The sequence below is a fragment of the Phaethon aethereus genome (assembly GCF_964289735.1).
Source record: "Phaethon aethereus genome assembly, chromosome: 4".
In the NCBI taxonomy this organism is placed as follows: domain Eukaryota; kingdom Metazoa; phylum Chordata; class Aves; order Phaethontiformes; family Phaethontidae; genus Phaethon; species Phaethon aethereus.
The window spans coordinates 64,866,760-64,992,903 of NC_138578.1; the positions used below are offsets into that span (position 1 = coordinate 64,866,760).

The window sequence follows — 126,144 nt, forward strand, 5'->3', positions numbered from 1 at the left end:
TTCGAGACCTGACCCACCTGTAAGTTATTTAACACTTGGTAGAGTAATTTGTACTTGAACAAAACTCTTCTGGGGGACTGCTGGTTTTCGTGCCACATGGCAAACCTCCCTTCCCCTCTGTGCGTCAGCTTCCTCCCGCTGTCAACAGCGTGCCTTCCACAAATGAAAAAAATGGTCTTTAAAAAATTCCTGTGCCGGCAGCGCGCTGTGGCATGCTCGGCTGCCCACGCACACTCGCAGCTCACGCTGGAGCACAACTGTGACTGGTGGATGCTGCCACAGGTACCACCGTCATACTACCTGCTCGTGATTAACATTGCTGTTAAATAAAAAAGCTTTCTGTATTTTACATCAGCTTCATCAAGCAATCGCCACTCTTGAATGAGAATAATTAATATGTGCCTGTTCCTTGGGTTTATTAACAAAGCCAGTGGCTGGACAGTGTCTGATAATTAACATTCACTAAGTGAGCTCAGACTTAGTAAGAGTCAGCCAGACAACAGGCACTGATGATACTAAGCTCTAACTTTCTTTTCTAGTTCTTTGGCCAATAACCATCTCAAAGCTCTGCCAAGGGATGTCTTCAGTGATTTAGATTCTTTAATTGAACTGTAAGTAATGAGAATCTTTCTGTTGATTGCCTGCTTCTGTCACTCTGAGCCTTACCTTCTGGGTTTGTGTGGTGCTGTGTCTGATATCAGCACAGAAAAGAAATGTGTGTTTTGTTATTCTAGCTTTTCTCATTTTAAAACAGTTTGGTAGACTCCTCTAAAATAACTGCTATTTCTCAAATCACTGTTGCTTCTTGTGATGCTGTACAGAGCTTGCATTATTGTACTTCTTTCTGATGATTCATATAAATTTTTTTTAGGGAAAGGGAGACAATGAATTTTAAAACTACAATTTCTCTTAACATTTTTGCCTGCTACTGTTGCATGTATTCCCCAACATTATTTTAGTAAAAGGCATTAATTAAAAAAAAAAAGGCGCTTTTTTCTTGTTTTTGTGCAGTTGTAGCACATTGCTGACTTACTGTCAGTGTGTTCTTGTATAACTGAGCTGCTAGTCAGCTTCCCCTATTTTTGTCCTGGCTCTCTCAAACAGCAAAGAATAATTGCAAGCCAAAAAAAATTGCCAAGGGATCAAAGAACAGGTACAGTGTTGAAATTGCACATACATTAGTAGAGGGGGGTTAAATTGACTCCACATCAGCAGCAACTCTAAACATACATGCCTTACATCTGTGTTTTAATGTAATGGAGAAATGGTACCAGCAAGGCCACTCCGTCAACCAGCGGGACTGGAATAGTTTAGTGAAGGAATGGGGTTTATCCACATCAGTGGTAGGTGGTGGGAAGGAGGCTTGCAGCAGACAGCCGGGCTGTCAGGATTTATTATGTCACAGTCCTAATCCTAGGAAAGCTTATAAACATCAGTGACTTTACACGTGAATCACAGTGCTCTGCTAGTACGACTATAAGTGAGCATATTTCCTAGATCGAAACAGTTTTTCCAAGGACAGCACTCAGTGAAGCCCAGTCCATAGTAAGAGAGTCCAAATAAGACTTAAGTAACTTCCCTGTTCTCAGTTCAAAAACAGTTCAAGGCTACTCAGATATTTTTAAATTCAGCATGTCAAGGTGATAACAGTTCTGTAGTATTCATATTGCTATCAACTTTTTCAAATATGTTTATTTCTGTGTGTTTTTTAGAGATTTAAGGGGAAATAAATTTGAGTGTGACTGCAAAGCCAAGTGGTTGTTTTTGTGGTTAAAGATGACAAATTCCACTGTTTCTGATGTCCTGTGTATTGGTCCAGCAGAATATCAGGATAAGAAGTTAAATGATGTGACAAGTTTTGATTATGAATGCACCACTACAGGTATTCAGAATGTATATTTCTAAGCACACTACAAATGGTTAAATATCAGAAGTTTAGACTATACCCTTTTGCTTCTGTGAGCATGACCTGGGGGGGGAAAGGGTTAGGGTTACAGACAAAGCGCTTCTGAATACTAGAACAAGCATAAAATGGGAAAATTACATTTTGAAGCCAAAGTAAGTACTGAGTTTTTTATTTGGATTAAATGATAATGGGAGAAGAGCTGTGACTATTCATATTCCAAAAGACTTGATTATGACTCTCTTTGTGACTTAATTTTCATCCCAGAATGCTTTCTATTATCTGGAATAAGGCCATAGAGTTATGGCAGATGAGCTTCCCAAAATCTCTGTATTTATTTCACAGAAAGCAATGAAAAGAAGTTCAAATAATGTGGCTATATCTGTTATCTTTATTCAATAGGCCACAATTTAATAGCATCAAATGTGGTGGTAATACTGCCAGCAGTTCTTTACGGAACTCCATTAAGTTGGAGAGAAATGTCCAATAATATTCTGACTGCTGTCTTGTTTAGGATCTTGGCTTTTATTTTAGGTAATGGAAAGCACGCTGAAGGAAGTGAAGAGAAACTTGCATGTGGTTATGCTTATATTTTATGACTGAACAGCTGCAGTTACCTATCTTTAAATGTAGTCACATCATATAACTGAGAATATCAGCTGCGAGTATTGTTTTTCATCTTTCATATACATGATGTCAGCACTCCGCTTTTTTTCTATACAGTAGTATCAGAGGCATTTGATTTCTCATCTGTCATCAAGTCAGCCATCATCATTAAGAGACAATAGAAAAGTTGATTACTAGTAATGTAAAATAAAGTTTCAGGACAAGGTATGAAAGGTAATCCAAGGGCAATAAGTAAAGATAAAGAGAATGAACTCAGAATTCAAAAACATCTCAGAAGAGTGGCAGAGGTAAAGCACGATAATCTGCTACATAAAAGGATGTCAAAAGCAGGAGAGCAGTGTAGCTTAGAACAATACCAAAGTTATGTTCCTGTGTCTGCAAATCCACTGGGATGCAAAAGTACAAAGTACAGGTGGGCTTTGTTTAAGCAATTGCACAGGGTGCGAGAACCAGCCCTATCTGCCTGGTCCTCAGACCTATACTGACCTCCCTGCCCACTGTCATCTCTTTGTACCTAGAAACCTAACTCTAAACTTGCCACGGGCAAAATTCACCCTTAATGTTAGTCCCTTTGTTTGCCGTAAGTGAAATTACACCAAGCATAAATCTAATTTCACGTGCTGTGGAGTTTGCTGGGGAGCTAAGGCGGTATGTGGAGCAAGGATTGCCTAGCTTAGTACTTTTGCAAATGCCAGCAGAGAAGTGCTCTCGCAGCACAGCCTATAGCTGTAATATACCCTTCAGAGAGTAAAGGACATCTTCAAACCAGTCATTCGCTGGCTGCTGTGGGGGAAGGCAGAGTGCCTGACCCCTCTGGCCTGGGGGTAGGCAGCAGCAGGCTTCCCGGAGCTCCAGCGCGCAGTGAAGGTGAAGGGCGCAGAAGACCTGGAGCTCTGGCATCCTTACGAAGTGTCTGAGAGAGACAGACGGTATGCAGAAATGACCCATAAGAGACAAAACAGAGATAAGTAGAGTAGAAATGCAAATCTTCAGGAATGTGTCACCCCTGAGACCGCATCGTGTCCCCTGCACTGAACTGGAAGTTACCTTGCTCAAGCTGCAGCCCTCCGGTGGCCTTGGCAGTCTGTGGTGTCAGGCCGCAGCGGCTTTTTCCTTCTCTGCCATTGCCTCCCCCAGCTCCAAAGGGAGTGTAAATATGCCTGTGTTCATTCCCTAGGGATTTATTGGCCACAGGCTCAGGCTTGTACCTTATTTTGAAGTAAAGCAATGTACCCTGTAGCTGTATTCTCCTTTCCCACTCAGTGACAGGCAGTGCTCTGCAAACCTCTTTCTTTCACGTTAGTCTTTAGTATTTCCCTCCTTAGCCAGGCGTGATCAGACTCTCCATCGTTTCTGGTCTCTGGTGCTCTGTGTCGAGCGTGACTGGATGTCGTATGTGGCAACAAAGCAGTTTGCTTGGTAAAACGTACTTCTCGGTGCCTGAATCAGTTCGTGCGTCCTCTGAACTGATACAATGGTAACGGGAGGAAAGATGTAGAGAGGTGCTGCCATATTAAAAAAAAATAACAAAAGCCAAAGAACAAAACGCTGCTATCGCTTATTGACAGAGAAAGTGCTTCACAGTGTCAGCGATCCGCACTTTTAACTCTCTCTGTGATAGCATCTCTTTTTTCGTCTCACGGCATGCGTCATGGAAGCAGGTTAGGCCGCTGCAGCGGGCTCCTCGTCCCGCTCCCGCAGCGGTGCGCGAGCGGGCGGCGCTGGGGCCGTGAGCGGGGCAGGCGCACGTCTGCTCACTTTCAGGAGACTGGCAGACAGGCCTTGCGCTCCCGCAGTCGCTGGAAACGGGCCGCGTGTGTGCCTGGGGCCTGCTTCGCCCAGGCCTGCCGGCAGGGATCATCTTGCCGAGCTCTGGAAGCTTACTTTCCTCTTTAGCTGGCTGGGACTTCTTCTGGAGGTGGCCCTCTCTTCCCCTGCTGGCTGGGAGGAAGGTAGTCTGCAAATTAGAGAGTTGTCTGCTCTGTACTCGCTCCTGTGCTGGAGATCAGCTGTGCTGCCGTGGTGGGAGGCAGGAAGGGATGGCCAGTGCCCTCCGACAGCACCTCTAGGTGCCGGGTAGCCTCACCCGGAGGAGAAGTCTCCACCACGGGGAAGAAGGGCCATGAGGAGAGGGGGACCTGGAGTAGAATTCTCCATCACGGGGAAGAAGGGCCATGAGGAGAGGGGGACCTGGAGTAGAATTCTCCATCACGGGGAAGAAGGGCCATGAGGAGAGGGGGACCGACTGGTGGCCAAGTCACAGGATGCAGTTTTAGGAGCTGCTGCCCAAAGGGATCATCGCTCCCCTCTCTCATGTCCTCCAGCGTTCCCCACGTGCTCCCCCTCTGCATCTGTACTCCTGTGCGCCGGGACCAGCCGGCGCAGGGGCTGCGGGGGGAGATCAGCCCAACAACGAAAGCATCAAGTCCCTCATCCGTGACAGCTTGTGCCGGTTCAACAGCCAAAGGAGCAGAGGCGGAGCGGGCGGCTGGGGGACGGGGGGACCACCCCAGCCCTCAGCTGGCAGAAGGCAGTGTTAAAACCAGATGTCTTGAGGCCCCGTGCATCAGGGCGAGAGGCGGAGAGCGGCAGCCCGTGCAGCACGGGGGGAAGCGAGGGCCGCATCCTCTTCCCTCTCCCATGCAAGCTGATCCAGCCTAAAAGAGAAAAATATGTGTCCCCCATCCCTGTATTTACTGTGTGAGCTCTTTCTAGTGTTAAAGCAAGGCATGTGGACCTGCCTCTAAAACTAAATCAAGCCCCCAAGACCTAAACTTCTGGCAAGCCTGATGTGGCAGCACCTCTTTACTGTGTAACCCTGTCCCACATTAGAGTCCGGTATTTCCAACTGGTGCTAAAAACAATATATATTGCTTTTTAGTGATTGCGACTGGTTTTGTTACCCTTTTTTACTCATCCAGTGACACAGAGAACCGAACGGCAGGTACAAGTAAAAATAGCTGTGTTGACACTGAATCATTTCTAAATGAGCTGAAACGTGTGTTTTAACACACAGACTGGTTTGTTTTAGTTCACAAATTCCCTCAAAGTGTTTCACAACTGTTCAGATTTCAAGACATGTCTTTTTCAGCACTAGCCTTTTTTTTGTTGTTTTTTTTTTTCTCAAGATTTAAAAAATATTTTGGTTTTCTGTGCCCGTATCCATTGTTGCTCCATCCTTAGCTACCTTTCATCATTTATCACTTACTTTTACTTTCTGCATACTTCGGTGTCGGTTTTCTCCAGTTCCTTTATTTTCCCAGTGAGAATGTAGATAACTTTCTTGTTTTCCTACCAGCATTTATGAATGAAGCCCAAACTCTATTTGCAATAGTCCCGCGAAGAATGGAGACTGTCATTTCCTTTGCAGCTGTAGAATTGGCTCTGTTTGTTTAATGGTAGTCATCTATCTTTATTCTCCAGAAGTGCAACTCCTCAAGGGCAAGGCTTTCAAGCATGCAGAGACAAAAAGTTCTTCATTTGAAAACAATTATTTCATAATGCACCAAAATGAGGGACTCGAGTGAGGATTTAATTACCATTTCACCAAAATCCCTGGATGCTCAGGCCTTCTGAGTACAGGAGCGCATGGTGAAGGCATGTAGCAAATGGAGCTTGAAACAGAGCAGTGTGTGGTTCTGCAGAGAAACTCCATAGTAGTGGAAGGTGCATTTCCTTTTCTGTATATCTGTATCCATACATAACTTCAGTGCAGGCCTTCTGCCACATTCTAGACCCAAGGGCTGGCTTGTCTTCGTCAACTCTGCTACACTGGTTTCTTTTTCTCATAATAATGACCTTGCCTAGCTGCCAGGCCAAACATCAAATTCAGACCCAAGTCTCCTCGCTTTGCCCCAGATTGACTCTATGCTTACTGCTGTCTTAGCCCAGGGTGGATTTTAGAATTAAATCTACAGAGACACTTGGATTTTCAGAAGAAATCTTGAATTTTGGAATTATACTCTTAGTCTTCACAGGTTGCTCCAACTCCTCAGTCTTAGTTTCTAGAATAAATTTTCCACTGGATAGTAATTTGCAGGTTGGTTGTATTTTATGCCTAAACTACTTTACAATGCCCCATAAAACATTATGTTAACTGAGTTTTTGATTACACCATTTTCTCTATGGTCTAGCCGAAATGGGGTTATCCCCAGGCAAACTTCAGATTATCATTTCACTTTCTGCCTGGTTTAGCATAACACAAATTGCTAGTGATTAAATTTGCATGACTTAAGAAGTTATTGGACTTCAGCTGGAAGTTGCTGTCTCTCAGCTTGAAAGTGATTCTAGCAAGGCTGTTTCACTTCATGGGGAAGAAACTTCCAGCTGTGGGGAAAGAAACTTCTCTCTCGATATCCTGATTTCATTGATACCAGGCAGCCTAGCTAGAAACTCTGATTTCTGCCACTATTTACCTATTTGATCTCCTTGGCAACTATATTTCCAGAGGACAGTTTATGAAGCCTAAAGCAGGAGAAGCTTTCCCCTATCGCTGCATGCCTAACGTGAGCACTGACACTTCCACGCTAGTATTATACAAAATCCAGAGTATTTCACTCATTTTTCAGTGTAAATCGTTATAATCAGCAACCAGTTTGTGTTTCCAGCAAGGATGGATCCTAACTGTTGTAAATATATGTTTCTAGATTTTGTTGTTCACCAGATTTTGCCCTACCAGTCAGTTTCAGTGGATACGTTCAACTCAAAGAATGATGTGTTTGTAGCCATTGCACAGCCCAGCATGGAGAACTGCATGGTGCTGGAGTGGGATCACATTGAAATGAATTTCAGGAGTTATGACAATATCACAGGTATATGAACACTGGGATTCCAGTCGTTGATGAACTGTTGGTGTTTCACAAGCACAAGATTCATAGATGGCACCAGTTGATGGTTTTGTGTCCTGAATCTGTGCTGAATTTGGCAGATCAAAGTGTGTAATGTTTGGACGTGAGTGGCTTCATGGTGTAGTGCATCTTGTTAATACATGCACTTTTAACCTCACTGTAGGACACAAGCTAGGCTTTCTCTGCCTGATCTCATAAATTGTTCTAATACTAACAACTATTCTGTCCCTAACCAACACTCGTGGTGCCATACAGAGCTCAGTCACACTATGACAGCAAGGACAGAGTCTTTAGATCTGTTATACGCTGCCCAATTTCCCAGTTACTTCAGGCTACTGGTTCTGAGGTCTCAGGAGCTAAACTTATCTGTGGAGCATCCTTCCCTCCTGTTCCTTGTTAGGTGTGATAGATTATTTTCTTACCTTGTATTTTAGGAAAAAAAAGAGTATGCTGCATCTTGTTCTGGTGTTGTGGGAAGTCTGCAAAGGCAGCAAGCACCTACCTCCTCAGATCAGCTCTGTGTCTCACTACTGAAAGTTTACAAGATACTACCCCTCTGTCAAGGAAATTTTAGAAACGGAAAATTTTGCTTTTTTAGGTTTCATTGTGTTTTGGTAGATTAGGAGAAATATGTACCAGTGGATGTAAATTGAGAAATAGATGGCCCGAAGAGAGCTAGCAGAGCTCTAGAAAAGCTCTGGAAATGAAGTTGAGAGTTTAGGCAATTTCCAAAGACAGCTGTCTTCCAGATGTATTTCATTTTACTGTGAATGATGTGATGAGGAGACCCTTCTGCTGGGGGCTTGTGTCCTAGCTCCACACCCAACGTATGTGCCCAGACTCATTTCTTAAATGACCACCATGTGTTCCTGGAAGGCCCGAGCTTAAGCTCTGGGCTCTGAAATGTGAGCAAGAGACTTTTGCCAGGGGATGCAGACATGTAAAGAGTTTTGCGGAGCCTAAAAAGTGTTTTGTAGAGCTCAGGAGCCAGCTTTGCGCTCCATGGGGACTTTCATTACTAACTGTACGCTGGGCATGCGGATGTCTGAATTTAGCCCTTTACAACATGGGCTTCTGGACCTGAACTAGTTGTCAAGATTGCTTTTAGAGTCAACATGCAAAGAATAGGCGTTGCTGTCCTCTGCAAAAGAAGATATCTATGGACCAGGTGAAATCTTTTCTAGGGTGCTTTTTGACTAAGTTAGACCAGAAATGGATGATCAGCTCAAGCATTCATGTCTATGCTGCAATCTGCATACCTTACAGTACTTGACGTGAATCCCACCCCTCCTACACTGGAAGGGTGGTAGATCATCCGAGGCTGGGTGTGAAACAACAATGGGTAGAGGGCCAGGAGAGGTGCCAGGGCGAGTCTCCTGTAGTGACTGTGACCAAGCACACATAGGGGAATCTGTGCAGTTACAGTTCTACTTAAACTGTGCACTTCAGAGAGGAATTCCTCTCTCCTTCCAACAAAACCTTTCGTAAATAGTCTGATTGTTACTTTTTTGATGTGGTTTTTGTATAATGACTTGACATTCTCAAAATGGACCATAACCCAATCTGATCTAATCTGGGAACTGCGATATTCCTAAATATTTCTAGTTTAACATAATCTCACGAATACTTAACAGAAACAACAGAGTTAGATTTATCTTTTTCATCCTGCTGTCAGGTGATATATCCACAAGGTGCATCAGTATTTCTATTTACAGTAGCAAAAAGTTCACCGTGGCCCTCTTGGAACACAAAAAATAGACTATATTTCATTCTTCTAGATAAGCTGGAAAGATAAATATTCCAAGAATAAGAGAATTTCAGATTCCTGCTGAGTCATGAGATAACAACTCTTGTTATTTTGGAATAATAAAATTTGTCTTAAATAATTGTTTTGGTTATTAGGGGGCATGTGTTTGAACAAACAGAAAAAAAGTATTCTGGATAAAAAGGAATGAGCATTTTAGGGTGCATCATACTTGCACACCTTGGGGGGTGTGACATTTACAACATTTGAAGTCATCTTTCAAGTTACTGGGGAGAAGAAAGCATGAAAAGAAGCTCTGAAGATGTGTGGCAGAAGACAAAATTATGAGATGGTGCAGATTTAAAAAAGAGGAGGGGTGATTTGGTAATCTGTCTGTGGTTTAAAGGGTGCTTGCTACTGTGCTAATACTTGTGCTTTTTTTTTTCTTTGGGCAATAGGTCAGTCCATAGTGGGATGTAAAGCCATTCTTGTTGGTGACCAAGTCTTTGTGGTGGTGGCACAGCTCTTTGGTGGCTCACACATTTACAAGTATGATGAAAGCTGGACAAAGTTTGTCAAATTCCAGGATATTGAAGTGTCTCGCATTTCCAAGCCGAATGATATAGAGCTTTTTGAGATAGACAGTGAAATGTTTTTTGTCATAGCAGATAGCTCTAAAGCAGGTTTGTCCACAGTATACAAGTGGAATAACAAAGGATTTTACTCATACCAGTCCCTTCATGAGTGGTTCAGGGACACCGATGCTGAGTTTCTTGATATAGATGGGAAATCACATTTAATCCTCTCTAGCCGTTCCCAGGTTCCCATTATACTGCAGTGGAACAAAGTTTCCAAAAAGTTCGTCCCACACAGTGAAATCCCCAACATGGAAGATGTCTTGGCTGTGAAGAGTTTCAGGATGCAAGATAACCTGTACATCACGCTCACGAGATTCATTGGTGACTCCAGAGTTATGAAATGGAATAGCAAACAGTTTGTGGAGATACAGGCTCTTCCATCCCGAGGAGCCATGGCGCTGCAGCCTTTCTCCTTCAAGAATAATCACTACCTAGCCTTGGGAAGTGACTATACCTTCTCCCAGATTTACCAGTGGGATGGTGAAAAGAAGATCTTCAGATTATTTAAAGAAATCTATGTGCAAGCACCACGGTCTTTCACAGCTGTGTCAACAGATCGGAGAGATTTCTTCTTTGCCTCTAGTTTTAAAGGAAACACTCAAATATTTGAACATATCATCATTGACTTGAGTTTATGAAAAGCTGCTGGAGTGAAATTCATGTAGAAAAACATTTATACCCAAACAAAACAAAAAGACACCTTTCCAAAACCAGGGTGCACCTATGGAGTATGATGACATTTTCTGAACTTTTCAAACTTGCATATTAATCAGGGATTGCATTTACTTAGTTACTGCATGGCATGTCTGTTTTATCCTTTTTCAGACACTTTGCAATCTGTAGTCATTCAGAGGAGAGTGCAGTGCATTAGGATGAATGTTGACATCTAAGAGAATGATCTAAATTTTACCCAGAAGACTACCTTGAATTGAACATCTCATAACGAAAATGAAGAGTAAAACATACAAAGCATAGAAATTATCTGGACTCTTAAACTAACATGTTAGTAATGATTTTAAGATTAGAGCCAGTTTTTCATGGTTGCTGATGAATTGTAAAAGTGAACAGCAGTGTTCCAGAATACACTTTATTTTGGTTTCTTGAGGTCTGTCTTCAAAATCTGTCTTTGTGGTTTATAGTAAGACTGAGGCATCATTTTAATTTGTTGTAGATTAAAGGGAAAGGCAAAATCTATTGCCATTTTTTTTCCGTTAATCACTATCTCAGCAACAGCTTGTGCATAACAAATAGCTCAGCCCACAGTAATTGGGTAGCCCGGAGAAGAAGGGTATGTCACTTCTAGACTGTGAGATCTTAACAAGTTAACATAGTCAGACAGTAACAGAGGTCTGCTTGGTGCCATGAATGAATCGACTACCAATTCTGTCCACTTTCTGTTTTAATAGGTATTCCAGAAATCCACCCCATTTTGCCCTAATTCACACTCTTCCTGATGATCCCAGTAGATTCTGGGATGTTTTAACAAGTAAATCTATAGTGATCTCTCATTCTAGAAGGCACAGCTCAAGTTTAGCCTGAAACACACAACTACATTCATGTTCTCCATGTTGTAGCTTGTCTGTATGCGGTGAGTTATTCTCCAGTGTTCTTCCCTCAGCACAGCTCAGAAGCAATAAATTCGGGTTTTGGTCATCACAACCTTTATTTGGGGAATCCTCCTTCTGGCTGAGGTTTAAATATGACCTTGGTATCACCAAGTCTTTTGAAACCAAGGCAGCTGGACCTGTTTCATGCTAGAGCTAACTCTGGCTCCAAGAAGAAGGGTTTCCTCTTGGTAGCTCCAGGCTTTTGCCAGGTTGCCAAACTATTGAAGGTTAAACAGGAGGATTTGAACAGACTGTGCTGCTGTGTATTTTGGGTGGCTACAGACTAAGGCATTCAGTTACCCTAAATAGGGCAGTCCTGGCACGCAGAGCCTCTGTCAGGATAACAGCTAGGGACTGTTCTCCTGGAAAGTCTCTCCACCATCCTTACCCAACAAAGTTGTGTTTCATATTGTTTGTTCACTTACACAATATGTTTCTTGAAGTTTTCATACCACTTAGCATATTAGGTTGTCAAGGCATATATCATGTCTTGCTGCTGCAAGGCTGCCTTGGGTAATAGGGAGGCTTTGCGTAAAGCAGGCAAAGGAAACTGTCCTTTAAATCTTCATACTCCAGGCTATCTCACCATCTCTGTGCTGATTGAACTTTATGTTTTTGCCCTGGACATATGAAACATGGTCTATTGTGAAAAGTAGAGATGTTGTCACAGGCTTTCCAACATCCAAGATGTGAACGGTGCTGCAGAAGAGGATTATGCACAAGGACTCCCGTGAGGAGTCCTTGTCACCTAACCAGTGACTTGCAATATCACAGCCTTCCCCAACTTCTGTCTCGCTGCTATGAGATAAAATTATTACTGTCAGAGACATAACTAATTTTATTCCATTTTTAAATGACATGTTAATTTTTCCCTGTAGAGGTGCTCATCCTGGTTCTATTTTTAATTACATTGGCAACGTAGCCCATCCAGCCTTCTGAAGTATTGCACTCTGCCCTCCAAATCCGAATGCGGTGTCAGTCCAGTTGGTTCAACCAGACCAGTAGATGCAAACCAACCCTCTGCAGCAGGTTTTAGCAATACCTCTCCTAGGATTAAGCTAATAAATCTGACAAAATGAGATGATTCATATGTCTGCCAGTGAATGCAATTTCTTACCATGTTCCCAGTTTACTTTTTAAAGCCGGTATGGCTGGCAAACGAAGTTTCTTTAAACTGTGTTGTGGGAAGGCATTTTTTTATTGCTTTTCTGTCCAGCATGCATGTTTAGACAGAGTCAGATATGCTGCCAAGGAGGGGCATTTCTGAGTGCACCAGTGCTTTCTTTTAGGGCTCACTGTGAGTACAGTTCACTCAGCAAGGGGCGTCAGTCAGAGCTAAAAGCTACTTTAAAGAAAGTGGATCTTGGCATTTTTCACTTGGAGGGAAGCAAGAGGATGGAGGAAAAGGGCTTGTATATCTAATACCAGGAGCTGTACTGTTTCGAGAGCCAAGGGGATTTTGAGACTTGGCTATCAAGTTGAATTAAATTAAAATGGTCTCTGCAGAGGCAGGCTTAATAAAGAGGATAAAGTGATCCACAGGAGTCTAGCTCATTCACATGGGACCAGAAGAAGAGAGTGAGGGAAATGAATTCTGCTGCAGCTGGGTGGCCATGTTGGTTGGTCAGAAAGCCCAGTTCAGCATCCCTCCCGGCTTCAGGAGGAGCCTGGAGTCGGAGGCTCGGGAAGGCTGGCACGCCTCTTCTGCTGAGTTAGCATACAGGAGGTCAAAGCAGCTAAGAGGGAGAGCAAAAAAAGCACGAGTTGATAAAGAAGAGGGGTTATGGTAATTTCTCAGGTTTAAACAAGGCAGTGTCTCAAAAGGAGCCTTGTTTTGCTCTTCCTGCTCCCAAGGAAAAGCTGCAGGATGAAGGTGTAACAACAGAAATCACTAAGCATCAAAAATACTTTCTCCCTTCCAAAGGCAACAACAGTTTTGTCTCCATGGCCTATAGTCTGTAATAGAAATTATTTTGAGTAGTAAATGAACTATGCATATCCATAATATACTGCAACTGTTAGACCATCAGGGCAGTGAGAAAGGAAAACAGAACATGCCACCTGGTAATTTTTAATGTATGCTAAAATACATACAATATGTAAAGAACAGTAGTTTATATAAGCATAAATTTAATACAGTGTGCTAGCTACAGTGGGAGCATTTTAAGGCTGTATATACACGGAGCTTTTTTTAGTCGAGAGGCGATGGTGCAATCTATGCTACTGACACGCGTATGTACTCTTTCCATGTACCAATAAAATGTTAATGAGACTAACAGTGGTGCGTTGTGTGTGTTAAAATATCCACACTGTGAAGATCCACACGGCCAGAGATATGGGCAAGGTGGGCAAACGGGTACTTGTCCATTTATGATCGGGTTTGGCTTTGAAGGTGTGGAGGAAGCCGTGCTCAGCTTAGTTAAACTCAGTTTCTGTGCCCGAGGTAGCTCGGACCTCCAAGTGTTTGCTGTTCCCCGGCTTTCCCCTTCACTCTTTCCTTACACCCCATCTAGTGTTAGCAAGTATGTAATGCAGCTATTACTACGATTTTCGGTTCATATTAAACTCGGTTGTTTCCGTTCTTTCTTACCACAAAACCAAGAGATCTTAATTTTCAAGATAATCTTCAAAAGATACTTAAGATACTTAAGCGGGTTTCTTACACGCAGAGTGGATAGGAGCCAAGCCCTAAAATTAATCCCTAGACTTTCAGATCTTCGCTGTGGAGTCTCTTAGGATTTATTAAATTTTACTGACTCATTGGCATTTACTCTGAAATTGCACAAATAAACATCAATCTATCAAGAGTGAATATATTTTATTTAAAGCAATCCTTGAGCACTATCCACTGATCCTGCTAGTCACTAATGCAGGGAATAATTCTTTTTGTTTCCTCTTCTTTCTTCACAAACAGCGCAATTCTCTGTAACTAATTATAGGCTTGTGCAATCAAAGACATGTCTGACATACCATAATGGGATGCAATTGCTCCGGGATCATTGCTTTCCTTTTGGGTATTCCACCTTTTTATGAGTCAGCAGCCCTTGTGGTGTGGTTCACTGAAACTCCACCATAGCTCAAAAGGCAGCTTCACATCAGTACCGTTTCCCCACCTGCCCTTCCCCGGTTGCTTTGCCCTTGCTAAGTGAACATTTTTTTCCCACCCTTTAGCACCTTCTTTAAATCTTCCTCGGAAAGTTTCTGTTCCTCCATGAAAGTCACAGCAAGATACCAAGAGAAAAGCATTCCCAAAGATGGTCACTGCTCTGCAAATTTCAAGGGGAAGACTGAGCAGGGGCTTTTTGAAAGGTCAAGCTGAAGGCAAATGCGTAAGAAAGAGCTGTAAGAGATCCACTCACCCCTCAAAGTCCCACTCCCCCCTGTCCTACAGACCTGAGCTGCTGCCACCGCTCCCTCTTGGCAGCAGTGCTCACAGACAGGAATCACAGAGACTTTTTTTCACTCCCTAACCCAGAAGAAATGGAGCCGAGCTGCTAATACCATTTTTTTTCCCCTCCTTAGTATCTGGGAACCAGCTCCTTAACCTCTCTTGCATTCTCTGTACAGTCACAGCCTCCTTTTTGAGAAACTCCAGGCTAGATGACCTAATGGGCTTCAAAACTGACCTTCAAAATCTGACAAAACCAGCTGGCCACGTGGTGCAAGAGCCTCCACAGAACAAGAGACTGATACTGTGAAAGGATTTCAAATGATAGCTACAGAAACTTAATCCATCCCCCTACTCAGAGTTTGGTGGAAAACAAGGAAAGCAGGCAGCAGAAGTTTAATATAAATACTATTGAAGTAGAGATTAGAAAACTAGAAATGGTGAGGCCGTAGACAAATGTTTAGTTACCTTGCAGGAAACAAATCATATTTTCTAAGCACAGAGATAAATCAATGTGAGATCAGGGAATCAGGGAGAAGAAAAAATATGTTTCTAAATAAAGGAAAGGAATAGGAGTGACAGCATATGAAGTGTGAGTTTACTTAATTGCTGTGTAGAGAAAGTATCTAAGTGCCTTTCCAAGGTCACTCAGAGAATGCAATCCACATTATTTTCCTTTCCAGAGTCACCCTAGTTTATGCTTAATTAAACTATGCAAGCTCTGCACACTCTAGAAAATGCCCTTTTTATTACATCGTAGGCAATTTGCATTTCTGAAGGGCATTTGGGAACCATGACATCACCAGAATGAAGGGCTTCTGGTAGCATTGCTCCCATTTTTATTCATTTGCAATTGTTGACTTTTATTCCAAAGTTCGTTTCTATTTCCTACTTGGACATTAGCACTGGATTGTACAAGAATGCTCATTTTTCAACTTCAACGGCCGTTCCAGTTCTTCTGACTCAGCAACCCTTTGGGGCTGACTCATCCTCCAGCTGCAGGTGTGCCCTGACAATTAATTCTCCATTTTAGTCCTGTGAATGGAAGGCCAGTGGGTCAAGAAAGTGCTCATCACCCACTGCTGGTGGGGTCAGTGTGGATGGAGCCTGGGCTGGCACACAGGAGGGGGCTGCACTGCTCTCTGCATGTTGATTACTGGCTCTCTTCCATTTCTTTCTCTTCTGGCCTTGCCAGTATGGTAGATGGTTTTGCCAGAGTCTTACAGAGAGCGAAATACCAACTGAAGCCAGGATGGTGCAGATTTACTTGGGATGCTTCTGAGAGCAAGCTAGAAATAGAAAGGGGAAAGAGAAGTTAAGTCAGGAACTCTGGTTAATGACATCTTCCTACTATTTGTTCGTAAACTCTGTAGCCCAGGGGTCTCCTTGGATCCCCAGCTTCTCTTGGGTCCTGCTGACAACATCTTCTGACTCCACTTTGTACCATTAGCATCTGGGGAGAAAAGTGCAAGCCTTTCATTTTGGAGGAAGGCTCATTACAATTATCTGTGCCTCTGCCACCTCGGGATCTGATTACGGTGCTGGGGTTGCACCTTGAAATCGTTACAATTAAGACTTAATGAAGTGAGTAACTACAGAGTCCTGCAGTTACTTCCCACCAACTTATTGCCTCTGCCTCTCCCGTAGGAATAGCTACCTTCTGATTTTTACAATTTTTAAAAAGTGAAGCCTCACGTTCTGAGTTTGTCCTATAAAATCCCACACGGTTGGGACTCTGAGAGCCTGGGTAGCTCTCCTTCCCTGCCACAACACAGGCTGGATGAGCTAGGAGCATGCTGCTGGCTGAAAATGGGTGCAGGTAGGAGATAGGAAAAAAAAAAAAGAAAATAACATTCACTGCTTTTTGGGCTGGAAAATGATAAGGAAATTCTGGGTGACAACCGTGTGGAGAGGGCTGTGCTCACGTCCATGCTGAATCCCAGCCCCGCTTCGTGCAGCCGACGCGCCTGGGCTAGCGCTGCGGGAGCTCCATGGCTCCCATTTGGTTTATCCCAATGTGCATTAAGGATGTGCCTGACCTAAGCCAAGAGAGCAAAGTGAAATACGAAACTAACTGACACTTTAATGCCGCCTTGCCACCTTTGGCTTGAAATGGAGCATACGTGTGTGCAGACAGACTTCCTGATCCCATGCGGCCCCGGCAATAACAAGTAGTGATTGGTTCCTTTACTTTTCTCAGATATGGATCAAGACAGATTTGGGGGTAGAATGGAAGGTAATAGAGACTTTATCTCCTTTCAATTTTCTTTCTTTCCCCTTTGCCCCCAATTTATTTGCCTCTGTCTTCCTAATCGCTGGGAGATTATTATGTCTGAATCATCAGACGTGAAGAACCGTATGCCATTTTCCCTTAAATGACAGCTGAGATATTTATCTTTATTGTTGTAGGGAGACCCATATCAACATCTGCAGGTCAGATGAGGATAATTTGCCTTTTGGTATTTTTGATGGACTACCAATGAGGGCCAGCTGGTGCAAATCCTGGCCCTTTGGTGTGGCAGGCAGAGGAGAACAAAGAGGTTCTTGTAGCTTGGCATCAGGCAGCTCCACAACCTTTATTTCTTAGTAAAGAAAGCAGCTTCCCCATGGAAGGTGCAGAGGGAAATGCTAAACTACCTATCTATGAAAGTTATGAATTAAAAAACTTCTTTTAAAAATACTTTGACTTCAGTGTCCTGCTCTACTCTGCAATATTTTGGCAAATGTAACTAGGATTTTGAACATGGTACTGGTAGCCTTTGTGATGTTGCTTGGTATAGGGGTTGCAGGAATTATTTATAAAATGCCTGAAGCTTTAGGGTAAGCAGAGATTTAGTAGCAAGGGGCAGGAGGAGGATGCAGATGGGAAAAAGTCACTTTCTGATGTGCTAACAGCTGTAGGAGTAGGGGGATGAGAACTACCCTTTGAATTTGTGAGTTCATAGAGATGCTGAAAGCTCCAGGCTGCCAAGTGGAGTTGTAGATGTCTTTGTCATCTGACTGTAGGCACTGGGCCTTTTGGTGAGATCCTCTTCAGTGAGCACTGGGAGGGAAGAATCCACTTGCAATATGTGGGCCGTTAAGAGAGGCATGCAAGTCAAGAAGAGCTTTCTGCAGTGAGAAATGCTGCATGTTTGCTGCAGTCATCAGTAGAGGCAATGCTAGACTCCTTAGGAAACATTGCAGGAATGTTCACTTTTTCAGTTGTTATCAATTCCTTATTGGCATTGTCTCTAGTGTTTTCTTTCGTGAGGCTCCTTCTCTAGGTCTTATTTAGTGAGCTGAATTTTAATTGTCTTTTCTACCTTCTTTCCTATTCCGTCTGTGTTGGTCATGCCCATGATAGAACGGATCAATGGAGACAAGGCATTCAGGTATTGGAAAGGCTGTCAGATCACGACCTGAGCCAAAAGAGAAAAAGTCACAGAATCACAGAATGGCTGAGGTTGGAAGAGACCTCTGGAGGTCATCTGGTCCAACTCCCCTGCTCAAGCAGGGTCACCTAGAGCCAGTTGCTCAGGACCACTCTGGACAGCTTTTGAGTATCTCCAAGGATGGAGACTCCACAAGCTCTCTGGGAAACCTGTTCCAGTGCTCGGTCACGCTCACAGTGAAAGTTTTTCCTTTTGTTCATTTTTTTCTGTACAGTCAAGCCCTCCCTGTAGAAGGGGAGCAAAGAATATACTGCTTATAACTACTTGCATAGAAAATCCAGCCATTCTAAGAATATTTAATTCTCTGTTCCTCTTATCCTCGTCAGAATGTATATAGATGAAATCACTTCCATGTCATTTGCGGCACCAAAGTGTTCCTAAGTATAGACTTAGCTTCGTGACCTTGTAGTGAATGTCAGCAGTCGGTTAAGTCACCACTTAGCACTGACACTGAAGCTATTTAGGAAGTAATGAGTTGGCACAGCATACTAAGTTCTGGAATAACTGGGAGCTTGCTAATGTCTGATGCATGCCCCACACAGTGGTATAATTTAGGGAAGAGAGTGAGTCACTCCTACTGCTCCCAACTGCAGCCCAAGGCATTAAGTTTGTCTTCACTAAAAACACCTCAGGCTCATCCATGGGTTTCTTCCCTGCTGTACTTCACCTTCACTTATCTACACTGACAGCTGGCTCAGGATCTCTTTTAACCCAAGAAGACCAACCATCTGTAGTTATCCGTGAATACTGTGACATTGAGGTAAACACTGTAAACATTATCTAGAGTCATAACAACGATGACAAAATGGTCTTTCACAAACCTTCTGATGTGAAGTGGGTCATGAGTTGCTCCTGCAGTCTCCCCATGGGTGGGCTAAGAAGAATGTTTACTGGGCCTTCTCTTATTTGTAAGACCTTGGGCAGTAGGAAAGCTCAACCCTCCCCTATCCTGAGAGGAGGCAGGGTCTGTTATCCCAGACCTGGGGCTCACTAGAGCCTACTCTTGGAAATAAGAATAGATAAGCAACCCACTTCATTCCTTGGAAATGATGTATGGCTGTTGGGCACAGGCATCATCTGAGGATGTGCAGGTCTTTGGGCAAAAGACAGAGTGCTACAAGAAGCGGCTTTGAATTTCTTTGAGAAACAGAAAATGGGGATGGGAGCTCCTTCCTACCTGTAGAGGGCACAGTGTGTGGCAACTGCTCCTGCAGCTTATTTTGTACAAAGCAAGTTTTAGTCAGAAGCACCTGATTTACATGAACAATTCAGCAAGAGAAACTGGGAGGAGGTTTGTTCCAATTCATAAGGATGGGGTTTGGGCTTTCCCTTCCCTTATTTCATAAAAACTGGTAATTGTTGTTACGAAGAAACCACGGCACAGCACAGAGTTACAAACCCTCTTGTGTGGGAGAGCAGAAAGGACATCTGGATGCTCGCACCAGCTTCCAGCACTCCCTTCTTTCTGCAGCATGAGTAGGTACTTTTGGTACTTTAAGTAGGTACTTGAATGGGCCACCATGGTGTGCTGGCTGATGACCCTTCAGTTGGGGGCACTACCTCCAGTATGTATCTTATCTGCATAATTCTATATTTTTGTTTCATGTTCTCAAATCAAGACCAGTCTAGTTCCTCTATGAAGATACAAATATATTCCTGTGAGGAGTACACAGCTTCAGTCTGAGCAAGACAGACTACCTCTTTCATGGAGTTTGTTCTTTAGTGTCAACAAATCAAATCTGAATTTGTTCAGTTTAAATATATTTTCAGAAAAATCCACTGTTGGATACATCCTATTACACAAGTGTATGAAAATCAAAGTAAAAATGATTAGGAAAGGTTTCTTTTTTTTTTTCCCCCCCTATTTTTTCTCTCTCTGAAATCTTTCACATGCAGATGTTGATGGTTTGTCAAGCACACAAAGCCAGCTCCGTTTCTGCAGATGCAAGGAAATAGAATATCTGAAGAAATTGCAAAGAGTAGAAGCAAATAAAAGATCTTTTTCAATAACATGCAAGGTTACGGAAAACAAGGATATTCACGAACCTTCTAAAACTGAATGCAAAGCAATGAGATTGTATTTACTTTAACAAAAGAGCTTTCTTTTGTCTCTTTGTATTTAACCCCAAATTATTTGCATTGCCTCCTATGGCAACAAATTCAATCCTTTGGAAAAGTATTTGCCTTTTGCTAGTAACATCTATTACAATAAAACATATGACATTCATTGTCAAGAGCTGTATGGGAGATACAGATGGAAATTCAAGAAAGGTAAGAGAGCTATTATACCATGTGTCCAGCACACCAAACTACTTAACCTCTAGTCTCTAGTCTTTTGCTCTTCAGGTCAGCAGGCATTTGAAGTGTTGCCAAGATAACATACTCCTTTTGCATGGACTAGAGATTGCTCGGTGGTGACCTCTCTGCCTAGTTAAAGGCTGCACTGAAAAAAGACTGCGTGTGTCTGGGGATTTCTGCCTCGTCCTGCTTGGCTGCATACTGAGAAAGACCGTGCAGGTAGTGATTACCAGCAAGTTGTCAGATGCCTTTCAAGAAATAGCATGCAAGAACGACTTCAGTTGGTGCGAGTTCCCTTTGGTTTACTTCTCAGCAGATAGCTAGATAGACGAGAGAAACGCCAAGAGCCCCGTGTTTGATCTGTGTGATTGCGGCACCTCTGGGGACCAGGAGGAATGGGAGGGCAGGGAGGTTTGCCCATCCAACAGGGGTGGATGGCTGAGGCAAAGCACCGCACCGACACAGCGCTTCTGGGCTGGTAGATCCTCCAGTGTCCGCACTGTGCAAGGGTTTATTGCGCTGGGCATCGTTGAACTGCATGCCGCTGGAGGTGTGCCACTGTGCTTCAGCAGCTGTAAATTTGGTATCCTTGCCAGAGGTAAAGAAGGGGTCCTCTTTTTTGCTTCTGACCTTCTGTGATGAAAGGGAAAAGGTTACTTCGAAGATCTTTCCTTGCATAGTCCACCTATCTTCAATTCCTCTGTTGACACCTGAGATTTACGGTAAGTGATGTGGGGTTACGAGCAGCTCAGGCAGTGGAGAGCTGTTCCTGTTCTGGAGAGGGAGTGGTTTCCAGCCAGGAAGACCACATGCTGAACTGAGCCTTCTCGGCTCCAATCCTTGGTGCAATCTACAGCCAGAGGTGGTATGGAGCAATGACACCAACCCATGCCTCTGCAGCGAGAGATGGTGCTGGCTGCGGAGGGCAGCAGAGCGGAGTGGACTTCAGTGAGTGCTCATCTGTTTAACTTCCTAATAAACTGCATCATTACAGTAGGCCAGGCAGTGACTTGCTGCCCTTGAAATTCCTTGAAATGGGAAACAGACCTGCAAATACCAAAGGACTACTGCTGCAAATTGCACGTAGGGAAGGGTGGATGGGGAGGCAGAGTGGCCAAGGAGCTATTATTTACTTGGGTGGGAAGGAACCTAAACCAATTATCAAAGAGGGGGAAAGGTTGTTTTGCTCTTTATTTGCACATGTTTCCTGCTAGGTTCTGAGCTTCTGGCTGTGTTCACTTCCCTCAGGCAAGATATCCCTCTTTGTACACATCTTCAGAGCATGCAGGGAGATGGTCTGGACACCCACAGTGCATGCATTCAGTTTCTGGGGCTTCAGGATGCAGGTTTGGCCCATTCTAATACTCATTAGGTTGCTCTAAGTACACTGAACCATCTAATACTCATTAGGTTACTCTAAGTACACTGAACCATAACCATCTGATAACATGGCCCTGTAGTCAAATAGTCCCAGGACAGTAGTGGAATGCACAATAGATTCAGTGGAAACCTCTGCAGAGTTCAGGCACCTAATATTTCCACCTAAGACTTGCATCTTACCCCATTGTGTGGTTGAGTACAATGGAAATTTGAGACAATGTTTTTAGGCAGTTTCTCTTCTTGTACTGTTGAACAGTCCTGAGAGAGCTTTTTACTCTGAACCCTGCATCATCTATGCCCCCAGAATTGCAAGAAAAATATGCTTAAGAAAACCACAAAACTTTGTAAACATTGGAGATTTTCCCACGTGATTTTCCTGACTATCCATCTATTTTATGCTTCCAAAGAGCACCCATTTATCTCCTCCTGGCTGTTAAAGGCACTTTTCTCTCTTGTTCCTACTGCTCTTTCACCCTACAGCTGGTGTGGGCAGCTAAGCTGAAAGAAAGAAAAAATGGATGGATGAGCAAAAGATGAAAGACCTCCACCAGGAATCACTCACTGATGGAAATTTGAGGTATCTCTGTGGTAACAAGGTAAGAACGTACTTCAGAGGTGTTTCTGTCTTTGTCTTTATTGTCTGTCATGGGTATTACTGGCAGGTCAGAGATGCAGAGCTAAAGTGTTAGTCTGAAATCATTCCTGGGACTGAATCCTTCAAACCATCTTGGGGTGGTAGCATTCAAATGGGGCTGGCTTTGCCCAGTCTCTGCCAGTCCCACATGTAGTCCCATTCCCAGCACCGCTCTGAACCACATCAGTATTTTTCAGCAAAGTAAACCCAACAGGCACTTCTTGCCCCCTCTCTGTTAATTTGATTAATAGGCTGGATTGAGCAGCATCTTCTTCTCAGAGCAACCTCACGTCACGGGAGGGTGCAATGGCTAGTTTCCAAGCCACGCAGCGTGGAGCACTAGGGCTTAAGAGACAGCTTACAGAATTGTCCTGATAAGCAATGAGGAAGGAAACAGGGACATTAGTCACAAGGAGACCAGGGCTTTGACAGTGACAGCTGATGATGTACAGCACCTGCATTTGGTTTGCAGTCAGTTCAGGCTACACTTCAGATGTTTAGGTGTCTTTTTGGTTTTTTTGTGTGGGGTTTTGTTTGTTTGTTTGGTTTTTTAGCATATCCAGAGAATTATGCACATTGCTCCAGTTGCTGTATATGTGCCAGACTGAAAAGTGTTGTCTTTCAAATCCCCAGTGGCCTCCTAAAGCCCCAAAACAAGCAGCAAGGATTAATTCCTCCCCAGATAAGATTTTCCTAAATCCTAACAGATAATTTGTTTGAAGTTTAATTTTAGTCTGTTATTACACACATGGGCCTTATCTTCATTCAGAGTCGCTAGCAAAATTAAACAAGCCTCTTCAAACAGGAAAGGGAAGCATAGCAAGAGCCCAAGCAAATGAGTGAAATGCAAGGCTAATGGCAAGCCAAAACCTTCAAGGAACCTCCAATTTGTCATGTTTGACCCATGCAATAGGGGTACACCCTGCCCTCTGGGGGGGTAATCCCATGGTGCTCAAGCCACCTGTGCTGTGATCCATGTTAAGGTACCTATACCCTTCTAGTTAACAGGATGCCTCACTCCATGGTTCCCCAACTCTTGTTGGTCTCCCTGCATTGCAGCAGCTCTGGTTGTGGTTCCTCAGACACCAGAAGAAGTTACAGCAGCAGCGCACAGTGGGACAAAGAAGAGAAGAAAAACAATGCCACGCAGCATCTTGTGTAATCTTTTAAAATGTGCACTGTAGCAGCGGTACGACCGGTTGAAGTCTATGCCAATTGCTTTGCATGGTGCATCCATACCACTGGTGGGCTGAACTCTTCCCCTCTAGCCAGCATTGATCCTAGGGAGGAGGTCATCTCCTCATTGCAACACCCTGTAAATAGCATTTGGGCCCTCAACTCTCAAGGTGTAGAAGAGCGTCTGAACATGTTAGCATTGCAGTGTGCTCCTGGTCAGGGTGGTGTTTAAGGGGACATCTAGCCAGCTCCCATTTTTGTGCTATTTGACCTCAGTCAACAGTGTTTGGACCAAAGCTCAGCTGACCACGTTAGTATTGATGTATTGTTTTGTCTTTATAAAATGCAAGATTCTCTTCAGACAGTGCTTCTAAAGTCTCCCTCGCCAATTGCAGTTTGTATAAAAATCCCAGATCTAGAAAAGAGAAAAAGGGAGTAAGATTGCCAGTGATTTAAACCAAATTGGGAAAAGAGCAACGCTGCTGCTCTCTGCCTTTAAACCAGTTTCTGACCACTTTAGCCCTGCTAGGGCCACATGCGCTCCCTCTAGCGAGTACAGGACAAATTCTTCTGCACTGAAGCTGCGAAGGTTGCCTGGAGCTCCTCAACTTTGGCATACGAAACCGTGGGTGGTAAGGTAGTTAGGAGATGGGTTAACCCTCAGGCCAGGATGGTGAAGACCTAGGTTGCATTTTCTGCTCTGCCCCATCCATATCTCTGCTATCAAGTCACTTTGGGCTGGACTGATCCAGATGTATTACAGAGGTAGCCTCCTAATTTATTATCTACCTATGGGTATAAAAATCATTACAATGAATTGAATTCTTAATTTTTAAGTCAAAGATTATAAATAAGACTCTCTTTTTAACTCAGTCAAACAAAAATTAAGCAAACCAGTCTAGATTAAGGATGTACAGTAATCTGCTTTCCACACAACCTACCTATAGTTTAACTAATATAAATACATTTGTAACTATTAACTAGCTACTTCAGTGGTTACGGGTCTGCCACATATGTTTTAAGGACAAAGTAGAAGAGTCAGTGAATATCACTAATTCCTCATATTTCTCATAAACATGACAAATCTAGTGTACTTCACAGAAATGAAGACTTGTTGATCCTTGTAAAGGCAGCCTTGAGGCATGGGAAATCCTGTATCTGAACACCGATGTGATGCATCAATAAAAACACTGAATTCAGCCATCGCCTTCTGATAATGGACAATTGACTGTATAATTTAATTTAGGACAGCCTGCAAAAAGAAACTGTAATAGCCAGAAAATACCTTTATCCTCTCTGCTTTGTAATATGGATAGGCCTGTGTAGGGGTAGATGGAACAGAGAACACTTTTTCGAATAAGTTTAAGTATAGCACAGCAAAAGGACAAGAGGCAACAGAAGTTGTTGTAATGGACATTCTGGCTAGGTAGAAGAAAAGGAACTAATCTCAATGAGTGTGGTCAGACATTGTACCATGTTGCCCAGAGAGGTTGTGGGATCTCCATCCCTGGAGATACTCAGAACTTGACTGCACAGAGCCTCAGAAACCTGACCTAACTGATGTTTGCCATGCTTTGAGCAAGGTGTTGGACCAAATGACCTCCAGAGGTCCCTTTAGCCTCAATTATTCTATGATTTTATGATAGATACCAAAGTCCTTTTGATGCATTAATTGACAAGTTTTTTTTATATTATGAAGAGGGGGCAATGTGTTTTAATTCATGCACACATATGCTGGAAGTAGGTAAGGTGAGTTCTAAAGGCAGGACAAAAAACACCATATAGGCTTTAAATATATATGTAATTTCACCACTTCAGACAGCAGCCTCCTGCTCCATGCCTCAGAGATGAATTTTGAGGTCTGCAAGACTGTTCCTTAGAGGTTGGACCAGATCTTTGTAAATTGTCTCACAGACTGAGTTGTACAGATACAAGTGAAATTGGAAATAATTTGCCCAGAATGCCATTTTCAGGCTTTCTGCTTGCACTAATCTGGAGCTTTTTTTTTCCCCGGAAAGAATATACTACCTCCGAATAGACTAGGTAGTATTGTGTTCCCCTAAGAGGTCACTAAAATCAAGCCAGTTCTTAAGAAGATATTAACAGCAGGTCACATTTTCAAGTTATTTCTTTCATGGTATTTTCCACAAATTCTTTTTGAGATTTTTTTCTTATCCTTTACAAAATTAACCCACTTTGATACCAAAACTATTTTACAATTGTATATATTCAAGATTCTGTAGAAATATTACAGCAAATATACCAGGTTCCTCCTTCATATGCATAGTCTCGCTATTTGCCTATTTGCCGTAAACAGCAACAGCATGTTGTACCTTCACACTGGGAAAAGGAAAAAAGCATTTTCAACAGCAGCCTGAGTAGGATCGTAAACAACGTAACAAGCTGCAGAAAGACTAAAGTGACGCTCTTTGGCTGAACAAAGACCTCTAAAGACAGATAAGCAAGCTAAGATATCTGGGTACCAACATGGCTAGTGCAGATAGGGGCTGAACCTGAATTCCTCTGCTATGGAATTATGCACCCCCTGTGAGATGCAAAGCATGCCTTTCATAGACTGAAAGCCATTCTGATTCAGACTAAACATTGTAAATTATTCTCATTACATAGGTAAATTAGATCTCCAAATCCAAGGTTCAAGTGACCAAGGAAAAATCTTCCTTCTTTTCATCACTTTCCTTTTGTATTGTCTCTAAACAGTTTGAAAGTGTGAGCTAGTGGAAACTCAGTGTTCAGAGACAAAGAGAAAAAAATCACAATGAGCAGATGACAAGGCAGCCCATAAATTCCAGATATTTGGATTGCCAATGGTGTTGATATCAACAGTGATTTCTCTTATTTGTGATCACTTTCAATGATATAAAAACTTTTTTTTTTTTTTACTGCTGTATTAATCTAAATTTTGGTATTTTTTCAGATTTGGTGATTCACACATTTTCAGAATGGAATTATGGGAGGTATTCCCTCTCATAGTTCAACTCTACACGTTGTTTAGGGTCATAGCTAAGCAGAAGAAGTGCTGTTAGTTTTTGTGGGGAATGATGATAGCCCATGTGGTAGCATTGAACAGCCAACTATGTTTACCTGAAAGCACACTTCAGTAAGTCTCTATGCCAATAGAGCTCTGGAATCAATCAAACCTTCACATGCTCTCCAAATAAATCATAAAGCTTTCAGCTTTATGCAGTGATGGGCATAATCCAAAAGAAAAACCATGCTCCAAACACCTCAGCTGTTTTGAGAGGTAAGTTCAAAATGGTCACCCAAATACGGGCTCACGTTTAACAACTTTATTTACAGAAGAAAAATTCTCTCTGATCGAGACCATGGTCCCGAAATCTAGAATGGGATCTGATTTGTGTGGTTTGATTTCATCTGGGGTTTTAAGATCGTTGGTTCTTACTTCTTCATGTGCTATTAATTTCTGTTCCCTGACAGAGTAAGTACAAGATTCATTTACATGAATAACCCCTGCGGGTTGAAAAGCTCCAATACTGTAACAGAATACCTCATTTCTATTTATTTTTTGTGTCAGTGTTTTCTTCCCCACAGGTTACTAACTGCCTTCATCCTAACATTATGCCAGTGTAAAACTTGGGAGCTGATTTAAATCCTTCCCCTAACAAAAAAAAAAAATGGTAGCTGTAGCGGCAGGCATGACCCTACCAGGCAATGCAAGGGGGGGTTCACTCCCACATCGGCTCTTGCCGGTGCAATACACGTGGTCCAGGTAACTGTTTGGCTACACAGCGCTGTTGGCAACAGGATGGCTGTGGGGAAACATCTCTGGTGCATCCTGCATGGGACAGTTCTTTGCCTTTTATGTAGATAAGCCATAGGGTAAATGCTGTCCTGTGGGCTGCTCAAATTCCTGAAGTTTTTGCCTCCTTTTACCACTGATCACTTTTTTAGTATCATTTGCTAATATGCTTAGTTATTGTAAAATTCAGTGAAAGTATGGTATATGTGGAATGGATCCTTGAGCAGAGAATGTATTACAGCACTGCTTATACTATTGCTGCCCACCTGAAGCCAAAAAATAGTGAGTCAGACCAAAAAGTCACAAATTCCTGCCACTTTTACTTGCACGTAGGATCACATAACGGCGCTGATTTTCCGTGTAGTTCGCGCAGTGTGCAGCTCGCTCTTCTATGCCAGGGCCCCTCTGTCCGGGCTGGGAGCTGAGCAGCTTCGTCTCCACTGCTCTCCCAAGAATCTGCCTCTCCTCAGCTTTCCTGTAGCACTTTCTCCTGTTCCTTGGGGAGGTGTTTAACACCTGCACCCACACTTGCTCACTGGTGGATGGCAGCCTAGCACTTTCACTCTGCTGTGGGAATGCACTTTCAGCCCATCTTGGTGTTGCCCAGGTTGCTCCTGTGCCCTTTGAAAGTTGTTCAGGTGTTGGTTCTACCTTTGTAGAAAAGAGTACCACAGCAATCCACCATCGCTAGCCCTCTTCCTCCGTTTTGTGCCTGTCCTTCATCCCTTGGCAGTCTTCACTGCTGACTCCCTGTGCTGCTTGGCGGGATGGCATTCCCCACGGAGCCGTTCTACATTCTGCAGCTGCACACCGTCACCACTACCTGACCTGCTCCACACTCCGACATGCCATGCTTTGCTTCACGTGCCCAGAGATACCTCTTGCTGCTGTGAACACAGGGTAGCTCAGCTCCCAGAACTGGAATACAGCACACCACCAAGATGTACATCCTATTGTATGACGGCAAAAACCATCCTCTGTTTTTTTCCCCAAGTAATAGCCTCCTTTTTTTTTTTTTTTGTTTCATTTTCTTTTTTCATCTGTTGAGATGGAAACAGTATTGTCTTCATATGTTAAACTGTTCCCACTATACTCTCAGCTCGATATTCAATGCTCTTGGCTTGGCTCAAGCCTATTCCCTTTTACATCCCTAGCTTTATATGGTAGGTATTCATCTTGTTTGGTCAATTTTTGTGCTTTCCATCATTAGCTGGCATTTTCCAAAGAAGTCCTGTCTCACACACCCAGCCCACCCTCGCAGGGAGTGGAGTGAACTCTCTGTGAGAGCCGTGGACTGATCTGCTGGACCCAGCTCTTGTGTATCGCTCAGAGTCCTCCTGGGAATGGCGGTGGTCCAACAGCACGTTGATGTCTGTCCAACAGATCCATGTCTGTCACACACGGTCTCTGCTCGCACCCTGGTCCGAGCGTGCCGCTCAGCCTGCTGCTGGTAGTTACTCTTGTGGACTGACTTTGTCCTTGACTCACGGTACTGGAGGCTCGGGTAGGATGTGCTGTAGTGCCTCGCAAGTGCTTTCTTCACGATGCTCTGCAATGGCTTCTGATCAACCTGCAAATGCACCTCGTGCCCAAAAGTAACTGCCAGAGTTACAGCAGAGACAGCAGTCCTCACTCTGGCCTCATTTGAGAATGAGATGGAAGCGACTGACAGATCTGGGGATTCAGGAGAGGAAAGCCTCTCTGATCTGGACTTTCATAACTGTGAACTAGTCCTTCAGTCAGGCCCTAGGGTGGGGAGCATGGAAAGCTGCGCAAAGAGAGACGCATAAAATAAAGTCAGAAAGAAAAAGGGCCCATCTAGAGCCAAAGACAGAAAGAGATACAAAATAAATACAAAGAGGAGGAAGAAGAGCCAGTGCAACAAAAATAAGGAAATTTAGAGTAGATTTATTGTAGAGAGGGGGAAAAAGGGAAAGGGAAGCTGAGAGCTAGAAAATTACCCAGTGGGCTAATAAAGGCTACATAGATGCACATTCTCAGATTCTAACTGTCCCTTCAGTTAAACTTTTATCCTTTTTTTTAGAGTTAAGAGAAGGAAGATGGACTTGTTGGCACATAACAAGCTACTATTCTAGGTCACAGTGACTATCTTAGATCTTGCAGCCCTAGGGGTAATATTTTCTGTATTACTTATGGCCTATATCTATAGCACAAAATTCTGATGTAACCATGCCACAGCATGCAAAAAATTTTATAAGTCCTGTCTCAAAGGGAAGGATTGAAACCTTGGCCTTTCTAACATCAATGAAAAAACTCTATTTCACTTCAGTGTGAATTCAGGATTTCATCTCAAACATGGAATTTGTTCAATACTGAGAGCTCTGTGAACTTCAGGTCATCACCAAAGCCAAATCTTGGGAGTTCAGGTGTTTTTTCACTAGAAACTAATGTAAGTTGGCAGGAGTTTCTCCCATTCCTCATAAGTGGGGAGGCTGTCTCAGGGTTACTATAAAATAAGCTGCAATTCTTTTTACTTTGAAGAAGAATTGCTCTGTGTGGTGTAGCAGGGGCAGGTTTCACAAAGGTGATTAGAAAACAAGCATTTGCACACGGGACTTTCAATGAGGACGTTATCTCCTCTAATCCGAGAATGGTCTCTTTTTTCCTGGCTTGGGGTGCGCAGCACTTTACAGGCAAACACAAAGGCAAAACAGCCACGTGCTCTGAATAACTTACATTCAAATTAGATTGACAACATAATGAAAGCTAAATAATGTTATATTTGGAAGTCGTTGATAGAAATCATCCCCAGCTCGTATCTTGAGAGGATTGTAGGATGAGTGGTTATCTATGCCTCTGCTGCTTCTTTCACAGTCATTTTCTTTTCTCGTCTTGCCCAGCACTCTTCAAAAATAGCCTCTTTAAGATAGAAAATTTATCTTTATTCTTCAAAAAAAATATCCTCCTAACTTTCTGGATGGACTCTTATAACGCTCCAATTATGTTTTAGAGTTGGTGTACTCAAATCCTCACTGATTTCCAGGATGGGTCTTAAATCACACATGATATACCCTTATCCCCCAATACTCTACTTTGAATTTACAGTTCCAGTTAAAGTTACATCTGTGAAGGAAGATGACATCTTGCTGCTCCTTATCCTTTCAAAACACCAAATCGATTTAAGGGCTTAACTTATTGTTATAGTTTATCCTGAACCTTCTGAATCAGTTCGTTGAATTTTAGCTGTAGCCATATAAAATTCTATACAGTGAAATTGTCTGGCCATACTGAGAATGGCTATGCCATGATCCATCAATGCCACTATCTGCCAGCAATACAGAAATCCGCATTTATTCTCCATTCATTTAATTGAATTTCTAAAACTACTATTGAACACCACGAGTACCTTTTACTAGGTTTTAATTTTTTTCTTCTTCTTTTAAGGAGCACATCTTTACCTGAAATGCACTTCACCATTCAGTGGCTTCAGTAGCTGTCATAAAAAGGCACTGGGAAGACCCAACAAAATACAGACTTGTAAGACTGACTGTAGTAGTGAGCAAGATAATGGAAACATTTATAAGGGCGAAGATTACAATTCAGTTAGAGGTGTGATTTAGTAAAGGGAAAGCTGCATGGTTCTGTTAAAGGAAGATCATGTATGACAAATGTATTAGGGTCATTTCAATGCATTGCTGAATTCATAAAGATGAAATAGTTGACATAATTCATCCAGATTTCAGGAAAGTATTTGTTACAGACTGTACAGGAGATCGATTTACAAGGTCAGAAAGCTGAGCATAGGGGACAACTCTTGAAATGGAATACAAATTGGTTTAGGCACAAGAAACAGATGGTGTCAGTAAAATGAAACAATTCAGGGTGCGATGAGGTACGGATATGCCTGAACGCGAATACTGAATACCACACGATTCAGGTCCCAAATCATTTGTTGCGCTAGGAGTGCGGACATGGGCAGGTCTTCACCGCTTTCAAATGAAAAGATTTGCAAACCTCTCTGGGGTGATTGATTGGAAACAACCATGATAATGCAAATCATCATGGAGAAATCCATGCAGTTAATGCACTTCTAAAGTCCTCTATGGAGAGCAGAAAAATGCCTAAAATTCACAGGTGATTAACCACTTCTACCTGCTTTTTAACACCATCTGTGCACCTTGTTAAATACCAAATTGAAACAGATACTTTTTCCTGGTGCGTCAGAATCTGCCCAACTACTAAAGTTGAGAAAAATTACCTTGTGCTGTTAGCGAAACCCATGAACAGTGCAGAATTGGAGGGCTGGAGAGAGCAGAGTGCACTCTCCATCAGCAAAATGTCCAAAGAAGTGCCTTAACCAGGCTTTGACTTTGTTCTTAGTGTGTGGATTTTTGTCTCTTTATTTTAGGAATAGACTGAGAAACAGTCTAGAACTGAGCACAACTCTATCTGAGCACCACAGCAAGCTCATAGGAGGATCCTGAAAACTAGCAATGTTACACCAAAGTCTCATTCTTTGCGTACACAAATTGGCTGCCATCCTACTCAAACATGGAAACAACAAAGGGCCCCACTGCTCAGTACACTCTGCTAGATGATAGAGTTACTGCTTCTTTTAAAGCAGAAAGGCCAGACATCTTAAAGTCTGGATGGGAATTAGGCTCCTTGTAGGATTTAAAGTTCTGCCATGGGTCTTACCACATCTTCTAGCTCTAAAGTTACTTAAACAGTGTGATCCTTTTGGCCCCTACCTCCAGTGGTGAAAGTACCTGTGAATTTTATTTGTTACAGCCTTTAAATGTACATATTTATGTAAAGCGAAGATGCTTCTACTTAACAAGAATCTTGATACAAAACTTTTAAGTCCATGATGGAGAAAACCCTTCATGGAGGAAATATTTCTGGCAAAAACATGTAGAGTCTGACCTATTCAGCTGAGGTCTGAGAATCTTTTGTCCTCTTTTCTCTGTATACAGCTAACCACACCAAATTGCTAGTATACACCCTCAAAACTACCCTTTGTGCCCTGTTGGCAGGCTTCAGGAATCCCACTTGCAAAAGAAGGCAGATATAAAACAGATGGCTAAAGAAGGTACCACAGATACGCATGGCATATACAAATCAATTGAAATCCATTTTCATTCATTTCAGTATGCTTGGCTTAAAGTTGTGATTAAGAAGCTGTTTCATAATTTTTATTTGTCCCTACAAGCTGCCTATGCAGGACGAGGCAAGGGCCAGGGAGAGTACTCACTTCAGCCTGTGATTTCTGCCCACTGCTGAACACGTCAGAGCCCTCAGCCCTTATCTTATCCCAGTTTTATGGGGTTCTGCTTGGTACTGACTGTTTGGTGGCTCCACCATTTGTCAGAATGAATAAATAAACATACCATCCACATATGACCTCTCACTAGGACCAGGAGATTATATTTTAAATTGATTCAGTGACAAATAAGCATGAAGGAAAAAAATAAATTTTAAAAATAAACAGTTAGGAACCAAGAATAAAAAGAAAAAGGTACAAAATTCAAAGGTAAAACAAGCAGCAATAAATAAATTAAAGGTATAGATCTACTTTCACTGGAATAATAATTTAATAGGATCATAATCTCATCAGTTAAATGTATAAGGCAAATGAAATTCTGGAATAACCTTACAACTTTTACTTAATATCTTCATCTTGTCCAGAGTATTAAGGGGAGGCATATACTTGAAAAGAGCTCCTAAGCTAGAAATACTAGGTATAAGATCAGGTTATGTGACATTGAGCAATTAGAAGTCACACAGGAAACAAAGCAGGCAGCATCACCGATACAAGAAAGTGGCAGGGGCAAAGAGACGGTGACTCTAGAACAGCATCTACTCCAATGGCTCCTGTGATAACTACAGGGTTCAATTTATTTACATCCGATTCAAACCTGGAACATAGAAAGAGATGTCTTAATTTCTTCTGTTAAACCTGTTGCACTTTTATAACTAAGTATTTATGTGAAGAGAGGGAGGTTACATCTTTCCAGTTATGGTCTTATCTGGGATGTAGAAACCCAAGCTTCAGCTCCTTGATACAACTGCTTTTCTTAACCAGAGGAGCTTCTAGGAAGATAAAAGAAAGCTCACTAAACTTCACTTAGAAAGCACTGAGGTTGAAGCCCCAAAAGTCTGCATAATTTGAACATAAAACAGGCAAACTTGAGCTCAGTTTCTCTGTATGGTGCTATTGCTCATTCTAAGGCATGCAGTCAGGGTTTGATGAGAAATTTCCTCATGAACACAGAAAAATTGCATAGCAAAGCTGATATATTTTGTTTTTCCAGACAGACATTTTCAAATGGAAAATTATTTTGCTGTGATATTCTCAACAAGTTCTGTTTCAATTTAATTTTTGTGCCCTTCATCAGTGGGCTTTCTTTCTTTATTCCCTCTAAATTGACTAGAAAACACAGGATAGCTGGCTGTCCTTTATGATCCCCACCTTGTTCTTTGCTTACAGTCTGCCGAGTATTGACCACATCTATAAAGTGGTGGTCTTTGTGCTGAAGAGTCTGGTGTGGTCACAGCAATAAATGTCTCCTCAATGGTCAGACAGCTTTCAGGGATTTGATATACCCCACCAGTTGAAAAATGAACTTACAAGTCTGAAAAGCCACTCATATGTCAGATCTGATGACAGTACTAGGTCACTCTTCAATTTCATAGTAGCAGAAAGTGGTCTGAACTCCCCACCTGGATTTCTTACTAAAATGAATTATTTCTTACATTTTTCTAGTGCACTCAGAGGAACATAAAATGCAGTACACGTTTCCTTAGTAGCCATCAGTTGTGCCTGTCTGAGTCACTTGACAAAATATTTTCTCTGATCTTATATTGGATTTTTAGTTACATCAATAGCAAGAAATTTTAAGGGAAATAATAATAATGCAGAAGGAGGGCAGCGAGAGACTTTCCAGTCTCTCTTGAGAGACTGTCTTGACAGGAGGAGTTTGATGCCTCTGGGAAAACAGAATTCATTTACACTAACTCTATATTCAATTGTAATGACAAGGCCTTAAAACAGGCTTCTGAGATTTTGTACTTTTTTTCTTTACTGCTATCTTCTAGTTCCTACTGAGTTGTCCTTTGTGGTGGGTTGACCCTGGCTGGACGCCAGGTGCCCCCCAAAGCCGCTCTGTCACTGTCCTCCTCAGCTGGGCAGGGGAGAGGAAATATAATGAAAGGCTCGTGGGTCGAGATAAGGCCAGGGAGATCAGTCACTAATTACTGTCATGGGCAAAACCAGACTCAACTTGGGGAAAAATTAATTTAATTTATTATCAATCAAGTCAGAGTAGGGTAATGAGAAATAAAACCAAATGTTAAAACACCTTCTCCCCACCCCTCCCTTCTTCCCGGGCTCAACTCCACTCCCGAATTCTCTCCCTCCTCCCCCTGAGTGGCGCAGGGGGACGGGGAATGGGGGTTGTGGTCAGTTCATCACAGGTTGTCTCTGCTGCTCCTTCCTCCTCCGGGGGAGGACTCCTCACCCTCTGCCCTGCTCCAGCCTGGGGTCCCTCCCACGGGACACAGTCCTCTGTGAACTTCTCCAGCATGAGTCCTTCCCACGGGCTGCAGTTCTTCACGAACTGCTCCAGCCTGGGTCCCCCCACGGGTGCCGTCCTTCAGGAACAGGCTGCTCCAGCCTGGGCCCCTGCGGGGTCCCAGGCCCTGCCAGGAGCCGGCCCCAGCGCGGGCACAGAGCTGGTTTGTGCAGATCACAGTCTGTTCCTGTCTCTTCCCACAAATTCTCTTCTTTCCACTCTCTCTGCAGAGGAGAGCGCTACTCTACTCTGAACTCCAGTATCCAGTCACACCACCTAACAGTCAAATAATAGCTTAAAAAAAAAAAAGACTGTCTCCAATTTTAATGTTACATGCGGCATCTAATACACAAAGGAATACAATGCATTGAAGATCCAAAACTGTTGAAGAGGAAAAAAGAAACACCATCACTTTAAAGATCTTTGTTGTTTGCCTAAGATGTGTCCTTCACGGACTTGACTGGGCACAAAAGGATTCAACATAAATGAATAACTGCTAAACTGCTTCTGATCTGCAGATCATATTGCCCTGCTGACAGATCATGCATGTGAAGTAGAAGAGCTGAAACAGGATAGTGAAACCAGCAATGAACCTGAGAAAATTGAGATGGCGCAGCTGGAATATAAATGGACAAAAAGCAGCCTCTAAAAAGGAGAAGTAAAAGCAAAGGAAAGAAAACACATAGGGGAACAGATAAATGCTAAAAGTAATTGTACCCCCCACAAACATAGGATGCTTCCTCCAAAGTGTGTGTGTGAGGGTTTGAGCATGTGTTTATCTATCATCAGATTAGCAAGAACATGAAATAATAGAATAATGCCAGTATAAATTACCAAAGGTACTAAAATGGATATTTTATCTATGATAGGTTATATCCTTATTCAGAGGTATTTAAACCCTGATTAAATGGAACCCTGAAACATCTGGGGAGAATCAGACTGAATCATCCTTCAGGGGACAAGCACTACATGTTTTCATTACATTTCAATTATGTAGCCTGTCCAGATCTTAAGGTTTTACACTGTTTTTTTAATCAGATATTTCTTTAGAGTCAGACATGGATGTAATTATCATGTTAGTGCGGTAGACAAACGTTGACAAAAATAAGCAGCAAAATTTGAAGCGATCCGTTCATTGGCTTACCTATGGATAAAGAAACTAGCTGTTTTCTTTCTTAACATCTGACAAAGACACTGATTTCTGAAAGCTGTGTTTTAAAACTGTTGATTAAATCTCCTACAAGTAAAAACTGTTGGTTAAATCTCCTACATATGTTTACCTGAGTAGTTGCATCAAAAAGCCACAGTAACTTGGATCTGATTCTGAATGTGTAATTTGTCCAGGGGAAAAAAACAAAAAAGGTTTTTTTAGAAAGCCTGGAGCCTTCTTAATGAAATGTAGAAAATGCTTAGAGAAGTGGAGGGTAATCTGGTGAAAAGACCGATGAACTTGAGATACCGAGGGTGAGATTGATCACAAAGAAGAATTACAGCGAAGGGAGATGAAACACTAGAAGCAGATAAGTTTATCTAGTGAATGTACAGAAGAAGAAAGCAAAGAAGATAACAGATCTAGAGACAAAGACAATGGGATGGTAGCTGAAGAGGAAGGTTGAGAGATGACTTTTTTTTCTCAGACGTTCAATGACAATACTGTATTCTTCTGGTGTTGGCAAGGTGATGGTGCAAAAGCAGTTACTGCAGCAGGTAGGAGAAGAATCAAGACACCTCGTTAGTTTTGCAATGAGAGCAGCGTGTTGGTACTCCTGAAACCTGCAATTTTGCCTTCCAGATTTGTTTGAAACTTCAGTTTTCTTGGGCAAGGCAATTGCTTCTCTCTTCAGTTTCCTAATTATAAACTAGGGCCATAGTACTTTTTTCTGTCATCTTCTTGACTTGTTTGTCTGAGTTAAGCCAGGAACCATATCTCAATACATGTCTGCCTAGAGGCGAGCAGAGTAACCTGGTCCCAACCAGGACGACTACATGGGAGTGTCGCAGTAACCACTGGTAAGTAAGACAGAGAGGATCAGGAAAGCTGAGGAAGCTGCCAAAAGACTTAACATCAGGCACTAAAAGTGATTACTTGAAAATACATATTTGGGGTCTTTTATTTCCTTTCTGATCTTATCAAGCGTACTCAAGGCACATTTCAGCTTATTTTTTATTTATTCCCTTGAATCTTCTTTTACTTCAAAAGAAAGTAGTTATTCTCATCCAAGAGCTTGCGCTTCTGAAAAAACACCAGCTCTCATCAGACTTTTGATAAAATCATAAGAGCTAGAAACATTGAGAGCTCCTTTTGTTTAATAACCTCTCTTTCATGAATATTTACTTCTCATTTGAATAATTATCATCAATAAAAATTAAAACCTCATGTTTGTAGGGAATGCAAGCAGCTTTGGGATTAAAATGAGTGACATCTCTCAAAAATTAGGGCTCTTACAGGGTTATCTTTCTTACAAGCAGAGCTCTTTCTGCAAGAGCATTCTGAGTCTGGAGTACTACAAGACCAAGAAAACAGAGGAAAGAAATTCTGCAAATGAGAAGCAGAACTGGGAAAAAGATTCTGTTTGGTTCATCTGCACTAGCGGTTGTATAGCTTTAACTATTAACAATACTATGAAAATGATGGCATTTCTAATATCATTAATGATTCTTTTAATCAGTGTGTTTAAATTACGGTTCTTGTTCATTTATTTTTCATTATTTGCTATTTTCCTGTGCAAACCAGATGCTGTTTTCAGCAATGGTTTGCTGAGAAGGCTGTGAAGATATGCAGGATTGTGATACATCACACTCATGACAATGTAAACCAGAGAAAAATGTAACAAAGAGGAAAGACAAATGTACCCTCTAGAGCACTACAGTTACAGAGTGCTTAGAGATGAGGAACAGCTAATTTTGGATAAAATAGGCTATAATTTGGAGAAAATGTCTAAGTTTGATTCATAATTTGCAGGTAAAATGTATGAACTCTATCAAACTAAAGTTCCATACTAAAGCTAGCTGCTCTCCTGGATATTTTTATATGGAGATAACCACAGGCATTTATTAAACTCGCTAATTTTACATTCAAAGAGAGCTCCTGCTCGATTTGGATGTGGCCTATGTTTCTTCCCATATAAGTTGTTAATTAAGCACCTGGAACAGAGATGTTGTCAGAGGCAAGGCCAAGGCATCACCTGCTTGAAGGGATGTGAAATTGTCAAAGGAGGATCTCCTGGGCATTTTAGAGAATAGAGGGACACTGTGCCTAGATGCCAAACCACAAACAAAACCTAACAGTGGTGAAATTGTGGTAAAGAATGAGGCATGCATATTTTATTGTGTTGTCTTGCACTGTTTGTTGTGTTATTTAAAACAAAGAGTAATTGTGGGTTAAACTTCTCGAATACTCCATGCAATTACACTTGGACTCTGTCTGGAAAACCTAAGTCCTGGGAGCACTCTCCACATTAGGAGTACAACAAAGATTGCACATGATGTGCGGCAAGGTAGACCTGGTCTGCGGGGACATACAGTGCAGCGGCGTGGCCACAGGGCTGCAGAGGGTGTGGGTGAGCCGTGGGGGCATCTGGAAGTGTGTGGAGTGCCAGTGGGTACTGTGCTTGGGTTTCAGTGCTGGTGGAGGAGTCTGCTCGAGCAGGGAGAAAAAGAAGCCAGGCCAAGTCCTGGGTCGTTACATTATTTACACCTTGTGAACTGAGTGACAATAGAGATCTGTGCCCAAAGTGGGCAATGTAACACTATCACATTTTGAGAAGATGTTTTTCTACCTCTTTGTCCTCCTGCTTTGTCTTCCTTTACACATACAATGAGTCTGTAGCCCCTAATTTGCAGGGGCTTTGTTACATACAAATAATATCTACAGCGGATGAAAAGCTGGACATGAGCTGGCAATGCACGCCAAGGAAGGCCAACCATATCCTGGGCTGCATCCAAAGCAGCGTGGCCAGCAGGTTGAGGGAGGGGATTCTGCCCCTCTACTCTGCTCTGGAGAGACCCCACCTGGAGTCCTGCATCCAGCTCTGGAGCCCTCAGCACAGGGAAGACATGGAGCTGTTGGAGCAGGTCCAGAGGAGGCCACAGAAATTATGAGAGGGATGGAACAGCTCTCCTGTGAGGACAGGCTGAGACACTTGTGGTTGTTCAGACTGGAGAGGAGAAGGCTCTGGGGAGACTTTATTGCAGCCTGCCAGTACTTCAAGGGGGCTTACAAAAAAGATGGGGACAAACTTCTTAGCGGGGCCTGTTGCAATAGGACAAGGGGTAATGGTTTTAAACTAAAAGAGGGCAGATTTTGACTAGATAGAAGGTAGAAATGTTTCACAAAGAAACACATCTCGGGCACTTCTGCACAGCCCTAGGCGGGTGTCTGTGGTGTGACCCATGCTCTCCCCTGACGACCGTCCTTCCTGCCTGGGCACCGCGGTCCCTGCCCGACTCCGTCGGGTCATTTGGCCGTGCGGAGGCGGCCTGGGTGCCGGCAGCGCTCCGCGGGCACTAGGCCGCGGGCGGTGAGGGGCCGCCGCAGCCCCGGCTCCAGCAGGCCCCTGCCCGGGACGCCGCTGGGCGGCCCCGGCTGGCCGGCAAGAGGCGGCCGCAGGCCCCGCCTCTCCCCGCAGGCTGCTCGGCGGAAGACCGGGGCGGGTGGAGCCGCTCGCCGCCGCGGCCCGCCGGAGCCATGAGCTCCCACCGCAGCGAGAGCGACTGGCAGGGGCTGGTGAGCGAGGTGAGGCGGCGGGGCGGGCGCAGCCGTGGGCCGGGGCGCCCTGCCTCCGCGGCGCGGCCTGGAGGCACCGGCCTCTCCCTGGGCGGCCGGGGGAGAGGGGCGGGTCGGCCCCGCCGCGGCGCCCGTCTGCTGCCCAGCTCCCTGGGGAAACTGCCGGGGCGAGGGCCAGAGCCGGCGGGAGGGGGACCCCCGGCCCGGAGCCGAGAGCGGCCCCGAGCCGCGCAGCGGCAGCAGGTGGAGCCGGTGCGGCGGCGGCCATTGAGCCGTAGCCTGGCCAGGCTGAGCTGTACGGCCACGTCTGCCCTGTGGCACAGCCCTGCCCCTGACCGCCCTCACGCCGCCGGCCCCGGCCCCTGCGCGGCTGCTAAGCTCCGGGGACGAGCGTCTGCCAACCTCGCGCGTGTTAACTGTGGCCGCCGGAAAACAGGGCGTTGGGCGCTGAGCCTGCTGTTGGTTCGAAATCGCCAGGGGTTCACCTGTGGCCATGACCCGTGGGGCTGAGGCCTCGGGCCTCGCACTGCTGCCAGCTCGGCGGCAGGTCCCGCAGCAGCTGCCCGGCAGCCAGTGTGGGCGGCGGGTCTGCCTCTGTGCGCTCGCTCCTCTGGCTTATGCGTGGTTTTCGTACTTCACTTGAATCAGAAATGAAAGGGGTTTGAGACCTGTGGTGTCATTTATAAAATGGGAGAAGAATCTGTAACGGCACAGGGGCCATCAGCTTCAACAGGTGGAGGATTTTCAGAATAAAAGAGCAGAAAATTTTGTCCACATTAAACATCCGCAATGTTTACAGGTACACATTTTCATGTAGGATAAGTTACCAAACTCAAAACAACTTGAGGTCAGTATAATTTAAAGTAATATCTTCAAAGTCAAGTCTGTTTAATAGGCAGAACCATGAGGTTTGAAGTAGGTTGGCATGCTGATTTTTTTGCATTGCATTAATTTTGCATATTGATAAAAATAGTATTTTTATGTTTACAGCTAGCAAACAAAACTTCTGTGCAAATGGCGTGGGCCTAGATCAACCTGACTGAGTCTGCTGGCCTAGAGTACTACGCACATGGGTGAATCCCTCTGATTTTAAGAGGGCTTTGCCTCTGTTACATTATGTGAGCATGGCTTAAGGCCTTGACCTGTCAAAAAGATGCATGAGTGCAGGGTCCTGAACCTGTCCCTTCTCCCAGTGATTGCAGTGGGAGCTTGTATGGGCCCAGATCCATGCTAGTACAGTACATCCAGAACTGGAGTCTACCTATGCACACAGTGCTTGCAAACACACAAAATAATCTGGAAGAAAGTGAAAAGTGTACTCTTCATAGTATCCTGATCGTGCAGTGTCGCATCTGACACCTCATTTTCCAAATGGAGTTTTATTTGGGGTGGGGGTGGTGTCACATGACACAGAAGGGTAAGAGATAGAGACAATTCACGAGGTGTGTTTAAAGGAAATGTCCCTATTCTTGGCTTTAAAAAATGATTTCAAATTACTTTGAAACTTTTTTACTTTTGATATAATTTAACCTAAAAACTCTATCCTGAAATTGAGAACTTATTTCTGGTTTAGGGGCTTCCTGATTGTAGTGAAGTTGTAGTGGCTGTGCTAAGCTACATTCTTGCAAATATTTGAGCATACAATTCATTTTTTTCAGGAACAATTAGAGGCCTAGTGATTTATATTCCATTTTTCCTTCCTTTCTCTCTGTTCCTGCAGCAGGCTTACAGCCTGTTTTTCTGCATGAATTCTGTAGCACATGCTATCAGGATATGGGCTTCCCTCTTTTGCTGTCCTTTTCCTTTGGCTGTTGTGATTAACTTCCCGCGATTTACCCATTAACTGCAAAATCCTAATGGGTCTGTGAGAAAGTGGCTCTAACTTCTGAAGTAACGTGTGATAAGTTTTTCCGGTTTACTGTATCCCTTGGTACAGAGCTTCTCCAGGCCTCTTCACTTCTGTGTCTGCTAGGTAATTTAAGTTATATTCCCTATGCATTTCATAAGCGTTTTCATGTGCTTTCAAAATATATGATAACATAGAGCTACCATGTCTTTCCCTGTCTAAGTGAACACTCTGACATTGCTGATGCTGGACAGTTAAAACATAGAATGGGGTACAAAATCTTCGTATAAAAGACCAGAAGCCAGTGGGTTCAGATCCATCGTCATGTTCTTTTTAATTTCCACAAGCTCAGTCCTCCAAATTTGAAAGCTAGGAGTAATTGAAATACTCATCAAAACAACTGTAATATTTTTAAAAGTCTGGTATTGCAGGTCTTAAGAAAAGCAGTAGGATGTAGTTTTGGTCCTTATATATATATACACACAAACACTTGTATATGCAGCTGTATATTTTTGTAGTTTGGCTTTTCATTCTTCATTAGATAAAAAGAATGCTTGGTTTTTTTGATGTGTTCCAGTTTTCTTCTATATTTACTTTTTTTTTCCCCATTTGATTTTGTTCGATTTCAGTGCCTTTTGCTGTGTAGCCTTTCACATCTCTTTCTCTGCTTTTATTATGCTCATTACTAACTAGTTGCTTGTTCTTTTGCTTCCATGTTTATGTATTTTTCCACTTACTCTACAGCCACATGCATTTCAGGCCTAGTGTGCATAAGGTACTCTGAACAATCTTTGCACCACATGTACCTTGAACATTCATTAAACTAACTCTGAATAGGATGACATAGGAAGGAATACTGGGACAAAGCCAACTTAGCAAATACGTGAAGGAGCAGAGAGAGTCATTGTTTCCATGGATAATCTCACAAACAGAATGCACAACAACAAGCTTCAGGAGTAAGAATCTATGTAAATTTTGCTCATTCTTAAGCTGAGTTCAAGTATTGATGGTGGATGAGTATATATAAAAAGTACTCTGTTGGGTTACCACACAATTTTTGCTTGGAGTCTGGGTTTTTGTCCAACATTTACCCCACTGAACGACCCATGTTTAGGATATTTAAAATCCTGTGTAAAGCTGTAGGATGAAGAACTGGTCAATAACTGCTCTTTTGATACAAATGAAACTGAGCCATAGCAAGAACTTTCTTGCTGGCTGGACTGAGATGGTGGCCTGCAAAAACAAGTGATCTTCATAAATCTCAGAATACTATCCCAAGAGCCCATTCCTTTGAATGTGCCTTCAAATGTCTCTTATTCTAAAAAAAATAAAATCCTGGGTGCAAACAGAATACCTCTCCTATCTGGAAGAGGATAAAGAGAGGAAAGTGTGACAGTTATTAGTTGCTTTGGTGAGTGCATTGCTAGAAAGCAGTCATGGAAAGGTGGTTATACTGTACTGTTCACTGAATAGAACAGAATTCTTGAAAATAGTTTTGGTCACCAAAATCTTGATTGCGGAGTTTTGGTTTTTTGCTTTTAAGTGTTTTCAAATGTCCGTGCTTACTTCTTAGTCCGACAGCCATGTAGCCATGTTTATGGATATGTGAAGCTGTTGACTTACACAAACTCATGTGAGTCGCAACTCCTTAGTGGCTCAGTTTTCCTGTGTCTATAAGGGAGATGAAACATAACCAAATGCCATGAATATGAATAAAAACCACAATATATGAACTTTGTTCAAGGGTGTTTGGGGTCGTCTTTTGGGAAGGTTGTAGATGCTTCCAACTCTGTGTGTTCTGCTGTGGAGAAGGGTGTGATTTCAGTTTTTGCCTGAATTCCATGTAATCTGTCTTGGAATCATTTGATCTAAGGATGATGACAGAATCTGTGATGAAGAAAGGAGTAGGTCATAGCATGATCTTGAGGTGGCAGGATGAGTTGAACAATGCTGGAAGATTGTGTGTGGTAGGGAAAGAACACTTTTACATAACCTGCAAGACCACCACTGTCCTTGCTTGAGAGAGCTGACTTCTAACCAGTTCGGTCCCCTTTCTGCTGAAGTCAGTGAGTGCTTCCATTCACTTCATTGGCACTAGTCCAAATTTAATATTGCTCAGAGAACATGTACTCTTTGGCAGTGTTTTCCACTGGAAGCAAGAAAGGTTTCCTAGGAAACCCGTAAGACTAGAGTGGTTGTCCTCTGTCCTTTCTGCTAGCTTCTCCCTCAGATTTGCCAACTACTAGCATTAAATCCAATGTCAAAATGCTTCTCTTTTCCTTGTCACCTCCCACACATTAGAGCATTTACTGTATGCTATTTACAGCTACTCATATGTGACTGTGCCTCCTAAAATTAGTTTGAAGAAATTTAGTCTCCATTTAATTTGTCATTCTCAAGAGGCTATTTCTTGATTATTAACTGTGTATGGTCTTCAGCACCACAGAGGGAAGTGATATGCTTGTGCTCTTGAGCTCCCTTTCCTAGTAATTGCCAGGAGAAAATAAAAAAATTGGAGAGAGAGTTTTGGGGAATTACTTATCAAACACACAACTGTTGAGCAGTGGTTCTAGTTGAAACAGCTAAATGTTCCAGACATTAATTCAGAGTAAGAGTGAGAAACCTAACCTGCTTGTAATTGGCAGAACATGCCTTTCCCATTGGTTGCGCTTTTTTTTTTTTATATGGACAAGAGAGAAGTGGAAAGAAAATTAGTGAGATTTTCATGTTTATAGTATATCTCTAACTTTCTGTCCTGTTGCCTTTTCAAACAGAGCATGAAATGTAATTCACCAAACCTATATGAGGGCACCTGACAGGCTTTGGAGCCACTAATTTCAGAGCTTTTCTAAATGCAGGCAAATGCCAGTGGCTATAGGGAAGAACAAAGTGCAGCGGATGCTCTGCGGTCCCTAGGTTATTGGGTTGGCATCGTAATGGCTTTGTCATTTGGAAAAGGGAGTGGAAGGGCTAAAACAGCTGGCGCTGTGACTTACTGCTCTCCAGAGTTCTCAGGAGCTATGGCAAAGGTGCTGCAGAGACCTGCATGCTGGGTTTTCAGGCAGCAAAACAAGCATTTGCTTCTCATGTTTCCGTGAGAAAAGGTTGGACTAAGATACCCTCAGGGATGTTGAGGAACAAATGTGGAGAAATTAAGAATGTAATCTGAAGCACAGCATACAAAACTTTTAGGGGCTGGGCCACATCACAAAATAGTGTTATTTTGACTAATCAAATCAAATGATGGTAATTCCTAAATGACCAGTGAAGATAATGTGGTGTAATACTGTCATCAAGACAAGACTTGGTGTTCTGGGGAGCTGCTTATATCACTTATTTCATCAGTGTGACACCAGCCTGCTTTGTGTTCAGCAGTCAGGAGGTAGGTAGTGAAGCAAGTGCTGGGCAGCAGGAAAAGCAGAGTTGATACTGTGGGATAAAACCAAGGACACTGCATTATCTCAGGTTTTATCAGAGATGAGGACATGAGATGGCAGGCAAATGGCCGGTAATCGTGTATTTCTCTGAGTTTGAGTGCTTGACTCTTTCAGATAAGTTGAACAGTTTAATCTGAACTCAAGGGCAGCAACTTTACTGAAACACAGTCAACAAATGTGTTTTGGGACTCTTCAGTTTGTCATTTCCACAACAAAATTGCCTCCAAGAGTACAGTGAGGAGAAATTTGATAAAACTTAAGGCAGTTCAGTAGCAGTTGGATCTCTTGGCCAAAAGATGGTGAGCAGAGCTCCTGGTTTCCCTGAAAGCATGGTGGATGATACATTTCCATGCCCACGTACAGTGTGGTGGCCCGTCGTCATTTGGGAGGACGCTAGGTCCTGGAGTGTTGAGAGAACGCAGAATAGAATATGATCCACAGTGATTCCAAAGCACAGTTTGGAGATAGTATCTCTACTTTTACCCTCAGAAAATAAGATATTTTTCTTCTTGGCACTAATTGCCATTAAAAACCCAAGTATAGGCCAGTAATTTGCTAATCTTTAAAAGAAATTATTTTGTGATAGGAATTTGGTGTGTTTGTTGGTTTAAAAAAAGCAAGTCTAAAACCTTGACAGTGTCCCAGCTTCATCAGATTATTAGACCATGTCTATGGTGTTGTTAATGAGATCTATCCAGATTTGTCACTAAAAATAGCAATGGACAAATAGGAAGTGTTCGATGTAGAGGGTCACCTTGGAGCAGTTACACTCTCCTGTAATGTCAGTCTCTTTTTACTCAATTTCACTAAAGTAGTTATCTGGCTGTAAAGCAGTTCAGGCAGTAATGTAGAATGTCGTATATATTCCTTTAATTATTATGATCTTCCTTGTAGCAATTATAATTTGCTTTATTGCAGATAACAGTGAATTGGTAGATAAAAGTCACTAGACAGATATGAAAAGTTGTACGTTTTAGCTTTTAGATTGAAAGTATAGCAGCTGGTTCTTGATTAACCTTGTTTTTTAAACTCAAATATTATTTTGGAACATCAAATAAAAAGAAACAAGAGACAATTGGAATATTTTCTAGTAACTGCAGTGCATAACAGAATTCACTTGTTTGTCTCACTGATAGACAGTACGTGAGATGTAGGCTTTCCTTCAGCTGCAGAGGAAGAAATCTCTATATGAATGCCAGGAGCATCTATTGAATGCTTTTTCTCAGACTATATGAGAAAATTTTCCTTTTTGCTTGCAGTGCTCCGAAAAGACTGTCAAACTCCTATGTTCCTTTTGACAGCATACCAATTTTGCTGCACTTATTTGTCCATATATGGGAAATTGTTAGTGGGACTCAGTCATTTCCCTGAGTAGAATCCATTTCTGGTGTACAGTTGTTAGATCAGTTTATTAGTACTTTTTTTTTTTTTTTTTAACAATCAGAAGCATATATATTGAATAATCTCTTTGAGGTCTGTCTTTGTATGATTTGTTTTTCCTTCCAAAATGGTAATGGGAATTGGAAACATAGCTCTGTTGAATAATCAAATTCCACATAAATGCTGTGACTTTATTTGTTTCTTGTACCATAAGCCCATGGAAACAAATTACTATACATTATTATTATTTGTATCCCCTTCATTTGGGAAAGTCAATATATGCAAAAGGCAAAAATGGCTTCAAAAAGTTTTCTAGTTAGTCATTTTTATAGTAAAATCCAAACAGTACATTGATGAGAGATGCTAAGACCCTTTCTTCTGTATGGCACATTAGAGTATAGAAGTTAAAGTAAGTTAAAATAGAGGTTTATCTATAGTTTATCGTTTTTATATGTAAGATCAAGTTAAAATATACTTCAAACAAGGAAATCACTATTCCTTTTCATTTAGACCCTGAATACAACTGTCCCCACAATCTATTAATGGTTCATTATCCTCAACCTAATAGATAATGGAGAATTCCCTTGCCTCTGCCAGAGCTGCTGTGAAAGGTGAAGCCTTCTTTTATGCTTTGAGCGTGTCCTTTGCAGAGAGCTATGACTCATGGCGGAAGCAAGATTTGTTTAGCACTAGGTCTGCATTTCCTGCCTGATAAGTATTATTTTTTATAGTCTTATCCACATGCTCCAGTTAGCTTCCGACTCTGTTGTACACTGTTGCATGTACCAGCACTTGTGGCAAGACTCGGAGGCACCTGCTGCGGGTCTGGGTGTGCTAAGGCGAGATGTTCAGCTTTGCTCCCCTCCCACTGCATACATTGGGTAGGCTGTTCTGCTCCATGTAGGCGCTGGCTGGATGGGCCAGCTTCATTCTTCTCGGCTGTCAAAGGAACAGGACAGTCTACTTGGTTCAGGGGTTTGGGCTGTTGTTTCTTTTTTTAAACTGATTAAAACAATTTAGTGAAGGCGTATTTTAGAATTGACTAAGACATGAGATGAAACTGGAAAAAAAGGAGAGAGATTGTCAGAGGCGAATATTTCATCGTAAGGGAAGGAATTATTTTATCAAGTTTGAAGCAGTTTACCATGTCACTATAATCACTTGCTGACAATATTAAAGTTTAGCTTCTGATACCTTTCAGTGCTTTATCAGGGGACTTGTCATTTGTGTAAGGTATCAGTAAGGACATAAGTACCTAGGTACAGTTGCCTTTGTTGATGCCAAGGCATCATAATCCATAAAATTTATGGCAGGTTTTCAACTTCAGTATTGCCAGAAATAAAATTAATCCAAGGTGGAAGTGTCCTTTCTGAGAGTTCAGATCCTTCCTGGGATTGCTTTTCTCATTCCCTTCCTGCTTTTCTGCAACTAAGCGTCTACCGTTTTTGGAAAACGTTGGCTATACTAATATACCAAACTTGCTTTTTCCTTTCTTATTGATTTGAAATTGAGATTAACAAAGTCCATTCCAAGCAAGTAGTACATACGAGTAACGATTTTTGTCCCAAAGAACAGCACTGACTTGAACAGTATGGAAGTGCTGATGCTCTTGCTTTGTGCAGGAGCCCATAATGACAAAGTATTCGTGTCAAAGTATATAATGAAACTATAAATTGTTTTCATGACTGCTGTGATATTTGGTCTCTTGCAGAGCACATTCAGAAAGTATTTAGTGCCACGTCTTATGTGAATAACATCAGAAATAGAAATATATGCTTTAGCATGAGCAGAGTCAAGTGATGGGTAAGAAGAATCTGCTGATTGAACATCATATTAAATGAAAAAAGTTGCCTGGAACTTCTGATAGGTAACATTTGGCCACTGCAGGAAAGGGTGATGTGCATGTTACTCTCTCTGCCTCTTAGCGGGGAAAGGCAACGAAGCAGATCAGACTAACACAGAACAGCTAAGATCTGCAAGTTCTGCTTTGCTTTGTGCATGAGCCCTCCGCAATAAGAGACGGTGGCTTGAGGGGAAGGCTCACCTCTGCATTCCCTCCCTGTTCAGGTGTTTGCAATATTCCTGCATTATTTCCCATTCTTTTGACTCAGCAAGCAGGTGTGTATATTATCACAGCTGAATTAGCTTCTTTTACCTGTGCCAAAAAGGTATCATACTGTAATTGTTTCAGACTCAAGGTAAATTTTGGTTGCCACTCATGCTACCCCTTCTGCTGAAACATGTTCCTGTTTCACTGTCCAGGTGGGAGGCTGAGCCCAGAGGACATTGCTGGTAGCGGGGAGGAGGAGGAGGGAAGGGGGCATGACGTGGGAAATGCTGCTTGCTAATTGAAAGCTGAGTGTTGTGGACAGAAGTAGAAAAGGGAGTTTTCAAAGGCTTCTTCCTTCTAGCAGTTTTCCCAGGGTTGTGGGTTAAATTCTGAGGTTCCTCATACTATTGCATATGAGGGAAAAAAAGGAGAAACTTGAATTGCTGAATTCAGGTGAGCATGTGGCCTTACAAATGGATTTCAGGCTTCTGATACAACAGATTTCTTTCTTGTGATTGTTATTAATAGGCTAAGATGAGTTGTGGCAGACTTTGGTCTCGTGCAGACGGTCTTCCTCTGTCTTTCCAGAGAAAATCCAGTACTGGCTGGGGTAGAAACAGCTTGTTAAAATTATTTTGGTTTTGTTCTCTTCTTCAGTATCTGGTGTGCAAAAGGAAGCTTGAAAGTAAAAAGGAGGCATTGCTAATCCTTTCCAAAGAGCTGGACACCTGTCAACAGGAAAGAGACCAGTACAAGCTTATGGCCAACCAGTTGCGGGAACAACACCAGTCTCTGAAAAAGAAGTATCGGGACCTGATTGTAGGTTGTTCTTTATGAATACTGTATATTTCGGGGACAAGGATGAACCTCAAAAAAAATGGAAAGAAGTCCATAATGACTGCTGTAAAAACATTTAGGTACTTGTTTACGGTAGTCCTGCAGTTGTACAGCCCTGATCATATTATTACTCATTTGTTCCGCATTGATGAGGTAGTGCCTGTTATGTAAGACACAGAAAGACAGTGCATGCTCTGAGGAAATTAGTTTCAGTCATAATTCCATTTAAAAACTGACTGCGGTATTATTATTCCACAGCAACTTAATGTACCGTTATGAAAAATAACGCAACATAAATTTGTAATGACCTGCTGTTCTAGAAATGTAAACAAATCTTCAGCCTAAGACAATTTTTTGAGTTGAAATTAATATTACTAGTATTAATCAACATGCCGTATTTTAGAAACAATTTTGATAACATTTTAGTTAGAATACGTGTTTTAAAATTTGATACACAAACTTAATATAGTTGCTGGCTTCAGAAATAAGTTGCCAATAAAGTATGTCCATTTATTTATTTGTAGGATGGGGATCCATCCCTTCCACCTGAAAAGAGGAAACAGGTAGGATTTATTTTTCAGTTGACTTTTTTTATCTGCTACGAAAGTACTTTGCAAAAGTGTGGAAATGTTAACTAGAAATCTGGTAAAAAGTGAGCGTTTCTGTCTGTTGAAAAGCTCAGTCTTTAAACTGTGGCTTCTTGTGCTTTTCTCTAAATGTCTTACACTCTGAAATACCTGAACTATCATTAATTAGAATATATGGCTATTGCTTTTATGTTCACCTGAGACTGAAATTGGTCAGTATACAGAGACTTGAGACTGTTCTTGTTGTTTATCCTTCTTGTATTGAGTCCTAAAATGGGTTCATGACAGGACTTCTCATACTTAAAAGCAATCTGGGAATGCATTGTCTGCATTCCATAATTGTTAATTTATCGTTGTTAGTACTGTTTTCCATTAGGTACTCTCACAGGTCACTTGGGCTCTATGAGTTATAAATGTAAGAACAATGGTAATTGCATTTTATGGTCCCCTGAAAAACTTTTGCCTGTTCACAGATATTTTTTTTTTTTTTTTTTTGTTCTGGAGATCCATATAGTGTGTCCTTGTTCTTGAGTGTTGGTTGTCATGTCTTAAAATTAGCTTAGTTTTTAGAGAAAATGACACCCAAAACACAATGTGTGAGCAGGGAGAAGAGGACAACCCAAAAGAACAAAAGTTGTTACCATAATTGCCAGTCCTGAAAGTCTTTTAACCATGTTTAAATCATGGTTATTGTGTTCTCATAATGGATTGGAAGTTCTAGTCATCATCCTTTCCCTGGGAGTTTGCATATAGTACTTGCTGTTTTCTTAAAATTTTAGGGGCTTAGGATTTTGATTGTTTTAAACTAAACTTTCAGAGGCAATATAATTATTCCTTCAGGCAATTAAACAAGTAGCTTCCAAGAAGTCAGTGGCTCAGTGTAGAATCATTTAACTTTGTCATTATTTAGCATAATTTATTTGAAATTCTGTTATTTCAGCAGAGTTCTAATAAAAGCTTATGACCAGATACAGGTTTGTGCATTCTGACTACTAAAATTGGAGCTGAAGAATATACAATTAAAAGGAAAACAACCAATGATGCAGTATATGGGTCATTACAGAGTTAAGTAGGAAGGGAGATTTGTCATCCCATGGATGTTGTTCTAATTCATCTTCCATCCTTCAAAACAAATAAATCTGACACTTATTTTCTAAAATACTAGCAAAATTTAGTATAAACTCAGAACCTGCTATTATATTAAGTTTTGGCAAATCTTACCATAGTAAGTGCCTGGAAAACCATTTAATAATCTAGCTAGGAGTCTTCTTTTTTTCTGAAAAAGTTATATATTCATGCTAGGTGACAGTGAAAGAAATAAAATCTTCTTGTCAAATGGGGTCATTTATAGGTGTCCGTAAGGACAATGTTTATGTTAGGTTGTACTGTAATAGACTGTTAATGCACTTCTTGAGTTTTCATTTTCCTGAGAAGTGTGCCTGTAGAAGGGTGGATAATATGGAGTATTTAGGGCAACCTTTCTGAAGAAGAGTATAGTTTTGCTTTGAGAAATGCATCAAAGAATAGTAAAATAAAGTTATTAATATTTTGCCATTATTACTGTACGTACATTTCTTAGTATTTTCTTATCTAAGAAAGAGTGAAGTTCTCTGTGCTGTTTTGTACTTTTTCCATCCCCTTTTTGCCCAGCAGCCTAGTTGCCTTCTGGGAGAAGTTTGTGACCTCAAGTCACTTTATAAAAAGAGAGACCCTGATCCTATAATGAATTTTGTGTGACACAAAAGTGCATGCTGTTCTCGTGGTCAGAAATGAGATGAAAACATTATATGCTGAACAATTTGCTATCTGTTACTTTTCTTTACCGCAACTGAGAAATTATTGTTGTAATTGCAATCTAGAACCTTAATTGTAATAGCTGGGTTGGAATTGCTGCTTTCTTCTCCTTCATCTCTTCATTTTCACCTTTATTATCAGTTACGCTTTGCGACTTCTTAAAATACCTTGTTTTCCACACTGTGCCTTCTCTCCCTGTTTTGCAACACAGAATTTTCATGTTTTGTATGGAAATATCACGTAACCAGGCAATTTCTATCAGCAAGAGGTTAACTCAGAATGTGTTTTTGTAAAATCGGTGTTACTTATAGGTATCTTAACATGCACTGCTCTGCAGTGTTTTCCCTCTCAAAGCTGTGTGTGCAGTGGAACGCATCTCTGAGATAATCCAAAGGTTGCTCCATGTGTATTGCCTTCTGCCAACCAACAAAAGCAGGAAATGAGAAACTGTGCTACTGGAATCTCTTTTCCTGCAGTAGGTGTTTTACCATTAGCATTGTTATCACAGCCTGTGAGCTGTCAGTGCTTTCCTGGCCTCTCTTACCAAACATTCACAATTAAATGCTGCGCTTGAAGGTAGTTTTATGTCTTGTAGTAACAGGCGTAGGGTAATCTTTGGATAAGTAATGGAGGGGTGAAATGTTTCAGGAGGATAAGAATAATGAAGAGTTGATTTTGATGTTAAAATTAACCAGAGATAATAAACAATAGGGACTTCCCATTTTGAAAGGCATATTAAAATGTCTACATAGCCTCTGTTGTGCATGCTAGACAGGTAGAAATTCTACCATTTTGCAGTGGTATACATTTATATGTGTTTGCTGTGATACAGGACTTTTTTATGACATTGGCAAACAACTACTGGATATCTGTTAGACAATGTTGCCATGCTGGGAAACTTAAAGAAAAAAACATACATGAGATTTCTAACTTGATTTATACTGACTATTACTTTTGTCCACATTGCTTACGTTTTCAGTATAACCTCAGTTTGGGAGAAGCTTTGTTGTTGAAGTAACAGATCAGTGAATCCTCTGACCTTCTATATGAAAGGGAAGTTCTTTTAATACAAATGAGATCCTTTGAATAAACAAAAGTGAAGTAAAATGCATGGTTAGGAAAATGACCGTGCTGGGCCACAGTCCTAAATACGCTTTGCTTAATTTGATCTTAGTGAGACCACTCAGTTGGAGATAATGGGTTTGCACTGGGGCTATGTGTCAAGAATAAAGTCACAATGCATATGTTCACTGGTGAGCTCTTATATTTGTATTTTACATGTATGAGGAACCTAATTAAATGGAGCTAAACATCACAAGATGACAGAATCGTTAAGGTGGGAAGGCAGCTCTTGAGATCAACTAGTCTAATCCCCCTCCTCAAGCAGGGTCACCTAGAGCAGGTTGCCCTTGACCATGTCCAGTCAGGTTTTGAATATCTGCAAGGATGGAGACTCCACAGCCTCTCTGGGTAACCTGTTCCAGCACTTGACCATTCTTACAATAAAAAAGGGGAGGGGATGGTGTTCAGATACCTGCAGGTATTGGGGTGGCTAAAGTCCCTCATGAGGACCAGGGCCTATGATCATGAAGCTTCTTCCAGTTGTGTGAAGAAGGCCTTATCTACTACTTCTTCCTGATCAGGAGATCTATAGCAGATGCTCAATACAACAGCTCACATGTTGATCTGCCCACTATCTTGACTCAAAAGCTTTCAGCTGACTTCTGACCTGTCTGAAGGCAGAGCTCCATGCATTCCAGCTACTCTCACATAAAGCGCAACACCCGTCCTCACCTTTCTGCTGTCCTTCCTAAAAAGCCTGTATCCCTCCGTCACAGCACTCCAGCTGTGTGAACTATCCCACTGTTTCTCCATGATCCCAGTGAGATTGTAGCCCTGTAACTGCACACAGTCTTCGAACTCCTCCTGTGTGTTCCCCATGCTGCATGCATTAGAGGCCTCTGAGGGGCATCCAGGTGTGCTGGTTTGGCAGTACAGGCTTGAGAGCTTTCCCCACAAGGCTGTTCTGCAGGCACTTCCTTCTTTACATGCCTAGGCTCAAAGGAATTGCACTTCAGCTCAGTTGCTTTGTGAATTGCTATGTCCTTCTCTTCCCATCATCCCTGGCTCTTCGCTTGCCTGCCCTATCCCAAGCCTCCATGTTCCTTCCTCCATAATTTCTAGTTTAAAGCTCTCCTTATGAAGTTGGATGGCCTATTGGCAAAGATACTTTTCCCTCATGTAGTCAAGTGGATCCTGTGTCTTCCAAGAAGCTGTTGAGCTTTAGAGAGAGTGCTGTGGTCATAGAAACCTATTTGAGGCTTCTAATAACGAGCCTCATAACATAATGATGACATAGTCCTAGTATGGAGCACAGCTTGATAGCTACTCTTTTTGCCAGGCAAAAAGTCTCATCAGAGATCCTGTGTGCATCTTGCTTGAAGGTGGTCCTTAACTCTTGTTACAGTTATCTGTAGGTGTCCCAAGGTGGTTCATTCAGATCAAGACTCTGACTGCTTCAGCAATCATTGACATCACAGCAGCATGCTACCCACTCACCAAGATGTTGGTCAGATAGCTTGACTTCTGCGAATGAGTAAGTTCATGAGCGTGGCTCATTGGGGCAAGCAGAACATCAGAAGGACGGGAGGTACCAGGCAGGAGTATGTTGTGACATACCACAAATGGACCCATTTTGATCCCTTTCGCTTCCAGCCTAATGTACTCAGCTGTCACAACTCACTTTTGAAACAAACTTCAGGGATTACCTTATGACCATTTTTGACATCGTCAGAAAAAAAGACTAGTGTGACTATAGTGTGACTATTTCTTGTTAATTAATGAATTTGAGAAGTTTTGCTAGTCTTGTGCTAAGGCACAAAAGCTGCATTCAGAGTCCTATGAGATAAAATCTTCAGATAAAATAGACTGCGGGGTAAGCAATCATTTTGTATTTATCTCACAAGGGTGCTGTGAAGATTAATGTGATTTCCTCCTCTCTTCAGAGGGTCTGAAGATTAAAAACATTACACATATGCCAAACTTAGACCTGTGCTCTTTGCTCTGGTTTGTAGGTGTGTTTGATTCCCAGTGTGAGGCAGCAGATGGAAAATGGTGAGATTGTTTGCCCTTGCAACGCATCAGAGAGCAATATTCCCATGGATTTCAAAATATACCTGTTCTGAGAGCATAGCTGGTAGAGGGAGTTTGGTTTCTGCGCACTGAAATTTGCTGTTCCATTGGTAGGAGCAGGTGGCAGAACACAAAACCCAGAACTTCTTAGCCATGCTATGAGTCATGCTTTGTGAAGTGACACTTGTTTCTTCAACATGTAGGTTCTGCAGTAAACATGAGGCTAGGAGAGAAGAAATGCTGATTCTAAGGGTGTGATAGTCACTATGCTAATCTAACACACGCAAGACTGGTTGAAAAGGAGGGAAAAATTATTAATTTTATATGTCTACTGCTCAAATGGCTTTTTGGTTCTGTTAATCCACTCTGTAAAAATTCCAATCGCTGAGTGTCTTGAAGGTATGTGAGCGCGAGCGACTCTTTCTTGTTTTGCAGAGCCTTGTCAAGTTTTGACTGGTGTGCTTCTGTGGTGGGATTCCTGCCTGATTCTCAAAGCGGCAGATATTCAGAGGAGGAGAGGATTTTCTTCGCTTGTTTTATGTCAAGTGGCTGCTTGTCAAGGCTTTGATTTTTTGCTGTTGTTTTTCTGTGGGGAAACATGACCCATATTAAGTGTATTTTGTTTAGTATGCCCAGGACCTATAATTTCAGAAGTCTTCTCTACATGGTTTTTCAACTTAAAGAGAAAAATACAATGACTTTTGGTTTTTATTGTAGGGAAGCTAGTGCTAGGGGGGATCATCAGTTCTTCTACCTTGGAGTGAACAGTGGTAGTTGGTAAGCAAAGCAGGTTTTCCTGTATTAATTCAGCCATTGCAATCATGTGAATGCATTGGAGGAGAAAGTGCAATTAAATTTGCTATCAGTCACACCCATCAAGTGTGCTTAATGTTTCATCAAGCTTTTTTTTCTGCCAGCCCTATAATTCAGTGTTCTTCGTTTCAAGGTGTGGCTGAAACAAACGTAAAAGACTGTAAACTGCAGTATAGAAATGCGTGTTTGTATTTTTAAATATTTTTTAACTGTAAAGATATGTTGAAAGTTTCCCCGTCTTCCACCTTGCCAAATTACTTCTTCGGGCAGTATCTAAAGGCAGAAAGTCCTTTTTTTTTTAATTCTTTTTTTTTTTAAGTGTCGGATAAGATTTATGTGCAAGAGAATTGAGAGCTATATTAAAGACTCTGTTACTATCCATCATTTTTAAAGTAGTGTGGAGAAAAATAACACTGTGTGTATGTGTGGCTAGATTTGCAAAATTGTTAAAGGAGCCAAATTTAAGTGTAGTGCATAATGCCAGGGATGGCTATTTGGAGTTACTTTCCTCCCTTTTTCTTGGGTCATTGGTCAGTAGTGAACAAAGATCTGTTGCTGTCCAACAGGTATTCGCTGGCTTATGTTAATAAATATTTATAGGTATTTTTGTCAGTAGTTTCAGATGCTCACCTGTAGCTACAAGTAAGGTTCTCTTCCACTTTCTATCCCAAAAAACGCTCCTGCAAATTTTAACAAAGTCTAAGTGGAAAAGGGTGAGGTCTGTGATCCCATCCCATTGAGTCTTTCACACTCTGGTCTGTTCTGATTTAGGGTGCTTTTTTTCCCCTGTGTGATAAAGGTAGGCACTTCCCACTCGGCACTTTCACATCAATCTTTTTCCCCTTTCTTCCTAGTGTCTGGTGGGATTGTTGGCTATGGTCACGTTTGCTTTTGGTCAGAGGAAGAAGAATATGGGGACAGTTTCTTATGTCTAGTACTGCAATGGGGGTTTGGACTGCACTCAAATCGTACTTCACTGAGAGGATGGTCAGTCACTAGAACAGGCTCCCCAGGAATGTGAATTCCAAGCCTGCTGGAATTCAAGGACTGTCTGGATGATGTTCTTAGTCATATTGTTTAGTTTTAGGTAGTCCTGCGAGAAGCAGGGAGTTGGACTTGATGATCCTTATAGGTCCCATCCAACTTGAGATATTCTATGATTCTGTGATACATGCAAGCTTCCTGTGACAGACAGATGTAAACAAATACCTTGTCATGCTGCAGAGGCTCAAGAATACCTGCCAGAAACTGCACGTTGCCAGAGGTGGACAGAGCTCTAGAAAGATTGCCTGATACTGGGCAGTTAATCAGAGACTTGAATGAAGCACTATCTGTTATTTCATATCAGAAACAGCTGCATTGAGAGAGGGTAGGAGAAACAAACATTTTGCACTGCTGTGGGTTGTTGCAGAGGCGAGACAAGATGAGGCAGCATAAAGTTGTAGACCTCTGTATCTTTCCATTACCCATGGCTCAGAAATCTCTCTTCATCAGTACTTTGGAGTTAGTTTTGAATAATGTGAGTGAAAGAAGTAAAGTCTCTGATAGTTACAGGAGTCTTAAAAAGACTTCACCTAGAATTAAAAGAAACTGTTGAAGAAATTGAGTCTAGAGAAGCTGAATTTGGCTAATTTTCAGAGAGTTGTTCTCTGTTGCACAGGTAAATGATACGAGCTTTATTGTCTGCTGAAGTAATTTGTCTTGAATCTCTTAAGTCAATTCTGGTTTTGTTCTATGAATATTGAAAAGAAGTTGCCAGGTGGAAAAATTAATCGCCTTTCTCCATGCATAGATTTCTCCCCTTTCTTCAAAAAATACATGCTTACAGGTTCACGAAGTCAGTCCTCCATTGTTAGTTTTATCATCTTTCAACCATATGGTATGTTTTCTAATATATGCCAAAGAAACGGTACCAAGTCCAGGTGTTGTTCAACATATCCTCTTGGCTGGCTCTCTTTAAGCCCAGTAGAGCACTTTGGAAAATCAAATAATTCTCCTTCTATCCACATTTAACTGAGAGCTTTAATGAGGTCTTGCCAAAACCTTTAAAACTCTTAACAATCTAAATTATACATTGTATGGAACCTCTACGCCAGGGAAATGAATAATTGCTGGAGACTACTTCGGTGACATAGCTTGGTTGTTTTAGTTTAAAAGAAGTATAATGGAAGCTTTGCATTAAGGAGCAAGTCTATACTTAGCTCATTGTAATGCTCTTAGCATGCTTAAACAAGGCTGTTTTATTTTGGTGTCTAAAATTCTTCATTTAAAGTTTCTTACAAAAGCCGTGTCTTGAGTATAAAGGTTTTTGTCACGTTAAGTCATTTATATGACTGACAAATAAAATTCAGCATAGAATTGCAATCCCAGAGAAATGGTTTTAAAGGAAATAAATCTGAACAGGAAGATTTAGTATAGGCATGGTAATACCTTTCCTGCAGTTACTGGGAGCCGGGTTTTGACTACAGACTGCTAGAATCCTGGTGGTGTGGCTGTAAACACTGATTAGTGAGATTGAGTTCTTCCCAGGTGTTGACATTACATGTGTTATTGCAGCGTTAGGAGTTGTTCAAATTCACCATAAAAAGGGACTTCATAAATAGAAGTGTTTCAGAGAGGTTTGTGGAAATCATGTTCCTTTTAACTAACTCAGACTGGTGTGGTTGGATAGCCTTTATTGAAGTCAGCTTTCTTAAAAAAAAAAATAATTGCATCTGAGCAGTAGCCATAGATACTTCACTTTAAATACAATTTCCTGCAAACATGGGTTCTTTGTTTTCTTTCTTTTAAACAGCCATTAAGAAGTATCTCTCAAAACTATTGACTGAATGTGTTCTGAAGCTCCTTGATTCCTTCAGTGTATGAATGACTATTACACATTTGTTTAACCTGTAGAGAAAAAAGTCATTCTACCAAAGCATACTTGAGGAACCTTTTGCATTGCTTGAATGGTTGCTGTCTTTAAAATAAAATTAGAGGCAGCTTAATTTTGGCCCTATAACTGGCTATTTATATTTTTTGCTATTACACTCTTCCCAAATTATTTATTTGCAGTGTTCAGGTTTATCAGTAGTTTAAAAATGCTTTAATCTCGTCCAAAAGTGTGGGAAACTCACCTTACTTCTGAACCTTTGATGTCAGAGCACCAGAACTACAAAAGCTGTAGCAGTGAATTAGGCTTGTTGTTCATCAAGTAGGATATATCAGTTTCTTGAGTTATTTTTCCTGTTTAAAAGTCTGAAGCTATTGCTATTTTAGACCAATTGGAATTTGGAGCTGGCTTCTTCATATAGTAGCATACCAAAGTTTCCGTTATTATAGTTTAATAGTTTAGTAGTCTAATCCTGCAAATGGTCAGATGCATGCATAACTATATTCATGTTAATATTCATGTTAGTAGTTCTCTTAAATACAAAACCGGATGTGTGGAAATAGCAGTTGTTAGTAAACAAGGGGAAAGGTTGCAGGAATGGCTGTCAGACACCTTGTTGGTTTGATAGTGTATGAGTTTTAAAGATAAAACTTACAAACATCCTGTGAGACTGTCAAGTGGTAGTGAGAATGACTGTAAAAGAGCAGGACTGAAAAAGAAAGAGATATATCAAAATAGAGAAATGGGGGGGTTCAAAGTGAAACACAGCAAATAGGGAATCTAAAACTAAACCTATAATACCAAGAGAGAATTAGGAACAGTGAGTTGATGCACTGACCTCAAACCCAGGGAGTATGTGTAAGGGTAGTTTAGAAATATTGATTAATGGGCCTTTACCAAGTCATGCCTAGAAGATTTAAAAATTCTTATTTTATTCCTTTTTTTAATCTTCAGATTTATGGGAATGGATGACACACCTAGCTGTCCATAGGCAATGTCTTGAAAGGCTGCACATTAGCCGCTATGATTATAACTCTCTTAAAAGAGTTGTCATTGGTAGGCTTTTCCTGTGCTGAGTCGATGTTTGTGTATTCATGAGATATTTTTAGGGTAAAAATATAATAAATTTATCTGTAGTATTTGCTCATTTTCTGATATCATAGATAGTAAAGGAGGAGATTGCATTATTTTTTGGTTAGTGATCAAGCTGGTGGAATTTAATTGTAAAATTATAGACCACACTGCTTGCCCTGCTGACTTAATACGTTAATGTGAATGATAAGTTTTGACCTGGATTACTTTGGGGTGAGCTGTTTGTTTTTAATCTCAAGCTTTCACCTCTGTTTTTCTAGAAGTCTATGTACTAGCTAACAGCACAAGTCAGGTCACATTTGACGTTTTGTGCTACTAGATATCCATTGTACAACTGTACAGGGGTAGAGACTCTGGCTGGCCTCCTCTTTACCGGCTAGGAATCTGCTCTAAACACTATTAGGGAATATAATTATATCATAATTATTTCTCAGCTATACCTTTTGTCTAATTGTATGCAAGTTTAAAACTTATTTTGTCAACTTTGTATAAATATTGTCAAAGTGCTCTGCATTTCGCTCTTCCCACTAGCCAAGATACCAGAACTAGCATAGATGTTTCCACTTCGTTGTGTTTGGGTTTTGTGTGCTGCTGTGGGAGTGTGTATGCACACACGCTGTATGTATTTCCTACTATTAAAGATAAGGGAACTCTGGTGACTTTTGTTGTTATCTCTCTAATGAAACATGAAGTCTGGGTCCCAACAACAATAAAAGCAAAGACTGTTGGCAGATAAGGAGTGAGTCTAGGGTTTCTTTTCAATCACCACCTACACTGCTCTGCATAGGCACTAACTTCTGACTGATATTTACTCCTTTTCTAGGCAAATCTTGCTCAGCTATTGAGTGAAGCTCAAGATCGAAATAAACATCTTGGAGAAGAGATTAGAGAGCTTCAGCAGAGACTGGGAGAAGTACAAGGGGACAATAAGGTATTATAAACTTTTGTTGTCAGTAAATGGTATGGAATGTATAAACTGGGGTGGAGTTTTGCATTTACTTCTTAGGAAAACAACTAAAACAATGGGTTACAGAACTTCTAGAATACTTTGATTACAATAAATGCTCAAAAAAGTAGAAAAAAAGCAGCTTGTATAGGATACCAGTAAGTGCAGGTTATTAAATATTTTTGTATGCTACTTTTGCTCGGTTGTCCTTAACTATGTATTTTGCATCTAGCCTTGCTTTAATGATCTCAGACTTTCTTTTTTTCTTTTTTTAAAATATATTTTATTAGTGGTATCTCCTCTTACAAATAACTACAGATAAGCATGTGTTCTTCATCATGTGATAATTTTCAAGTTTTTTTCAATGAAAATGCAAAATTTTAGTAAATGATAAAACCAGGGAAGGCATAATTCTTCCTTTCAAAAATATGGAGCAGTTGATCACAAATATATATAGTGAGCTTTGTATTAAGCCCTCATCCTATTACCCTTACATAACAAATTTATTTTATTGCTAAATTTAACAAGTTATATGGAACATTGCTCAAAATCTGCCATTTGGTATTAATCAAACTCCTGTTGTCTCTGTTAATTGAAATATTTAAACTCAAGCCAAATGAGTGTAACATTCGCAGCTGGAGCTGTATGCAAAAGTACATTCAGAGATCAAACTAGTGAGAGGTTGAATTTGAGAGTTGAGGTGGTTAACGAAGTAAAAAATGAAACAAATAATGAATGATAACTTCCCTCAACTACAGTTTTAAAGTTATGGGATTTAAAAATGTGAGTAAAAATGATGTAGCTTTTAATTATTCAGGTGGATTTTTTTCTTTCCATTAATTTAAGTTAATTTTATTTATTTTATTTTAAACATACATATACTGTGATAATGCAATTTTATTCATTGTTTATCACAAAGGACTTCCTTGAAGGTGTGCAGGGAGCTGGGAAAGTGTCAAATGAGTCTTGAATTTGTAGTATGCACAGCATTCAGTGTAATTTGCTCAAGTCTTCAAAGACCAGCTTTCCCAGTGTTTCTTTTCATTTGCATGTTATTGTTTGAACTGTACTACAGTGTAGAAGACAGTGCCTTGCAGTTCTGCACTGCCAGGATTATGCCATGCAGCCCTTACCAAGCCAGTCCTAAAAGATAACAAGGGTTTGTAAGTACAAACAGAATACAAAGGTAGTAAAACTACAACATATTTAAATATTGAGGTTATATACCTATTCTAATCCCTTATAACAATATGATCTTGGTAACACAGCCTACTTCTTTGTGCTTGAACTGGCTTTGTTTAGAGTTGCCTTTGTGGGTTAACTTGATATTAGCTGGTCATTTTTGTGACACCTGTATTCTCAGCATGAATTTAAATTCACGATCCTCATAACAAATGGAAAAATACAAAAAGAGTTGTTCTGCCCACCATGCCCCTCTCCAAAAGGTGCAAAATAGTGCATCACTAAATAAAGAGGGGGAGGAAAGAGCTGCATCAGACAGGGATTAATATAGACTAGGATTTTCATTTTTGGAACACATTCTTCACTTTCCCAGTAAATGAAAAATAGAGCTTATTTTAGAGTCAGGTTGCTGTTTTTGAAGTGCCTAAAAAAGCATTGCCATCTCTCTGAGGGATTTAACACTCTCCTCCTGTGTCAGATTTTGCTCCCTCCTAGCTTTGGTGATAAAATTCTAGGCTTGTTCCCAAAGCCATTCTGTTCTGCTCATCAGTTCTCCTGTATTGGCAGCTGGGTTACTTCAGGCACTGGAGCCCAGATAATGCATGGTATATACAAAAACAAAGAACTATAATAATTTGCTTGTTCTTACATTTTTCCCCTGCATTCTTCTCTCTGCTTTTTCTAAAGTGAGGGAGGGCATCCTGCCCAGCTGGTCTACGTCAACCTTACTTCTGGCAAGAGATGAACAAACAGCTGCTTTTGCAGCAAGTGAAGCTGCTTATGGATGAACAGTTCTGCCTGTGTCTGAGCAGGGGTGACTCATGCAGGCTTTGTCACTGAGTGGCAAGAGCTTTGTAGGGCTAAAAAAGAAAAAAAAGTCTTTAAATATCACACATTAGCTCCATTGATAAAGAAATGTTTTGATGGCTTGACTTGTTTTTCACCGCTTTAATGCTTTCTACTAGTAGGATACAGTCACTTGGATTAGCAAGAAGACTGGTGACATTTTACTTGCTGTTGAAATCATGTTAAGTACGTCATCAGTTAGGCAATAACAAATTACTTGCATTTGGTTTAACTGGACTAATTTTTTCCTTTAATTTCAGCTAGAATTCCATTGGCACAAGTAATAAAACTTCTTCAGGCAGTCTTTGGAAGGATTTGTTGCTGCAGTTTGAGAAATACAGCAACAGCTAGACTGCAGTGTTCCAGCAACAGATATCTAAGACTATTTATTTTTATGATTGATCACAATCTCTTATCAGCCCTGACACATGAAAACTATTCTATGTTTATGATAGTTATTTGTAAATCTTTTTCCTTCCTAACATTCTGGCAGCAATGCCTGGAGAACAATTACTGAATCATAGAAGAGGATAGCTGAGAAATCTAATTCTCTCTTGTAAAAGGGTGCAAATGGAAAGCATAAGAGAAACTGGAGGCTTCTGGAAGACTAGATGACTCAGTTGCCTTCACTTGAATTCCTGCCCATGCAAAGAAATGGTTTTGTAAGCTGTCGAGGGCAGTGCTAAGTGAGAGGAAGATGCATGTATGCATAATGGCTGCGGTATTACTGACAGTTCATTATTATAAGGCAGACAATCATTCATGCAGCAACAGTTCAAAATGTTAAATGTGATGCGTATGTTTTGGCAGAACTGGGACGTAAGGTAGCAAATTTGCATAGTTCTGGTCCACTTTTTAAGATTTTGTAGACAACATGGTGAAGACAGTTGCCGTCAGTGACTGTGGCTAAACATGACAGTTTCTGCCTTCCATTAAGAATGTACTGGTTGTGCTTGTTTCTCTTTTCCTTCTGCATGTTTTATCAATAATCAGGAATGTACAGCTTTGGCTCAGGCGTTGTCTGTGGACTCCTAGCCTGCACAGCAGCTACTGCAGTGAAGCCTGTTTGGGGCATTGTGGGGCTGCTACAGAGTTGCTACTTTATGAATAATTATTTTAGCTGACACTGATGAAGAAAAAACTGTGATATTAAAATAATAAAGACTTGCAGCACTGGATTGTTTTGGTTAACAGTCTATGGGTTCTTGACAAACAGAGCTATCTCTGATAAGGTGCCCATAATTTAAATCCACTCTGCTGCGGGTGCTGTTCACAGAATCCTGAGGGGTAGCATGAACCTGTTCTCTAGCTGCAAAATGAAGTTGTGCAGTCCTTTCCTCAGTGATTTCTGAATGACAGAAATAAAAATACAGCAGCCAGAGGGCAGGTGTATAAAGTTTATAACAAAGCACTAATGTATGAATAAACCCTTAACCCTCTGGCATAATACTTAGTGTCTCTTTGGGTCACAGCATTTTCAGGGAGGAATTTTATAGCAGGTGGTGCTGCCTCATGAGCCATTTGCAATGCAGAATTAAAGGACTTGGCCTGTTCTGCCCTGTCAACTCTCTGATTGGCCAACTGTCTGGAAGAAGCACTCTGTCGTTTTATGGATTGGTGTTTTACTTTATTTTATGTATGTTTATAATGCTGCTTTATTGGCTGGATTTGGATTTCTGAAGCATTCTTTTTGTAAGACCTCATACTATTTTTTTTTCTACCTCAAAATTAGCCATAAATTAAGAGTTCTCCATTTATTGGCAGACTGTTTGACCTTGCAAGTAATAATTGCTTGCAGTTAAAATTACATCTTATGCCTCACCCCCTCCTGGGCTGGAGGAGGGTTGGTCATAGTGCATGAGTCACAGCTCTGATCCAGTTCCCAGCCTGGTGCTGAGTGTTACGCAGAAGTTCTGCTCTGCTGCAGGCATTGAAGACATTAGTAAAGTGTGATTCCCCTCCCTGTATCCAGTTTTTCTGAACAAAAATGAGTCCCCAAAATGTTATTGCATTTGTTTCTTACTGCCTTTCTCACTAGCGAGAGATTCTAGACATTAAATTAATCTACCTGAATTAAGTCACATTACCATGTCTTTTGTTCATCAGCCTTTTAGCATTTAAAAAAAACCCAGTCCCTTAGCTATGAAGCCATTTGGGATTTGCTAGTTGCCTTTTTGACTTATTTGTTTGGATAAAGAAATTAATAGGAATTACATCTCCTAAGATCCATTCAGCTTTACTAACTGTGCAGTGGTTTGTACTTTCCCTGTGGGAATAAGGAAATATAGTTTGCCAAAAACAGTTACTCTTGGGGGCACAGCTTCCCCTGAACAAGTGAACTGCTTATCAGAACAAGTTATACTAGCTTCAGTGACTCGCACTGAACTGGAGCTGAAATAAGTGGGGAGGATGATTTTGGTAGTCTGTCTTGCATCAGCAGGATTTTAATTGGCACATTGAAGCTATGGTGACTGGCGTCCCATAAATACCAAAGATAGATTTTATTGTACAATCTTCTACTTCAGAAGATTGATTTTTGCCTAACTCTGCAATATAATGATGTACATTAATTCCTTGGTGCAGTCAAAGATATGGGGAAAGTCAGGCTGGTTATTGTGGGGTTTCTCTAGTCTCTGTGGAGCTCCTACAGATGAGACTATGGAGATGTCTAGTTGTACTCAGCATAAACAACTGTAAATACTGAATGCCTTATGTACTGTTATTTTAATACTCAGTGGTTCTTGGAAGGTAGTTGCTTTTTGCTTCGGATATTGGATATAACTGTATTAATTCAAGTCAGACTGTTTTTAGCAGTCACAAAGCTCATTAGCTGTTTGAGCATTTTGGCCCAGTCTTTTTGTTGTTGGCCTGTTTTTTGGTTTTTAACAGGAATTAACTTTTGTAAGTAAATAAAATGCACAAGCAAATGCACAGGGAAATTCTGCACTGATGTACTGCAGTGAGATTTTAAGCGGTATCAGTAAAATGAAGCTGGGCAAGCCACTTCATGCCTTTTTATTCTTAACTAAGAAGAGTTCTCTGCTGCAGAGAATGTTAAGATTTACATACGAAAATGGCTTCCTGAGAATTCTCTAGTTTTAGTCTGACAGGAATTAGTTCCTGTCACTCCTAAAAAACATTGACCATGTGTCTGTGTTTACCTAGTCTTTCATTAATTGTATACTCTGGTGGCTATTGTTGCAGGGTCTAATTCAGCTCCTCTTGATGCTTTGAGTGTTCTACTGGAATTCTTCACTGAGAACAGGATTGAGCCTTAAGCTAATAAAATTCCCTCTGGTTTAACTAATACCAGCTCTTTGGCCTGGAAGAGATGAAATCTGTGACAGCTTTACTCTTTCTAATGCAGATGTACCCTGACCTACAGCCTGTGTTCTCTTGCTTACTGAATCTGTTTTTGTAATTGCAGCTCCTTCGAATGACAATAGCAAAGCAAAGACTTGGAGATGATGAAGTTGGGGCTCGCCACTTTGCAGCACATGAACGGGAGGACCTTGTTCGACAGTTGGAGAAGGCTCGAGAACAAGTAATAACTAAATGGGCATATACTGTCATGTTTTGCAGAGCTAGTGCAGTAGCAAGTAAATGACTGGTTCTGTTGTGTTTGGAGGGGTGGTAGCTGATTAACGTTGTGAATAGTGGTGAAGGTGTTGGGATTTTTACTGATACAGTTCTTCCTAAACACTAATTTAAACTTGGGATCCAGGAAGAGGCGCATATTTCTTGTTTTTCAGTTTTCACTCAAGTGCAGTGCTACTTTAGTTTACCAGAAGGCCTGCTGACTCTACTTCGTCTTCTTCCAGTGTGATTCTCTCTGGTATCTCTGTTCCCAAGCTCACACGCTCTCTGTTTGTCACCTGACCTCTTTTCATACCGTCTTCTGTTATCCTTCCTGGCTTATCAGTATTTTCTGAGGTGCCAATAGAGACTTTTCAGCTAACTGCAGACTCTTCTCACACTCTTCGTTTCCTCTCCTTGAAGGTTTGAAGCTCTTTGTCCTTGAGTATCTTTCATACTGGAGTCCTTCACCCTTTTGCTTAGTAGCAAAACTCACCCTGTCAACTCCATGCTGGCTTGGTATTTTTCTCAGTTCTTCTTCCTGTTCTGTAGCGCTTCATTGCTGAAAGTCCCATTATTGGTGTATATTTCCCTTTACAGATTTTCACTTCATCCTCCAAATTTGCCAAACTCTTATTCAGTTGAGTTCATTCTTGGAGTCCTAGAAATTACGTGCTAAAACCAGCTTAATGTTTGTAGCAAAATTGTAGTATGGATAAAAGTTTCTCTTGCTGTTACATTTTAGTTGTTTTCTAGAAATTTTGCAAAACAAGTCATAACCGCTGAAGTTACTTAACTTCAAATTAATGAAATAATACCAAAATAGATTAAAAGTACCAGGCACTATGAGCCTTGGAAAGATTTTTGACTGTCTGAAATCCATCTTGTTCAGACATGGAGCTGTTGGAGAGGATCCAGAGGAGGGCCACAGAAATTATCAGAGGGATGGAACACCTCTCCTATGAAGCAAGGCTGAGAGAGTTGAGGTGGTTCAGCCTGGAGAAGAGAAGACTCCGGGGAGACCTTATTGCAGCCTTCCAGTACTTAAAGGGGGCTTATAGGAAAGATAAGGAGAGACTTTTTAGCAGGGCCTGTTGTGATAGGACAAGGGGTAATGGTTTTAAACTAAGAGGGTAGATTTTGACTAGGTAGAAGGCAGAAATGTTTCACGGTGACTGTGGTGAACTACTGGCACAGGTTCCCCAGCGAGGTGGTAGATACCCCATTGCTGGAAACATTCAAGGTCAGGTGGGACGGGGCTCTGAGCACCGTGGTCTCGTTGAAGCTGTCGCTGCTCATTGCAGGGGTTTTGCACTAGGTGACCTTTAAAGGTTCCTTCCAACCCAGAGATTCTATCACTTTATGCAGTGCTTCGTGCTGTTTTCAGTTTGGGTGCTATGTAATCTTTTGATTAAACTTAAAAATAGTCATACAGCTCTCCTTTCTTCTCAGATCGAGACTCTGAGATACGATCTTCAGGCTGCACTGGATGAGTTACAGGATGTGAAAGAGGAACGCTCTTTTTACCAAGATAAGTCCGACAGACTAAACCAAGAACTTAATCATGTCTTAGGAGGACATGAAAACCGTATCATCGATGTAGATGCTCTGTGTATGGAGAACAGGTGAGTGCATTGCAAACCTTACTGTTTCCCCGAGAACAAGCTTTGTTGCTTTAACAGGAGCTCCCGGAAGTCAGTTACAACAAAACTTTAAAGAAAATGTATCCAAGAATAAAAGTTAAGATATTTTGGTAATTTGTTTTGTCTGCTTTGTTTGTACTGTAGCTAACCATCAAATAATATTGAGAAAGTTAGGCTGCAGGAAATTACAAGTGTTTTATTTGGCTACAGAGATGTCAGTGATATTCCCAAATAGAGCTAAATGAGGAAGAGAAGTGCAGAACTTCTTACTCCCATCACTGTATGGCACCAAAAGCAAGAATATTAAAAATTGGTGTCTTCAGAAACACATAGTGAGCTGTAATGGGCTAATCTTGGATTGGAAACAGGGACTTTGAGTACCCTGAGTTAACAGTTTTGGACATAATTCTCACCACAGAACAAGGTTGTCAACATGGGGTCATTTGCCAGCAAAAGTTGCTGGTGAAATCACCTGTGTAGATATTCTTGCCACTGCCTTGGGAAAAGAATGTGTTTAATGGTCTCTGCTAAGGACGACAGAGAGGAGTCACTGACAGAGCCATAGCAGGTACCTCCCTTAATGTCAACAATTACCTTAAAGTGAAATAGATCTTGTAAGACACTTTCCATTTTCAGAGACTTATGCTTCAGGTAGGAAAGTGTAGTAACAAAGGCATTACTTCCTCCCAGCAACTCCAGGGTTTTTTTTCTGTTTCGCATGGCCTACAGAGTACTGTGTCAATTTATGTCCCCTGCTCTCCTGACAGTGATACCATTTTTTTTCTTTAAAATAGTTAAATTTTCACAAACCCAAATACAGCTGCGGTTACACTATGTGAAAGAGGATATTTTATAAACCTTTTATAAACGAAAAAGATATATTCCTATGCGGAAATAGCCATCTAATCCAAGTGCATAAACTCTGTTAGGAAGAACTGTACTGTTGTAGTTAACTGTATACCATTTTTCAACTGTACTGTTAAATTTTCTACTTTGTGATTACTAATGAGAAGTGCCATGTAAGTGATGGATATTGCAATGCAAAAATTCTGCTTAGTTGAGTCTTTTGTTGACATATATACAAATCTTCATGTGTCCATCTCACAGAGCTTCAAGTATGGAGGACATGAGTAAATGCTTCCTGACTATTTCCTCTAGACATAAATATATCCTTTTAGCTTCCCTCCCAAAAAACTTGAGGAGTGATATAAAATGGTTGTGCAGCATGCTTGACAAATGTAACAGAAGGGCAGCCTCCTTTTCTGATGCAATTTGTTTCCCTACTTAAAGTTTTATGGGGTCAAGAGCAGTAAGATTTTGTTATTTTACCCCTCACAAAACTGCAGAGGGAAAAGAACTCTTAGTAGTTCAAAGAGATGACATGCTAAATAGTAAAGAGGAGCACTTGAGGCAGTGTTTGAAGGTAACATGAGGTAATGGATTACGGTTCTTTTTCAGGTATCTTCAAGAGAGATTAAAACAACTTCAAGAGGAAGTCAACCTTCTTAAGTCTACTATTACTAAATATAAGGTAAGATCCTCTCACTGTATCATCTAAACTGTGTTTTGTTGCTCATGGAGGTTATTGTTCATTCTCATGTTCATATGCATTTAAAGAACAAAATGGTGTCTTCAAAGGAAAATCCACCGTTAACATTCTGACAATATTAGTATGTGTACATATTACATGCTCAGTCTTCCTTGTAGGCTTCTTAGCTGATGTAGTACAAAGGGGTATCCATTAAGAATATTTTGAAAAATCAATTAAATACCTTTTTTTAAGTTCTGTGGGGGAACCGTCCTGGGAGGGTGATCAGCTTTCCAGCCTGCTGGTTGGTGAAAATTAGCAGGTGACACTTTGTGGTGAATGACTGCACCTGTGTTGCTGTCACAAGCAGGTCTTGTCTCCCTGTTCCCTGATGGCTGCACTGTTTCTTCATGTGTCTTAATGATTGCGAAGTCTTCATTGTTCTTCCATTCCTGGGTTAAGATATGTGCTGTTTTGCATGCAACCTTCATGACTGAATCCTGAGGGCAAAATATTCTTGCTCTTCCCTGAAGTCAAGCACTCTATTTTCTTCTGCAAGTGATTTTGGGATGTGGGAGGGGAGGGCTGCTTGTCAGGGCATGACAAGGGTTGCCTTATGACTGTCAATAGGACTTGTTAACTATTTAGGTCACTGTGAAGCAGTGACAGCACTAATTGCTTTTTGTGCATGAGCAAAGCTCCTCAAAGTCCGAAGTTCATTTCAGTGTCTATTCACACTTACAACCTGGGTCTCTCAGAGTGTGAGTTAGTTTATTGGTGAGAACTGAGCATCTTGGTGATCTGGTGGGTTTCACAGAACTGTAATTATTTTGGAAGAGCCGGACTTCTGTAGCAGGATCATTCTGTTGCTAATTCGTGAAAGTCGGTATTTGCTACTAACAGGGCTTCTAGAAACTTTGATAGAGGAGTTTGAGCTTTCCCTTTGAAGCCTATTCAGAGAAATGCTGGGGAAAGTCTGATTTTTGTTCCCAACTGATATTCTCTACAGGATACTGCAGTATCTTCACTGGCACTCAGCAGATTATTAAAGAATAGGCAAGTCTTAAAAATGCATTGGGGGAGTCAGTGGGAGAGAATAGAATAAAGTGACTGCAGTGAGACAGAATGAGTCTTCATAACATTGCAAAGACTGCTTTGGCTGGAGAATTATACTCCAGGAGAGTCACACTCCCATAGGTTACTATGGATGTAAGCTCCAGGCTCTGCAGAGTTGTTCTGAGACCAAAATCCAAAGTCCCAGATTCTTTAGTCCTAATGAAAGGATTTGTTGGCTACTGTTTTTCTAAATAAGATTTTTGTTGTTTCCTTAGAATGCACTAGAGAGACGAAAAAATTCAAAGACTCATAGTAGATCCAGTAGCAGTGCTCTGACTGGAGTCCTGTCTGCAAAACAAGGTATTACATAAATGCAGCATGGTGTTGCATATCTCATTGAATTCCTTCCATTTTACCTCTTAATTTCAGTAACCCTTTCCTCACCAACCAAACCAAAATCTTTCTTCTCTTTCCTGTTTATTATCATGTGCCAATTTTTGTCCTTTTCAGTTGACTTGACAATATAAAATTTGCCTCTTGAGTACTGCTTATCCTTTTGTTACCCTGTTGCCGTTCATTCTCTCCTCTGTCATTTTTATCTTTTTTTTAAAATCACTAAACACCTTTGCAATTTTGAACCTGACAAATAATTTCTTTATTCATCTCTTTGCTCTGCTAACAATAGCAATCACAATTCATATTCCAATGAAAAATAGGGTGGTAGAAGAGGGACACTAAGTCAGGTTTTCTACTACTGTTCTTGGAAGCTTTTACATTCAAATGTTTTGCAAGAAATCCTTTTGTCCCATGTTTCTTCATGGGTAGCAAAATGGTGTAATCTCTTTTTTCCCCCCTTCAAAGAATATAACAAGATTAGGAAAGAAAGGGGAAGAGAAAATTCTTTGAGCCAAACAGTATACCTGGAACCCCACCATTTAGGTGTTGGTGTATTCATACATACGCATGAGATCAGTAATATTTGTCACAGTAGGTCAAAACTCGTGTTTCTGTTTTTGACTTGTCTTCCGTCCTTTTCTCCATGTACTTGCATACATTATATATAATATGCAAGTACATTATAGATATATACATTATATATATGTATACAAGTACATTATAGATATATATATATGTTTATACATACATACATACATACATATATAAAAAAAAAAAATAAAGAGGCAGAGCCAGATTCTAGTTCCAGAAGTTAATGGTACTAGTGAACTTCTTGATGTGGTTGAGAGGTACAGGTTCTAAGCTGCAGAGGAAGAGTTCATGGGTGACTGTATTTTCACATCAGTCTTAAATAACCTGAAGGATATAATAATTCTAAAAAGTAATATAAAAGCTTCCTTGTGGATTTACCAATCTGTAGGCCTGTAGAAGAATGAGTTTCTTTCCTTCTGAACAAAAATAATTTTCCAAAAGCAGAATTAAGTTAACATAAAATGTGCCTGCCTATACTTGTTCTGGCAATTGCTGTGGAATAACGATCAGCTTAGAAAGCCACCATCTTTATGCCAGCTAGGGATTATATTTCTGGTCTTCTGGCTTTATTTCTTAGTTGAAGGAAAAAAATATGTATTCACTTAAGTAATGGGAATAGTTCTTTAATGCTAAGTAAATGTTTGTGTCACATCTCCGTGCATGAGAAGCCAAAACTCATTTGTGTTTTTAACATTATAGTCCAAGAATTGTTGTCGGAGGATCATGGATGTAGCCTACCAGCCACTCCACAGTCCATTTCAGATCTCAAATCACTGGCCACTGCATTGCTGGAAACTATCCATGAAAAAAACATGGTCATACAACACCAAAGGCAAACCAACAAGTAGGTAGCATGACTTCTCAGTAAAATAGAACTTAGCAAGCTATGGAAAAGTCATAGTTTTGGGTGAGTTTCAGGGACATGGGAAGGAAGGTCCGTTTTCACAGAAAATTCATTGTCATTGTTAACTGGTGGGTTATTTAGTTTTTAAGATCAGGTATGTGTTTAGAGAAAAATTACATTTTTAAAGTAAAGCCTGGGTTTGACAGAGTCCTGTCTGCATCTGCTAGGCAAGGATTGATTTGCTGCTCAGGTTTAAGACAAACCATAATAACACAGGGGGGACTTCTAGCAGGTAGTCTGTAGGGAGGGCTGAAGAAAAGCTGCCGGGAGGAAGGACACCCTTTAACTGGAAGAGAAGATGTGTGATAATTGGTTGTTAATGTAGGAATTTGCTAACAAACACTGGTGGGCATAGTAAATGTTGCACCTAGGAAAGGATCTGAAAAGATTTGGTGCAACACTTGTCACAGGCTTAGCAGCCTATGCGTCGTACAAATGGTAGCTGTTGCTCCTATAGTTACTTTGCCAAAAGTTGTAAGAGATAAACAGTTGAATTGCTACTGTATGATTTTTTCAAAAATCTGAACTGAACTTTCAAGGAGAATTTGTTTACTCTTAGCTGTTCTACTCATCAGTAGAATTCTTTGTGTCTTGCACAGCCCCTATCATGGCAGAATGTAATCATTTTTGACAGATTTTCTGACATTCTGATATTATTGTCCTTATACAGTGTATGATAATCAGAGCTAGGAGGTGTTCCTTGATTTTGTGCTCAGTTTTTTCCCTTTTTGGTTTTTTGTTGTGTTTTTTTTTTTTTTTTTTAACACTGAGTCACTACTGGTAATCAGAGGTTATTCAGGCTTCTCAAAAGCACATCAGGACCAGATGCCAGAAACAGGCAGACATCTTTCATGAAAGGAAGGAGTGGTACTGAAGTCAACTGTATTGCACTAGAATAGATGATTCATTTTGAAAATTGATAACTGTGATACTAGGCAGACTCTGTTGCATAATTCTTAGTGATGTGGCAACAGAAGTGGAGGATCAGCTTATAGCCACTCTTAATACCCTTGAGAAAGCAAATGCCTAATCAGCTAAAGGGAGACTAAAGTGGTGAAAATGTAGCCTAGATCTAACTGTTGGCAGCTCAGTAAATTCATGTCCCTGTCATGTAGTGCCAGAGGAGTTCCTGCACTGAGCAGTGCTAATGAAGGGCTAACACCTGCTTACTCCCTTTGTACTGCTAATGTAGCATCAGAAGGAAAACATCCAGAGAGTAACTTTTGTTATTCCAGATATAACCAATCTTTGCCTTTTACATCCTGATACTGTATCATTACCTGGTGTTGTAGTTTTCATACTCTTGCATATAACTGTAGCAAACTTCTTTCTTAATTTTCTCTCTCTCTTTGATGACGTGCAGTCTCTTTCATCTCTCAGGTGTATCATTGTGATGATGGCTTTACTTTCCGATACCACTGTCTGTGCATTCAACTATTGAGTATGGGTTTTCTTGTGTTAAGCCTTCGCAAGGAGATACGATTCTTTTATCTGCATGCCCAGCTGGTCCTACCTAGCCATAGGAGTAGAGATTGGATGCGTGCACAAACTAGTATTCTATGCCCAGTAGAAGATCAGGTCTTGGAGAGAGGTGACAGCCCACGTCTCTCCCAGGTCAGGAGTGTGCTCAGAACTGTAGTGTTGTATTCAGTTCAGGCTGCTTCCAGGGAAAAAAAAGAAAGATAAATCCTGGGCAAGTTGAATGAAGAGCCTCAGCGACACTCCTATGTGGTACGCTCATTCTTTTTGTCACCTTTGGCTTTAGTTGGATTAAAGAAGCTTTTAAAGAGCTAGGAGGAATGGGAGCTACTTCAAGTAGAAATGCCTAAGACTCAAAAGAGTTAAAGTGAAAAAAGGAAATGCAGGTAGGACATCGGGGGGAAAATATCCTTTATTTGAGGTGCATTAGCTGGTTGTTGGGGGCACTTGCTTGCCATGTAAAAAGCTACAGGTAAAGACTGCTGACTTCTGAAAATGGGGAAGAAACTGCCCACCTATCGGAGAAGGTTGGAGTCGAGAGTGAGGTCAGTGCAAAAGTAAAACGGACAGGTCCATAAACTGGTACTGGTAGAAGATGCATTCTTTTGTTGAAGACATTTCTCCATTCAAATTAGGAAGTTGAGAAGGTTGTGGTGTTAGAGAGAATTGTAACGACAAAAAGTTTTACATAGATCAGAAGGTAGAAGTCTTCTTCACCCTCTGTTCTGTTTGCTTGGCTTTCCCTGAACAAAGAGCATGTTTGGAGGATACACTTTTTGAGATGTGTGAAGAAAGTGAGAATTACTGAGTAAAGAATGTGAGATTTTGGGGTGGTTGTTTTATTCAGGGAAGTTCTGCTTTTTGATATTTGGTAGATGATTGACCTATTACTGATTCTGTTATCAGTAAGTGAGACTTTTCAGACCATATGAACTTACTTTCCTCCAAATGGTTAACCTAGTCTAAAGTATTTTTGTGGCTTGCAGATTGAGATATGCCTATATAAATTTACAGTAGCAGAATGGTAGATTTGCTTTCTGATTAACTGAAACAATAACAAGACAGTCAATTCTTTTACATAGATTAGAATTTGTGTGTGCTGTTGAAGTTGACTTTCTGCTGTTATACTGTTGTTAAAAACATCCATTGCCACTTGCTCCTGGAACAGACACACTATTATTGCTGTTTTTCTAAGTATGTGGCATGATAAAAGGAACTGTGGGAATATGTGCCTAGGAATGAGTAGGCTAAATCCAGCCTTTATTTTTTTTGCCTGACTTAAGAAAAAAAGAACTTGTTTGGGAAGAAAACAGGTGATTTTCCGCAGGTGATTGGTAGCTACTACTGCTAAGTTTAACATCCTGTGTTTTTCCTCACAAGCACATAAGCTTAATTTGAAAAGGCAGTTGTAAATGAATTCTGTATGCGGTAACATTGTTGCAATCTTGTAACAATCTGTTGCAAGATTAAATAGTTACAGAAATGCAAAAATAAACAGTCCTAACCCTGCCTAGCAAGTGGATAAAAATCTTTTTTTCTTCTGCCAGCAAGAAGCCATATATTAGACGTTCTTTTTAGTGCAATTTGTTCCTGAAATTGCCAGTACCCATGCAAGCCAGATGAGCATAGAAGCTGCTCTGCTGCTTAGACATGTTGCACTAATTTTAACATTTCTAACTTGGGCAAGCTCGGTCATGACCAAAATTACTAAAAGCATTGTGTCAGTCTGTAACTGAGTAAATGTTTCCATGTGATGTATAGAACTAGGTATGTGACTGTGACAGACCCTATTTGCAGACATTTGGGTGATTGTGTGAGGGTATATGTCTTCTGTAGCGAGATCTCAATTGAAAGTGAGGTGAATGGAGCTCAGGTGCTGTAAATCAGCACAGCTCCCTTCGGATTATGGCCATGTATGTTGGGAAGCACGGGAGAGCCAGAAGGGAGCTTCTAAATTCAGGGGGCAGCATTGCCACTGTTACGTGAACAACAGATTTCTGTAAAACCTTATCCCAGAGGGAGGTTTAGACTAACTCCCTTGTTGCATTAGACTCATGACCAGAGGACAACGGAAACAGCTATCAGCACCTTTGTCTATGACATGATCCTTCTGTTTTTGTCAAAGGATCTGGTCCACTGTGGCTAGAGATAAAAAAACAGATTAGGGAATTTGATGCTACCAACCCATGCAGCTCCTTTAAAAATACCTACTGTTCCAGGCTGCCACAGCTCAGTCTTTCCACAGCACATACAGAGGTGGCAGATTATCTGGAGGTCACAAGGGAAAGGAAGAAATAGGGTAAACCATGCTGTGTTCAGGATTGCTTACACATTTATTTTTCAAAAAAATGTTTCTATAAGAACTCACAGCTTTGTGTAGGGGTTATTTCTCCCATACCTGTCTTCAGATAATGTGGTTTGGAGCAAACTAGAGTCATACTCATCACTGAATGTATTTTGCTGTCTTGCTGATTGAAAGGAGCAGGCTTAAGTATTGTTCTCTCTTTTTGCCAACTGTTGTTCAGAGCCACAGAATGATCCTTCTATGTGAGAACCTGCAGCAAAGTTAAAAAATAGCTCAGTGTTTCTTCTGAGGATCCAATAGGAATTACCAGGATAGATTTGCTCCAAAACCTTTAGAAATAGTGTGGTACAGCTGATAAATTAATTACAAAATTTAAGAGAAGTAAGAGAAAAGTGACTTTGCTATTGTTGTCTGAATAACAAGAGCAGTTGCAATAACTGCACTTAATGCAGAGGGTTGAGTTTCCTTCTATGATACAGCTAGCCGACAGGGAGGGCAGTATCTTTCCGCTTGTCTGCCCTGGAACTACTGGTGAACTAGTTATGAAAATAATAAGGATTTTTTTCTTTTTTTGTGACCCATTTGTGGTGACAATCATTGGCCACATCAGCGCTGTGTGGGCTCCCTGGCTGAGCTAACATGATGCAAAAGAAGTCTTGCATCATCTCCGTTCCCTGCTCCTCTAGGCCAGGGGAACTCCACGTCTTTTGGCTGACCCTTGCCGGGGCCTTAGACAGGGAGATGGGAGCGGGCTGCCTGTGCGCAAGGTAGAGCTTCTTTTAAATTGCTCCGTGCCTTTCTCCATCACCCATTGCTTTGTACTGCAGAGCACAGTTGCTGGATGCTGGCCTATACACTGGGATATGAAAATAGAGTTATTAAGGCTGAAACTATCATACCAGATGGAAGCATTCTGAAAGCGAAATCTAGACTTGGAACAATTTTGATTGTAATTGGAGAAGACAGTAATGGATCCATCATAACCTTGGTAACCTCTTTGATTGTTGAGTTTCAATGGGGAAATAAACATAACTGCTCCCAAATGTCTTCTCTCCTCTGCTTGTAAACATGATGGACTGTATTTAGTTAATATACACCCCTGTACCTCACAATGCTTTCTTTGATTAAGCTTTCTCTTTCACATTCACTCTCTCACCTTGATGTTTTTGTAATCTTTAAAATACTTACAGGCTTTTATTGTGTCATCTCAAAGCCCTCACAGCAGAGATTTAAAAAATACTTAGTCCTTGTTAATCAATTTTTCTAGTCCCTTTGGTATTTGCTGGGCTTGCTACTCTTCACATCCTTTCCAGATTCTGCCATCTTGTCAGTAACGACATTCCTAGTATGCTCAAATGTCTGCAGCATAAAACCCTTGCTGGAGAGCATGCAGTGCAGTATTACGCAGCTCTTGTGAGCATGGGAAGATACTGTTGCCTTGCTGTGTTGTGATATGCTGCTTCTCAGCATTCAGTTCAAATTTAAACTAACTTATCCCGTTGCTGTAATTCGATGACTAAAACTTGCTATCCATTATCTCTGCTGTCATGTTTAGAATTGCTGCCTTGTCTAAGTTTCCCACTCCGTTGAGCATTGTTTGGGATTTATTTAAAGACTTTTAACTCTAGGAGACTTGCTGTGCCTGTGAGAGAAACATTTTGAGGAATTCATTGGAAAAAGAGCTCTCTTTGCAAGGTAGAAATCTCTCATTTGATCTTGGGAGAGAATTAAGACTGAAAGTTAAATCCTGCAGGAGAGCTAACTGCAAATAGTATTTGAGTGGGAATCAGATGCAAAAGAAGAGATGGCCCAAGGAATGCTGTGAAAGCTAAGAGTTGGGTGATAAAGGCACTAAAGAGCTTGAAGCTTTTTAGTAAAGTAGAAAAGAGAGTTCAGCGCTAAAAGAAAAGGTGTAGTGTAAAAAGATATTCCTTGCCATTGGAAACAATCTTAGTGATAGAGAAACCTGTGTGAATGATGGACTAGGCCAGAATTGTGTCTTAGAACTGCAAAATCAATCTAGATGCTGTCTTGAGTTTTCCATATTTTGTCTGCCTAGCTTTTACCTTCTAGCTTTAGCTGTAGAGAAAGTAAAAGTAACTGGGAAGAGATATTTGTGGGCAAGGAAATAGAAATATCATGAGTTGCTATTCTTTGTCTTTACCAAAGGGCAAAGGTTGAATGTCCAGTACATCCTAGACTTTGTTTGTTTGTTTTTTTAAAACCATGGGATAGATTCGACAACTATGTGTCATTTTCCTATAACTGTGGAGGAGGTTGTCCGTTGCCATTCGTGAAAAGAGATGACTGTATACAGGTTTACTGCACTAGCTAAGTAACAAGTTAAAAATTCAACTGTTGTCATGTAAGCAATGGGGCTTTGGTTACCTTAGTATAACAAGGAATCTCATCTCAGCTGACTCTTCCTGGCTTCTGTTTTTGTTTTCTTTTTCCAAAGAATTCTAGGTAATCGAGTGGCAGAACTAGAAAAGAAATTAAGAACTTTGGAAATTGCTGGCCTATGGAGTCTTCCAGGTTAGTAAAAACTCAAGAGAACAGCTTGCATTATTTAGTTTTCGAGGGTATATTTACATTTAAGAAAAGCTTGACTATAACTTTTTTAATGACAGTTATTTTGCAAATGTGCCGTTCAGCACATTTGCAAAATTAGAAACCTCTAATAAACATTAAGTTGAAATCAAAAATCATTAGACTCTTTAAACGCTAAGTCAAATATATATACTGGGGAAAAAAAAAACTTTTAAATACTAGAAATAATCAAATTGTCTCCATAGTCTGCAGGCAAAAACAATTGAATTATTTTAATTAAACAGTTGCATAAAATTATACATAAGATATTGGCCATTATGTTTTTCAGCAAATTTTATTTATTAATTTTGTACTTCTTGTAACTTAAATGGATTTTATCGCTATATTTTTAATGTTTTTCTGTAGAATCATAAACTCTGAGAAATTGGAAATGTAAATGGTCTTAAATTTTCTAGTCCATCTCTCCAGAACAGGCTTATTCCCTATAGCATCTTAAGTATTGTATTTGATTTTTGAATTACTCAAGTAATGGGAGATTAATCTGCTTCCTAACAGACATCACTGTTAGAAAAATGTGCAATACTTAATTTACAGTTACTTTTTGCTTCTTTTCTTCACATTACACCTAATTGTGTCGTCTTTAACCACTGTAAATTATGCTACTCCATTGTTGGCATTTGCATCATTAAGCTTTGTTGCTTACAGCTTCCTATCAGTGCTACTGCGGGTGGGAGATAGTGTGGTTTAGGCTTCTAGTTTTTTGGCTCTGTGTGTTTTCCACCTAACCTTTCCATCTAGAAGAAAACATATGACAAAGCTGAAGAGACCTTCTGACATACTTATGCTGTTCAACCATGTGGCCTGATGTGGGCTATTTCCATTTTAGCTTGCCCGTTGTAGGCATTCTCAATCAACTTTCTGGAACTGGCTCTCTTGCTGATGCTTTCCAGAACTGAAGGTCCCAAATTTGTTTCCATGGATTACTCTTCAGTTAGTCACCTAACATACATAGTGTACTTGGTGCATTTGTCCCTCCCCACATTCTTCAAAAGATGCAGGTGAAATATTTGTCTAAGACAAACGTGGTTCTACATTCTTCTAAACTGGTTTTGTACATTAGTAAAATGTGTATCATAAACTCACATCTTTAAGGTACTGTAGTTGTTTTGGTTTTTGGTTTTTTTTCAAAAACAGTGTTCCGTGAAATTCATACACTAATAAATGCAGAGTTTCTAATCTTTGCAAAATGTATTTAAAATAATGGAACAGTGGGAACTTCTTGTACCATTGTTGATCTATGTAGGTAAGACATCAAATTAATGTTTATACAATAACAACTGTCTCTTTCCTTCCTTTCTTCTGCTGCCTGAAGGCCTGAGCTACAATGTCTCAGTGGGATTTGGGAGTAGGTTCTGCTTGATGTATATTTTTAGTAACTGATTTTAGCAGTACATTAAATATTGTCACTGCATGTAAATAAATGGAAATGTTATCTGAACATTTTTATATCTGGCAGATTGAGATGTTCAGTCAAGTGAGTTAGATGACCACAAGAGAAACAGAGACTGCTTTATGAGACAATTCCTTTAAATTGAGGAAAATAGTAAGAAAGGATGATCTTAAATAGTTGTAAAGGAATTTTACACTGGATTGTGAGTTCTGTTGAGCCCCAAGGGTTGTTGATTTTCTGCTTCCCTTTTAAATCAAGAGTGCACTTTTATTTCCAAGTGCACTCTAGTCCCAAGGTCGCCAGAAAGAGCCCTGGTGGGTCACCAATTTTCTTTTCAGAGCGTGGAAAGCTTTCGCTCCATAAAACAGCAGCATGTAACAAATAGTGTGGGAACTACCACAGTGGACTCTGCAGCTGAATGTTGGCTCAGGTGAGGGGCAGAACATGGAGAGTATCTCATCTAGTCAGTCTTAAATCCAGAGAGAAAAAATTATTTGGTTGCAAGTTGAACTTTTTTGTCACTGGAAAAAATACGCAGATGAAAGCTGATGTTCAGTCTAGCACTGAAAGAAACGCACATTATAAATTGGAGATTTTTAATCTGAAGTTAATGTTCCTATTTAGGCATCATTGTCCATACACATTTATAACATACGCTGTCACTGTGATATTAATATCTTCCAAATGGTGTTAATAAATGTTAATAAACTTTATCCTATTGAAGAACAAGCTTGACCGCTTCTGATTTTTTGTTAGGTGACATATGTCACCTGCTTTTTGAGCAATGCATGAATGAACTATGGGGTAGCTAAATCAAGAGGAAGTGCATATTTAATTTTTGACATGGTGAAACTGGTAGTATAGTTCATTTTCTGTAGAAGCTCTGCCTACCATAAACTAGCTTCTCCTGTTTGGAAAATGGGCTTTAATTAAATTCATCTCTTGCGAGGTTCATCGCTGAAAAGAAAGCAAGCTTGGGCATAGATTTGGCTCTTGATTTTCTCTTTATGAGCCCACTTGCCTTGAGAAGGGAATAGAGAATGTGATGTTTGCAGCAGTATTGAATTCTTTGCTTTGTCTTAGGTATGTTGTGGTTCAACTATGCATGTATAACAAGTGTATTCAGTAATAGTATATAGTAAACAGCACCTTATTCCTCTCACAATTTGATGTCACTAGACATTTCAGATAAGTAATTCTGTATTTTTTTAGAATCTATCATTTCCTGAAAATTCCAGATTTCCACTGAAAAAAGCCTAGGAAAAGAGCTGATCATGACTCAGCCTTTTTCTGTCTGGGATGATAAGAAATTTTCAGTGCTGCCTCTTGCTCTGCAGTAGTCAGCGTGGAGCAGAGATGAGGTAGAATTAATGGACTCAGCAGCTGCTGGGGGTATAGCCAGTTATAGTGGTGTAGGGTGCAGCAGAGGTTATAAGAGGATGTCCAACCCTGGAGAAGAAAATGAACAATTTACTACTACTGAAAACTTATTTGTCTGCTTATTTTGAGATCTGTATATTTTTCACTAAAGTCCTTGAAAAATTCATTAAATAGAGGAACACAAAGCTATATAAATTATAAAATTGAGCTTACACAGCAGCTAATTGAAATTCCCTGTGTGTAATCCAACTTCAGATCATGATTCACAGAATGTAGTGCAGCAATACCCCCATGTCCCTTCTTCATGAATCGATGTGAGTCACTGTTATTAAATAAATATGCATCGGGTTCTTTGGGCCACATCTGTTGCTTAGATGTGTGGATACTGAGCTTAGCTCTATTTTCTGTAACCAGGTTGGTTTTCAGAGAAAAATGTGAAAGTGAATATGTTACTGTGTAAATGCTGGCTGGAAATCAAGAAGTTTATTTTTTGAAGCTTGTCTTGCAATATGCAGGGACTTTAGCTCAGACTTGACTTTATTTAAAAAAAAAAGAAAAAGGAAAACAACTTTGCTTTCTACTTTCCTGGCAAAGCCCCCCCCGCCTCCTTCTTTATTCATCATCTTTTTTCATTTTACTTCTTCCGTTGGATTCTTTTATATCTTTTTGGGTATGTGGCTACTTTTGACTGTGTATGAATATCTATCAGATGTTTTCATACTTCTAGTTCCCTGTATGATTTAGTTCTTCTTCCAACGCAGAAGTCCTTCACTGTTAAAGGAAACTTTTGCATTTTGAAATAGCTATCAGATTTATTTTGCCTTTTTTTTTTTTATTTTAATTAATTTTGCCTTACACTGTGGGGGGGCTCTCTGCTTTGCTGTTAGTTAATACTATTTTTTTATTATTTGCTATAGTGAGGGCAGAATTCTGATGTATACTTGACAGGGGGATCAAAGCTTGGCAAGATCCATGTTTTGAAAGCATTAATTGCATTCATATTGCTGCAGTATATACCTTAATACGTTAAGGATATAAAAGTGTCATTAATACCTTCAGGATCAAGGCATTTACAGCCAGTGCTTTCAAAAGTAGTTAGGGATTGGGGTAGTCCAGGTAGCCTCCATGGAAACAGCTTGACGTTCATTATTTCTCAGTAGGTACCAGAACTTTCGCAGAGCTGGGTTTATTCCGGGTATCTCCTGACCTGGTGCTCTTTTGAAAGTCTTTGTCTTGGATGGGTGATTAGATTTAGGTTGTTGCCTTAAGGTGAAACGTACAAACAGATTTAGAGGGGAGAAGTGGTTGTTACACACGTCTGTTCTTATGGAGATAAATAGAACAGTAGCTTGCCGCCTCCCCAGCCATTACTTACCGCTTGGCAGTTGTTCTGGAGGCCACACAAACACCACGCTTAGCTGATCTTGCACATTTCCTGCCATTTCCCCTCTGGGATTAAGGTAGTGTCAGTCACTAAAACCATGAGCATCCTGAATAGTGGAGGACTTCCTAAAGGATCTGCAGGTGTTGCTTTCTGTATTGCTAAAATATGTAAGGACTAGGCATCCTCAGCAGAGTCCTCAGCTGAAGAGTTTCTTGCACTATTTTGTCTGAAAAAGAGCTGGAAAATTGCCTTTTTCCATTTTCTTAGAGTGAAAATGCTCAGAAATGTTTTTTGAATTTTCAGATTAAAATCCCTCCTGTTCCCCAGCAATGTGTGCTTGTTTGCACCCTCAGTTCTTAGCTATGCTAAGCTTTTGCGTTTTTTTTTTTTTTAAGGGAGCACTGTACTATTTAGGGATAGTATGTGTGTGATTCTGTAGTATAAAATTACATATGAGATATGAGCAGGTTCATCACTGAGGCAGAGTAATAGGGAGTAGAGAGTCCATATTGAACACTTGCTGGTTAATAGCATGCAAATGATCTGTTACTCTTTGTAAAACTTTTGGTATGATCTGATTATTAATGTTCTGAATTGAATGCTAATTGCTAATACAGTTTGCTGCATACAGCACCTGGTCTTCTTTCAAAATCTGTCCTTTACTCAGTACAGCTACAGTACAGAGTATTTTTTTCCATGTGATAAAAGGATCATTTGAGATGCTTTTCCTGTTCTGTACTTTTCAATAACATTGCAAAAAAATTGTAGGATATGTTTGAATATCATTAGTGCATAATGGATGTAACTGGTGAATTAATAGTTCTAACACTTTGATTGTTTCAGGTGGAAAGGATACCATAACGTTCAGTGACCCAACGTTGCCTGTTATACAGCGGTCCAGGTCACCGTTGTTAGCGTTTACTGATAAGCCACGGAAAACTGAAGTACAAGGTGAGCACCTGGAACGTAAGGAACATGATGAGAGCCAAGCACTCATTTCTTTCCAAATAAAAAGTAATAAATTTTCATGCTGGGATAGCAGAAGGCAAAGTTTCAGTGGTCACAGAGATTGAACAAATCATCCACAACTAAAATAGATAGATGGTCCCAGTACAAATAGCAAAGAAACGACTGAAAAATGACTGTTGCATAGATTACACAGGGCCAGGGATCAGGTCTTACACCTCAAAGAATTTTCCTGCCAGATAACTTGATACTGTGAGAAGTTATTCATGCCATCTATGTTACAGTTAACTGCCTCCTGCTCTTTTTCCCGTGGTTAAAACGCACAGTAGGAAAGCAGCCTGTGGAACCGGCTTAGCACTTTCCTGCATTATAGCTGATATCTAGATGAAAGGCTTCCTGATTGCACCCAGTAAATTGAAATACCCGACTCGTTTTCCCAGAAAAATTGACTTCTTTTTTTATAGTCTTGCATGTGTTTTGTTAAAAATCCTTCCCTGGTAGCAAGCTTTAACATCACTCCAAAGTCAAGCTTAACTTTATTTGACAGTTGGAGACGATATTGTTTTGCTGATAACCTTGATTTTTTTTTTCCCCCCTTAGTTTTTCATAATGGAAGGGACATGGATTATTATACTTGCCTAGCGACGTTTGGATAAGCTCTTTAATAGGCATAACATTTTGGTATGCCCAGATCTTACTCAGCTAACAATGAAGCAACGTAAACAAATTATTTGTTAGTCCTGAAACTAAATGAATTGTGACTTAATTTTTACTTTATTATCCATGTCATCATCCGATAAAACTTGATGGCCAGACTGATAGTTTTTTATAATCTTGATCAGCTGATATTTTTGCTAAAAATAAGAAGTGAAACTATAGTAAATAGTTCTCCGGTGAGTAATAGTAACTCATAAATATTAATTTTTTGCCTGCTTAATCATTGATTTTTAATTAAATCTGCAGTTACTGAAAGTATTTACTTGGTGACATTATGCTCTTTCCTTCACCTGTTTGACCTAGGTGAGGTTGGTATTACAATTTTGGTTAAAGCTGCCTGTCAGATCTCATCAGACCCTGTTACTGTTGCTTCGTAACACTGCCAAACTTCAGCTCTGGGCTGAAGATTTCCATGCTGTGTTTTCTACTTCAGCTGATTTTTTTAATGTCAGCCAAATCACTTCTTTTGTGTTAAGTTCTGATGACCACGGGGTTTTTTTGTTTTGTGGGGTTTTTTCTTTGTCTTTTTTCTTTTTTTTTTTAAACATGCAAGCATTTAGTATACCTATAATTGAAAGGAATTTGAAATCTGGCGGGGGGGGAAAAAAAATTTCCACCCTGAGAAAACAGGTTGGAGTTTCCACCCCATTCTAAACCATTCACTTTCAAATCTCATCTGCTAATAACAACAAAGAACAAACCAGTGATTCTGTTGAGCTTGCTTTGTGCCACCAACACCAGTAAAACTCTGCGTGCACCATGAAGATAACGTAAACCTAGAGGGGAAAAAAGCAGAGCGGAAAGGAAGGCTGGGATCAGGACTCTCAAGTGGTGGGAAGACTAGAGTAGATGGGGATTTTGAGAGTCGAAGGAAGTCTGAGTGAGGGGGGACTTGTATCTGGCTGAGCAGAGGTCAGAGCACAGGAGCGAGGAATATAAATGCTGCCAGTGAAAGCAAGGTGTCATAAAAAAGATTGAAAGGTGGATGAGAAATGGACAGAGTGAGTGTAGGGGCTGGGTAGACAAAGGGATATAGGGCCGGAGCAGAGCTAGGCAGAGGAAGAGAGGAGTAGAATAAAACAGCCTTGGAGAAGAAAAGGCAGACAAGGATTAGGCCTGTGGCAGTCATGAGAAGAATCTGCTCCCAGTAGGTCAACACCCTCTTTCCCCCTCCCCATCCTATAACCGTAAGAGAGCCAAGATCAATCATAGAAATCCTGTCATGAGTAGGTTAAGAAACTACTGTTCTGTCTGCACAAACAGCTTGTTTTATTCCTTTGCATGTGGCTCAGTATACCTGATAACCTGCAAAGAGAATTTGGACACAACTCGCCTCTGTGATGGTTTAAATAAACCGGACCAGCTTTTCAGTGACACAGATGAGCACACATATACTACCAGCTGTGCGGGGGGATGCCATAGCTTCTAGCAGTAGGTGGAGCAACCATAACTTCTTCCATTGCTCCAGATCCTTTTTCTGGAGGACTTTTGGGGCTACGATCTTCCCTTTGAAGCCTGGAAAGGAAGCAGTGTGTTTTCAGCTGTAGGGCATGTGCCTGTGCTTAGAGTCACACAGCTCCTCTGCAGTCAGCAGCTATATGGGAGGCATACACTGAGTCAGCCTTTGTGCCACTCTGCATAGAGAATGACTGTCAGTTGTTGAGTTTTAGGACCTTGGTGCATATTGCAAATTTTCATCTATACAGTGTACCTCCAAAATCTGGGGGAGCTTGGCAACTGGGAGGAACATAGGAAAGTGTTCATTTGCCTTCGTTTACCAAGCACATGTGCCCTTGGTTTAAAAGTATTCCAGAAATAAAAACAAAACCACTTTTATTTTCCTATTAGTTGAATGACCGGTTGAGTGAAAACAGTTGATAAGCAGAATAGCAATGAAATTCTTACTTATCTTTAAATAGTAGGCCTGATGTCACGTCGGTCAGCTATGGTCCTTTAAATAGTGCCATTGATATTTGATAGCTGCTTGGCCCAGGAAACAGTTTCAGCTTTTGCACTAATATACATTCTTTATCAGAACGTTCTATAACACATCAAATGTTGCTCTAGCAAGATCTACAGATAATCAGAGGGCTTTTTCAGGCTGCTTTTATCTAATCTATCTGCTTACCCTGGTCTCATCAAGGCCAGTTTTTGTCTGTAGTTATAATTGTTTCAGTTAAGCTGGATGGTAGAAGTCTGTGCAGCTCCTGTGTGAAAATGCATAATGACATAGTACAGTCCTATGAATTAAAGACTGTCTTGTGCCACCAAAAATCACTTTATCCAATGCACAGGATGGATAGTGTTATGGGATAGATTGTACTTGAGCATCACAGCTGCTAATGAACAGCTATTCAGGGCTTTTTCTCCTTCACTGTTGAGGGCTGTGTGTTCCTGCTCTATTGCCTGTGTGCTATTTCAAGCCTTCCTTGAAGACAAAAACACTGTTTTTCTGTGAACTTTTCTCTGGTGTTCTAGTGCTTTGAAACAATTTGTCTTCAGAAAATTGCAGCATGGTGATGGGATGGTGTTATCCCACTGTAGAGGGAGGAAACTGAAGCATGCAAAGAATAAGGTAGAGTCCCTGCTAATTTCAAGTGCCAATTTGAGGTACGTAAGTTCTGGCTCTTTTTGGAGCACTTTGAGTATGTGTGTTCAGATATACAACGTGAGCAGAGCAGGATCAAGCTCCTAGGTTTCCAGCTGAGCGCTCAGATAATGAGAATTAGATCCAGTGGGAGATCATCTTTTGAAAGTTAATTTATCCCTGCCTTTTCCACAGACTTAAATTCCAGCTCTTCAGAGTAGCATTCCTAGCTTCCTTAATGATAGTAAGAGTGTCTGTTCCCTCCATGCCAACCTTTGTCTCACTCGCTCAGCAGCTCCCAAACCATAAATGAGGCGGATCTGATTGATAGAGACTGTAGGCTCCTGCATTTTGTGGCTCTGATCCCTCCCTGCAGCCAGGCTCTCCTGTGCAGTGTGTGAGGCAGGATTCCTACAGGAATAGAATAAATGCTCATACACTAAAAGGGAATGCACATATATGCACGACAAGAGTCATTTTAAGCTGCCAATGCAGCCATACTTCTGGCATTTCCTAATTTTTCTTACTTGACTTCGCAAGCTTATTTTCAATGAGGCTTTTTGTCCTTAACTGAGACGAGGACAAATTCTCTCTTTCACAAAGCTGTTTGTTTACACATTGCTGTTTTCTCTATTCTGACTTTGTTCAGTGTTTGCCTTTTAGTATAATGGTATATTTAAAATTCTTCCACTGCTTCTTTGTTTTATGCTGTTACCCGAATTAGAATAATCTTTTATGTTAGGGGTGATGTTGCAGGACCAATAACGAAACTTCCTTATTTGGTGAAAGCCTGTGAAAAGCTCCAAATAAATGGAGCTTGTGTTAACCCCTGAAAGTGGTAGCGATGTGGGGATTAACATTAGGCTGTGCCAGAAATTTCTGTAGCTGAGTGCCTTGCTTAGAGTTCATACTCCTTTGAAAAAGTTTGCCTGACCCTCCTGTTCTACAGTATGGTATCGACTGAGACTCGCTCAGAGTTGTCAGTGTTGGGGAAAGACAGGCTCCGAAACCGTGCCAGATCCAGCAAGAAACTTCGTGTTGATTGCTTGTCATCTAAGAATTGCCTTGGGATGGGATAGGCAATCACGCTTAGAAATTCCTTACTGAGGTAAACATCTCTGTGGCCTGGCACTGGTGGTGATGGTCTTTGGGTCAGATACATTATAAATACCTGTGACTGACTGGAGCATCTCACTGTTCCGTTTCTCTTTCAGCAGAACAGAAGGGAGAACGTGATGAAACTTACGCTGTCGCAAGTGAGTCCCTGGCTCCAGAGGGAACAAACTTAAATAACAGAAACCAAAATAAACATTTTTATCCTTCATTACCCCAGTTACCTTACGAGGAAGAAGAAATAAACACGCCTGGAAGTCAGATAATTAAACTGACAGAGCAGGCAGTTGCAGAACTGGAAGGGAAAAGAGCAGGTGCTTCTGCAGAGGGGCAGAACACGGTGGCTGGATCAGAGCTTAATGGTTCATCTGAGGGAGAGTTGCCACTTTCCAGCCCCGACCCATCCGACCCCACAGATCCCTTGAACTCAGAAAACGAACAAACAGCTGAAACTGAGGCCCTGAAAGACGGAACCTCAGAGAGTGACTGTGAAATTACAAACGAAACAGGGGATCGAAACGGCAGCACCGTGGATGTGGTGCATACTGAGGAGCCTGGAAGGTGTGGAGGGCTCAGTGTTACAACTGCATGCAAAAATAACAGCTTTGAGGAGCTCCCTGAATCTGAAAACCAGAAACGATTCAATTCTGCTGAAAACTCTGAATATCTGGATAACAGTTTGGTTTGAGGTATGAAATCCAGGCCCTCAAGCATCTCACTGTAATCCTTTTGCAGTGTCCACGCTGCTGTGAATGTGATTGGTGAAACAGTGTGCCGTAGATTGGTTTTTACATTCATCTGCTAATATTTGTCTAATAAGAGTGTTTTCCTGTTAGTTTTGGCTACAGTGTACCAAAAATGTAAATTACCTAAGGGAAAGTATTAGTGATGAGGTTTAATCATGTTGGTTTTTTGTAAAGATTGGACATTTCTACATAGATTGATGCCTGTTACAGGAGTGTAGCAAAGAGACGAATGATACTGATTTATCATGTTATCACTAGGCTTCTGTAACGTGTAATGTCCTAGTGCTGGACTGTATTTTAATGGTTAGAAGTGTCTTCCAAGGATGAAAAATTTGGTGTGATAAATTGAGAAGCATCTTAAGGCTGCAAGCTTTTGCTTGTTTGTCGGATTGTGTTCTATTTCTCTTTACATATAGTGACTGTAAGTACATCCTTAGAATAAAATCACTATCACCTTCTGAAAACCATCCCTGCATGTATATAGTTCTCCTATTACAAACCTTTATATGTTCTAAACTGTATCCAATTTTTCCTTTTCCTCTCCCAGCTCATCTCATGAAAATACGGGGAGTTATTTCACCAGAAACTGAGAAACAAATTTAATGAAGCTCTGAAGGAAACATCGTCAGAGAAGCCAGAAGTCTTTCTATGAGAAGTGGCAATGCTGTTCCAGAGTGAGGAGAACAGCAAGAGGAGAACCAGTGATACCCTGTCCACCTGCTTGGCGCTCTGTTACTGGAATTGAATTCCTCAACCTCCAGGAGCTGGAACTGCCCTCGGGCTGAGTAACAGGTGGTAGATTGCAGCCTGCTCCATCTGTGCACTCCCTTTTAAAGGACTCTGTGTCTTTTTTATTTTCTTATGTTTTGGAATTAAGGGTAACTCTTCCTTTCCTCCTCATTTCACCAGTCTGTGGTGTAGTAGAAGGTTTATTTGCATTGTTGCTGCTTTCTTAAATTTCTTCCCTTGTTGATGTTTAGTCATAGGAAAATATTCCTGCATAATAACTGGGGAAAAGGGAGGCTGCTGTGTCATTCCCTAGCTCGCTCCTGATGCTGGAGCTGTGCCACTCTGCTCCTAGGAAGGCAGCAACACGGGAATACTTAACGTTGAAGTTAGCAGCTGCTGGAGAAGAGGAGGCATGTCCTTCCTCTCCTGTTTGTAGCATAAGGAATAGTCTCTGCAGCTGTGGAGCTTCTATGGACCAGCAGCCGTCAAGGCAATTTTTCTGCTGGCTTGGGACCTAATTGTCTGTAAATGTTCATTTCTCACTCCTAGAACTTGAAACCAATCAGAGAGAATTAACCCAAATTTAATAAAATACTACTAATAAAAAGGAAAATCCCTCCCAGATTGAGTCCTCCTTTGACAAATAACTGCCAGCTGCAAATTTTTACAGCCCACTTGTCAGCTACTGAATAAACAGAGTTTACATTAGCAATACTGACAAACTCTTCAGTATATGGAAGATGAGCTAGCAGGTGCTGCCATAATCAAGGTGTCAGAGTCCATGAACAGTTTGTATTCGGCAGGAGAAAGGCTGTATGTAAATGATTACGTATAAATATAAGGAATGATAGTGGGAAGGTGAAAAATGTGGCTTGTCTCTGTTCTCCTGTGTTTTCCCTAGCAAGTGCATTCATGTAACCCTTTCAATGTCTGTCTGCGGGCAGTAAAGCCATACTCACAGTGCTCTTCAAATATGTCTCCTTCCTCTTTAAAGGTAATTTGACATTGCAGCATTTCACTGATATTAGGCAGCAGCCCTTAGGAACAAAAGCCATCTGTATATTTAAGCATGTTAGGGACATGAAGCAGTAAAAAGTTTTTCTTTCATTATCCTGATCACCATTTAAGTTCCTCATCACCTGAAAAACCAGGAAGAGTTTAAGTGTTTGAAAGATTGTTATGCTGCTCCGATTAATTGTTATTGACTGCATTATTGACTCATTTATATGACAGTACTGACAAGTCAGAAGAGAAATAGCTGCAGAAACTGAGATCTCCGGGAGAATGTGGCAGGATTTTTTCCTTTAATGTCTGAATGTCACATGAAGTAGCATTTTATTCAAGATGTATTCTTTTCCATCTTTCACAGACTAATCCTGCGCAGAGCTAAATATCAATGCAGTCAGAACTAAGGCAGGAGAATAAGAAGGTCAAAATTTCATGTAGCTGAGCTCTGAAATATTCAAGGCGTTATATTGTTTCCCTGTCCTGTTGTCTTTCCTCACCCACGGTTGTGTGAGTTAGCATTTTGCTCCTGGTCCCTTAACAGCCAGTTAATAACATTAATTAATGAAGAGCTTGGTGCAAAAATTCAAGCAGGTAGAAGCAGTGCTGGACCTACAGCTTTTTAGTGCCTCATTTGTTAATTCTTTTTAGTATTTTTTTTTTTTCTCTGAGAACATAGTGATGTACAGCCCAACAATTAGGACATCTTGGTAGTTATCCTCACACCATTCTCCCTCTCAGATTTTTATATCTTTGCAATCATTAAACTCCAGTGAGATAGCTAGATCTCTGGAAACCTCATTTTTAGTGCTGCAATACTGTCCCTGTTCTTTCTTGCCCTAGTGAATGTGTATTCTAGCTGTGTTTTTAGCCTTCTCCCAGGAGCACAAGACTTCAAAGCCACGATACTTGTGAAAGTAAGACATCTTTGCTGCACTAATTTAATATTCTTGTCAGTATCTTCCTTGAATAGTGCTTTAATTGATATTGTTGTGCCATTAGAACGATGATTTTTTTTTTCCCCAGTAAATTAATTAGTGTTTTGTTGTGGAGTCAACACTACTTTAGGTTTTTTGTGGGGGTGAGGAGTGGGTGTTTGGGTTTGGTTTTTTTTTTTTTTTTTAGACTTGTGTTCCCTCTTTCTAGGACTTCAGAAATGCAGAAATTGCATCCGGACATATAAGCCTTTTTGGTGTTGGGCTCTGGGGAAGCAAACTGGGAAGGGGACATTGTGGCAGGGACATGGAGAAGATGCATTTTGCAAACTGATTCTAAGGAGGTTGTCTCAGCTAAAAGTGAATTCATGCATTATCTGTGAGAAGGAAAGAACGATGTTCTGGTTATTTGAAAAACAATGTTCACTGAATTTGTAAAATAAGTGTGTGAAAATGACAGATTAAGAAGCGTCTTTTAGAATGCTGCTTCTTTTCTAAGGTAGACTATTTTTAAGCATATGGGAATTTGTATAATGAAGACAGTGGAATTTCTTTAATCCATATAAGCTCAGGAATGTATTTAAAAATCTTAACTGAGATTAAGTTGAAAGTCTGCTACATTTCTAAAAGATAGGATTTTGTTTACTGGCTTCTGTTCTGTAGCTTTACTTTATAAATTACGCAGTTTAATTTATTTGCAAACCTCTCTTTTGTTGCTGCCTGGATTAACTGCACACCATGGTTCAACTATATTAATACATTTTGTCATATTTAATAAAAACGTTTCCTGATACGCTTGTTCTACCTGCTTGTTTCCTTTTCTCAGTGTCAGATGAATGATAGTCATGAGGTAGTGTTTTAGTATTTTCAGTGAGTTGTGCTAAATTAGAAAAGTAGAGCATTATTGAGTTGAGAGTTTATGTTTGAATATTATCTGACTTCAATCTTTTCACTGTCACTTCTCCCAGTCTAAATTGACTGATTTACTTCCTACTTTTCTGTATGAAAAAACACACTCAGTATTTTTTGGCTTTTAAAAATAATATTTATCTCTGATCTACTAACTTTATCATCATTGTCTAAGCAGCAGTAAAACTTTTGTATACAACCTAGTTATGAACAGGCACAGATTAGAGGCTTTAGGGAATTCAGGGGAGTGATGGTAAACTAGAATTTTTTAAGTCTGCTTTCAGATGTAAACAGTGTGACTCAGCCATAGTCGTGTGGACAATTTAAAATAGCTAAGAAGCTTATGCCTGCTTGAGAATAAAACCTGAAAATCCAAATAGAATAATGTAATGGATCTGCAGTTTGAAACAGAAGAGTCTGTACTTCCCATTATTTTTAGGGGAAGTCCACCATCCAGGTCTTGCAACACAACCTCCAACATTGTTGAAAGCATAGAGATCTCTTTACCTTTCAGATTTGCAGCTTAATACAGGATAGCATCTAATGAGATGCAATTTCTTACTTAACTAACTTTTTTTTCCTCTGGTATCTAATTTATGATCCCTTAAGAGCCCTTTACAACACACAAACTCTTTACAGACTGTATCTGTTAGCAGATACATCACATGCATTCAACTCCCAAACTGCATAAAAGGGAATCTTTTCTCTTCAAGAAAATCCATCACAATGTTGAGTTGATGCTGTTTTTATTGATGGGCTTACAGAAAGGAGGCTCTACAAAGTGATACACATTTCTTACAGGAGCAAGCAAATGGAAATGGGAATCCTGGCACAGCCTAAGGTACTTTGTGCTGCCCAGGCTGTAGCCAGCTTGTTGGTCTTCACTTAAGCCTGGTTCTGTGTTCGTTGTTTGAGCCCTCTCTTCTTCTTCTCGGTAACCTCGGGCAGTTTCTCTTCCCACAAGTTCTTCTTGCATATCCCAATCACGCAGCAAGCCAGACGTTTCCCAGCATTTCCATTTTCCAAACTGGCCTTATTGTTGCCCTTGCCCATGTCATCTTCCTGCTCATGGATGACAACAGATCTTCCCATGATGGAATATGGACCAAACACAGTGGCAGAGAGGTTTGTTTTGTATTTTCTGATTTTACCTTCTTTAGGAAAAAAGTTGCCGAAATCCCCTGGGTGCCGGGGGTGATTCACGCTGAAAGGGTTATAGTGTCCTGCTGTAGAATCGCAGCCGTTGCTGAGATCCCCAAGCTCATGGATGTGTATAGCTCTACCAGATTGATTATTATCCAGCGGAAACCCATCCAAGTAAAAGATGGCTTCTAATCTTCCATATGAGTAACACTGTCTGAATAAGACTTGCCCAGTCACTTGTGGCTTGTCAGCATCTATTTTGGAGCTGGGCTTCATTTCACAAGTGGCGTAAATCATCCCATCAGTCTCATTGCCAGGCATTACCGGATAGAGCAACTTCTGCCAGAGGTCATTCACTTTTTTCTGCATGTCATGAAAGGACTCTGGGCTTGGATCCGTTCCTTTGTCTGTCATGTCACCAGAGGCAGACAGGGCGAGCCCAGTGACCAGAGAAAGAAGCAGAAGCATCTTGGCAATTCAGAGCCTGCAAAAAGTACGAGAAGCTACAAAGGATTAAGGGCTTTTTGCAGCGACGTGGCTGGAGAGAAAGGCGCGCAGCCTGCGGCAGCGCTGAGCGAAAGAGCTGGAGCATGGTCCCAGAGGACAGCTGCTTTCTAAATCTGCCTGATGTGATGAATTGAAACTAAGTCAGCATGCATACACATGTTTAAACACATACAGTTGGCACCCATGACTAAGAGAAATACTAGTGATTTCATATGTTACGCTAGATCTTGATGTTTAAAACTGCCTCTTTTTCCCTGCAGGAAGCAAGTAAGGCCAAAGTGGTGTTTAATCTATTTTTGAGTTCGTATTGAGACTTTTCTCCTACTACAAATTCCAGCAAGCCAGTTTACCAGGAGGCTTTTTTTTTGGTCCATCTACGTAACCACTAGTTAGGCATTACAAACAAAAAGTAAAAATCCAACAAGTTGGTTACCTTGCAGAGTTGCTGGCGAACCCCTCGGTAGTAGCTCTTTGCTCCCCTAAACCGAGATGTGATCAGGCAGAAAGCCAGAGCTGTTTGAAGCTGATGCTTATGGGAACTGCGTGTTTGTGTAAAAGTTAGGTAACGCTGGCTCAGGGGAGGCGTCAGCCGGAGAACCGTGGGAGGGGAGGGAGGGAGGAGGAGAGGGAGGGAGAGAAGGGGAAAAAGTTTTCAGGCATTTTCATTTTGGGCAGGATGAACACTTTGTCCGTTCTCGGTTAGTTAGATAGTCTGGTGCTCGGTCCTCACTGACTTTCCCAAAAAAAGGAAAAAAAGTTATCAAGCTTTAAATTAATCTTCCTTTTGATGACTTCATGTGCTTACCTAAACCAAGCGACCTTCAACATGCAGTGAGGGGAGAGGAAAGCGCTTTATTAAGGCACAGTCGGGCAGTTCGCTCACTTATGTGCTGGTTGTCACGGAGCCGGTTTGCATTTTTATTTCTTTATTAGCCAAAATAGAAAGTGGTGCTTGAGCAATGCAAACTGTTCCACATGGACATGTACCAAAGTTTCTGTGGTTTTAAAACCCGAAGGGCACAATTCAAACTGTCAGATGTTGAGGTACGTTTCAGCGATGCTTCTCTGTAAAGTTTTAGAGCTACTGCCTGCTACTTTACTTGCCAGCTTACCTGCTCCACCACAGTAAATTTTTCTTTCTTTTTTTTGAGACAGCAGTGCTTCCTTCCCAGAGGGAGAAGAAGTAAGCAGTACTGAGGCAGTGCAACATCAGACTGAGGCACAGAGAAATTGTTTCCCAGAAGCTGGCCGGAGCATGGAGAGTTCACATGTGTTTCATCATCCCGTGAACTGAGAAACGCTCTCCTCGTGGGGCATTGCCCTGCCTGCAGCGCTTCCCACTGTTGTCGCTGAAATGTGGATTCAGCCATCACAAGAGCAGTTTAACAGGCTGAGATTTCTGTAGAGAGAAAAGAGTAGCTCTTGTTACTCAGGAGCAATTCTCAGTGCAAGAAAACTGAAAAGAAAATCTTTTTTCCCGGTTCATGTCTACTGCCAGCTGGGTAAGGAATGTGACTGTCAGCTTCTGGAACGGTAAAATTGTATGTGTTCATCTTAGTACTATCATATTCTACATCAGATCTGAGATACTCAGTTATCTGAGAGCTGATTTTTTTTTTTTTTCCTTTAAGAGTAGAGCTAAAGGGGATCATTAGCCAGGGACTGGAAATACAGAGTTCACTTCTGCTTGGGATATTGGAGGTGTTACTTTAGCCCTGGGCTCCAGTTCCCAATCATAGCATCATAGAATGGTTTGGGTTGGAAGGGACCTTTAAAGGCCATCTAGTCCAACCCCCTGCAATGAGCAGGGACATCTGCAACTAGATCAGGCTGCCCAGAGCCCCGTCCAATGAATCTAATCTGTGAAATAGGGCAACTAGCACTCCTTTCTTCAGGGTGTTCATGAGTTGGTTCAGATTACTGTGCTCGTGGGAACCATGCAGTGTTCAGCGGAAGCTGAACTCTAAGACGTAGAGCCAGGATTGCCCGTCACCCCAGGCCTTATGCTACCTCCTTCATAGCCTTTTCCCAAGTTCATTCACTGGCAGTCTCTGAGCTGGGGAAAGCCATACTTGTGATATGGTAATACTATGAAATTGCTTGGTTTTAAAGCATTTGAAAGAAGTGAAATGTTTTATAATCAAGTTTTATAAATATATGCAGAAAATGTTCAGCTAACAATTAGCCAAATGCAAAGGGGAATGACTTAAGTTTGTAAAATGCAAGAAGCAAGCATCCAGTCTAGATGCTTTTCTATTAGAAAAACTATTTCTTAGCATCATAAACCATTTTTAAGGGGACACGATGAAGGGAAGGAAGAAAGGAGCATCGTTCATGGTTTACTCCTTGAGTGCCAAAGTAGTGGACTCCAACTGAGTTCAACAGTTCAACGAGGAAATTTCCGAGCCAGCAGTCAGCGCTCTAAGAAAATAATTTTAAAGCGTTAGTTGAATTATAAGGCATTTTGAAATAAGAACTAGCATCAGAATTTTAGCTGGTTTAAATTCAGTAATGCTGCTGACTTCAGTGGCGTTTGTGCCATTTTACACCAGCTGGGATTCTGTCCCTGAAAAAACCTGCCCCAAAGAGCGCAAGGTACTTGCTGCAAAGCTCTTTTTTGATGTACTGCACATGCGGGAATGAAGCAGAGATGCAGAAGGATGTAAAGGAGATGATCAAAGGGACAGAAAGGACTGCAGCAAAGCTAAATGATGTATTTGTAGTGCTCTGCACTTCAGAGAATGAAAAGGAAATGCTAGCTGTGGGCTGCTGTCAGAAAGATGTATTTTAAAAAGGAGAAGGGCTCATAACTGCAAGAAATGCAATTGCCAGGGTGATTTGGCATTCAGTCTGGGTCTGAAAGATGGAAGTCGCTAAGTACTAACCAGGTATATCATTAAAGTCTATTGTTACCCACTGCCTATGTTTTACTTTTCTGGTTTAAAGAGAGGTGCTGAATAATGGGCTCACAGCCTTTAAAGCAGACAGCGGTTAATGGGAGGAAAGCCCACAGTGACCTGACCATGCACTTGTGCTTGTGTTACAATCCCTATTTTTTAAATAGAGCTGTGCTTTTGTCCCAGTTGTACAGGATCTGTCATATCGTGAATTTCATGCAATGTCCCAGAGTCTCCTGGGCTGTACAAGACAGAGTTGTAAAAACAACTTCTGCAAGGCTCTCCAGACCGCATAGCAAGAATAGACTTGGCTTTACTCATGGGCTTTACAACGGTCTTTATACCAGGCTCTGCTCACGAACTCTCAATCCACGCTATGACCTTCTGGGTTGGTCGGTGGGTTTGTTTTGCAGTGACATCATCCTATTGCATCACCCTGCTGCTTGACTTACTTAACATCATTTGATTTGTTTTGTGTCTTGTTTTGTTGCCTTGTTTTGTGTCTCCAGCACTTGAATCTGCTCTCAGTGGTTTTTATGGACTTCTCCATAAAAGTTACACCCAGAGAAGGCAGGTTTTTCGTCTTCTGCGGTAGGTGATGCTTCTGCGGTTGGGGGTGCTGGTTGACATGAGCCAGCAGTGTGCCCAGGTGGCCAAGAAGGCCAACAGCGTCCTGGCCTGTATCAGGAATAGTGTGGCCAGCAGGAGTAGGGAAGTGGTTGTGCCCCTGTACTTGGCACTGGTGAGGCCGCACCTTGAATCCTGTGTTCAGTTTTGGGCCCCTCACTACAAGAAGGATGTTGAGTTGCTGGAGCGTGTCCAGAGAAGGGCAACGAAGCTGGTGAGAGGTCTGGAGCACAAGTCTTAAGCGGCTGAGGGAACTGGGGTTGTTTAGTCTGGAGAAGAGGAGGCTGAGGGGAGACCTTATCGCTCTCTACAACTACCTGAAAGGGGGTTGTGGCAACGAGGGTGTTTACCTCTTCTCCCAAGTAACTAGTGATAGGACGAGAGGAAATGGCCTCAAGTTGCGTCAGGGGAGGTTTAGATTTCTTCACTGAGAGGGTGGTCAGGCATTGGAACAGGCTGCCCAGGGAGGTGGTGGAGTCGCCATCTCTGGAAGTGTTCAAAAAACGTGTGGATGTGGCACTTCAGGACATGGTTTAGGGGGCATGGTGGCGCTGGATTAATGGTTGGACTTAATGATCTTGAAGGTCCTTTCCAACCTAGTGATTCTGTGATTCTGTGATGGAGCTGACGGCTTTTCTACACGTATGGCTGAGGCTGGAGCCACTAAAAGAAGGGAGATTTTGTAGCCTGAGGGAAGCAGAGTCAATATCTTTGGGAGCCTAATCTGCTTCTTCGGTTCAGGGCACTTTCTGCCATTTCTGAGTTACGATCCCAGCCTGGAAGCCAGTTACACTGGTGGGGCATCAGGCAGCTGCAGGCATGTCTGGCTTTTGTTGGTGTGTGGGAGTTACCCGCTTGCTGTATAGAGACTGCGGGGCACCAAGACTTCCATGCGTTGAGTTTGGTGTGGTATCGCACGTGCTCCATGCAGCACTTGCCTGTGAGCACAGCACTAGCCCCGCGTGATGCCTGGCATGTCCCGGTACCTGCCTGTGGGTCTGTGGGCAAAGCCAGCAGTGCTGATTTTCATCTGTAGAGCTATGAGCAGTGCTGCCGAGTCAGGCAGGATTTAGAAAGTAGAAATGCTGTCAGGGTGTCCAGAAAGATGCAGTGACTTCGGCTATTTACTGCCTGTCGTGTTGTCCGACACAGCCTGTCGATGTCTAGCGGAGCCCCGGTGCGCACGAGAGCGGCGTTAGCCAGCACAGGGCCGGCGCTGGACTGCAAGTGGCACCTCGTCCCGTAGAAATCAAGGTGGAGGAACTCGTTTGCAATTGCTGTAAGGAGAAAAAAAAAGAAAAGAAAATGAAAAATCTTGCTGTAGCCAATGGAAAATCTGTCGCTGGCCTAGTCTTACTCTTCCTGTTTATTCCTGTTCCTTGACTTGGTGTTTCTATTTAAAGAAATAAAGATATTTACTGCCTGAGATAAGCATCCATTTATAATATTCTTGCAAAAGAGCTATATGCATTTCCAGCTTTTCAGGGCATTACCCATAAAAAAATCAAGTTGAATAAATATACAAAAGGGAAAGAACACTGTTCTCTCTGGGGACTAATTTCTCTTGAAAACGGAAGATCATGCAACAGTCAAACTACTCTACATCAGCCAATTTGAAAAATTCTTGAAATTCTTCCTCTTTAATAGCTTGAGAAGAAATCATTTTATAAGAGTGAGGGAGAGATGAACTGTAAATAAGCTTTTTGAAAAAGCTGCATTCAGAAACTCATTCTAGGTCTGTCAACCTAACAGAACTTCATCTTCAAATGTGGATATAAAATGTAAATACATAATGTAAAAAGTAGGCATGGAACCCAACTACTAGATAATTTAGGTTATTATTAGTGTTTGCATTAATACCCTGATCCTTTATTAAATGTTTATCCTTTCTGTTGCGTAGCATTAATCTGGAGAGGGGTTTGCTGTTTGACAGAAGACAAGAAATAAACACAAGATTCTTTTCAAGTTCAGCAACCAATAGCCATAAATGGAATTATCTTGGGGTTTTTCTTGTGTGTACATTTCCATTGTGTGTATTTGCACAACTTCAACACTGTGTGTAGTTTCAGGTTAAACATCTGACCATGAGTTTCAGATCTTTCTATCCTAGTGTACTGAAGAGACACAACCATTGATAACAGGTTAATCCCTGCCTTCTGCTTGAGTACGTGGCGATGCTTTTGACATCACCGCTGGGGCAGGAGATGGGTTTCTGTGTACCGACAGCGGCCAGGTCCTTCTTGGGAGCGGTAGGCTTGAGGCCTCCTACTTGAGTAGGAGGCACCAGGACTTTCCAGGACCAAAAAGGGGAAGCTGAGTCCCTTCCACAGGAACAAGCCTGGTCCTGGCCCAGGCTCGCCCCTGTCCTCAGGAGCGTGCCAGCAAAGTGCGAGAGGGCAGGTAAGAGCCGCTGCACGAAGCAGGGATGGAAACAGGCAGGAAAGGAAGGATTACAGATACGTCTGCAGGCGGGAAGTTTAAGAGTCCTAAAACTGGCCTGATCCTTCTTCACACATTCAGTTTAACTTCTGTTACGTTTATCTGTAAAGGATTGGGCCAGTTTCGCTTAAGGAGCAGACGGTATTTCGAATAAGAGAGTTTAAACTCTTTTGATTTATGTATTGCAATACAGATACACTTTGCTGTATTGCCACAAAACATAACCCAGAGTCCTCTTTAAATAACCTCCAAAATTTATTTGAAGGGATATGGACTATCATGGATACCCAAGGCAGTTAAAGACTAGGTGTAAAACAAACTGTGTAAAGAAATACAACTTGTTTTAAAGAATGCTGGGAAAGCGGTGGTGTGTTCACTCATGACCCCTTGTTTTGTATTTGTGCTAAGGCCTGAAAGGGATTTAGAGACAGCGTACCCAGCCGTACCAACGTAAATCATGACTTAAGCTTGCCTATCCTGTTCTTAAAACTCATCATTGATGAAGAATCTACCATCACCCATGGCTTGACTGTCCTTTCCCTTACGGGTCTTCCACTCTCTCGCCTGGTTCTCGCTGCAGGTTAAACCCGTTGGTTTGGCTGTATCCACTACAGACATGGGGGACGGAGTCTTCTCTTCTTTGCAACAGCCTTTTGCAAACTTGAGACTTTAACTCCACACCAATGGCCCTTCCCTCTTTCAGCTAAACAGTCTCAATTCTTTTCAGCTTTCCTCCTGAATTTTGTAGGCTCCTGTGTGGACCGTACACCTCTTTCTGGAGGAGAAGCGCACGAACACCGCAGGGCGTCAGCCCAGCAGCGTGGACTACTACTGCACTTGTCTTGCAGACTGTATTACTCTCTGTATCATGGTGCGATCTCCGCCTGATCCTTTCCTGCAGAACTGCTGTCTGAGCAATTGTTTCCATTTTATATTTCGTTAGTTGGCTATTTCTGCCAAGCATAGGATTTTACCTTTGTCTTAATTGAGTTACCTCCTTTTTTTTTATTTCTCCCACCCCTTATTGTTTCTCCAGCTTGTCACAAACATTTTCAATTCTAATCCTTCCCCACGGTGTATTTACAGCCCTTCCAGCTTGGTGTCAGCTGTGAATTTAATCAGTTTACTTTTTGTTCCGTCATCCAAGTCATTAACAGAAGGGCTGAATAAAACCAAATCACAGACAAACTTCTGCACCCGAGGCAGGCTGTCCTCCCCATTGGGAACTGACTGGTTACCGGACCAGGTGCAGGTTCCCATTGTCTCTGTACCTGCTTTATAGGAGTGTGATCAAGACCATTTTTTCCCCTAGCTTGTGTCTAAGTATGTCGTTTGGGATAATAGTTAAGATATTTAGTAAAGTAAGCAAAGTTAAGATAAACATCTACTTCTCTATATGCAAGACTTGTTATTCTCTCATAGAGAATAAAAAGTTCCTGATGACTTTTATTTATTTCCCTTTCAGGCTTTCAGGTGAATACAGAAAGTTTGTGTCTTTTAGTGGCTTTTCTCTGGCTGTGACTCCTGGATTGAGCCTCACCAATCCTCCCTGAATCCTCAGGCTTCATAGGGACCAAAATCAGTTACTGGTCCTATCTCAATGTATCTGGATTACCATTATTCCCCTGGGAGAGGCAAAGAGTCTTTGAAGTGCTGCCTGACACTAAGTGGTGCCTGAAACCTTAGGCATCCAAAAACTAATGAAAAGCCACCTTTTATGTGCACACCCCCACACTGCTATCTCCCTTTGCCAAAAACAATCGATGTAACACTAAAATACAACGGGCCCCATCGGCTATGGAAGCAAAAATGACGTTAACTCATGCTAAAGTACGTCTACAAAGGTTCACATTTCTGACCCTTTTCCTTCTTGCAAGCAGCAGCTGTTTTGCTGAGGGGAGACCTTATCGCTCTCTACAGCTACCTGAAAGGGGGTTGTGGTGAGGTGGGTGTTGGTCTCTTCTCCCAAGTAACTAGCGATAGGACAAGAGGAAATGGCCTCAAGTTGCGCCAGGGGAGGCTTAGGTGGGATATTAGGAAAATATCTCTCACCGAGAGAGTGGTCAGGCATTGGCACAGGCTGCCCAGGGGGATGGTGGAGTCACCATCACTGTAAGTGTTCAAAAAACGTGTGGATGTGACACTTTAGGACATGGTTTAGTGATGTTGGGTAGATGGTTGGACTTGATGACCTTAAAGGTCTTTTCCAACTTTAATGATTCTGTGATTCTGTAAAAGTCTCCCAGTGTGTCCACGTTCCCTACCACCTTCATTATGATTGCCAATAGAGTAAGGCACAACTCACCAACACCAGGAAAGCTACACCCATTCCTAAGTTTGCATTTTAATGTAGAATCATATGTGCATGTCAAGTTACTAAAATAAAGTGAAAAATTACGAGGTTTTATTTACAAACTCAGCAGGATCCTGGTGCTCCCATACCACAGACATGAAGCCTCTCCTTATGATTTAAATTCTTGCTGGCACCTGCAGGCACCACAGGCTCTGCTTCGCACAAGGGCAAGCTAGAGCTCAGCAGAAGCTGAGGGCAATCATTTTTATGAAGGCAAAAGCCCACCTGGCTTTGGTAGCAGACAGCTGTGCCCACTCTGATAGGAGCCCAGCTGCAAGCATTGCGTGCGGGTCCTGCCGACCAGCAGCTATGGAAGGCACCAGCTCTTGCTGGCCACTGAAGGCAACACTCAGCAGCACCTGGGAGGTTCCTGGGGTGGTTCTTCATCCTTGAACACTACGGGAGGGCAGGTTGAGGTCCTGGAGGCTTTCTCAAAGCAGGTATTTCACCACAGTTGTTGTGGTATATTACTCTTTAAAAAAAAAATTAAAAAAAAGGCAGGGCTTACTGTTGGACGCCCACCTCCTTTGAAAATTGTGAGGAGCAGTTCAGGGCCTGAATCTCTAAGTACTTTTCAAAGCAGTTTGTGGTAAAAGCCATTGTATTTGTATCTTTTAGAACAGCAGAAAGAGAACACCCATGCGTTTTTCTGTAGAGTAAAAATTGTTTTCATGGTAAAGTGGCTCCCCACCTTTTTAGCCATATTTATTCTAGTGAGTTGATTTTTGTAAGCATAACTGAAACCCTGGGAGACTAATGAAGTTTAACAGTGTGTGTTAATTATATCCACTTTTGTTGTCTCAGTGAAAACACGGGATCCTAAATCCTATTTATAATCTGAAATTTCAGAGGTTCCAGGCCCCTCATCTGACCTTAACATCTCTTAGTTTCATGCAGCTTTTGTAAGCCTGTGCACATATTTTAAGTTCCCCTGTGGAGAATGGTTTTGGAGATCTGATGTTCAGGGATTAGGAACACAAGAGGTTTTCTACCTTGTTTAAAATCATTTTGACATTTTAGTGTAAGTCATTAAGGTTGTTTTCTTGGACTATCAAATGGGCCACAGTATGGGTGAAGCATTTTTAGGAAAAATTAAATAAAAACATTTTAATTTCCAAATGACTCACTTTTAAGAATTCTAACATCATTATTTGGCACACTCTGAAGTTTCTATCTGAGGTAAATATTTGCACCTGAATTCTCCCCCAGGGCAGATTATTTCCCACCTAAGTGAAAAACTAAAGCCAGGAGGAATGGTCACTTCTAGCTGAAGAGAGTCTCAGTATTGTTTATATTGGCATTTGCATTCTTTTTTTTTTTTTTCTTCCTCCCCGCCCCCCCTTAACTGTGCTGTGGAACAAAGTTTCCCCAAATGGTGTCAGGTTTTAGGATCTCTGCAGAGATGCGGCGTGGTTCTGCAGATTCGGATTCGGACCAGGTGAATCCCATTAGTTCCAACCCAGCAGCACGAAGGACTTGAGCTTCTCTGAAGCCAGGTGTTTGGCTCTAGAAAAACAGGGAATAGATAGGAGGCGAAACACATGAAGTGACTATGTTTTTACTGGCTCCAATGTACGCATTAATAAGCAAGACTGAGAATGCCACCTGCTTACAGAAAGGTTTTCAACTCGCAGGGCATGGAGTTCTTAATAGTATTCCATTAGATATAATGAGGTGTGCTGGTGCAGATTTCCCCCATGAAGTTAGTACACATTTGCACAAAATAAGGCTCCTGCTGGCGTGTTTTATGAATGTGGAGTCTTTCAGTTCCAGTTAAATAGGATAACCAGCTGTTTTCCAGGGCATGTGGAGAAATCCTTAGGTTGGTTTTTGTTCCTACTCTTGGCATTGGGATGCCTGCAAAAAAAAAGAATAAAAACACAGAAATATTTCACTGTGGCCTTGCTGAAGGGAAAGCAATCCTTCAAATGTATCAGAAATTGTTCTAATAGATGCAGGCGGGGGGGGGGGAACAACAAAAAAAACCAAAGAGAATAATCTGTTTTCTTTGTCCTTTTGTTACAAACCTACCTTCCATCTTCAGCCTCTGTGTTTTCCTCCCATGAGTTGTCATCTGTTTTGTCACTTGCAAGATTTTATTCTCAAAACCTGCAGAGGTTATTAAAACTGGGGATTATAAGGTTATGTAGTACGTGGTAGAAGCCAGATACAGATTGGATGTTTATTAGAGGATTACCAAATTTTGTTAGCAGGAGTGTGCCTGAATAACCCCACTGGAAGCTCTGCCATGCTCATTATGAAACATCTGGTCCCATAGCAGATACAGAGCTGCACCTTTGCCAGGCCCAGTTCTCTAACCGTGCCGTGGACAGTCATGTTTGTGATGTGTAAAGCTAGATCATTGCAAATGATGTATAATGGTTTCACCACAAAAAGTGTAGTGGTCTTGGCAGAAAGTATCTCCCCTACCACAGAATGCCAAATATCCCAATGTCTTTTTCACATTCCTTTTCCACTGCTGGAAGACTTTATAGGCAACAAAATAAAATAAGCATATGAAGTATGTGCTTCAATGTTAGTTTTAAATATTGTTAGAATATCTAATACTTTTCATAGCTTTTTATAACTTGCATTAACCTAGTACACAGAAGTAGGCACTTAAGCAATCTTATTGCTTTTAAGGTCATCATAATCTCATGCCTTACAACTCTCTTAACATCAATATATTGGTGTCTTTGTGAGTGCAGGACTAACTGAAGCTAGTGAACCTAAAGCAAGAAATCGGAGGACAACATCAACGCTAAAAAAAAATCTGACCTTAGAGCCACCATCCGGTCTTGTTCAATATCTTTATCGATGACCTGGATGAGGGAATCGAGTGCTCCCTCAGTACATTTGCAGATGACACCAAGTTGGGTGGGAGTGTTGATCTGCTGGAGGGTAGGAGGGCTCTGCAGAGGGATCTGGACAGGCTGGATTGATGGGCAGGGGTCAACTGTATGAGGTTTAATAAGGCCAAGTGCCAAGTCCTGCACTTGGGTCACAACAACCCCATGCAACGCTACAGGCTTGGGGAGGAGTGCCTGGAGAGCTGCCCAACAGAAAAGGACCTGGGGGTGCTGGTTGACAGCCGGCTGAACATGAGCCAGCAGTGTGCCCAGGTGGCCAAGAAGGCCAACAGTGTCCTGGCCTGCATCAGGAATAGTGTGGCCAGCAGGAGTAGGGAAGTGATCGTGCCCCTGTACTCGGCACTGGTGAGGCTGCACCACGAATGCTGTGTTCAGTTTTGGGCCCCTCACTACAAGAAGGATGTTGAGGTGCTGGAGCGTGTCCAGAGAAGGACAACGAAGCTGGTGAGAGGTCTGGAGCACAAGTCTTATGAGGACTGGCTGAGGGAACTGGGGTTGTTTAGTCTGGAGAAGAGGAGGCTGAGAGGAGACCTTATCGCTCTCTACAACTACCTGAAAGGGGGTTGTGGCGACGAGGGTGTTGGTCTCTTCTCCCAAGTAACTAGTGATAGGACGAGAGGAAATGGCCCCAACTTGCGCCAGGGGAGGTTTAGATTGGATATTAGGAAAAATTTCTTCACTGAGAGGGTGGTCAGGCATTGGAACAGGCTGCCCAGGGAGGTGGTGGAGTCGCCATCTCTGGAAGCGTTCAAAAAACATGTGGATGTGGCACTTCAGGACATGGTTTAAGGGACATGGTGGCGCTGGATTAATGGTTGGACTTGATGATCTTGAAGGTCCTTTCCAACCTTAGTGATTCTGTGATTAAATCAAAAGATAAACTAAGAATCCTACTGTGCCATCTTAGATCCAGTCAGAAACATGAGTAAATATCCTTAACCAAGGCAAAAGATACTCATCCTTCCTGCAGAAATATACAACTGGAATTTAATAAACTGAATAACCACAAGAACTCTAACTGATTAATAGATTCAGAGTGGAGCAGGATCTGTATGACTAATTCATAGCTAGGAAATAGATAAATATATAATATAAATTCCAAACGTTCATTTATGCCACTAATTACACTTTAAAATTACATACATGGACCAGAATTTTTCCCTTTCTCTGTGGTAGAAGTGGGGAACAACTTTAAAACTTAAAAAAAAAAAAATCATGGTTCTGGCACTGAACATGGGTATTCTTGGGCCAGTTCTCCCAGTCAAGTTTCTAGTACGAAACAGCTGCTGCTTGCTATTAATGCCAGTTAATAAGTTGCCCATCTACCAAATAACTTTTCAAGTGATTTATTAAGCGATTAGGAGTCTGCTCAGACAAATCAAGTGGACTTCATTATCACAGCAGCGGTAGTTCAGCCCTGTAGCAGAAGGAAAGTGTCCCTGAAAGCACGAAACAGAGTCCTTATTGAACACCTTTCACTTTCCTCTTGGCCTTGCAAACCACATTAGCTGTGACTCACAAATCTCTTTCCTCTTTCCCCTCCCAGTACAGGGCTATGCCAGCACCCAGCCTTGCAGGTCTCCTGAGTCTGGCTGGGATGGAGATAATTCTCTCCAGAGCAGCCCAGAGGTGGGGTTTGGATTTGTGACCAAAACGGTGTTGGCAACACAGGGATGCGTTAGCTATCGCTCAGCGGTGCTCCCACAGCATCAAGGCCTCCCGTTTCCCACTCTCCTCCCCCAGCAACTAACCTGGAGGTGGGCAAGAGGTTGGGAGGGGACACAGCTGGGGCAGCAGACCCCAACAGACCAAGGGGATATTCCATACCATATGATGTCGTGCTTGGCAATAAACCTAGGGGCTGAAGCTTTTCCAAAGTTGTCGTTACCCAGGGGCTGGTGGGAACTGGTCTGCTGGTGGCGAGTGACTGCTTTTTCATCATGTGCTGTCTTTGCCTTTGTTTCCCGCCCCCCTCCCCATTAAATTGTCTTTGTCTCAACCCATGAATTTTCTCACTTTTTCCCTTCCAATTCTCTCCCTCATCCTGCTGGCAGGGAGCAAGTGGCTGGGTGGGTCTGAGCTGCCCACCAGGGTTAAGCCACTGCAGCAGGGTACAAGTCGTTATGAAAAATACTAGAAGCTTCCAGAAATTTCTTGACTCACCCTCCTCTTAAATGAAGAGCCTGTAGAAACTAACTTCTCAGTAGCTCTTGGGTGGCCTTAGACAAGTTCATCACTGTGAGAAAATCACAGAATCACTGAGGCTGGAAAAAGATCTTTAAGATCATCAAATCCAACCATCAACCCAGCACCACCAAGCCCACTAAACCATGTCCTGAAGTGCCACGTCTACATGTTTTTTTGACAATGCCAGTGATGGTGACACCACCACTTCCCTGGGCAGCCTGTTCCAATGTTTAACCACTCTCTCAGTAAAGACATTTTTCCTGATATATAGTCTAAACCTCCCTTGGTGCAACTTGAGGCCATTTCCTCTTGTCCTATCATTAGCTAGTTGGGAGAAGAGACCAACACCCTTGTCGCCACAACGCCCTTTCAGGTAGTTGTAGAGAGCGGTAAGGTCTCCCCTCAGCCTCCTCTTCTCCAGACTGAACAACCCATTTCCCTCAGCCACTCCTCATAAGACTTGTGCTCCAGACCCCTCACCAGCTTTGTTGCCCTTCTCTGGACACGCTCCAGCACCTCAACGTCCTTCTTGTAGTGAGCGGCCCAAAACTGAACACAGGATTCGAGGTGCTGCCTCACCAGTGCCGAGTACAGGGGCACGATCACTTCCCTACTCCTGCTGGCCACACTATTCCTGATACAGGCCAGGACGCTGTTGGCCTTCTTGGCCACCTGGGCACACTGCCGGCTCATGTTCAGCCGGCTGTCAACCAGCAACCCCAGGTCCTTCTCTGCCAGGCTGCTCTCTAGCCACTCCTCCCCAAGCCTGTAGCATTGCATGGGGTTGTTGTGGCCAAAGCGCAGGACCCAGCACTTGGCCGTATTAAACCTCATACAGTTGACCTCTGCCCATCAATCCAGCCTGTCTAGATCCCTCTGCAGAGCCCTCCTACCCTCCAGCAGATGCCCTGTGAGCACTCTCAAGACCAACTGCTCCATAATCTTCCCTGGTACAGAGGTCAGGCTGACAGGCCTGTAGTTCCCAGGATCCTCCTCCTGGCCTTTCCTGTAGACAGGCGTCACATTTTTAATTTCAAGATTGCTCTCACAATATCCAACTGGGTGAGGATTTTAAAATCGGCTTTGGAAGTGTTCAGCTAGAATTCCACTATGAAATTCAGATTTTAAAAAACATCACATCAAAAGGTAAATCTCTGTATAAGATAGAATAAAGGATGCACATTAGATGTAATCACATAGTTATATAGTTCCTTATAGCCATATCATCTCATTTTCCAGGCAATAGAAGAGAGCCTCTGTGTTCTGGACACTTGTGGTGTGACGTGACTACATAGTTTGATAATTGCTGTATGTAGCTTCATCAAAGAATATTGTCACATCACAACAGGATCCTAAGATTAAAAGGCAGATTTGAATTCCGGATGCATTTTAGTCAGTGTCTTTCTCTTGACGTGGAATAAGCAGTCTAACCTCCTCTTACCTCCAATTTGCCCTTCTTCAAAATGTTGATAACGATGACTCACTTCCTCATGGGGGTACTTTGAGGCTTAGATGAAGTCTGAGAAGTTGTTTCTGACCCTGAGAAAATTAATGTCAGAAATTGCAATATTGGAATACTAATCTTTCAAGGCTTGGACAAATAATTGTCCACAAATGAAAAGCTATTTTCTCTGCAAATTTTTGGCCCCCTCTATAATATTCCGTGAATTAGTAGAGTCCGAACTTTATAATAGAGACAACACAGGAGGTAGTGGACACTGCTTGCTTAAGTAAACAACAACCAGAGCCCAAATTATTAGTAAATACCAAGGCTTCATTTAGGTTGAATAACGCTGCAATCCAACAAATAAATGAGCCATCAAGTTTGAATTTATGTAGCATACGAATCACATTAAAGCCATCTGACCATGACAAAGGCCTTTTCTGCTGTGAATAATGAGGCCAACACATTATAATATCCTTTAGATGAGACATTAAACCCAAGGTCCTTTCTGTTTTTCTCTGGTGGCTGTCCAGGTGGGAAGTTAAAGACTCCACAGCATTTCGCTAAAACCATAGAAAATCTCCATCCCCCAATGGTATTACTTTCCTTGTAAATAAATAAATTAATTAATTTTAAAAAAACCACAACAGAATAGCCAAGGCTGTCTACGAGTTGAGTATCATCAAGCAAATGCCAGTTTTCCTATCCATAAGGACAGTGGAGAAAGTTCTCTTGCTTTAGTGGGATCAAGGTCAGTGTCCCTGGTGCCAGTGTCAGACTTTGAAAGTCGTTTGGGATCTTGGGAATGTAAAGCACAGGAAAATGCTTAATTCTCATCCTTAACATGTGTCATGGTAAAGAGGAACAAATCCCAATAATATACGATATGTTTGCACGTGTCTGTGCTTACATAACTAGATATGCACATTTACATGTGTCACTTCCAAGAAGAAATGCTTTGGAGACAAACAGAAAATAATTATGCCAGGCAATATTTCTTGCCATAGCCTGTACATCTGATTCACTTCAAAACCCCATCTCAATTTTCAGCTTCTTTTCTATGATCTTAATGATTTCGTGTCACTTGAGATATTTTAGCTCTACCTTTACTTTGATATGAGCCTCAGTGAATATTTATGTATCGAGTGAAAACCAGACTCTTGTTCACTGAGCCTGCATCTTAGTTGCATAGTGCCACACCAAAGTTTCTTAGCACTAGACTCTCTAAGGGTAAGGCACAAAAGGTTGTGTGAAAGGTAAATTTCAGTCCTCCCATAGGTGTAAATCTATTGTCTTATTGTTATCAAGCTGACCAGACTCACTCATTTGAATGTAAAGGAATTAAAGAGAGGATGAGAGAACAACCTCCTTGAAATGAACAGAAGAATCACACTAGAGCTGAACCCCCTTAGCAGCAGAGATGACAAAGCCTTTCATGAAGAACTGACTGATGAATCTGGGCATCTTTCAATTTTTCTGAATAATGAGCCAGTTCTTCCCTCTTGCTGAGAAACATATGGGATGTGAGGAAATCAGCTGGAAACCCGGCCATGTCTCTGCCGTTCACCATCTTCACTAGAGATGGGAAACTGGTGCCTTATGAGGAAAGGTGGTTTGAGGGAAACCTTGGTATTCAGTTAAAGCAAGCTCGGTCTTTGCAAGTCTTATGCACCCTGAAGTCTGCTCCCCTTTTATCAACAGGAATGCCTCAGAAAGCTGAGGTACTTGTCCAACAGAGATTAATGCTGGCTGGGCTAAGGAATCCATTCTGCTTCCTTTTTTTAACGTGTATCTGCTTGAAACTCACGACTTAATGGAAATGTCCTGCAGGTCATATCTTTCAGGTCCTCATATTTGAGAAGGGCACCTTCCAAGAGAGGAGAGGGTGGTAGGAGGAGAGCAATGTAAATATCTATCCATGACACACCTTAATATTGATTTCATTGACTTTCATTTCATTGATGGTCTCATTAGTGATAGGAAGTTCTAAAAACTTGGGAGGAGGACTAAAAACACATGCTGGCTTTGATTATTTTTTTCTTTCTTTCTTTTCTTTTTTTTTCTTTCTTTTCCAAAAGTCACTGAAGACCACACCTTAAAAGTATTTAATGACACTTAAAGATGTAGGGTTTTTGTGGGCTTTATTTTCAAAGTGCTAAGACCTTCGTAGTAGAGAGGATGAAGGTTACTGGAAACAGCAAAGAGAGGCTATGACACAGGACCAGTCGGAATGGAGTCCGGCAGTCTCGCCCCTGGCACTGTAGAGCAGAGATGTCTAAGCTTTCCTTGGGTGTGAGTTCAAGAGTAAGGTGCGAGCCACATCCTAGGTATCTCCAAGGTTGATGCTGTGGATGGCAACTGCTGAAGGCTCTGCCCGTGGTGCAAGGATGGCTCAGCCGCAAACACCTGATGAGGTTACTGCTTCCATACTAGTCTGACACGTAGGGGATATGTGTATCCTACGACAGTACAGCCTGGTGCGATGCATATAACCTGGGTCAGGGCAGAAGGCATGGCCAAAGAGCTGTGCAGCCAACCCTGTCCCTAATGATCATTGCATGACTCCATTTCACTCTGTGATATGACAGCCTCAAAAGGTTAAAAAATTGTATTCCGGATCTTCCTATCAACAGAAGTTGTGTGCTATCCATGTCACTTGTCTAAAGATGACATTTAAGTATCAAATGGATTTTTGAACCATAATTTTTCTTTCATGGCAGTAATTAAAGATGTTATTCTAATCTAAGGGGCCAGATTCAGCCTGTGCTTTGTTGACAGCCACTTTGCACGAGGTAAGCACAAGCCTTGAAAGTAGCATAAGTGGTCTTCAAAGCAACCAGTGGAGATTTCTTTGTTGTGGATCTCTCCCAGATGGACACAGAAAAGAATTTGTCCCTTCAAATTTAGCTCACTAACTTCTTAAAAAAAAAAAAAAAAAAAAAGGTCTGTGATCTGAAAATTTTGTCTAATCTTCCATATGATCTGGTTTGGTATCATTGTGTACCCTTCCACAAATTACCTACATAGATTTATTCTATGACTTAAAATATTTTTGATGTGCAGTATTCAACTCAACAGGATTTTCTTCAAAAGTTCCTGATTCCTAACCTTCCTTTTTCCCTCTTTACCTGCTGTCCAAGAAAATGGAGGCAGGGTGCTCACAACATAGGGTCTGTGATACATGACTGCGTTGTTTGGACTCCATCCAGCAGAGGGTGGTGATAGACATCTGCCCAAAAAGCAATTAACTGCAATCTATTTGGAGAGACAAAATAATCCAGTGGTGATTTACCACCTCCAGAAAGGACTTGTGTTATAAACAGGGTTGTTGTTTATTGTGGATTTTTTTCCAGCTATTTTACTCACGATTTTCAAGAATTAAGACAAAGGAAAGGTTGCAAAATATTTTACCACATAACACAGACAACAATATGTAGAAGTAATTAATAGGGACATTTGAAGGGAAAACAGGGTCGTACCATTAGCCTCTACTAAAATGCATCAGAATTGATGAATTATTTTCATGGGACATAATGACAAAAAAGGGACTGTTTCACCTAAGCAGGGACAGCTGGTCCCTATGACAAGGATACATTGCTGTCTTGTGGAGTCTGCCAGCCAGCAAGGCTGGAATAATAGCGCTGAGAGAGGTGTGAACGCTCCTCGTTCACCTTAATTGAGGGCTAATATCAAGTCTAATTATGAACACTTTGCATTAACTGCTTCGCGGCTGAAGGCAGGCGTCTGATCAACAGCCCTCCCTCATGTCCAGGGAAGGCCTGCTTTGATGTTCTGGATAGTTACACAGTCTGATGCCATGATGCCGGCTGTGCCGAAATCCAACTAACGACTGTCCCTACTAGAGGCTTTGGATCCTCTTTCTGTTCCTGGGTGGCGGGAGCTTGGGACAAAAATTCCATCTGGGGACCAGGCTGCGGTGTCTCTCGAAAGCAGAGCTCCTCCCTCGCCGCAGCTCTCCGGGACCCTTACAGCTGCGCCCTTGCTGCGAACCCCGCTGTGCTCGGCAGCCCGCGGAGCGGGGTCCGTCCCGCCGCCCACGGCCGCCCTCACGCCGCTGCCGGCGACAGCCACCGGCGTTGCGGGCCGGAGGGGCGGGCGCAGACCGCGCCGCCCCAACCGCCTGCCAGGATTCAAAGCACGACAGGTGGGATTAGCGGATTTAGGCGATTAATTGCAGAATTTACCTTCATACAAAGTGTTTGTGTGAGGGGGAGAGAGAGGAGGATTAATTTAACTGCCAGGGATTTCTCCAATTATTTGAAAGGTGGTTGTGAAATGACTATTCAATCTCGCACCTCACCTGCTTCTGAGAACAAAAGTGCTTAAATTTAAAAATGCCACCTGTGGGGACAGGATGGCCCCGGGGACTGAGCCTAGGGCTGCTGGGGCTTCATTTGTAAGACACGCGATCGAGGCTAGTGAAGAACGCGGGGCGCCTGCCGTTTGCTGGCGTTTGCGGACCGTGTTAAATCAGACTGGAAAACACAGCCCAATTCCAAAAGAATGAAGGACCTGATCCTACTTCCAGTTAAAAGAGTGGTCCAAGACCGAGGCTGAAGTACCGCGGTGCGAATCCTCAGTGCTGCTTTCAGCAACGGTCCTGGCGAGCGGCGCGGGGGAGGCGACGGCGAGCGGGCTCTGGAGAGCAAGCGCTCGGCGTCGGCAACGCTGTCCCAGCAGCGCGGGGCTCGTCCTGGCCGTAGGTTCGAAAGGACAAGGTGGGGAGTATCTGCCGTCTCCCACCAGTGTTAAAAAAAACCCAAACCAACCCCCCCAAAAAACACCTATGTGGGAGGGAGGGGAAGGGAAAGGAGGATGGAAAACAAGCTAGGGGAAAACAAAACAAAACAAAACAAAAGAACAAACATAAACAGAAAACCCGTGCCAAAAAAAAGCGCCTTTGGTACCCTGATCAAAACAACTTTGATCAATGCATCTATTCTCAAAAGCGCCTTATTTTAAAAAGCAGCTAGCTTTCTAACAAATAAAGAATTGCTCTGTGGTTTCTTTCCAAAGCTTAAATTCGGCTTTCTAGAGTAAGATGAAAAGGTAATTTTCGTGAAATTTAACATATTTGTGTAAGCATGTCAGGTGAAATAAATGACATTGATATTCAGTGTGTATATAGGTGGCACCAGCTCCCCAAACTCTATCTCTTTTTCATCTTGCTGGAACATTAACTTATGCTCCTGAGGGCTATGCAGCATGCAGAGTGAGAGTGCGAACTTAGAGATAATTTATCATAGCTCTCTCCTGTGTATCACTCTCTTTCCCTAAACTTTTCCATATCAGAATACAGAACAGAGGGAATTTACTTTTGCCTTAGCTGCCTCTAACTGCACCCACGCAGGGTCTTACTAAAAACAAATGTTGCCTTTGACTTCTCAGCTGTGGTCTTGCATGTTCCCTTGGTAAATTGATGAGTGGACATCCTACCATAATAACTGGGTCACAGGAACCTTAAGAATAAGTTTTTTTAATAACTATAGTAACAGTACAATATATTGAGAGCTGTAGGAAGGGCAGAGGAGGAGGAAGAAGGAAAGGAATTTCATGGGAAAGCCTGTCACCCAGGCTGGTAGTTGCTGGTGACAGAGAGGACCAAGGAGCACCGTTCTTTACTCCCCGGACTTTATTACACATTTATATACTGACTGGTGTGATGCACATGTTCTTCTAGTAAAGGTGCTATCTGAATAAGCACAATAATTAACAAGCGAATAGAAACGTAATGTTAATAACAAGGTAGATTATGTAGTGCTGACACCCAGTTTCCCTTTTTCATATTAATATCTATAAATTAATCTACATGAACTACTTAAATTTACCTTTCAAGTAGAGCGCAGTTTTGCAATTCACATTTTGCAGAATGGGATACTGAGGCACACACAGGTTACATGACTTTTTTCTTCCTGACCTACTGTGAGTTTTAAACAAAATCTGTTGTTTTCTGTACCACAACACTGAGATGCTTTTTCTGTTGGCTTTGGGTTTTTTTTGTTGTTTTGGGTTGGGGTATTTTTTGCACGGGAATAGCAATATGTTAGCTAATGGCTAATGTTGCTGATAGGGATCAGTATTAAAGATGACTGGAGATGGCAGATTACATAGGTTATTTAAAAAATAAAGTATTTTGAATTTTATTTCTCTGGTCTTGTTTATTTGTACATGATGTTAGATGGAAGTAGGAGTAGTTGCAGAATAGGTAGAAAGCAACGAGTGAGAGGATGCATGGCCCTTGAAGAGATGTGATTCGGAGTGCAGCAATTCCGCCGAAGTATCAGGATCCAGAGGTGTTGTTTATTTGCCTTCAGCTGTGTCTATAAGAGAAAGAGGCAGGGCTTGCCATAGGAGTACACCTTGCAAATTTGTTTCCGAGGCCTTTACTTCCATTCATCAGAGCCAAACCATAGAAAAATAGTCTTTCGAAAAAGTTAGCAGAACATGTCATCAGACCAACTGTACGTTTTGAAGAGAAATCTGACTTCCACAGAAGAAACATAGAAACATGGAACACCTGGGCAAAAATAAGTGCAACAAAGAGAAGTTTATGAAACATAAACTCTCTGAATATGCAAGGAACCAAACGATTATGTGCAGACTGGGCATACACACAGTGCTAAGCAGTGCCCTTCCACTCATAGCTATACCTGTAAGAAAAAAGCCATTTCAGAAAAGCTTGTGGGCAAGGGGAATGAAACAGCAGAAAAACAAACTCTGCGTAGCCTGGAGAGTGTATGCTGCACAAAGCCGGCTGCACTGCCAGCTGTGGGAGGTTATGTCAGATTATGTCGTGAATATGTTTCCAACGGTGCATGATAAAATAAAATGTGGAGAATGCAAGCTCTATGGTTGTCCAGGAAACAGGCTGTTGATTGCAAAAGGCTTTGAGAGTATTCTCAGGAATGTTTGATGCCGTATTTGTCCTGTTCCTGCAATTTATCCTTGCTCATATGCTACTGGCCATCATCAGCAGAGGTTGCTGATTAATTTGACTTCTAGTCTGGCTCAGTATGGCCTTTCCTGTGCACCAATGTTCAAGAAGAGGTTGTCAGCCTTTAAGAAAAGGTGGCCAGTCATTGCAGAAACCATAATCATAGAAGCATAGAATCTCTGGGTTGGAAGGGACCCTCAAAGGCCATCTAGTCCAACCCCCCTGCAGTAAGCAGGGACATCTTCCACCAGACCAGGGTGCTCAGAGCCCCGTCCAACCTGACCTTGAATATTGCCAGGGATGGGGCATCTACCAGCTCTCCGGGCAACCTGTGCCAGTGGTTCACCAACCTCACTGGGAAAAATTTCTTCCTTATGTCCAATTTAAATCTGCCCTCTCTTAGTTTAAAATCATTACCCCTCGTCCTATCACAACAGGCCCTGCTAAAAAGTCCATATTCATGCTACGCAGGGATAAATGTACCAAAGTAGAAAAAAATATAAATGGATATTTAAAAAAAAAAAATATCAAAAATAGCTGAATCAAAAATCTGGGAGGACAATTCCAGAAATTGTAAGACCATGGTCTAAGGTTGGCACAGATTTGTTTCTTTGCACTGTGGACAAATATGTATTGGTTTTGGATTATTACCATCATTGGCCAGAGTTGCATTGTTTGTGAAGGCAGTTAGAAATCTTGCATGGGGTAATGCGTAATCTCGCATGCATTGCCAGAAACCACTTGTAAGAAATACTGAGCTGTAACTTGATAGTTATGTGTTTAAATATTTATCAGAAGAACACAATAACAAGCACTTTCCTCTGAGACCAGAATAGCCAATGGTTCCATTGAAGAATAACATTAACATGGTTAAAATAGTGTTTGAAATAAAAAGCTAAGGAATGTTATACCCCTGCATGCCAAGCTGTCGCCTGCAGGAAGCGTTGTTCAACAGAAAGGTTGTTACCAAACAACCTGACTGTTTAAGCATGAAAAATTAAAAATAGGCCATTGTGGAGTCTTTTAAACACTAGAAGTAATCACACAGAAAATAGAAATCACGAAGCACGAGCTACAGTCTATGCTATAGCAGAACAATATGCATATTAATATGAAGAATAAATACAGGTTTAAAAAAAAGCTTCTTTTGTTTTCTTTAAAAGTTGTTTTTGTGTTTTTTAAACCAGAACAGACTAAGAAAATTGAGAGGATATGCCTTCAGAGGAGGAAATGGATTTGGGTGCTGAATCCCAAATCAGCTCATGGAAGATCCTGACATCTTTACATCTTCTTACTGAGAAGAACAGTGTAAAGACTAGAACAAATGAGATACTTTACAGCTATAGAAAGCTAAGCAAACCACCTCACAGACTGAGAATATAAGGTATGGTGTCTCACAGTCCATGCTTTGTCCCTTCCCTTTGGAAGAGAGAGATATGAACAGCTCTTCAGTGGTTTGTACTGAACCGTGGTCTTCCTGGGTATAATATCTGGGCACAGAATAGCTGTTTGGAGTTAGTGTTAGCAGCCTGACAGACTCAAAAATCCCTCTCCTTCTCTCATAAGTTCCTTCCACTCTTATCTCCTGGTCATTATAACACAGGCTTATCACAGCTGCAGCTGCTAATCCAACAGCAAAGAACTGTTGCAGAACAGGAGCAAATTACAACACTAGTGACAAAATGTTTGGCACTTTAAAGAAGTAGGGTCTAGCCAATCCATTTCTGCTTCTCTTTCACACAAATGCAGCATTTCCAAAAAAAACCCCAAACACCCCACAAAGTGAAAAAAATACATGGCATCATTGTAATCTTCTGCTTCACTAAAGTCAGCACCCTTTGCATATGTCCTTTCTTGAATGGTTAGCAGCAGCCATTGCTAAACGTATCCATTGTACCTTAGACTTGTGACCCCTTTAAGAATTCAAAGTTTTTCCTCCTCTTTCACATTGGAACTCTTGAGTAGAAGGCACAAGGTTAGTAAAAGTCATCACAAAACCAGGAAACCAGCTGCCATGTGTTAACCAGTTTTCTACCCTACCTAAAGAGCTGACTCACTGACTCCCCTTAGCGTAAAGTCTCTTTTCTAGTCTGTTGGTGTTTGGGAAGAGAAAAAGTTTCTATCTAATCTACTTTCTTACAGTGAATGAAGGTAGTTAAGTACCACCCAGTGCAAATTCCTAACACATCCACCACAAAGAAATGTATCCAAATGCATCCACTTTGGTCTGCTAACACAGGTCTAACGTGCCATAATGTTAAAAAAAAAAAAAAAGAAAAAGGATTGACATTGTGTAGTGTAAAAACTGTGTTTTGTAGTTGCAACTCACATTGTAACAAGTTTATCGTAATAGGAATGCACAAATATCGGTGCATTTCCGTGCATGAAGCAGGCTAGTGGGCAGGAGTGTGAAGGGAAGGAGTCTAAAAAATGCATCAGGGTGTACTGGTTTTGGCTGGGATAGAGTTAATTTTCTTCATAGTAGCTAGTATGGGGCTATGCTTTGGATTTGTGGTGGAAAGTGTTGATAACCCAGGGATGTTTTCATTATTGCTGAGCAGTGCTGACACAGAGTCAAGGCTTTTTCCTCGCCCCACCCCAGCAGCGAGTAGGCTGGAGGGACACAAGCAGCTGGGAGGCAACACAGCCTGCTGACCAAAGGAATATTCCATATGGTCATACCATATGATGTCATGCTCAGCAGTAAAACTGGTGGGGGAAGCTGGCAAGGGAGCTGCTGCTTAGGGACTGTCTGAGCATCATCTGGTTGGTGGTAAGCAATTGTTTTCACTTGCATCACTTGTCTTTCTCGGGTTTTATTTTCCTGTTATTTTTTTCCTCTTAAAAAAAATGTAATGGTTTTCATTATCATTCATTTGTCATAAACAAAGGATATTTGTTTATATACAAGGATCTGGATGGTCTAGTCCCTACATACTGAATTAGTCACTCAAGCCTGTGGTAACCATTGGTACATAAAAGTTGATTTCCAAGGTAAAACTGGCGTCGACAAGCAAGGGGAGGCGAAGCAAGAAACAGCCCTCACACCATGTTCTTACCCAAAGCTTTAACTAGTTTCTTCAGCCTTGCTGTCTGGCTTATCAGGAATCATCACGTTTGCCAAACTAAGAAAGAACGAGGTGTGTAACGTCTCTTTCCCTGTCCGGAGAACAGGGGTGGCAAAGGCGGCAACAAGCTCTCAGCTCCATGGTTACTCTGAGCCAGCAGATGAGGCTATTGCCATTCTACCAAAAATCCATTAGAGTTGTTAGCTTGCTAGCTCAATCAGTATTATCTATTTACTTACCTATCATTAAGATGGGAATTATACAGGAATTATAACAGGAATAGTCACACATGCATTTTTTTTTCCTTTGTTCCCTGCTATACTTCCTATAGCATCAACACTGTGTTAACAAGGATGAGGTTGGGGCTTTTATAGATTGCTCTCTGAGGAGCAGTATTCTTAATGCCAAGAAGATTCGCCAGAATAATAACCTTAGAAAGTAAAACCCAAGTCTTGGAATCTGAATGTATTCATCAGTGTGCTCTCATGCATTAATGGTAACAAGTGAGTTATATACCTATGTATATAGAGCTCGATTTCAGAACTGTCTTGGGACAAGTTAAGTTCACATCAGCTACTGCTTAAAATAAAAGTGGCCAATATATTATCAAGATGTAACAAAGATTGCATTGCGTGGGATGTATGCGTACACCTTTAAAGCATCCTTGCTATAGATGCTCCTCTCTTCTAGGTATTTGACCTCAAGGGTGACAGCAATCCACAGCATCTGAAATTTGACTTAGATGTTCTAAATGCAGGTTGCGGTTCAAAACTCCTTGGAGACTGCTTAGATGAAGATGGAGTATTGGATACTATGGCCAGTTGGCTCCAGAGGCAGGTTCTATGCAAAGGAAGAGGTCAAGTGCAATCTTTTCTCCCTTCAGAGCAAAGTAGGTTTGTCTCTGAGGCTTCCAACCACTGTGGCTATCACCCTAAAATTGACATCATTTTACCCACATCTGTGTATAGCATGAAATCTTGTAGGTACCAACTAAGTCACTTCCTGACTGGAAGCTACATAAAGATGTGCAAGGAGACAGCATGAAATTCTATGGTGAGTTGACCAGAGAGACAATCACTGATTCCTTCTTGTGTCCAAAGGTTCTGATCCTCTAGTCCTGCTCAGTTTTTCTGTGGTAACTAAAAGTTTATCACCCCACTGCCTGCAATGCCTTCTGAAATAAGGTATCATTCTGCATGGATACAACAGAATAGGTAGAGCATTTGCTCCTTAGTTTCCATAGCTAGAGCTCAGCATGAAACAGTAACCTACAGCATGAATTAAAGCAGTAGTTCATGGACTGATGTTGTACCAGACATTTTCTACAGCCCACAGAGTGCAGCTGATACTCATGTGCTCCCTTTGGTTCACTTTTACTTTGACAGAGGATAGAAGCCCAATTACCATGTGTCACTGGAAGAGGACAGCAAGGGCGTCCCTCCACAACGCCCTCCAGAGTGACACCATGTTTGGGTCTTGGTAACATTCTTGGTTTTTCAGTGTTTCAGAAACTTGCCTCTGTGCCTCCCTGTTCCTTCTGCAGGACTTCCACCCGCAGGTCAGCCTGGATACTGCAGCTGAAGGGTGACCTGCGCTATGTGGCAAAACCAGCTGGAACAGCAGGTAGGTCCCACATTTCCAGCAGAAGGCAGGGAGAACTCCAGCGTCACTTTGACAAGGTTCCCCAAAGTCAGGGACAGCTGGCGAGAGGGCCCATATCTGAGACACAGTCATTTCAGCATATGAGAGAAGTGCAGCTACTGGGTCCGTATTCCACACATCAGGATTCATCTTCCCGTGGGCATAACATTAAGTACTCGTGGTTATTTTAGCCAGGTGGGTTTCAGAAGACAGTGAAAAGCCTGAGAAGCTCACCATTTGCAGATGTGGAAACAGTTTCTATAACTGACAATGTGCTTCATCCATTTCTTATCAAAGTCTACTGACAATCTCCTTCAGACATCAAATGAACTGGGTAAGGACAGAGACTGTGTAGACAAAGAGGATCATTTGCAGTAGCATTCACACTGTGCTCACTCTTAGGCTTCAGAGAGGCTTACCTATTAATTTGAACAGGGTAGGAGAGGCTCTCTTTGCTGACCTACACTGTATAAAATAAAATATAGTTGCTAAAGGGGGATGGCTGACTTTGCTATAAAGTCCGAGTTTATCTTCTCCCTTGTTTGATAAATGAGTGTCATCAGAATTACTGTGCCCTCCTCAAGCAATTAGTCGTTATTGGATGATCAAAAGTATTTATCAAAACTTCGGGTGCAGTGCAATTGATCTTCATTTGGGTTGGAAGGGCTTCCTTGCTGGATTTTGGAGAAGGAATCCATCAGTGGCACAGCCATCAAACAGAAGGCAGCAGGTATATCCTTGTCAGAGAGATACATGACTATGCAGAAATTCAAAAAGGAGCCAAAAACTGCATCTCAGTAGCAGAGGTGGCTACTGTCACCTGGCAAAGCTGTTGGGGTTTTGAGTAGGAGATGGAAAGGAAAGTTAGCAACCCACCAACATCAAGAACACCATAGCCTACCTTAAAACGTGCACAGAGAGAGGAATTTTAATTAAAGGATTTATACAACTGTGGAATCTTGAAATCCTCTGAGTAATGTGTAATCAACTGATATCTCCCTAGGAACAGATCTTCAGTATCTGTAACATTGATCTTCAGTATCTGTAACACCCACAGAGGTGATGCGTTTGATCCACCTTATTCAGAAAACTTCACTTCAGGATACACAACCTGCATGAAAGTAATCTAAAACATCCTTGTAGCTGTTACAACATTGGGTTCTTGGGCAATAGATGTGTTTGAGAAGACGTCTTGATGGCAGGTCTTGATCTTGTAAAAAGCTTTTAATGCTAGTGAAAGGTTATCAGGTTTCAGAATACTCATCTTCAAGGTTTTTTGGTGATTTAAATGGTTTGCAACTATGGACATAGTGCAGAAACTCTCTTTGTATGCTAACCACTGTTTCCATATGTGAGAGAAGTTAATGTTTACTCAGGAAAAGCAGCCTTGCTCCTTGAGACACCAGTTTCCTCTTGCTATTCAATAATTCAAATACAAATAAATTAAATCCCCAGCTGAACTGGAAGTACAGAACTATCAGTGGGAACAGCATTTGCAATCACCTTCCTTCCTGGGGCAAGTATTGCAGCAACAAACCATTATACACCAACTCATTTTGACCATTCAATGAGCAGGCAAATTTTTCTTCTAATAGGTCGGTGGTTTGGTTTTTTTTTTCCCCCTACTCACTATTTATTTCAGCTAAGAGAGGCCAATTTTTGACTGTTTTTATAAAAAGAGTTATAAATTCAGACTAATCTACTGAATACAGTTTGGTTACTCTGTATTAACAGTGGTATAAATAACAGCAGAACTTGTCACAGTGTTTCCAAATTAATAAACCTAAATGTTTTTCAAGAAATGAAATGGCTTGAATACAATCAAACAGATTTTGCTTTTAATCTGTGAAAGAAAAATGTGTTTGCTTGACCTGTAAAGCAACTTATGCCAAATTTGATCATGAAACAATATTTATGACTAATTTTTAATGCAGTGAAAACAACTGAAGTGGGAAATGCTGATATACTAGTGTAACTATGACTGTGGAAATGGAACTAATGTAATAACTAAAACGAATGGGTGTAATGAAAGAATAAACCCACGGAGGTTGGTAATGCCTTAAAATGGTGTGATTTTGAGCCTAATGTATATAGGGGGGAATGAAAAAAAAAAAAGTCATCAGCTACAGCATGTGGCAGGAAGCTTTGCTGACATTTGCAGAGCCTGAGAGCAAGAACATTGCGAAGTAATGAACTCCGGAGCACAGTGAAAAAGAATTGCGCGTGTGTGGCCATAAATGTGGTCAAGTCCAGAATATTTCTATTGAAATTGGCATAACAGCTGATTTAAAAAATAGGCTTAAAACCTTTTCATGGTGACATTCTATCTCTTCCCATTCGCTATACTTGAAAAAGAAAAAAAATTCAGTTGAGAACATACATTTTTGACAGACAGCACATGTGATGGAGTGCTGACTCTGCATATCTCTGAAAATGGAAGCAATTGTACCGCAAAGTAAAACTTGATAAATGCACAGAGAAATTACTTCCACTGAGAGTGGTGTTTTGTTCTGTTTTTAGAGTATCCTTCTAATGTTGTTAATAGATCTTCTTAAAAATAAATTATTTAAGGAGGCTTATCTTTAAAATGCTACTAGAATGATGACTAGAAAACATATGAATCATTGCTGTTCTGTAGCACAATTAATTTGCATTGCTGTTTGTGACCTACTTACACAGCCTGCAAACACTAATCTCACTGGATAATTAAAGGAGTGTAAATATCATTTGTCCAGTCCCTGCTGATTTGTTTTAGAAATCCAGTGAGCTCTCTACAGTAAATTTGCAGATAAAAAAATCCTCAGTTACATATAGACTTTTATTATCATACCACTAATGATTCTTAATACTTGGTTTCATATTTTACACTTAGAATAATACAAACTGTATTTAACATGCAATTAAATATTTTCACCCATAAATGTGTTTCTCTAACTGTAGCATTCCAGCGCAACAGGATGTGGACACATTGGACAAAACAGGCAAATATATTTGTCTTATATTTAGCCTTGCATAAAATATTTGTAATATTTTTTATGTCAATGAGGTTTTCTTTAAAATTTACTACTGGCCTTCTAAATACAGGTGTGTATTTCAGGATGGGACCAAACAAATCAGTTTCACAATCAAAGAAAGATTTATCTAAAACACATCCTGATTGAGTGACAAAATAAATTTAGTAATTAGAAATCATACATATTAGTTGCATGTATAATAAATTACATTGAGAGTCATAACAAATGGGAAGTGGTAATACAAATAGACTGAACATTACAAGCACAGCAAATTGATAGGAGAAGCAAGAGACATGGAGAAATCCATGAGAGTGAATGATAATTTTGTAAAGTATAACAAGAATGACAGAAATCCCAGCAATGCTCTAAGCTTGTAACTAGCTAAAGATAGTAAATTTGTTAATAATGATGAGGCAGAAGAAAGCATTATTTAATTCTGGGGAACTTCCGTTGGAAAGAAACAGGATAACATACTTGTATAGCTTGAAACGCTTTCAAATCTACTAGTAAGCTATGAATAATGTAACCATACTTACTTGGTATGTCTATGTTAAATGGATAGATAAATACATCTTCTGTCCTTAAAAATACCTTTTAAAAGTATTCCAAAGACAGACCTTGAGTGCTGCTGCATGTTGGTTATGAAATCACTTAATTACAGAATAATTCAATCTTTGTTAAATATATTATAAATAGTTCCAATTATCAAAGCTCCATGCTAGTAGTGCTAAAATTGTGGGAAAACCAGTAAATTGCAGGTAATACAAAGTTAGGGGTAAAGCATGCAATGGCCTTCAATAAAAGAACTCAACAGGGGGTGTTAAGACAGTTGTTTATTTGGTACCTTGCTGTGCTGTTACCAGAAGGACATATGGTGTGTTTCATCTTTAAATGTTCATTTTCTTCATCTCCTTACAATTAGAGTCCAGGTACCAAGCAATTGCCATGTGAGTAACTCACGTACTTTACCACGCATGAGAGTTTTGAATCCAGATGTGCTTTCAGTGTGAAATAAGACACTATTTAACTCCAACTGTTCAACACATGGGCTTCAAGACCTACCTTATCGTTTAGTACAACTGAAAAACATGCAAACCTTCAGAAGAGAAACTGCTGAGAGCTGCTACTTGCATCTCTATCACGTATAATTTGCTCCCTCAATTCATACCAGTTTTCTGGTCCTCCCTACTTTCTTTGCTAATGGACTAACTATGAGTATTTGGAAATAAAGTAGCCAGCCAGATCTGGGGACACATGCTGAGGTAGGTGTGACATTTTGGACACTGAATTTTCCACCTATAGGTCACTAGCTAAAACAAGCTCAACTGAACAGTAATTAAAATTTCATCTCTAAGAGCTTCTGTGCAAAGGTATCAATATAGGAATCATTAGACTGAACACACTGGAAGCACATTAAACTAAGAATTGGAAAAGGAGTTGCTTCAGCTCCAGCTGGTGTTTTATACTAGGAATTATTGTGGAAGAGCTGTTCCTTCTTTAAGCTTGTACCTTACTTTGTTCTGGAGCAATGTTTGTGTGTACACAAGCCATCAGACCCATTCATGGAACCCTGTATTTGAAAATTTTCAAATTTATTTATTATGTGTTATTATTATACTATGGAATAATTTGCAAGTTCATCAAAGGGGCTGCAAATTGTATGAGTGTTGGAGGCCGAATCAGTTATCCCCAGGAGATACCTCCTTCTCAGACTGAGGTAGGGTAATATAGGCATCGTTGTATCTGTGGAAAGCTTTTTTTGTAGATAAACATAGGATTTAATTCAAAAACACTATTAACTAATACTTCTAATTTATACTAATTTCTTTTTTGTAATTATTCTTATAGATGCAAAACAGTCTGGTTGCATAACACACACACAGATCTACACAAAACACAGCAGTCTGAGTTCTTTCCCTGACCCACTTTGTCATCTTTAATGTTTCTTTTGCCTTTTTTTGGCCTTCTCCATTCTCTTTTTTTCCTTGATAGAAAAACCTTTCTCACTTGTCATTCTTCCCTTACTCTTTCTTTTTTGTTTCCTTGGTTTTCTTATTCCTTTTTTTGATCTACACTTACCTACTTTTTCTTCATTTTTTCCTAACTCCTTCCTCTTCCGTGAGGTAAAGATATCCAGCAGTTGTCGTAGAACTCTGGCTGGCCTATCTACTAGTTGACGCTTGCTTTCATAAAGGGACTGGGTGAAATTCCTACTGTATCTTATCCCACAGAAGAGTGTTTGCCCTGCAATGGTTGTACACCAGTCCCCAGACGGTCAGTGGTATGACTGCTTTAGAAGTAAATGTAGTAAGTCTTGCCATAGTAGGCTCTTCAGGCCGTAGGCTTTTCTTTAGCAAGATTGACAGAAATAGTATATTAGCCTAGAAACTATTAATAGCAATTGCAGATTAAAATATGCTAAGTGACTAGGTTTCATTCTGTCTCCACAGTGCATCACCCTCAAGGTTCCTCATCTTCAGGACATCTGTTTGCGGCCACTCCACTCCTATAAATCTCCCTG

The 126,144-nt window shown here is 41.3% G+C and overlaps 3 protein-coding genes across 3 annotated transcripts in view; 2 read left to right on the top strand and 1 right to left on the bottom strand.

The window, feature by feature from the left end:
• The window catches only part of LGI2 (leucine rich repeat LGI family member 2), a gene marked incomplete at both ends in the record, with an annotated part of 16,954 nt that extends 6,557 nt beyond the window's left edge, over window positions 1-10,397 (top strand). Inside the window, 5 exons of the mRNA XM_081999133.1 lie at window positions 1-19; window positions 540-611; window positions 1,713-1,882; window positions 7,177-7,341; window positions 9,580-10,397. The exon at window positions 1-19 is cut by the window's left edge and continues 53 nt beyond it. Coding sequence (XP_081855259.1) covers window positions 1-19; window positions 540-611; window positions 1,713-1,882; window positions 7,177-7,341; window positions 9,580-10,397 — 1,244 coding nt within the window. The remainder of the gene's footprint in view (window positions 20-539; window positions 612-1,712; window positions 1,883-7,176; window positions 7,342-9,579) is intronic.
• A 29,279-nt stretch (window positions 10,398-39,676) lies between these two features.
• Window positions 39,677-88,842, top strand: CCDC149 (coiled-coil domain containing 149; the record flags this gene model as incomplete). The annotated part of the gene is made up of 13 exons (XM_081999238.1): window positions 39,677-39,724; window positions 49,086-49,247; window positions 49,790-49,828; window positions 60,379-60,486; window positions 65,957-66,073; window positions 67,558-67,730; window positions 69,207-69,279; window positions 70,608-70,692; window positions 72,019-72,163; window positions 78,466-78,542; window positions 79,930-79,962; window positions 83,615-83,722; window positions 88,256-88,842. 13 exons carry the CDS (start codon window positions 39,677-39,679, stop codon window positions 88,840-88,842), a joined length of 1,755 nt encoding a protein of 584 aa, XP_081855364.1.
• Window positions 88,843-93,363: 4,521 nt separating this feature from the next.
• Window positions 93,364-94,089, bottom strand: SOD3 (superoxide dismutase 3; the record flags this gene model as incomplete). Its single annotated transcript, XM_081999382.1, has 1 exon — window positions 93,364-94,089. One exon carries the CDS (start codon window positions 94,087-94,089, stop codon window positions 93,364-93,366), a length of 726 nt encoding a protein of 241 aa, XP_081855508.1.
• Between the last annotated feature and the right edge of the window lie 32,055 nt (window positions 94,090-126,144).